Source organism: Apteryx mantelli, chromosome 3 (genome assembly GCF_036417845.1).
Source record: "Apteryx mantelli isolate bAptMan1 chromosome 3, bAptMan1.hap1, whole genome shotgun sequence".
NCBI classification, from domain to species: domain Eukaryota; kingdom Metazoa; phylum Chordata; class Aves; order Apterygiformes; family Apterygidae; genus Apteryx; species Apteryx mantelli.
Window position 1 is genome coordinate 53,396,828 of NC_089980.1, and position 119,727 is coordinate 53,516,554.

The following is a 119,727-nucleotide window of genomic DNA, read 5'->3' on the forward strand; positions in this document are numbered from 1 at the left end:
ACAATTCATGGCAGCATGTAGTGCACTTTCATGAATCACTATCCGAATATCCTGTAACCAACATCCTGCTGAGAACCAGAAGCTTCTCCCTGCTCTGTATACTGCCTATAAGTCATGATAATGCCCCACCATGACCATTCAATATTATCGCCATGGCTTTCTGCAGGTCTCATCAAGAGTTTTTGGCAAGTCTGGTAGCAGATCAAACATATGGGTTATGACAAGTTTATCTGTGTTCACCCAAAGTTGATGGACATGCACATTATCTAGCTTCTTAATTAGGTATTCAAGATCATTAGCCCTTATTAAGAAATCTGCCCAGTGGACATTACTCTCACCTGATCTTCTTTTTATGTTGAGTGGTACCTGACTAACTGTAACTTCTTCCCCTAATTAATACTGTACAACAGACCAGAGGGATAAAGCCTCTAGCACACTGTACTGTTCAGTAGGAATTTTATGTGTAAGAATTTCATATGCTCTCAAAAGCCTAACATTGCTGTGTATTCAATAGCTTTAGTGGAACTGCCTGTGCATCACAGCAATTTCAGATGGAAATTATTCCCCCAGCTTATTTGAAGGGCTTTAACTAGATACTAAGTGGACATGAGTCATCAGTTTTTGATACAGCAACATTAAAATAGGTCAGTTGATAGCCCAGCTGGTTCAGATGTTATTTACTTGCAAGTTGATCAATGGCCTTTTATAACTCTTCTTTGATATGTTAATGTTTAGCTCCAGTGATCATTCAGGTCTTCCAGTTTTTATTTTAAAGCCTAGAAGAACAAATCTCACAAATCACAGTGAACAAAATTAAAAGCCCATTTTTAAATGGGTTTGCACTTCAGCCCATTTAGAAATTTAAGATGTTCCTCCCACTTCAGAGAGTAGCAAGTAGTCTTCTAACTTTTTGTTGCAGTGCCTGCCTTTTAAAGCAAAAGGTTCAAGAGAAGCATATGAACAAACAAGATACAGATCAGATACAAGGACCAAAGGACACGCAAGAGTTACAGGGAAGTCACTGCTCCTTTTGAAAACCGCTCCCCAGAATATGGGCCACATGAAGCATACTCACCCCCTCTTTTTGAAACCAATGACATAACGCTCTAGCCTTTTGTAAGTAGTCAGGATCACATCTTCATTTGCATTGCAACAGGCACTAGAGCAAACCTGTGCCTATGCCTGTCCCATTACCCCTCACCAAAAGATGGTTGTGCCAAGATGTACACAAACGCAGCACCTCAGTCCCTACCTACAGCGGCAGATTAAAAACAAGAAACAGCCTGCATCTGTGCAAAACAAAGAACTGCGTGATGGGCTCTAAACCAGCGCTGTGACCGAGCCCAAGAACGCAGCCGAGATCCCCAGGACGGCACCATCACGCCTTAGCTACACCGCCAGCCTCGCTGCAGGCTCCTGGGATCTCCCTGTGGGGTCTCTGCAGTTACAGATGTGCTCACCTTCCCCTAGTGTTGCCGCATTTTCAAGGGAGAAACAAGAGGGCTGCAATATCACCTCTCACCACGAGATGGTAGGTGTTTTCTGATGGTTAGAGGGGAATAGACTTTCAGTAGGCTTCCAAGTTTCTCAGCTTGCAGAGAAATTAAGTTAGAGACAAAAGTAAATTAGGACAAAAAAAATCTAATAAACTATTATGGGCTCATAAATGAACTGAATTTCGAGAGAAGTGCTGGAAGCTCACATATACTGGGCATAAACATGAAAAAAACCTCAGGCATCATTGCTAGCGTAAGAATTTGGGTGTCCCTTTCTCATTCTAATCCTGCCTCTTCCTGTTATGAATCTTTTTAGCTGTGTAAGTGTGCTTCATGTTGTCAACAACACAGCATTTTGTTTATTTTTGGAGACAAAAAGTATTCTCAAACTATGTACTGGTTAATTTAGAGGGAAAGAGGGAAAAAACCTTTCTTTAGATATGCTAAGTTGAAGATCTATTTAGGGCAGAAATACACAGAACACGCTCATTTATTCTTAAAGTTATTAACACATTTGGCCTTGTTTTTGTATTTTTCTCAAGAAGGCTGAAAGATGCAGCTGGTAGGAACAAAGATTTTTAGTCAAGATAACTACTTTAACATTAATCGGAGGCACGAGGAAGTTAACACCATAGACATTACTTCTCACTAGTCATTTCTGTCAGAAGCTACCTCTTTCTCATCTCTACAGTTTTAATGCTGCACTGTGAAGGCCAGTAAACCAAGCCTAAAACCAATATACCAATGCTCTCTCATGTCTGAGTACAGAAAAGTCAAAGTTCACCTTGCTAAGTTCACCCTAACAGAACTTGCGCTGCTCTATCCTTCTCACATTTAAAATTCTCGTGTGACTCGCATTACCCTAATAACCAACATACATTTATCCCCAGTGACCTGCCTTTGAAACTGGGAATCATCATTTTACAAAGGCAAAATACAGAGACCCTAAGGGCCATATTTATAAAAATATGTAAGCATTCAAGAGAGCATCTCTAAGCACTTTGCAGCAGGATCTGTCTCTAAGTCTCCCCTGCAGGACATCAAATTCTACTCACCCTGCCTCGGTTTCTGCACAAATCCATTCTCAACAGCCATCCCCAGGCAAACCCTGCACTGTGGTGATCAGCTCTCTCACCAGAGCTCAACCCAGCCTGGGGTGAACAATTTCCAAACCAACTAGCAAGTCTGCCTGGCTGTTTAATTGCCCCCAAACAAAGTGGGCAGACAAGTCTCTCCCAAGCCTGGCAACTCCTCTTTGCCACCAGTTTCTGCTAAGATCAAGCCAGTACCAAGCCTTGGTCAAGGTGTGCACCTGCTTACAATTACTACACAGAGTCTGCCTTTAAGCATAAATTCTTCTTAGTGCTCCTTGTGTTCAGCCACCCTACCCAGCTAAGGCTGATAGCTGACCTCAGCCTGGTAGCCAGGACTAGCCAAGCTGCAAGGGGGCAGGAGAAGCACTTTGTCATCAAAGCAGGCAACAACCCAAGTCTGAGGGCACTCTGATCCACTGTCTAAAACTTAAGGCTTACAAGACATATTGAAATCAGTTATGAATAACTAATCACCTTTCCTTCATGGATGGAAGGACATGATATGCTGTAAAAATCACAGAAGTAGGACAACCTTTAAATTATTATAGATGCCATGCACTTTCTTTTAGCTCATTTAAACAACTCTGTTGTGTCTGATGAATAATTTCCAACTATGTTCGGACCCAAGTCAACGATGCTACCCTAACTTACACCACTAGAAGTAAGAATTTGCATTTTTTCACTTGCTAACAACCCGACTTGAAATTGTGGCGGACAGTCAGTTTGAGACAGTAGAAAAATATGCAGACTCTTGCACTGAGTGTTACCCCAGACAGTTGCAACCCTCTATTACTGAATAGTGCTTCAGGAACTAGTGCGTTTTAGAGCTTCTGTACAACTGCCTTTCAAGCAAGCACCTGGAGCCGTGCTGACTACCCTACCCTTTATCATAGGCATCCAAAGGACAGCCCCAAAACCATCTTCCACTCCTCTCCACAGACCAAAGTAACATGCATGCAGTGAGTAAGGCAACTGGGCGCTGTCACCCTGACTTTTTGGGAATGCCCCATAGTTGGCTTCATAGCGAAACTGGAGGCTCCTGGAGCACAAGACTGTACCTTTGGTGTTGAAGAACAATTACTAGGCTCATTGTCTTTTGGATAATGCTGCAGGAATGAAGGAATATAGTAGTTTGGCATACTCTCATGAAGACAAAGTGGGTGGCAAGGCTGCTGATTATCCCACAGACAGAGAGATGGCAGAATGGGTTGCTAGCTATTGCCAGCTTCCCAGCAGAACTGAAAGTCCACAAAGGGAGGCTGGGTCTGGCGTGGGAATAGGAGAAAGATATAATGGAATGAAACTGATGGTCTAGTAGAGTATCTTCAGTGTCCACTTGATTCTCTAACCTTTGTTATCAGATTAGTTATTAATTCAGGAAGAGTTCACCCAGTGGAGATTTCACACCTTTCTAGTTAGTAGCTCTGCAAACATCCTTGTTCATCATCTTATAATTAACTCATCTTTCACATGGGAAAGAAAAAGGTGCATCTTACATCATACTGTAGTGATGTATCTGTTGCAAACATAGGTGGTTTAAGAAGTGATACATCTCATATGTAGGATGTTTTTGCACAGCACATCTAGTTGATAGTTCAGGGCTTCCAAAAAAAATCATGACTGGAGGGAAGGAAAAACAGCTGTTTTCCTAGACATAAGAAATGAAAACAAACACAATAAAAAAAAAATTGACAATCTATATTTCTTCTAAATAAAGTATACATTACGACAGGAGATATAATAACACTTAAACTGGACACTCAGACCCAGTACCTTGTAAATAGATATAAAACTAAAAAAAAGTGTACATCTCAATTCATGCCATACAAAAGGGAAAAGAAATTAAGATCGTTTCAAGTATACTAATGAACAATCCAGTGTGTAATGAAGTTTAAAGCTAACATTTTCAACATTCGGTGCTGAATTTACACAGAATCCACATATGAACTCTCAGAAGCAGCAGATGAATCCTTGCAGCTTATATTGATTTTTCAAGAGCTACAGGGAATCAGAACTCATTTTCACTAGATGATGGGGTCTCCTCAAAATACTACAGATTTTAGCCAGAAAACAGGAAAAGGGGCAGATTTCAGTTAAACTTTTTCTTGATTCAGAAATGCCACTGCATCATTTCATGTTCCCATTGTGAGTCCTTATGTGAGGGCTCCAGTCAGACTCCCTGCTGGACAGGATCTACTACAGCAGAGCAAATTGTACCACATGCATATAGTTGAGGTATGCTGTGGGAGAGAAAAGCTGTTGGCACACCTGCCAACACTCATCCCTAAGCAGAGCAACTTAACAGACACATCACCCTAAATCATGCATATGGTAGGCCCAAAGTATGGGCATCAGCTTGGACTAGCTATTTGCACATATGCACTGGATGCCTCTGTAGGTACTGGAAATAGCAGGCAGCCCAGCCAGAGCAGTTATCCTCAAAGCTGATTCCAGAACTCCTAACCAAAACGAGAAGATTATTTGCAAAAGTGAGAGTTGATAGGCTTCTATCAGGAGACCCCTGCTGCCAAGAGAGGAACATGAAACATCTGAACTGCAGCCCCTGTGAGATATAGCAGTGCAATTTACACTTAAAAATATGGCTAAAAAAACATACTGTTCTAAAGTGTGGCAGCTTTTTTGAGTAATAATTAAAAAAAAGTTAATGAAAATTCCAGTCTTTCACATGCTTAAAAAAACAAACAAACAAACAACCCCCCCCCCCCTCAAATTTAGGTCTTTTCTCACCTTGAAAAAAAATCTTCAACGTCTTGAAGTAATTGCAGTAAAGATAATTTATGTCACCCCCAGAACTAGTGCCTGACATTGAAAATATTAGTCTTTACTTCCAGCTACTCTGTAACTACTCCCCACAATATCTATAGTACAGTATGACTAGAGGTCCCTTCTCATTTGCTTACAGTAAGGAACTCTGTATACAACCCTACTTTGACTTCCATTAGCTTTGCTACTAATTCTTAATTAGTCATTTCTACTTGAGGAAAGTAAACAGTGTATCAACCTGTATCCCATTCTAGTTTGTCCCACATCTTGGCATACGGTCCACTGCTTTGGTATATACACCTATGTACATATTAGCATTGTCCAAGATACTTTAGTAAGGGTAGCAACCAAAGTATTTTTAGGTCACAACATTTCTTATTCTTATGGCATTATAGCAATAAGTACTTTATACAGCCCACTATATTACTGATTTTTCAAGAGCTTTTTAAACATTAGAACTCAGTAGAATGGTACAAAAAAGACCAATTTCTAAAAATATTTTAAATGTAAACAATATAATTCAGAGTACCAAAGTGACATAATCCTTTGGGAAATGTCAGTCTAAACTACCATTAAGCGCTTTAAGAACAATCCACCAGGACTGTAGGTGAATTCCCATTACAGTGGCTTTAATCAATACATAAACTTGTGTTAATTCCATACATGTGTGCAACTACTCCTGTGTGGGACAGAAAGTATGTCAGCCCACAGGACTGTGTTGTGTTCTCTTGAAGAAAACCACAGCTTGTAAACAGGAAAGTTATAGTCAGTTCTAAGGATATACTTTGGGTAAGGCATTAGCTGTCTACTCCCACTGCAAAGTGAGAGGCATTTGAGATAGACAGATAACACCCAGCGTGAGCATTTTCTTCAAAACTTTGGAAACTAATTTTAAGTCTAAAGCATTTTTGCTTTAACATTGCTTTTTTGTCCCCAATGGTTATGGGCTGGGAAGCCTCTCTGAACTGCATGATTTCTTTTGTAGCAAATATATGTCCTAATGATGTGAAACTATGCAATTACTTTGCTTAATGTCTCTTTTTGTTTATAAAAGAGAACCAGAACTTAGTTTTCCTGAAAATGATGTTCAAACTTTAAATTAATTGGAACATGCAAATCCAAACTGCTGCTTGGAACACACAGGTGTTCCTATGCCAAAACCAGTGTCATAAAGCTTCCTTAAAAGAAAGAAAGAAAAGAAAAAAACTCATCTTGTACTAGGTAGAAGATGTAAAAAACTGTGGAAGGGCTGCCAGCAAGGCCAAGAGACTCACCTCTTTATCATGGCTTTCCTAATAGTAGCAGCACACAACTGACTTGGTTCACAACTGCTGCAGTAAAATTAGTGGTCTGGCTTTTTCATTCCTCTTCTGCTTAGGAAGCCTACAAACAGCAGCAAAAAAACTGAAGGTGTTTGTAGACTCAAGAATACAACCTGCGTTATTCAGCTTACTTTGGGAAGGTTATCTTTGCAACCCTGAGGGCAGATAGCATATATATGTGTATACAGTACATAAAGTTTACACAGTATACGAACTGTTGGTAGAGGCTCTTTCTCTAGCAAAGGGAAGCTTCCCATCTACTAGTGGCACCTAGTCCCAACTTTTAACCAATACAGACTAACAGGTTTTTTTGACCTAGAAGTCATTCTGGTAAGTTCTGTTCCCTCTCTTGGGCCATTCTTCCTCCACCCATTTCAGTAGCACTTTCACGACATCAATCCTCTTATAAAATTTACAGAGCTCAATCAGCTGCTCCACAGTCCTGTCACTATTGCGTAGCAAGAACTCCAAGGTGGGACTCTGTGGCTTCTGTTCAAGGAAACACAATTCATCATAAGTCATCCCCCATTTGCTTGCTAAATTTCTCCAGTTTTTCACTGTTGGGTGACAGGGATCCAGCTTTAGCCTCACAGTGTACAACAAGTCCTCATCATTGAGCATGTCACTGATGGTCGGTGCGCGAAATAAGCACAAGGAGCAGGTGCCATTTTCCTTACAGGCTTTCTTGAGATCTGCAATTAGAACCATTACATGGGGAGAAGTTAGGAGTTACTGTGGTTTCACCATGAACAAGAAGTTAAAAGCGCAAAGGGTTGAAGAATATCACGTTTCTGGGAACCATTTCTGAAACAGTCAGAATATTGATGTTTTCAAATTCATGTTCCAATGTGAATTACTCATGAAATTAACTTTCCAAGACTTCTCTTGACTGTGTCCAAGGTCTATAATCAAAAGGACAATAATTTGAAAATTATTTATCCATTTATAAAAAAGGCATGTTACTTGTACCACTGTGTGAGCTAGAATATTCCTGTGTCTGTGTTTGGGAACTACCTTTCTTCCTGGAAACTGCCATAATTTGCTTATGCCACCACCAACATTATGTGAAGGGACTTGTATTAAAATCTCCTACAGACATGTTGTAGGATAAAGGCAAAGGCTTCACACTCCTGAGCTGCTGCCTTTACAAAAAAAAAAAAAAAAAAAAAAAAGAGAGAGAGATTTGCACCAGGAGTATATCTGCTGACAGCTGCAAACACAGCTAACATCTAGTACTTTAAATGATGATGAAATTAAAGTGTTCCTGTGTTTTTAAAGGTTCTTACAAAAGAAGTTGTCCCTGTTCTATCTAAGAAGCCTACTTTAAATGCATGTTATGGAAAGAAACAAAATACACACTCCTCCATGTCAGAGAAAAATAAGAATACCACACTGCTGGAAGTAGGTGGTGATATGTTCTAAAATTTGCATTAGATATCAGAACTTGCCATTTGGAGGTCTCCCACACACAACAAAATATCTTCCCACTGCTCTTCACAGTGCAGTGCTATCAGACTATATTATATATTAATAACCTGTAAAAGTATGTAGAAACCAGTTCTAGTTCTGTTTCTGATTAAAAAGTAAGGCCTTTAACATTACAGTAGTCTAGGGTACTGTTTCAACGTTTTGGCTGCAGACATGACCTCAACCAGCCCCTTTATGAAGGAAGGGAGCGTCTGACATGTCCAAAGAACAGTAGATAACAAACATAGCCTAGAAGCACTTTACACAACTTCTGCCCTGCAGCCTCATTGTACAGCTAAGTAACTGCTCCTACTTGGAATGAAACTCTTTGAAAAAGGGACATTGCAAGAACAGAACTGCATTAATCACAGTATTGATTAAAAATCAACAACAGGAAACAGTGATGCACAATTTACAAGTGCTGGATCAGCGCTGGTGTAAGAGACTTGAACTATAGCTCTGGGAAAGGCCAAATCAGTCAATGCCACCCTTTCCTACAAATAACAGCATCTGTTAAGGTTACTGTCAGATTGTGTGAAAATTCCAGAAAGACCTTCAGATACCGACTTTTTTACTCTGAATATTAGTCCTTATGAAAGCAACTCAGCTGGCTGTAGCTTTTGTGTGCATTCCGGGTTTAATTTCTAGGGGAAGAACAGGCTATTGTTATTTTTGTAATGTTGCTCATCAGCTTGCTTTTTTAGCAGGCTAAAGACAACTTCTGAGCTTTTCAACAAGTTAGGACATGCAGCTACAACACTGCTGCAGACACATAACTTTATATGAATGCTTAGATTCCCTATTAAAAGAAAAACATGTTCTGGTGACGTCTCTGCTCTCAGGTATTCCACAGGCCTTGCAGCTGTTCTTTAAAGTAAGGTATATATTAGCTATTCTGCTCTTCTTGTGCACCCTGAGCTCTTGCTGAAGTGAGAAAGAAAAATTGTTTGCTTTAGTCATACCAGGATTTAGTTACACAAACAAGGCAAAATGAGTCTAATCCAGTCAAAGTTCTGCATGAGCTCAAAGGGCAGGAGAGCACCCTATCTGAATTTCATCTTATTTTGCTTTGCAAGGGTGCCAGTGTTTTATCCTCCAATAAAAGCAGGGAAGAGGGGGTAAAGAAAACATAGGGCACAATTATAGGTAAACAAAACTAAACCAGCCTGCTTCTTGTCCTATACCATGTGCAGACTATCAAAAGCATTATAAAGAATCCTGCTTTTCTAAGGTGCCCTGTGTTAGATACTGATGAGCAAAATGATGACCTACCCACCTAATTGCATGGTTCTAATGTTACATGATAGGACAAACTTCTTCATTAAGAGGAAATTCTCAGTTGTTCACTGTTGGATTAATCGGGTTCTATATCAGCCATTCCCCTGCTGAGTTTGTACCATATGGGATAAGCCCACACTGCCTACTGCCAGCCTCTATTTTCTACAGATTCCTGTTTACAGATTTTTTTCAAAGGTGGATGTACTAGATGTATTCGGACAGTCTACATGTCTTTTGCATGATCTGCATTATCGATTTAGAACAAAGGGCTAGCTCTAAGTGGCCCTGATGAGCAGATATAGACCATGTCTTGGCAATGAAATGAGCTTCACAAGCATTGATTATCCAGGCAGTTCTAGGTAATGGCAAAAAGCAGTTTTTAAATAAAGCACTTTCAAAGAAAATCTAGGAATAAAATACATAGAATAGTAAAGCTGACTTATTACCTGAAAGTGATTCACCAGTATGATTTTGCGAGTCTTTTTCTTCTGGCTAAAAAGCAGAAAATAAATACAAATCAAAACAAAATATTCAAACATCAGAGTAACTATTTGTCTAATTTACAAGTGACAGAGGATTACTTAGAAGAATCTTCAGCTGCTTGTAAAGTCAGACAGGGAACATATCTGCTATGAGAAATTACCAACAATCTGCAGTCTTTTTAGGCAGCATTTTTGTGTTTTGGCTACTCCTATGACAGAATGGCACTAGTGCTTCAAGCAGTTAGCACTAACCTATTATTTACACTCTCACTAGTTACCATTATATATAAACTTATTTAGAAACAGAAATTAAGAAATTAACAGAAAAAAAGAAGTACACATACTCATGCTTCTCCAGTGAATATAGCAGAAGTCTCAGGTCCTTTAACCTTGGGGCTGCTTCCTGAGGAATCCATGCCAGCAAAGCATGTAATGAAAATACCTCCAGACTTTAAGCTCATTTTTGCTCTAAAATAAGCCTTGTTTAAGTTACCACAAACCTGCCATTTTGGTTGTATCTACTGAACAATGTTATCCCTATTAGTGACATGCTATGGAGTTACATCTTTGGAGTAATTTGCTCTTACTCCCTCCTTCCACTTCCCCACATTTTTCATGTTTTTTTAATCTTCCTTATTTGATTGGTGTTAATTCAACACTGACTGCAGTACTCACTGTTTGAAAAATGATAGTCTGGGCACTTATCAATTATTACAGGGTGACCTCCCAGTACACAGTCATGAAACACTGCTGCTGAACCACAACTATGAGTCAACAGCTCATACTGTAAGCATGAAAAACAGTTTCTTTAAGATTTTTATTTATAAAGTATGTACAAAGCTGTTCAACAATTCACACAATTTGATTTAAAAGATTTTAAAGTGTTTTATAATGAGACCCCCAAGAACTTTACCTGTAACATGAAAGAGTAATGGACTGTTTCACTGATCTAGTTAAAGCGGAGGAGCTTTTTACAGGCTTCTTTACATACATAGGAAGCATTTCTAGACAATGGCCGGACTTGAACATTTCTGCTGGCTCACATCTAACACTCCTGTTTGAAGTAACCATTCCCTCAGTGACTTTTTGCCTGCTAATTAAACCATAATGAAATTACTTAGCAGCTTGAGACTACAACACAGGTTGTAACATTTCAATTCTACCACTATTTGGAGAGGAACACCTAAAAACTGGAAGGACAGCACCTTGATCCTAGAACTGCGGGAAACTGCAGCTGCCCTTACTTTAACTTCAACTGCGGGTGTGGAGCCAGGTGAAATAGCTTTCTTCTATTGAGGATTTAAAGATGAAAGCAGAAGGGGATTTTCCCCTTAGATAACTGCAATAAAGCATTGTTGATTTTAGTATTGCATCATTCTTCCAAAACTATCATAGTATGCCTCTTAGCATCTTGGAGGCTGTTCATGCAAACATGAGCCAACTGTGTAACAATACAGTGTAATAAGATACTCTATTCCTATCTACACCTTCTGTACTAAGAAATCCACTACAAGCAGTTTATAGGCAGTTTCAGGTAACGTGGTGAAGTATCTCCAAAATTAAAGCCTGTCAGGAATGGTAAAATTTGCGTGCTATTTCTCTCTTCCCTGAAAACTGCAGGATCACACATGCAACATCAATTCTTCTCGCAATGACTGGTCTCTGCTCAAGAGAGGTTGAATACTGAACATGCCACCTTTCAACAGGATAACCCTTGCCTTTATCTTCTAGTAGTTTGCTTTTCCACTGGCACCGGATAAGCTTTCTCTGGACAGAGCTTTTTAACTTACAAACTTGACATTCTTGCCATATGAGCATCCTAAGTTTAAGAAAAAATAAATCTGAAAATCCTGATTATAGTCATTGTTTCCATTTCCACTAAATTCTTAAAAGGGAGGAGTATTAAGTCCTGAGGAGCAAATCCCCCAAGAGGTAACATATTGGAAGAGCAGCTGCCCATCACAGCTCAACGCGTTCTTGGTTAACTATGCCTAAGGACAGTGATTAAAATATGCTACAAATAAACAAAAAAAATCAGCTCTTTCCCTTGGTCCACAACTACATGGAGTTAATATGCAGTATTTGCACTATTGCTGACCCAGGCACTGAAAAAATGCCAGGACATTTTAAATCCTCTCTCCAGAAATCTGTTTAAAGAGAAATAAAATCAACCAACCAAAGAAAAATGGGAGAAAACTAGGTATTTTTCGTTTGGTTTGCAATAGCTAAGTTGCTGTGCTGCACTTCAGTAACATCTTCCAGACTTACTGAAGTCATGGAACTTAGAACCATATTATGAAAGCTAATATGCAAGTGCCTTTAAGAAATGTCATTATACACATGTCTTGTGATAAAAACAACAGGAGTGGCTAGTACTGCAAGAAGAAGTACACAGGAAAAAAAAAAAAGCATACTTATCTGTGCCATTCATCATCTTCCAAAACTGGTATTTTACCCATTGGTTATTATCCACTTTTATCAACTCAGATGCACTCAGGCGTATTCAAGATCATTTTCTTGTAATGTAATTGCAATAATGCAATGCACTGTTAGTGCCCATAAAATGCAGCTATTAAACAAGAGTATTTTTTGCCTACAATTAAAATCAAGCCAAGTTCTACAAAATTAATCAAAGCTATAAACCTATGCACAGACTGAAGATAAGCAGAATATTTTCCAGGTCTTTAGACCAATTAACGCCCTAATACACTGAAATATCTGTATAGTCACTCCATCATAACAATTTCAGCAAAAGAGGCATGATCTGACAACAAATGCTTTCTTCTTGATGATGAGAATGATAAGAAGGTTACCTCCATCACCTATAAAATGCATATTAAACCCACATGTTCGTTTCTGGTAAAATACAGATGGGACTCTGGCATAAAGAACTCCATTTCATTCTTTTCACTGGACAATGCTCATTTCTCTTCTCCGAGTTTTCTGCTCAACCCAAAGAGAATCAATAAATTTGGCAAGTAACACTTGTCTGAAAGATGGCAACCATGATGCATGGGGATCACTCAGCATTGCCCACCCTGTGGCAAAGTGAGACTTCACAACCAACAGAGAGCATTTCCACTACAGGAAGAGCAGGGTCCCAAAAATCAAAGCAGAACAAACAGCTTCCTAAGGCAAAACACAAGGAGGCCAAACCCCAGGATTCCTCACTCCATTACTTATTCTCTGTCCCAGCTCTACTTTCAGCCAGAAAAAGGGAGAACATGCATGCCAAAGCCTCACCCCAGTGGCAGCTCTTCTTCAGAGCCTCTGTGCATCAATCAAAACCTATTTAAACTACAAAGCAAATGTTCAGGATTATATAACCTTTGCTTTGCTTTTCTCCACAGGAGCTCACTTCACTGAACCCTGAAAAATGAGGCTATTTCTGGTCTATTTTACTGAAAAATTCCTTGCTCTCTTGAATCAGTTTGAAGAGATCTTAGCTTAAATTCAGATATAAATTTTCCTTACCTGTTGAACTAGGCCAGAATCTGATGCAAGAGTCTTGATGTTCACAGAGGCAATTTCCAACGTAACTTGATCTGTTAGGTATTCATCATCTGAGACAAAAATTGGGAGACATTGGTCTCCCATTCAAATACAAATTTAAATAGTAAGGCTCTCAAACATACCTCACCCATGTCTAACACACAACATTTAACTCCATATCGGTCACTAGGAAATACTGGATTAAAAAAAACCCAAAGCATTAAACTGGCAGCAACTGTAAAAATCACGCAGAACATGACTGTACAAAGAAAAATAATTCTTGCAGAAATCAAATATTATTGTAGCCATTGTTTAAAAAACAACTGCTACACATTTTTTGATGGAAGAGTCACGTTCTTTCATAAAGCTGACCGGGAGTAGAACCAAGAGAATATTAACCAAACCAATACAATCAAAATAGGCTGGAAAAAAAATGTCACAAGTCAATATAACCCTCCTTTTGCTTTGCTTTTTTCATCACACTTATAAAGATCATTATTGAAATATGTACTATACAAGTGTATATTTTTACTTCTGCCCCTTTGTGAATTAGGCTCACCATCTTATTTCTCTCTATTACGCAGGGGGGTTCTGAAGCACTGAAATAATCCATTTCAAACACTGTGTTTACCCCCTGCCTTGGGCGTCCATTGAAAAGGGCAACAACTCCCCAGTACAGAGAAACAGCACAAACTCTGTTCACCTTTCAAGCCTAACTTCAGCTCTCAAAATGGTGTATAAACAATGCATAAGCCTCTTGTGAACCTTGTGCAAACAAATTTCATTCTGCATGATTAATAAGGTCTCTGTTAGCAAACCATTTGCTTAAATCCCATGAGTCAAGTGCTGATGAAACATGAAGGGCAGCTTAACAGAGGTTATATTCCGCACACACACCAGAAGACTCCCTGATGGTGAGTGCCTCTGTAGTATCAGTACATTACTACTTGCTGTTTGTTCATTTAGCAATAAAATCTCATTAAAAAACAGCTATCATCTTTATGAATCGTCAGATAACAAAAAGGAGACATATTTCTTATCTCACTCAAGGAATTGATCTGATTCACATAATTCATTCTTACACTTGCAGGAAAAAAAATAAATAATGATTTTCCTCTTTTTCTTTTTCTATAAGACTGTTGAAATAAAGCCAAATAGTGTTCCATCACCAACAGTTGTAAATGTTTATTGAAGGTGTTTCCCTACTCCCCCCCTCCCAGAGACCAAAAGAAATCTGTCTGAAAATGCAGAACATGGTTATCAAAACTCCATTTAATTCATGTGGAAATACTGCATGTCAAGTTTGTTCTATATTTGACAGAAAGGAGAACTACTGTATAATCAAAACATGAAATAAACATTAAGCCTAATCCTGAAAGATGAAAAGTTCCCTCAACTCAGCTTTAATTCAGAATCAGTAGAGGGTGCTGAGAACTTTAATAAGATAGGTCCTAAAATGGTCCATTAACTAACTGACTAAAAAAAAAAAAAGCCTATGTACTTTTTATTCAAACGTTAAATCTGAAGCAAACAAATTGTATAATATAGAAACAGGCCTGCATATCTGTAACATTTTTTAGCTCCCAGATTCATATTGAGAAGTCTGTATTTTTATAAAAACAAAAATTAATTCTTATTGAGCACACTGAAAGGGCATCCTCTAAGGAACTGTCTAGGACTGATTCAAAGTTTCAAAACGTACAGCAGGGAAAGAAATACTTCTAAAAATCATGTCCAGGAAAAAAAAAAGAAAAAAGAAATTCCAAAAATGAACAGAACATTAAGAAGTATTTGCATCACTTCCTATTCTAAAGAGGAAATGCTAAGCTATATTAGTACTTACATCTTTTTACACATAGCAAGAGGAAGCAGAAACTAAAATTAAAAAAAAAACAAGTCTGCTTCCTTTCTACAGAAAGTGCTGAAATTTCCACTTCCTCTCAGCTTTGCTTTTTCAATTAAATATTGATGGGCGAGTGAAGAGTTAACAGGACTGAAGTTTGTCAATTGATATGCAGAAGAACTGATAGCACAAGAGCTGATGTGCGCAAAGCTGCTGAACAGAGGACTTCACAGGACTAAAATCGTCCACCAACCGATATGCGCAAGGACTGATATGCGGAAGGCTGCGGAATGGCAGCATTAACAAGACCGAAGGAGTCTGCCACCTGGAATCCGCACGGACCCCCACGGAGGGAAGAAGCAATACGGAGGTGTTGGGGTCTTGCCTCGCCAGCAGGGTCCTCCCAGCAGGCAAACAGACAGTCCTGTGATTGTGAAACTCGCAAAAGTCAGCAAAAGCAGTGTTTGCCCAGAGCCCCAGCCGTATAAAAAGAGACTTGGCAGCTAGGAGAGTTTGAGCAGGGACGGGAACATGACCTGACCATCCTCTCCGGCTGGACCGTGAGTATCCCCCCCCTCCCCTTTTCCTGGGACGCTGGGGTAAGGTAACTCCTCGAGGTCGAGAGCCCTCTCACTAGGAGAGTGAACAAGAAAGCTTTCAAGTAGGGATAAGCAGTCCTTCCAATTAATAGTGCAGTAATTGATGGTTTCAGGTTATCCTTTCTAAATTAGTAACTGATGGTTTTGTGTTATCCTTTCTAAATTAGTAATCGCATTATTTTAATGGATGTTACTAATCCAAGAACTTGTGTGAGGAAATAAACATCTTTTTTATTATTATTATATTACTGTCTCAGTTTTTGCTATCGAACCTTCATAGCGTGACAGTGCGACAAATATACTTAAAACATGTAATGTCAGATTTCAAGACTTTGAAAGTATTAACTAGTTAGGAATTATCTAATCCATTTTGAGGGGGACCTAGTGTCATGGGTGAAAGAAAAAAAAATAGGACAGAAAAAAGGCTACAGAAAAATTTCTTTAGTGTTAGTAAACAGTTGTGAAGGAACAAACCATCTGCCTGCAAATAAACAGAAGTTAGCTTATGATTTTAAATTAGTTCTACTTCTCTACTGAGCAGTGTTTCTGAGAATATGCTTATTTTCTGTGGCTGGCTCCCTCAAGCCCCACGAATAACCCTTTAACTTTTAACTCCAGTGTTATATTGCCCACTATCCTCAACAAAAGTTCCCCTCCTGACTAGCTTCTGCCTGGTTTCCCGCATCTCTCCCCCTCGCAGACTCACAGTGCGGCACAGGGTGCAGAACACCCTCCCTGCAGAGCGTGCCCCACCTGAGACCCTACCAGTGCGTCCCCTGGGCAAAAGCCAACAGCGAAGTCTGGGATGCCAAAAAACCCACCCCACAGTCAAGGAAACCGTAAAGGGGATATGCACACTACCCAACTCAGCTTCAGTGTAATACAGAACCTGCACTCGCTCCACTTCCAGTGAGGAGAGGCAGGAACTTGCACAAAAAGTACCTACCTTAAGTGCCTAAGGAAATGGTATTAATATCTGCCCAAAGTAAGAGACAGCATGAAGAGTTAACTAGTTATAGGGCCGGGAATGCGATCAGAGGCAAGAGACCTGGAAGGTATTTCTGGATTATATTTCTGATAACCTGAAGGCACTGGTAACCTCTTCAAAGCCACCTTTTAACATTATTGTGTCTCTAACATCAATTCTCTGAACTCTTTTTTTTGATGGCAGCACCATATTTTCCTTCCAAGGTGAGAAGCAAGATCTTCTGATGATAGCTAGTCATGATTTTTGGACCAAAACTAAACTTTGTCAGGAAATTTCAAAAGTTATGTATACCAAACTGACCATAAAATACAGACACTACATTTAAAAAACAAACACCTGGGGGGGGGGGGGGAAGGGGGGAAGTATTTCAATCTGTTGGATAACACCAACAGCTTTGCATGTAACAACACAGATCTACAACACCTGAACTAATACACAGAATTCACACTACTTACCTTTAGGGACTCCTGTATCTTGGACAGGGTATTTTTCAGTCTGTCACAGAAAGGAAAGACACACAGATTTTTGTTATTTTCAGTGTAATTGTGCTGGAGAAAGAGTGCACAAAATCTGCATAATTATAGTTATATCTTTTAAATTGCTACTAGTTGATCTGTCTACAATCATATACATAGCAATGCGCTTCTTATGTGGGAAGTGAGACACTACTAACACTGCTGATCAGCAGATCACTTAAAATCCAAAAGTAATATGGCTTGCTGCTTTACTACGTTATAACAGTTTGGTGGGGAAGCAGAGAAATTGGGAAAGAAGTTTTGCATTTAACTAGCAAGATACCAATCTAGAAAAGGTAATGCATATCAAGAGGAACAAAGATGATTTCAAAAGCTCTTTTAACAAAGATAAAGCTTTATTAAAATGTTACTGCACTGAAGGAAAAAAAATATTTTCCTTTCTGCTTTGAAATTAAAAAGCTGATTAAGATGCAAAAGAAAACTATTATTACTGAGTTTAAGGAGATAGCTGCTGATTTCCAGGCATCCGTGTTATAACTTGCTATTAGACCTAAACATCCACCTCCTTCCCTATGACTCCTACCCTTATGTAAAAGTAAGAGAGGCTTTTATAGAAGCTCTTAGCCAAACAGACTAAAGATCTCTTAATTTGCTGTGTGTGGGGGCAGGTGAAATTTCATTTGTCTTAAACAGGCACAGAAACTTTTCTCCACCTTTTAAAAGCTCCCCTTAGCAAGAGCACGGTTTTTAGTTTAGTCAATCCACAAAAACAGTCACAAAAGTCTCTACCTTTTATTACAGCCTGCTAACACAAATGCGTGTACACAGGCTGTAATAACAGATCCCAGAGAAGATCAGTATTTAAAGGACTTATCACATTTTCTAAGTTTTTTTGCTGACTCCTTTTCGCAAAACTTCAGAATGGGAAGAAAACATCAGTGGAAAGCAATAGCTTGCTCACTTGCCATCCATAAAATAAACCAACGTATTTTAATCTATTTACATAACTACATTAGACAACAGTCTTCCCTGGGCTACACAACACTGTTATTTTCCTCTATAGTAAACAATCCATAGCAACATTAAAAATAAAAACTCTTAAAAGACTTCACAGAATGTTATATTCCATTTACCTGATACACGTCTTGTCTCAGCAGAAGACTGGCATGCTTAGTATCCTAAGACACAAAAACTTGTTGTAAAGGGTGTGCCAGCAAGCCCAGGAGAACCCCGTTTGTTCTCTCACTAGGTTCACCCTGTGTCTTTTGTAAGGCACTTGTTTTTGGTCACATCTTTCTATCACCTTATCTCATCAGAGAAAATAGGTACAGGAAGGAATAACAACTGAATACAATTGACATTTTAAGTTCTGTTTTAAGTTGGTTTTCTTATCCCTCCAACCCATACAGACAGAAGAATCTCAGTGCCAGTCTTTCCTCTAATTATTTTATTATATATATATTAAAAAAAAAATACAGTGGTGAAAGAGTAAATAATTAGCTAGATGGGCCTATTCCTATAGTAGAAAATAATTTGTCAAGTAAACATATTGTTGATATATAAATCAAAGGCACCATAAAAAATACTGTAACAATGCTTCCTTCCTGTCTAACCCATGGCTTAGTTGATAACATCCAATTCAGTACCTATCAACAATTTTATTTCCAAGTTAATTGTGGAAGGTTAGTAAATTAAGTTTTAGTTGCACAATAATTGGTGTGTGTGTGTGTGTGTGTGTGTGTGTGTATATGCATGGTTTGGATTAATAACATTATTGAATGTTTTAGCTCAATTCTGCATTACATAACTGTAGAGAGCTATAAAGATTATAAGTGTGTTAGAACAGAGACACATACCATTGTTAAGGAAAGAGTGCTCGGGTCTGTATCCTCTACTGGCTCTTTTGCTGCGTGATCTGCTGGAAATGAATAAGTTTTATCACTTTATAATCCGCAAAATATTTCTGTCTAGCAACTCATATTCTGCCTCTGTGTCTGATCAAGATAAAGCACAACTATACAGCCATTACATGCATTAGGTCAAGTTTCATTTACACAAGAAAATATGACAAACTAGAAAATGTCAGGGATACTAACTAGCCAATAGATGAGAAACTGCATGCAACAAGGAAATCCAACTCCGAGCTGATAAAAGATAGACTTAAATGAAAATTCTAATTAAAAAAAACAAAACACAAAACAATTCAACAATAAAGAATGAAATCAGCAAATCAGCTAAAAAATAAGTCTTTTCTCCAAATAGCAGCACTCCATTTTTCCTTAAAGCAATAATTCAAACAGTAAATATATCCACTGCAACAAAAAATATTAAAATAAACAGCACATTGCAGTACAAACTGCTAAACATTAATTATTTGCACAATAGAATCATAAACTTATATTAACATCAAAAGGATATGAGAACAAATCTTCAAAGCCCTTTCAGATGAGTCATTAAATGTCATCCCTTCTGCACTGATGGCTAACTAATAGTTGAACACTGACCAGAATTACAGAGAATCTGAAACAAATCTCATACATAAGCCAGGATTCACAGCACCCTCCTTAAATTTCATGTCTTCATGCCATTTCCACGAGGAGGATCTCTTCTGCTGGTAAGTATCATTTTCTTGAAAATTATGAAAAGCATTTTAAATGATGTAATAGCATTAGCTTTTTTGTCACTGTCATTCTAATAGTCCTCATACTTACCACAAGAATGCATTAAATGCTCTTTCTGCCTCGACCAGAAGAGGGTGGTAGAAATAAATATGAGGTGATTATCTTCCAAATACAGAAGTCAGTGCATTTTAGAACACACTTAGTCCCAAAAATGAATTACAAAATTCACAATATAAACACTGATGCCCAAATAGCAGTGAAGTTGCACAGACGCTATTATAACCAACTGAAATTTAGCTTTTTTTTTTTTTTTTAAAACTTTTGGGCCTACTCCTACTAAATCAACTCAAAACAATAGTGACAAGCTAAAGCATCACTGTACCAGGAAACAGGCCTAAAAATAAAAAATGTAGCCGTGAAGGGATGGAAAAAGCTCCAGGGTTCCCCGATGCAGCCCCAGCAGCAGCAGTTCCTGGCTGTGGAGGCCGGTGCCTGGCCCCCTCTTTGCCCAGAGCAGAAATTATAGGAAACATCATTCTGAGCACTAGCACCCGCAAGAAGACCATACACGTTTTCCAGGCAGGTCACACATAGCCAGAGGGATCAGTCCTACAAGGCTTGAGCACATCCCACGCACACAGACTCCACAGAGGTTTTTAAATGGGAGAGGTCTAAGAAATTTCAGGTGAGCACATTCACACTGCAGTACAGAGTTTGGAAACACATATACAGAAGAGCACCCAACCCAAAGCACAACAAAACCATATCATTTTAACAGAAGACCTTTCTGGTGAGTTTTAAATCCTTGCTCCAGAAACATGGTTTTAACAGAATGTCCTAAAGAAAGCCTGCCCTGACAGCAAGAGACAGCAAAAACTACCATAAACTCCTCAACTCAAATGCAGAGTGGGATACAAGAAAAGACTATAAACTAGAGTAGTCATTGCCAAAGAGTAGGACCAAAAATGGAGAATGCACATGGGAACTGTAACTGGGAGCTGCGAAGGAACTGAAAGGGGAATTTGGGCAGAGAGCGCCACTAGCTAATTGCAGAGCCCACCCTGTGAAGGAAAGCTATAAAAGCAGCACATACTGGGAGCCAGGGAAAAAGGGTTGGAAAGACAGCTGAGACCAGGAACCAAGGATGAAGAAAGGGGAGCTGGCCTATTTGGCAGGAAAAGAAACCCCGAAACCAGAACTAGAAGTTGATAAAATAGAAACAGCAGTGCTGAACAAGGGCTTGAGTGATGCAAAATGGGCCTGGCTGGACCAGAAGCGAGCAAGCAGGAAGGCTGATGGCAGATCTATCAGGGATGGAGAGCGTGAGAGCTGGGAGTCAGAGAGAGTGAAATGCTTGAGGAGGAAGACTGGGATTGTGGCGAGATGGTCCAGGTAAGAAAAGTCAGGAGAGGAGAAATTAGGACTACTGGAAAGGACACTGAGGAGCTCTGGGGTGGAGGGGGATGATAAGAGAAAAGGAAAGGGGGAGGAAGCATGGCCCAGGGGCTGGACCCTCTAAAGGCACAGGCTCATTTCCCCATGCTGTCAAAAACTTCCTATGCAGCTGACCGACTAGTCTCACGCTCTGTGCCTCACATGATCATTTGAAAAAAGGAATACTGCTTTCTCCATGAGCATATTAAGAAAATGAGTGGCAGAAATTATGAGCAAAAATATGGACATACCTAGGTTAAAGAATAGGCTGCAAAGAAAAGCCACCGGCAGGGAAGAAACAGGACTGGGGCTAGGGGAGGAACAGGCTGGAGGTGACATGCCAAAGGGAAAAACCTTGACAAGAAGAGGCAGAAGGCTGTCTACTCTCAAAGCCCACAGATCCCGAGTTTCACCATTTCTCCACTATCAGCAAAGACCCAACAAACCCAGTGGCAAAGCACGCAACTCAATTCCCTTTAGTGCCACTCTCCACTGAGGATCGTAATCTATCACTGCCATTAGTTATCACTTCAGGAGAAGTTTCAAATCTTGTTTTGAACCACAGAAGTATCAATATGCAACAACTTGCTGGACTTTCTAGGTAATGTCATTGAATAACTCCACAGTCAGTCAAATGGAAGTAGCACAATACCTAACCTTACAAAAATAACTCTAGAGTTTGTTTCAATATCTAGTTAGAATTAACTTTTGATTTTTCTTCTGATTAGCTCTTTAGAACTGTTTGACCACCTCCCATGTATTCTGAATTCATCTCTGACCAAGTATTTATAGCAAAATAGCAACAAATCAACATTTAGCAACATACAGCAACATACCAACTAGTTAACAGAAATATTAAATAATTGACATCTTGTCATCAGTTTATTCCAGAAGCCTTATGGCTGTAGAGATTCTTGCCTGGTGAAAAAAATAATAAGAAAATCTTTCTTTGGCCCTTGTAAGGGGAGCCTTAATGTAGATAAAAGCAGGACCCTCAAATGGTCCATGCCCTAGTGAGTCTTGGGGGCTACTGCAGCTATGGTAAAGGCTCCATCCTCTGTCTGCTATTACACCTCCAACATGTGGCCAAGGCACATTGCAGTATTGGTACTTTCCACAATCCAGAGGGAAGCACGGAACAAGCGGGAGCAGCTTGGAGTAGGCAGCTATTTGGAACAAGGACTTGACAGATCCCGGAGCGACCCCACAAGCAGAGATGGGGCACAGGGAGGTAGCTGTAATTGACTCCTGCTTTCCAGATCTCCCACAGAAACAGTAACTGTGAATCAGTGACTGCACATATTTCTTGCTTAGTACTCATTTCATAAAATATTACTTAAAGACTATCTTTCTTTCCCTATACCTCAATTTCTTCCCTCTTGTTATTCTAGTTCTTTATGAAGAGCAGTAATTTCCCTGTTTTTTTACACTGCAGAGCACTACCAACTCCCAACATTTTCTGCAGGTGGCATGTATGCATATGAATATTTGTACCTGAATATAAAGGTTCCATGTACCAGCTGTGAATGATTCACCATGGTCTTGCTGAACACTGATAGTTGGCATAATATTTAATTGTGAATAAGGCAATTAAAATGCCATGCCCCCCCCCCTTTCCCACACACATCTCCCAAAACATTCTGCAACTCATTTCATATAGCTGGATTCAAGTGCTTTTCCAAACAGCAGGATGGGAAAGTTCTCTGTTTATCTCAAACTGAAAACATCCAGTTTTGCACGTTTAAAGGCTGAAAAAATATTTAATATCATCCGACTGATGATGCAGACCATATGATTTCACAGTTACTGTGACACACAGCTTGATAACATCATTTTCTAGGATCCCCCACCACCACCAAAACACTCCCAACTGATAGCATGCCACCACTGGCCTACGTTTACTTCCTCACATTTCTGCCAGGAATCACATGCGAATTGACCCAGGTTCAATAGCTGCTCCCAAGGCTCCTTTTAGCAGCCCAGCACTTGCACGCTGGCTGCCCAGGAGTCCTTGTGGCTCTTCTCCCTGAGCCTGGCCAGTATCACGAGGCTGTGACAGGAGCATCAGGCTTGGGCTCATCAGCACAGTTTCTCCCTGCTCAACTCTGCTGCTCTAATGGGGAAGCAGGGCCGTGCACTTACCGGTGTAAACATGGCTTGAACATTGCCCATTTATATACATACACACACACACATTCAAATTCCCAGTCCTGCATCTGTCCTTCATCCTCACATGGGAAGGAAGCTGGAAGGTGCATTTCAGAGAACTCAGAATATGTGGCCTTTAGGCAGGAGGAGGTTCACCACACACCGTGCAGCAGTCGGTATTCCCCTCTCTCACAGCCTCTTCCCTGAAACACACCCCTGAGGCCTTAAGTGAAGCACATAAGGCCTACCTTCGTTATGTAATTCCACCATATGCATTTAAGACCTGCTTCATGCCAAGGCAGGGCATTCACACCAATGGCACAACTTAGTACAGCTCAAAGGGATCACGCCAATACACATGTTAATACAGACAGACCCTTTGATTAAAACCAAAAACTGGTACTTTGATCAGAGGCACATGAGTTGCAGATTTGAATATGAGGAGGAAATAGAGTAAGTTGTATTACAATTCTCTGAAAAACGAGTCCTTTGATAAATCTAAAACTAAGTCTTTCAGTGCTTGAGTATTTTTCTGTTTATTGTTAAATACTCAAAACCTATCACTGCCTGAGCAGACTGGCACACCTGATACTAGGTGCTCAAATTCTCGTGGGCCATTAGCTGTGTAAATTAGACAGCGTTGGCTTCCTGACCACTTAAAGTCTAGGATTAAAAAAAAAGAAAAGAAAGAAAAGAAAAAAAAATAAAGCCTTTTCGAAACGCTGTTAGCAAGTACAACCTAACTAATACGCTGAACACCGTCGCGGGCTTGACAAGACAAGTCGCACTAAATCGCACCAGCGGAGCACGTGATAAATTACTGCCAAGCTTAATGGGGGGGGGGACAGCTAATAACCCCCCCGAGGCTCGCCGGGCCACCCCGGCGGAGGAGCGGGCAGGGGGCGGCGGCGGCAGCCTCCTCACCTGGGGGCGGCGGGTCCCGCGGAGCGGCCATGGGGCGGGCGGCGGCGGGTCGCGGGGCGAGGAGCGGCGGCGCCGCCGACGTGCCCGGAACCGCCGCCGCCGCCGCCGCCACCTCCTCTCTTCTCTTCTCCTCCCCTCCCCTCCCCTCTCTTCCTTCCTCCCTCCCTCCCTCCCTCCGCCGCGTCGCGCCGCGCCGCCCCTTCCTGGCGCGGCCCCCAGGTAGGGACGGGCGGGCGGGCAGGGCCGGTTCGGATGCGGGCGAGGCTTCAAGCTGCCTCCCCGCGCGGCTCGCGGGCGCTGCAGCTGCAGGGCGGCGCTCAGAAGCTGCGCTCGTTTTCTTCGAGAGACACTTAAAGTCCATCCTCTTGTACCGGCGGCGTTTGCAAGGCCGTGGTGGTGACACATCTTTTTACGTAGTTGCTCGAGTTCCCCGTTGTTCCCACCGACCCGGTCGCTACCAGACTATCTCACTCAAGGTTCCGATGCGCTCAAAGCAATACGGATTTTTTCAGGGGGTCCACGCAAGGAATCAATTTCTAAGTAAGAAATAGCATGTATTGTTATTTAGTATACAGATACATGCAAAAGAAACCAGCATAACTGAGTTAGGTTATTTTACCACTATAGTCTGCTATGTTTGTGCATTAGCTACAGCCCTCTTTCATTAACGAGGTTACTCTATAGCCAAATTCTGCTCTATTGCAAGGGGAGAGTTCCAGTTTAGCAGACTGATTTGCACTAGTGTAACTGAAAGCAGCCTTTGGCCCATGAGGTGTTAAAATTGTGTGCTTTTGCATAGTTTATTTTCCATATCTCATGCATTTTACAAATCTAAAAATCAGTGATAAAGATTAAATTGGTCTTGTTTTCAGAATTAGATTAAATACAGTGGCTCATTCCATTATCTGGCTTTTCACTCATATCTAGAATTTGAGTGTTTAGTGTTTTTAGACAGCCTTATTTCTCCTGAGATAAATGGAGGATTTGCCACTGAGTTACACACACACACAATCTCCACAACACAGCTACCAGGTCACTAATATTTCTGTCATTCATAATGGGTAAAAAAAGAGAGGAGAAGTATTTTTGTCGGGCTCATAAATTTGAGTCAGGCTGTTCACGGTACAGGTCAACTCTAATGGCTTGCATATTACCACTGAAACTCAGTCCCAGCAAATGGAGCCATTTCATAGCTTAAAAGGGCAACCTTGAGTCTAATTGGAAATAAACTTGCTGATTCTGGATGCTTCCCTGGAAGCATAGAGGCACAGTGTTTCTGATGATGGATAATCAGGCTGAGATTCAGAGGGAAAAGAAAATGTACTCCTACTAACACAGATCTACTCAAATACTGGAGTAAGAACTGGAGCTTCTGCTAGAAATGTAATGAACCATAAAGCCATGGTAGAGCTAAGAATTTTCTGGATTTCAAACTTGCCTAATTTATGCTTCAATAAAACAAATGCCATGTCTGGCCTGAGGACCTGCCTGTAAACACTGCCTCTGTGCATGGTTTGAAGACTAAGGTTTTAACCTCAGAGATAGATACAGTTAGTGACTACAAAAATATTGGATAAATATATGCATGATCTATATAAAATGTATCCATTAAGGTCCTTCAAAATATCCCTAGGGTATTGGTGTTGAAGGCTAAGGTGGGTTTGACCATCAATGTGGCATTTACTCTTCCCATAATTTACACCCTAAAATCTTCCTATAGTAGGATTCAAAAATAATTTTAGTAAACAATAACAAAATAATTTTAGCAGAACAACTCTTGTGCCAGCAGCTGAAACTGGTTAATTTTGTTAAAAATCATGTATTTTTAAAAGTGTATCTGTAAATCACATTAATTTTTAAATTTCAAATAGAATTTTTTAATTTTTAGCACATTATTCTTAAAGTACCCTTTAAAATAATGGAATTTAATAACAAAGAGGTCAATATTCTAGATAACATTACTGGCTCAAAACTTAGGTTAGTCATCATAATTTAACAATTTATTCTTAGTACTTAATTGGAGGATTCGGCAATTACATGCAAATATCTCTACTGTACTGTAAACAGTACAAATTAATTTGGCTTTTACATGCCTGTTCTTGTATCATACTTTAATGAGAAATACAGAAATCACTGTTTGTTACTTACTTAACTGATCAGTCAAGAAAAACAGAAATTATTTTGGCAAAACTAATTATAATTTTATCATAAAAATTAAACACCAGAATTAGATAAGTTTAAACAATGGAATTATCTAAAACAGTGTATTAACTCTCTAATCAAATTTCTACACTTAAGTGCAATTTGTATCTTATATTGCCACAACCCTGCAAGCAGCTAATTCAGTGTTAACTGAGGATAATTTGAAGAGTTCATGATTTTGTAGATTTATGCTTGAATCCAGACCAAACATTTTCAAATAATGTTTTTAAAAACCAAGGACACACTTGCCTCTTCTTGTCCCCTCCCTGGCCCCATCCAGAAAAGACTACCTTTCAGCGCAGAGGCAGTTCCCAGAGAGTTACAAATTATCCGGTAATACACAGCCAGTTACTTCACTGTTTGAACTAACAATTGACCCATAGTCAGGAAGGGGCTTCCCGGCATCTGAACAAAAGGCTGCAAATTAGACCTTTTTTCACCCATGGACAACATAGTCTTGTCCAGCAAAATATTACTGCTAACTCTCTACAAAGTGACATTAAATATTATTCTAACTGATCATCTAAAGCTTTTTCCCGGGGAAATAAAGGAGAACAACTGTTCCAGATGACAAATGCCACTTTGACTAACGTGGTGGAACAACAGCCTTCCCCTCACAGGCAGCAGTTGCTGATAATCATGGTAACTGTTTACCTGCCAGTGTCATTTAAAAAACTTGTTTTTATTTTCTCATTCTTTTGCTATACACATTTTAAACATCTTTATTTAAGAAAGTTCTTTCTTATTTGGAAAAATACTTCTCTGTTTCAACATCAACTCTTGAGCGCTCATGTATTTCAGCAGAGTTAGAAGATATGTCCCTGTATTTCCTTTCTCAGGTATTCCTCTATAGCTTCCAAATGTTGGCAGCTTCAGTATGTTGCTAAACCAGTTCTTTAAAATTCTGAGAATGTTTTGGGGTAGGAATAATTAACCAGCAGCTTAAAAATTAAATTACTTTCTTTGCTGATAATTATATTGGTTTGTTCTTTCACACCTTTACAGGAGTGTCATGGTTTAGACATTCATTTGACAGAAACAAAATAAAAAAAATGGAGAAAATGTAAGAAATGATACACACCTAGACCATCCCATGTAAGCCTGGGGACAGTCTGTCTGACAGGACTGCATGATCAGGGAATGCTCCCACCACGCCAGGGGCTGTGCTATAAGTGTCTAAGGCAAACAAGAAGCTCCATGAGCCACAGAAACAATAACCTTTTGCTTTTTCTGGATTGGCATATTGAAACTGAGCCTAATATGGTTGGCTTCAGGCTGCAGTTTATCCTTCTGTGGGAGCATTAGTGGGCTGTCCCTGCCTGGCTGCTTGTTTTCATAAAGTATGCAACAGTTTAGCTGAGACCTCTACCTTACCACAAAATTTGTTGACAGATAAGCACATGCACACAGAGTGCAAATGAATAAATCTTGGATCTTTTGGAAACCAGACTAATTATGTTGATCTGTACCTGCTATATTCAGAAGTTTAACAGTAGAGTCATTTCTTTGTTAGTATTTCTTCTTCAAAAATCATAGGTGCTAAAGGGACCACAGTAAGACATCAGAGGCTATTTTTCTTCTGTACTCTAGCATCAGAGTAGGAGCTGCAGTCACACACTACACAGTGCAGTTTGTTAATATTCAACAATAGCACACATACAAAACAGGAATCAGGAATTCAGGTATATAACTAAAATTTGTAATTAATTTTTCACCACCTACAAAAATTTTTTTAATGTATCCCCTCTTTATACTTTGCTATTCTTTATTTTTACTGCATTCCATCTTTTTTCTTCCTTGTTTTTATTTGTTGTGAAGATCTTACTGTATGCAATTTTCATATTAAAATTTTTCCCTTTTTTCACTGTAATGAATTTGACCTGTTGTCTTTCTATTTACAGGCCACAGTTCTTTTCACATGTCTGGTTGCCTAGACATCCATAGGTATCTTTCAAAAGTAATTTGTAACAGTTGCCTCAGACTTGAGAGTATATTGTGGTTTTAAGTAGGTGAGACCACCACATTATGTGAAGCATGACTTGCGAGGAAACATAGTAACTTTTAATAGGACTAATGACATAGTGGAAAAAATAGACAAGTTTCTGTGTTTGCAAGCTCTTCAGTTTAAGAGGCCTAAAAACCACAGAACTCGGGTGCTCCAAAACAAGTCTGTTGACTCGCAGAGGAATTTGTGACGTATTGATTCTTATGGTTTACTCTGCTAACTTTAGAAAGGAGTCATTCAAATGCTAATTTGGAAAAATAAATAAAGGCAAAAGTTTCAAGGGCAAAAATTTTCCAGAAATCCACGTGTTTGAGATTACTGAAATCTAGTTCATGAACTTGGCAAAGCAGTTGTGATTTATCAAGTTTCTCCTAAAGTGAAATGTGAAGCCACCCATTTATGTTTTGCTTGACTGGTTGCTTAAATTCATCTGTAAGAATTTCTAAGATATATTTTTACATGGCTGCTGATCACAGATCCTGAATTCTATGTACAGTCAGAGTGCATGAGCTGGATTCTGGCAAATAAAAGCTGACCACAATGCACTAATGGAGCTACTACAAGTAAAGCAGCAAGACTTAACAGTTTCAATTCCTGCTGTGCCCTCCCTGCAGACCAAAGGCAAATTTGGCCAGGGGGTCCATGTAATTGCAAGTCAATTGTCTATATGGCTGTCTGTCACTGTCTGTGCGTGCAGATCTCTGTCCCCTTTAGAGAATGGTGTTAGGATGGAGAAGAGGTGACTTTGATGTAGATTATTTAATGCTTGGCTTATTTACTAGTACAGAAGAATAGTTCCAGTTGCTCTGTGTTCAGGGCTTTCTTTACTTGCAGATAGAAAGAAAATATCAGAGCTTTCAAATAAAACTGTCAATATTTTTAACAACAATACATATTATGAAATCACATAGAAAAGATATTTGTTCTTATGCTAGGCTACACACATGTACATTGAAAAGTTAAATATATATGCCAGATTGCTTTCATGAGCCCAGCATACTGTAAACTATTTGGACAGAAGACATGATTATTCCTCTACCCAGTAAAGACTTGTCCTCAGCCCCCACTAGAATATTATAACATTATAGCAAATTTCCTTAAAAGAAACAGGCTTAGTAGGTATTCCCAGCTCTCTATATCTGCTGTTAGGGTTTGTTTGCAATTGCAAGACTGTTCCTTCTGCAAGGATTCCCTAAAAATGACTTCACAAAGACATTGTCTACATTAGGATAATTTTTTTTTCCATTTTATACCACTGGCAAAATAGCATTCATAGATTGAAACCAATACGAAAACATAAAATAAGATAAAAGATATTGCAAAGCTTAAACACTGTATTGAGCAAAACTCGGGTCTGGTATAACAGACAATACATATGTATATAGAGAACTAATTTCATGTTTTACCTTTTAAAATAATTCATTATATATTTCTACAGCCAAATCCTTATATTATTGCCACTATAGTCAGAAACTAAACTGTCATTGATTTTCAATGCAAGCAGGATTAGGCTCTGAGGTAAAGATAAAAAGTACTCTCCATAACTAACATAGAATGTTCTGAATTGACAGCTGAGTGAACGTTATGACTTGGGAAATATGATGGTTTACATCTAATTTGCATGAACTAAACATAGTTTTATATGCACTGCAAATGTGTGGTGGTGCAGGTGCTCGTTACAGCTAAGTTTATATATATATATATATATGTATGTATATGTGTATATAATCATTACTGAAATTGTGTTCCAGAATCAAAGCTCTAAAAAGAAATTAAATGCAGTGAACTCATCTGAATCTGCCAACAGAAACAGTAACTTTGTTACAAGTACACACCACTCACAATAAAGTATGGAGTAATGATAGTGAAAGCCAGCCACAGCAATGTAAACATTAGCATTAGCTGTTTAGCCATTTTTTAATTTCTTCTCAGTTCTCTAGTAGAGATATTGGTCTCCTGAAGCTGCAAGTATGAACAGATTCTAATTTAATCCTTGTTTCCAAATCGTGTGTCTGCTGCTTATACTCTAGAGAGGAAAGGAAGAAGCATTATATCTTTTCTCTGGGACCAAATACGAGGCTACGTCCTACTCTGTTTCATGGACTCTGTAACTCATAGCTTTCAAATCTTCATCGTTTCAAGCCAGTTTCAGCAATGCAAAAACCTGTGACATATTGTCACTTAGGGGTGAAGAAAACTAATTTGAATTAGTTCGGAAATAAATAAAAATGACCAATCTAAAATATTTTAAACTATCAGAAATAGTTGCCCTGACTGTTAAGCTTGTCTCCATGCTCCAGTAAAGGAGTATTCTCTTCTAACTGAGAGGGTATCAGAAGGACTTGTGTTGGTAGATGGACTGAAAAAGAATCATGATTAAAGCAACCCTGCCCAAGAAATCATATATGCCAGAAATCATATATGCCAGAAATTCAGTCAACAGTGTCAGTGCAACACTAATGTTTTCACACAAAAATGTGAACTTTTGCAATTCTGGAAGAGAATTACACCCATGTGTTTAACTGGTGGGAGCAAAAGATTGTTTCTGAGCTGGTTCTTTAGCATTTTCAAAGGAACTGAAAAGCAAAGCTAGACAAACTCAGCTGATGTAGCACGGTAACTTTCAACCTGTTAACAGCCAACCAACCTCCCTAAGGAGTCAGTAAAAATTAAAAAATAAAAAAAAAAAGGTAGGAAAACTCATCTAACAGCAAGCAGCCGCTGGAAGGGATGGTCCTACCCTCTTTTGTTCCTCCCAGGGTATGTGCTCCTGCCACTTCCCTTGGATCAGATCCAGTGATCAGGCAGCCACAGAGTGAGTCAGTCAGTTCAGCTGGCTACTCTGGCAGAAAACTATCCCTGGAAGCAAGCAAGCAAACAAACAAAACAGGTATCTCGACTTACCATGCAACTGCAGGGTTGCTGGCTCAGACACAAAGGATGGGGAACCTCCAGAAGGTGGAGGGGGAGGAATGGGGCAGCCTCTTTCCACAGTAACTCAGTATTTCACTAGCCTAGCTAATGTGCAAACACTTTCCTCTTGTCTGTAGGCTTCAATTTGCTGCACAGTAGCCTGTACTTATACTGAAAAAAATATAAGGGTCTACAACTGAAAAAGAAAAGATTAAAAGCCAGGGGATGGAGAGAGTCTCTAGCTTTTTCATTAACTTTCAGCCGCGGTCTCAAGGGGAGCAGATAAAAAGAAAATCAGACAAGGCTGAAACATATTCCCTATCTTCGTGTGTGTCCTGCAGTTAAAAAAAAAAATACGTGTCTCTATAAATGACTGCTCATAAAAAAAGTGTGCTGAAAGAAATGGGCTTTTTAACCAGAAAGAAAGAAAGAAAGAGAAAAAGCCACTTTCAAGTACTGGACGCGATGCGCCTCTGAGGCACTTTTCAGCAGCAGGAAGACACGACGTCTCTAGATCGGCTCTTCACGCCGCGCGGGGCCCCGCCTGGGGCGGCGGCGGGCCCCGACAAGCACCGGACGCTTGAACTTCCCGGCGCGGCGGCGGCGGCACCGCCTCTGCCTCGCGCAACCACGTAGCACACAGCTCGGGCGGCCCGGCCCGGCCCGCGGCTCGTCACCGGCCGCGGCCGCACGGGTGCCGCCCGCCGCCATCTTCCCCGCCCCGCCTCTCGCACCTCCCCTCGCGCCGCGGCGCGCGGGCAATGCCCGCCCCGCACCCACCGCGCCGCCGCACGCGCGGCAGCCGTCCACTCGCTGCTTGTTTTGGAGGCGCGCGTGGTCCTCTCCGATTGGGGGCCGCGCTCGCCTCGCCCCGCTGTAGTCCTCGGCCTGCCGCAGCGGGGGGGGTGCGCGCGCGCGCGCGGACTACAGCTCCCAGGATGCCGTGCGGCGGTTGGGCGGTGGCGGTTGCTGCGCGAGAGAACGGCGCTCGCTCGTCGGTGCCGTGGCGGCCGCGGCGGCCGCGCGCGGGCAGGTTGAGGTGAGCGCGGCGCCCCCGCCCGACGGCTCCCGTCGCGGGCAGGAGCCGCTGCCACCGCCGCCGGCCCTCGCCTCGCCCGTGCGCTTCCTGCGGCGGCGGCTGCTGCGCAGCGGGGCGAGGGCCCCCCTCCCCCGTCAATCGCAGCGGAGGCAGCATGAGCAGCAGCGGCGGCGCCGTCCGGAGCGCAGCGGCGAGGGCACGGCTGGCAACGCGGCTGCTGGCCGTGCTCAGCTGCGTCCTGACAGCGGAGGCCCAGGTGGGAGCCGAGGGCGGGCAGGAGGATGCGGGGGGAGCGTGGCCGGGCAGGAGCGCCCTTCCTCGGCGGTGCGGAGGGTTGCGGGCCCCAGCCTGAGCGGAAGGAGCGCTGAGGTCCTCCCCGGCTCTTGGGCTGGAGGAGGCGATAAGGGCGCTTTGGAGAGGCGCGGGGGCGAGCGCATCCTCAGGGGGTGTCTTGTGCCTCCTCCCCGGCGGAGGAGCCACTCGCCCCGGCTCCCACCCGATGCCGCGCGGTTGCTGCTCGCTGTGGTCGAGCCCGGGGCTGAGCTTGTCCAGCGCTGAAGTGCTGCCGGGCCCGCTGGAGGGTGCCTGGGGTCCGAGTGCCTCCGGTCTGGGGGGTGCGAGGCCCCGCGGCCGCGGTGTGCGGAGAGGGAGCGCTGGAGTAGCCGGTTGGCGTGGGAACTACTGGTAGTATCCTTATATAACGGTCCAGTTGCACGGAGGAGTTGCCTGATCCAGGTAAACAACAGTGCTTGCTGTCTGAGGAGTGTTGTGTTCAGAGATCTGGGGCGCATCACGCCCTTGGCCCTTTAGACAGAAACTTCGGTGTCCTTAGAAAGTTGATGGCCGCATGTTCTCGTGGTAATATCAATGCCCGGGCTTGGCTGCTGAATGCGGTGCGTGTTTTGGTTGTGTCTGTGTACCTGTGGGACAGCGAAGGATAAGAACGCTCCTTCTTTCTGTAAGTTGCCCTCATGGCTTCGGAAGGGCAAGTGTCTGTAGGTGAGAGCCTGGTGTTCATGAGCAGTACATCCATGTAATAATAAGAACTGGTGTCAAGTAGGGAAAGATTTTAGCAGGGCCAAAGACATTAGAGTGAGTTTGTATGAAAATAGGAAATGCGCAATGGTGCAAAGTGTCTTGTGTTTCTGATTATTTTTCTTATTTTTTTTATATTTCTGCTTTGTATAGTAACCTGCCATATTTTAAGTGACCATCCAAGGCAGTGTGTAGCCTAGCATAGATAGCTTTTATTGCAGTATTTTTTTTAACCCCTCGGGCCCTCAAGTATAACATGAGTTTTTTGGGTTTTTTTTTAAGCTTGTTTTAGTAGCTATATTAGTATAAAATGCAGTTCTTTTATTGGGATTCTTAATGGAGTCATCAGCAAACTGTCATGTGGTTTTCTTAGGAGTACTGAGAGAGATTCGTTGTTGCTCTTTCATAAAATTAATATATTGTATTCAGTGTTTAAACTGCAGTTTGATTTGCACAGAGAAAAAATAAGTTAGCCATTAGTTCTCAGAGTGATAGTACCTATTTCTTTTCTCTCATTCTGCAACAATTGCGAAGTAAAACATGGAGGAACAAAACAAGGAGTCCCAGGTGTCTTTCTAATGAGGATATGTTGAAGCAATTAAAGTACAACAACCTGACAACACTAATAAGTTTGTCGATATAAATATGTTGCTTGTTAGTATATGCATTTATTCAGGTTTTTGTTAAAGTGCTGTATACATTTCTCTGTCCTGATTTCATAAGGAGAAATTGATGCAGGTTAGATATTGTTCTTTTATTGTAAAAGGTTGATATAACTTGGAGAAGATAAGTTAGAGGTTTAACACCTCCAGTGCAGCTCTGATATCTATACAAGGGCTAAGCTAGGTTTGACAGTTCATAGAAATACTTGGATAAGCACATTGGAAATACAGAAGGAATAGCAACTGACTTCTGTCTTCTTTTTGGTCACAAATCATAGTAGGTTAATGTTTCTAGAATTTACCATAGAATTCAAAATAATTGATGGCATAAACTTGATACTTGCCACTGTAATAAAAGTTGTGATAGCTTACACTAGAGTGCTTGGCTCTACACTTGTGAAATAAATTAACTAGTATAGTCCATTTTAAAAAAGGCAAAATACTAATTGTGTGACTAAAAAAAACGGGTTTTGCTTAACACCTAGTTTTAACTGTGTAATACATCGTTCTTATTTTGTTGTCTATAGTTTAACAAAGAATTTCCTGGAGGATCCTAGTGCTGATGAAAATGAAGCAGTCTTCTGCATCTTCTCAGAGTGTTCTGTCATTCAGCAAGTTAGAGCACTGAAGATTACAGTAATAGTAAAATGGTTCTAACTGGGGCACTTGAACCCTGTGCTGCTGTTGTATTAGTCTGTAGTGAACTGACTCCTTTGTTCAGAATTGGCATTTCATATGTGTTGTCAAAACATTTTATATATTGCGCTTTGGTACAGAAATAGTGTTGTTTATTTCTATATCACACTTTCAAAGGAAACGTTGTTTTTGCTATTTTATATACACAGGGAGCTAACTGCTCCAATTTTGGAAAGTAGTGAGAAACTAAGAACTTCATTTCCTTGCTCTTGTTACTTTAAATGAACTTTTCTCTTTAAAAATTCTTAGACCTCTTTTAGTTTTGGGAGAGGGTTTATCTTTGGCTCTTTATAATCTTCTGAATAAGCTGCAGTGCACTTTGAAAGATTTTGTTAGAATCAAAAATTTATGGGAAACATCTGGCCAAAGTGCAACTTTCATTAGTTTGCGATCTTAGTTAAATAAAGCAGCTACAGCTTTTTCTACAGGGATTTGACACTGTTTATAACTACTACATGTTTGTTTGGAAGGTTTTCCCCTGAAACTTCCATTTCAGTTTCACATAGATGGTGGAAAAATGTTTTTGAAAGCAGTGGATAGCTTCATGAGATGGTCATCAAAATCATTTCCTACTCTTTATCTTCTGAGTCCAAATTTTTGCCACTCTCCTTTCAGCTTAATGAATTCTTATCTTCACGTATGGTTTATCCAGTTTAATATTTGAGCAATTTGTTCATAGTTATCTTTTTTTGTACTTTTTATTAGAATGAAAAGTTTTGTTGTTTTTTTTTTTGTGGTAAAGTGTTACACGTAAAGATGACAAAATGAATTTCTGCCTATTTGTGACTGATAAGAAAGTTTGAACTTTTTAAAATAAAATCTTCCTAGATTAAAATGCCTGGGGATTTTATTTCTGGAAGTATCAAGAATTTGATATTTGTCTTCTGACTTTGAAATTGGCACTTCTGTAGATCGTGAGCTTTCTTGGCTTTTGTGAAATGCCTTTAAATGAGCAGTCACCTTCCTAGATGTCTGTCCAGGTTTGAAGTTAAACAACATTAATAATGGCAAACATAGCAACATGGAACAGTTGGGTAAAGTTACTTTTCTTAAATGAGTTTCACTTCATTGCCATCCCTGATATTTAATCTGCAGATCTGTGACATCCTGTTTAGTCTCTCAGGAAAGGCAAGATCTATAAAAGCTGAATTTTCTGCTAAAAATGCTTTATTGTCAAGCTCTCACATCTCCATTCTCTCAGGGGAAAAATATCTTTAAAAAAATAAATAATAATAAACCCACTTTCCAGGCTTCCTTTATGCTTCATAAAAGAACAGAAGCCTACAATTCAGTTTCTAGTGATGTTTTTACATTAAGCTTGATGGCTTTGGTTATATAAGGGTATCTGTGCTATAAAGTAGTTGAGTCTTTTATCATGCATAAAACAGATGATTTCATAATCTCATCTAGCCTTGAAATCTATGGAAAAACAAACATGAAATATTTTTCTTCTCCTTTCACACATAACCTTTTAATAGTTAGAAATCTACTAACCCATTCAAGATATAAAATGTACAGGCCTCCCTATTTTTAAATGCTTTCAGGCCATCCTGTATGTTGATGAATTACTTGTCTTGCTAAAGAATAGCCATAGTTAGCAGCAGCATTTGGTTCCATTTCTCTTAGACATGGACTAAAGCATTAACATGCATTTAAAGTTATAATTTAAAGGCCTTTAAAACTTGTTTATATTTGTTTAGGAAGCTATGCTTATGAGATTTAATGACATTTATTATATGAACATTTATAGAATCACACTCTGTGTTTAAGCCTTTCCCATGGACACTGTTAGGTTGCTGTTTTGCGGTAGTTTAAGCTGGTATAAGTTGGGCCTGCTTTCTCTACTCACTTGTACAGTCCTATTTCCTCTCCTGTGTTGGCAGTAGCTCTCCTGCACTTGTTTTGGTAGAAGTAGTCTTGCTGGTGCAGTGCTTTGAGCTAGCATGCTGTGCTGGCACAAGAGAAGGGATGGGGCCTTGGAAGCTCAGATGTAGTTTCACAACACCTTAAATAGATCTTCAGCCTTACAGTATAGGTGCCTGTACCTGTTTTTCCTAATATTTATTGGTAGAATTTAACTGTGAAGTTATTAACTTGTTGGGTAGAAAAATACCTATTCCCCTTTTCCCATGCCTCTAAAGAAACTAGCTGGACTCCTCTTAAACTTTGAGAAGGAATAGAAGACTAGGATGACAACGCATGATTGTGCTTCTTTAGGTAATTCTGCTATTAAGCCAGTGAACATTTGGTAGGAGTGTACTTGAAACACAGTTTTCTGATGCGCTAATCTAATGTCTTGGTAGTCTGGAAAATCTTGCTGCTCATTTCGTGGAAGGTTCTATATGTTAGATCTGCCAAAGAACAAATTTCAGGGCTGAAATTGTTGGCCTCTGATTGACATTGATTTGGTATTGCACTAGGAGGTGGACATAAGCTCAAGAAAATGTAAAGATCTATTATTTTCCAATTCTGGATGTGTAAAGTATCATGTTAGTTACAGAGTATTTTAATGATAAGAACTTATTTGCTGTGGAACTGCATATCACTAATATTTCTTTTGACTGTTTTTTTTTCTTCTCTAGAGGATTTATGAGGCTAATGTTGCATTTCTTGATTAAAAAAAATTAATCAATCTGATGTATTTTTCTAATAGCTCACAGGAGTCCTAGATGACTGCTTATGCGACATAGAAAGCATCGATGACTTCAATACTTTCAAGATCTTCCCGAAAATACAGAAACTGCAAGAGCGTGATTACTTCAGATATTACAAGGTACAATTAGAATGGCATTTTCCTGTATAATTTAAATAAAATCCAGAAAATGTAGGGAGGATTACCGATCAAATCAACTCAACTTGCATTAAGTTCTCTTTTAGAAGCCCACAGCTGTCTAATTTGGTCATAGCTGATTTTCAGTCCCTGACAGTTATGCTGGTCATAAATCCTGTATTTGCTATGTTAATCCTGTGGCCAGTGACAGTAAATCATAACTTTTCTCATTAAACTGAAGTGGTAATTTTAAAGGTAGTATCTTTGTACTGCTGCATCTGGGAAAGGACTGTATTAGACACTCTGATACCATGCAGAACTTGTCTTCTAACTAATGTGCATAATTTGGAATTTGAAATTTTGTGATGATTTTCTTTTCTTATCAGTTGTTGTCTTTGTTCTGGTTTTAGTCTTTGCTCTATAGAGAACCTTTATTCCTTTGGAAAAAAAAAAGTATAAATATTAATTTTCAAATAGTATATACTATTATTCTCTAATGATTTGAAAGATTGGGCTTTCTGTATACTCAAATTTGATGAGCAAAATAGGACTTTGCAGCTTGATGCTTCTATTCTTTCTCAGATGTGCTTGACAGGAAATAGAGGTTGCATTTTTGACTGAGCTAATCAAGTGGCTCTTTACTACGGGGAAGAGATGTTCCACTCCTGGGCAGACCATCCTGCCCCTTCACTACTTTTACTTCTGTGGCTTGTCTAGCTGTGCAGTAGGCCAGTGTAACTCATTAACCTGATAGAAAATTTTTTTTTGCAGGATTTAACAAATTATCTGTCTGAGTTGGAATTGGGCAAGTATCAGAATTCATGGAGGATGGGGTTATGTATGAGAGGAAGGAGAGAAGAAGACTACTAGCATCTTCACTTTCTAGTATGAGCAAGCAGTAACATGTAACTTCACCCTGAATCTCCTCCTGCTACATGGTGCAGTTCTAACTTCAGTGTTCAGGAGAAACAAGATACGTGCAACTTCAGTGAAAACATATCACATAGTAGTGGTAATTAGATTCTCCAGAGGCACTAAGAACATGTAAAACAAAGTATTTGAAGAAGGGGAGTAACAGGTTTACAAACTATACAACAGGAATTTTATCCTGCAAATTTAGGGGAGGATAAAATTTTCATTTCAAAAGCTTGTATTCCTGCAGTTCTGCAGATCCTACTTTAATAGTGTCTGTAGTACAATCCTACCTCATCTTTCATACAGTTTTTGTCTCACCAACAATACTGTTCATACGCCCAAGTATATAAGCATTCATGCTTAGAATTTGCCTGCATTGCAGAGAGCATAGGTTAACACCTGAGCAATACTTTTATTCAAGTTGGAATCTGTCCGTATTACTGATTAGTCCTCCAGTGGATAGTTGTGTTCTTCCAGTTGGCACAGAACTGAGAAAACAAAATGTAGTGTTTCAACATACAGAGCTGGGAGGATAGCCAGGCATTTAAACTTTTTTGCATTACTGACCTTTATAATTGATGTGCAACTACAAGTGCTGTTGTGCAGTCCTCATCCCCACACCGTAATTATGTGCTTTAAATTGTAGTAGGGAAGAATATGTTGAACAAGCAAACTGATTACAGAAACTAGCAAAGTTTTTCTACACTTTCCTTTTTGTAAAAGCAACGGAGTTTTTGATGTCCCTGCACAAAATCATGGAAGTGCACATAGGTGAATGAGGAAATTGTGAGGGTATGCAGTGCTCATCTAGGTCAACTACAGGGTAGCTGAATACTGCATAAAGGTATATTAATTAGTATAGGTAGTATATTAATTTTGGGAGTGAAAACACTCCTACTCTGAAGCAAGTTAACTTGTAGCAGGAATTTGGATCATCAGCTCTTGTAACTTGAGTTGCACCATCCCCATTGTGTTACTAGTTCAACAGCCAGAGAACTCAAACTTTAATCTGTAAGACTTAATGGGCTGGCTAGTTTTTGTTTAAAGTCTTGCTTAATTTATGCTAGTTGGTTGCTAGATAGCTAGTGGGACATTTTCTCAGTGAAATAATAAAGGAATAATTTTCTCTCAGTGTAGTTTTATACTGTGTTTATACAAAACACAAAATATGGAAGCCTAATGATAAGGAATCTAACATTTATTTTGTGATAATAGTGAATAACACTGTGAACAACAAAGTCTAATACTTTGGTCTCTAAAGAAAATAAAGGATGTTTTGTGTAGTGAGTGCATAGCTGGTATTGATTAAAGCACGTGTACTGTACAACCTCAGTTTGTCTTGCAAGCGCATGTGCTGGATTTTAGTGCTGTTGAGTCATTATGGAACTAGTAGATCTTGATATTCAGGTGTTTTCCAGAATTAATCTATAGTTTAAACAGCAATATCCTTTTAAATAAAAGTGTTCCTCTGTATAAGAAGAGAGATTCCCTAGTTACTTGACCCTTATATATTCCAAAGTGTGTCAGTATTTATGTTGTTAGGGATTAATTTTAAAGAAGGTTATAGTTTTAACTATGGTAGCTGGTCATTTTTTGTGTAGCAATTGGTGTGGGAGGGCATGTCTTCGTGTAATTCTGAGCTCTTATTGTGATAGTGGTGGTAATGCATAATATAGCAGTTTTCTGTGCTTTATTAAAAAAAAGTGGGAAGAAGAAAAAAAAATTCTGAAGCTTTGCATGTTTTTTCCAGGGGCGGTGTTTCTAGAATTAATAGAGGAAATGAAGGGGAGGGGGGAAAGCAGCCTAAAATCTTGTCTTTTAAAGGAACTGTGCTAGCATGGCTTGTACTGTAACTAGAAGATAGTTGTCATTTCTAGGAAGTTATACCATCTGCTGAGTATCTTTTTTTGGTTAGCTTTTTGGTTTGTTTTTTCACTGAGGAATGGCTTTAACACTTCAAAGCTGACTTTATATTTCCCATTCATGCTGAGTTAAGTGCATCAAAATGGAAACCTGGAAGAAAGTCTGTCTTTCAAAATGTTAGTAGTGGACAGTAGTGCAAAGCCATTGCTTTCCTACCAGCGTAACAGTTAACTGTATGTATGTTTTGAAAATATAGAATGAAGAGTACTTGCTGAAAGGTTTGAGGAATGAATTCAGTATAATGGTAGTTGAGCAAGTCAAATTTTAGTTTTGCTCCTAATCTTCTCTCCTGCTCCTTTTGAGTAATCTTGACTCCATGTATGTACAAAATTAATTTCTTATATTAGGGCAAAAGAAACTAATGCATTTTTCTAACTCTTCTACCTGATGGTATGCTAAATACTTCCTACTCATTTAAAAAACAGCACCTCATTCTGTATTTTAAAAGCATAAATAGAGTGGAGAAGATTAGTTGCCTTAAAACACGGGGTAGGTGATGGTGATTCTTTAGAGGTATTCATAGAATGTCTGAAGAAATCTGGATTTGTGTGTTTTTGGGGTTTTTTTTGTGCTTGTTTGTTTGCTTTACGTTGGTAAGTAGTGCCACAAAAAAAATTCCTTCAAGCTTGAAAGTTTGTTTCTTTTTCTGGTACATAGTTTTGATTTTCTTTAGCTGTCAAAACAAAGAAAACGGACTGGAGGGAGAGTAAAATCTGACTATAATGCCTCTCAGGTTCTTCATATTGTGTCTGCTTTGTATGAGATTCATTTTGGTACATTTCTCCTTATGCTTAGTACGTTATGTATAATGTTGGAAAAATTCTTTTTTTTTTTTTTTTAACTGCTGAGACTGTGCTTTGACAATTCAATGAATTTAGCCATTGGACTTCTAATATAGTATCCAAAAGGAAAAAAAGAAAAAGAAACAAAAAGAAGCCCCTTAAAGCAAATCACTGATCCAGTATAAATGCACTCTGGCAGTAAAACATGTTCAGAGCACTCTGATGGATTAAAGTCTGTTAGATCAGTGTTTGTCTTTCCATTCCTCACAGTCACACAAGCTTAATATTGTGTTCTGTAGATTAGACACAGTGATGCAGATGTACACCTGCATCTGATCTAGATCACGTGTGGGTAATATGGTATTTGCTCGACGGTGTGAATCTGTGACCCAACAGAATGAATGACTGCAAAACTACATGTTGAAGTTCTGATGTAAAGGACCTGATTGCTGTAGCTCTACAGGTTTAGCAGGTGCTGTAACTGCTCCTTGAACTGAAACAGTCCTGACCTGTACTGGTTTATGACATAATTTTTATTTTTTTTTAAGCAGGTGATCTGACTTCAGTTTTTTTCTATTTCATTTTAAGAGGAAAACAAAGTTAGGAGAAAGGAATATTATGGAAAAATTGAGTTTAAGCTTTGCTTCCTTCCCCTTTCCATTACTGCCAGTCCATCTATGAAGGATCAATAATATGAAGTATGGCCTTTCTGTTTTAAGGCCTTTCAAAAGATTATTAGAAGTGCTTTGAGAGTTTTTTGTTTGAATAAAGAAGAACTACTGGATAATAAAGATCATAGAGTCACAGAATAGTTGATGTTGGAACCTCTCGAGATCATCCGGTCCAACCCCCCCGCTCAAAGCAGGGTCAGCTAGAGCAGGTTGCCCGGGATCGTATCAAGTTGAGTTTTGAATATCTCCAAGGGTGGAGACTCCACAAGATGTTGGATAGTTTCTGTGAATGAAAGGTAGGAACAGCTAATATATAGATACCTGCCTCTTTGAATGGAGAAAAGGGGAAAATCCTTTCTAATAAGCAAAGGATGACCTTTTCATTAGCTGCATTGAGAGGGTGGGGGCCAACATTCTTTTCCCCATCTTCAAAGAATACCTGTAGCTTTCAGGCAGTCCTGTGATTTCTAAGGTCTCTTTGAAGTCCTAGCATTTAAAGCTAACTGCCAGCTTGACTGAATTTGTAACAAGTAGTCTAGATCTTTTTTTTTTTTTTCTTGAACTGTATTGTTACAGGGGAGATGTGTGGATGTCCCTATAATATTCTAACACTGCTTATTAGAGTGGTGAACGTTTTTGAGAATGATGATGACCAGGAACAGCTGAAGATTATTTGAAGTAAAGCATTCTAATTAAAAAACAAAGATTTATCAGGATTTGTACTTTTTTTGTAGCTTGTAGAAAGAACAAAATAAATGTTGCACTTGCTACTTCCGGAATAATTTCTTAGTTTTAGTGGTTTATCAAATCAAGTCTAGGATTTCTGTAATATTGTTATTGATGTTCTGGCTCAGATTAAAGTAGTTCTGAATTCTTGTTCTACTTACCCAGAATTATGAGCATGATACTTGGTGGTCTTGCCCCACTCTAAGTTGTCTAGCAGTTGGGTAGTGAGAGAGGGATCTTGGTAATAAGCTTTTAAAGTGAGGTTTCTCAAACTTCCGTGTTTCCAGGATCCATATCTCCTGTAGAGGAAAAGGATGGCTTGTCTGAAAGTATACAGTTAGATTTGCATTATGTTCTTAGGATTGTAATTTTCTGCTGAGTACAGTAAAATAAATTTAGGAGTGTATTTGGGAGAGTCATCAACTGTAAACAATTAGCTCTAAGCTCAGTTTGTCAACAGTTGTCTTTAATCAATATGCTACGGCTTTTTCTGTCGTACATAGACTTTTTCGTTTTCACTAATACTGAAGTATGCCTGTTGAAATAAGTTAGGATTCAGCTTCAGTGCAGTATTCTTGAGTCTCAAATGTTCTCTTGCATGGTCACAAAAATCTTATCTGGGATGGCTTCCCTGTATTGATATTTTAAAGAAAATTTTTTCTTCACTCAGATGCTGGTGAAGCTGCTTTAAGTGATTCTTCTGTGGATTGATTCATTGTCAGTACAATCTACTAATTCACAGTAACTGTGAAATTTTAGATTAACTGGTGGAAAGGAGTTAGCTCTAGAAAGTAATTTCCTTGAGTGTGAACTTCAAGTACTGCTTTTCTTTCAAGTTTCCATGATGTAGTATAGTTTTACATAATTATAGAAACTCAACGGAACTAGTATTAATATTATTAATTCTGTTTAATTTTTTCAGCAGTGAAGTTTTTAAAAAAATAAAGCAATCCCATTTGAAAATTATTTGAGGTATAACAAACCTTTAATTCCACTGCCTATTTTAAAACACTTTTATAAAGTGCTGCTAAAATGTTAGCTTGCATTATAAGAGATTTGTGATTTTAAAATAAAACTGTTGTTGTTGTTAATGGAACAGTTATTCAAGTGTGCTCAGTGGTTTCAGTTTTTCTCCAAATTAAAAGGCTGAGTAGTATGTTTCTTTTATCATAGCAGGAATCCTGCAGGAACTATATGCAGTGGACGCCGAGCTCATCAGGGCATGGGATTTGGAGTTTAGCTGCCAGTTCTGTGCACAAGGGGCTGCTCTGGCACTAGTGCACTAGGTGTTTAAGCTTTGTTTCCTGTTTGTTTTTTCTCCATGTGTAAAATGGATAGTGTAGAATAGCATGCAAGAGAGACGTACTACAAAAATGTTCCTACATATGAGGAGGGAAAACCATGTTTTTCTGAAGACTGAGATTAACTCCCCCATCAATTTAAACTTTCAACAAATTAGCTATAGCAAGAATACTGTTCTTGTAGTATGTGGCTCTACACATATGCTGTACAGCTTGAGTGTATTTTTTTTCCCCCTAAATTACTGTATGGATTAGTTTTATGACTTAAGATTTATAGACTTAAATTACTTCTTATAATTGCATTTATGATTCTTAAATTCTTGTGTTGAAACTGCTCTAGGGCCAAGTGCCATCTTTGGTAATAGGCTTAATTTTACAGTGCATTTTATAGAACTTGCTGACTTTGACTGCAGGATCAAATCCCATATCTACAACAGTTTCAAATGTGAAGTGGTACTTACCTCAAAACATTAAGGATGCAAGTTGTTAGATACAAGTAGTAACTTCAGTTGAGTGTCTTCATGAATAGTATTTATCAACTAAAGGAAACTAGTACAAGCTGTGCTAAAGGAAAACAAAATCAAAGAATAGCAGTAACTTTACCATTACTCTGAAAGTTGCCAAACTGATATATATATATTTTTTAAACCAGAAGATGGTGATAACTACTGGGGATAAATGCTTTGTATTTTATTTATAATTTTAGGTTTCAAAGATGGTGTGCTTTTGAAGTGTTTCTGATAGATTTTGCAGAAAAACCTTTAGTCTTTGCTTTAGGAGTGAAGAGGTCAAGGTAATCTTTCATCGCTAGTCATTGTTAGTATGTATAAGGCTAATGCAAAGGAAAACTGTGTTTTCATACTTCACTGACTTTTTCACATAAACAATTCAAATGAAATGTAGTGAAGAAATGTTTGACTCTCTTGCCATGTAGTAGATGCTAATACATGTGGTACTCTCTACCTTTATTGTGCCATTTGATGACAAATAGGAGCGTTGACCAGAAAGCATCTGGTTTGCTGGTAATGTTTCTGAAGTGGTTTCTCTTCATTATTTGTATTTATGCTATGTCAGCTCTCTAATTTAAGACCATTAGTATTTTGATATTTGTTCTTCCTTGAATCACTATGAAGTGTACTAATCATCAGTCTGTTTTTATTGCTCAAAATCTGAAATTATCCAAGCACTTATTTAAATCAGTGAACTTCTGCACTAGTGTCTTATCTTCCATCAAATGTATTTCCTTGATTAGTGTAGTACAAATACAACTGATTTTAAGTAGACCATTTTATAGCTGCACATCTGATTCAGTGTTCTTTGTTACAGTTTAGTTACTGCTTTGAACAGTTATGTTGATGGTGAGAGATCTAATCTGTGCTTTAAGATACTGCATGTTTGTTTCCCCCTGAGTATTTCAGCTGAAGCTTGTGGTAGGGAATTGTGATAACAGTCTCTATGGGAGAGTGCTTTAAAAAAAAACCCTTAAAAGTATTAGATTTAATCCTTTTTCCTCATATCTTCTCTTTTAATTTGAAAAGATTTCCTGGTATTGAGAGATGTCTGTTTTAAAGTTAGTGTTAATTGTGAATTTTTGTTTTTGTATCTTTAGGTCAATCTAAAGAGACCATGCCCGTTCTGGGCTGACGATGGCCATTGCTCTATCAAAGATTGTCATGTAGAGCCTTGTCCAGAGGTATGGATCAAATAATATAAAATAGAAAAGGTTTGTTAGGCTAAACAGTTTGCTAATTTACGGTGCACGATACTACTCCGCAATAGTAAACTTCAAAACTTTTGGAATATCAGACTTCATAGGTGTAGTTCCATTATCTCCTCTCCTTTAGAAGAAATCTCCTTTCCAGTCATGCTGTATAATTTGCTTAAGGAAATGGTTATGCTGAGTGTAAGTCAAATGCTGTAATAGTTGTTAGTACATCAGCAAATGTATTACCATCCATGGTTAGCTTTAATCAGGTATTTCTTAATCCAGGACTCTCTTACACAAAATGTCTGCTGCTGCTGCTATTTTCATTCTTTCCAAATAAACACAACTGTAAAATACATAGCTTACTTCTGGAAAAGAAAGTGACTTCTAGAAATAGTCATTCTCATCTCAGTTTCTAAGATCTAGAGACTGAGATAGGTCCTTGCCTGTCCAAAGTCAGAGCAAGGTATTTGTAGCCTAGGCCTTTTTGCTTCCTGGGGTAGTCTTCTATCCAGTGACCTACAGCATGCTCTTAACAGACATTGGTGCAAAATAATAGGTGGTGGAATTGTCTGATTTTATAAACTGCAAAGCACTGTTGAGTCTACAAGAGCAATTTTAATCTCTTAACAACAGAATGTTTTAACTACAGATTTGACCAGAAAGCAGGGTAAATAATTCAGTACATAGCTGATGGGAAAAAAATTTTATGGTAGTTGGTAAATATGAACTTTCACTCACTTAATATGTTTTTCTGTATTTTTAAAGAGTCAGTTTTATCAATGGGAAGAAGTTCCTACTCTTTCTTTTGTTATGTAGAGCTAAACACATTTCACCAAAAATAGTGTGTATAAATTTGGAGGTTTTGAGCATGGTTATATTAACAGTGGTAGCAGTACACTAATTCACATAGCTGTATTGTTTAACAATGAAAGATAAAAATTTCAAGGTAAAGTTTAGAATTTTGTATTTAAAAAGTTGAATAGTGGAAAATAAATGTTTACAACTTTTCTTTGTGTCTAGTATTAAAAAGATGTCCTGTTCATTGCCAGGCTTAGCAAAAATCAATCCGAGTGTGAACCTATGGGTTTAAAAAAATTTGGTGGGGTGAGGTGGGAAGGAAGGCAACTTAGCTGTCCATTTGAAAAATCTGGTAGATTCTTAATTATATGATGAATCCTAATGATCCATTTATATAGGTTTCTTCCTTTATGGATGACAAAGCATTTTGCAAATGTGATTTATTGAAACTTCATGACTGAGACTAGAACTTACAGTAATTGATACCTCACTGTCACCCAAGTGACTCGTCAGGACATGTATACAATGTACATCTTGGCTTTTCAGAAGACACTGAAGACAATCATTTCTTAGCCTATTTGGAAATTTTGTGTCTTCAATTAAAAGGTAGTCTTCCCTTGATATGTGGTAAATGTCACGCTTAATTTAAATTTTTGAGATATTATATACATCAGTTTATAAACACTTTCTGCAGATTGGTTTAACTATGTTTAAATTATGACTCATCTGTATTTTTACTCAATCATCAGGTAATAAAGTTCAGATTAATTGTAACAATATTTACTAATGAAATCTTAAATTTAAATAAAAGGATGATAATAGTTATTTTTCCCTTCAAAAATAATATATTTGAAATACCCTAAGGTCTCAGTCATTTTTTCAAATAGAATAAATAACTTTAAATTTGTTATAAACTGTAGCACTGTTTTGGATATAATATGTTGAGAAAATAAAGGTGCAAGCTAATTACATAAAACAAGTTGGCTTCTGTAGAAATGATATTTCTAATTCCTAGACTTTAATCTAGCCATAATCATTTGTATGAACAATATAAGAACAGTGAATTATTTCTATTTTAGAGCAAAGTACCTGTTGGAATTAAAGCTGGGAGCTCTAATAAAGTAAGTAGTCATTTATTTTTGGACTTTTTTCTGATTCACTGTAATCCTAACAATTCAGTAGTGTCTAGCTTTCTATCACAAACTTTCCATCTTGGCATAGTGATGAAATTGTTAACATAACTGATGAGTTTCTTTGTGGCTTGTATTTTTACTTTTATGCATAATGTAACATCGTGTTTCTGACCTAATTAGTACTGTCATGCCATTCTGAGTCTTTCATAGCTTGAGTTGGCACTCACTGAATCAATGAATGACCGAAGATGGCTGTACATGGTCACTGAATGCCTGATGTAAAATTCTCATTAATTTCTGAGCTACCTTCTCTAATGCTGTAGACAGATACACAGTTGCAGTAGCAGTGCAGTCTTTTGTAAGAACCGTGTATAAATACGACCTGTAATATTCAAAAAAGAAGAATGATTGTATGTAGTTATGTCACATCTAATCTTGAGGAGGTCATTAGCCTAAAGATAATTTAGGCTAAACCATTTTAAAATGATTTAGCTGCAAGCTTAAGCTGTCAGTGTGCGCTGTTGGCTTTTGCTTGCTTCTGAGCCATCCTGCTTAGATCGCCAAGTGATCTTAGCAAAGCCAAACAAGTGAAGAAGGCATGAAGACCTATAAAGGAGGTCAGAGAAAACAAAACAAAAAAAAACCAACCCCCCCCTCCCCAAAACCCAGAATACCCCCAAAATCCCAAACACAGTGCCCAAGATAAGGATCTTAGCAACTGAAGGAAGGTTTTTCTGTTGAGTGCCTTCGCTCTGTTGTAGACTCGTACTTACTGTTGCTTAACTATGAATCTTCATCCTCTGCAGTTATCTGTCATAGGCAGTGCAGTACTTCAGGTGGACTTTCCACCTCACTGGACAGCTATAGTCACTGCTTACTAGCCTGAGTATAGTCCACTGTGTCATAAATTTTCTTGGCATTTTGGCATTTTGGAATTTTCTTGGCATTAGGTTTAAACCTTATGCCAAGAAAGATCACTAAAGACAGCTGAGGGGAATACTTTATTGTAAGTGGATGACTTCCGTGTATTCTACTGGCATGGACAATGCAGACAAGTCTGTCCAAGCTCCAGCTCAAGAGGAAGTCTTGTCTCCTATTTGTACACATATTGGTAAGCTCAGTCTGAAATCAAGTGTGACTAAATGTGTTTTGGTATAAGCAGTAGTTGCTCTGGAAGAACTTTGGTGCTGTCTCTGGACAGAAGATTTTGAGTTTTAGCTGGAAAATCAGTTGCTACTTCTCTTTTTCATTGACTCTGTCCTCCTCTAAGCTTTATTGGAGAGAAACTGACTCCTGAAATACCATAATGCCTTTTTGGAGACAAGCTTTTAGAAGTGATAATGATTCTTCCAATAAGTGAACACGAATTGAGGCATTTGAGCCTCCTGATTATTCCTGTGAGCCCTAATGAAGGTGTTAATTAGTACCAAAACAGTATGCTGTTTTTAAGATAGTTCACAAGAGGAGATTGAGTTGTACTTCCAAAGTGAAACATCAGCCACCTTTTTATTTCCCAACACTAGAGGGGGAGGATTTGGGAAACTATCATTTGCTGGTATATTCGTTACAGTTTCCTTTTTTGAATTGCCTTGCAGGCTGTTGCAATCAGCTGCAGTACTGGAAGTTGGGCAATTCCACACCTTTAATTTTAGTGGAACTAAGAGATTCTTCTTACCTGCTTTTCTCTCAGAATTATAAATACTTCTGTAAGAAAATTGTCATCAGGACTGACATAAGTCTTACCTACACTGTTATGATACTTCTTATGATTGATCTTTCTTGGAACCAATTAAAAATTGGCAATCTCGTTGAATATCCCTTTTAAGGAAACATCAGATTCATCTTAGTATGGACGTTTTGATTCAAGGAGTATGTAGACCTTTAAGTACTGTGCTATTAGACTGTGCTTGGTTTGTTTGGGAATATCTTGCATCTTGTGGGTTATCCTTAAAGTATTGGTTTAAGGGGGAAAAAATGGGGGTAGAGGGGGGACATACTAGTTTTATACTTGGCCAGTTCATCTCTTTCATCCAGATAGTGTCTGTCTTGCAAAGGGGGGAAACAACCAAAGGCATCTTTCAATAATCACAAAATCAAAGAATAACTGAGTTTGGAAGGGGCCTCTGAAGATCATCTGGTCCAACTCCCACCCTGCTCAAGCAGGCTCGCCTTGAGCACATTGCCCAGGACCGTGTCCAGACAACTTCTGAATATCTCCAAGGATGGAGACTGCAGAACCTCTCTGGGCAACCTGTTCCAGTGCTCAGTCACCCTCACAGTGAAGAAGTATTTTCTCATGTTCAGATGGAATTTTCTGTGTTTCAGTTTGTGCCCGTTGCCTCTCACCCTGTTGCTGAACACCACTGAAAAGTGTCTGGTCCTGTCGTCTTTACACCCTCTCATCAGACATTTAGAAACATTGATGAGATTTCCCCCTCCCCCTTCCCCCCGACCTTCTCTTCTCCAGGCTGAACAGTCCCAGCTCTCTCAGCCTCTACTCGTATGAGAGTTGTTCCAATCCCTTAATCATCTTTGTGGCCTTTCACTAGACTTGCTCCAGTAAATCTGTATCTGTCTCATACTGGGAGGCCAGAACTGGACAGATGTGGCCTCACCAGTGTTGACTAGAGAAATGGATCACCTCCCTCAGCCTGCTGGCAACGTTCTTCCTAATGCAGCCCAGGATACCGTTGGTTGTCTTTGCCACAAGGTTGCATTGCTGACCCATGTTCACCATGTTGTCCGCCAGGACTCCAAGGTCCTTCTCTGAAAAGCTGCTCTGTAGCTGGTTGGCCCCCAGCCTGTACTGGTGCACGGGGTTATTTTTCCCCAAGTGCAGGACTTGGCATTTCCCATTGTTGAGTGTCATGAGGTTTCTCTCTGCCCATTTCCCCAGCCTGTCAAGGTCCCTCTGGCAACACAACCCTCTGTATCAGTCACTCATGCCAGTCTGCGATATATTTTGTATTATCTGAGTTATACTCTCTTAAGTAGGTGCACTCAAGGTAGAATCCTGTGGAGAGATCTTCTGTGGTCCAAGTCCTTGGCTTCTGAGCAGTTTCCTATTACCCTTCTCTTCTAATGTAGAAGGGCTTGTAAACTTAAAGCTTTTTTTCAGATTTTCATGTTTTTCTGTTTGCTTTTTTGTTTAACTATAGAGCTTAGCAGAGATGACTCTTCTGCTTTTGGAATATTAGCTAGCCTCAAAGACCAGGGTTACATTTCCACAGCTTCCTCACAGATGTGCGGTTAGCAATAGAGAATCTCTTTTTAACTCTTTGCACCAAGATAGCCTTTTTTGAAGTGGTGATGGAGAGGCCCAAAGTAGCTTCCCTTTCTATGGCCTTGTTTCATCTGAGTGGTGAAAGCGTTTTCTGGGGACAGGCTCTCAAGAACTGTCATGACAGTTGGTATATTAACCTTTGAAGCAAGGTACAGGATGCAGTAACTCAAGGTTACAACATTTAACTTCATTTATTACTTCCTGGCCACTTCTCTTCTGTTTTCTTTCAGAGGCTGCTCTTGGGAGATCTTGCTTTGGCAAGAACCGATACTTTGTCCTGATCTAGATCACAGAGCAACAGAGGTCCCATAGCCTTTTCTGGTAAACACTGGAGAATAGTGGAGTCTGGAAACATACTTTAGACTTGAATGTTCACTCTGTTTGGAAACTTAGATTTAGTATGATATTCTTGGCAGTAATTTTTTCACTTCAGGGTAGGGATTGGTTTGCAAATCTAGACATGCAGAATGTTTACTTCAGCATCTCAGTATGTTATTTCATCAGCAGGATCTGTTTCATTTTAGGTCAGATCCATTTTTAGTTGTTTTTTCCATTTAACAGCCATATGATGCTAAAGAATGAGCCCCACACCTAGGAAATCCAAGAAAATTGAGTGAAAAGTTTTCAAGAGTAATTATTTATTAGAGGCAAGTCCCCTAAAAAAGCTTAAATGATTTTTTTTAAAAATCGCCTTCACTTTTTTGGTCTTCAGTAGGATCTGCTATTTCTCCTCTAACAATTACATCTTATTCCATTCTAGTGTTTCTAAGTGTACATTAGGCTCATCTTGCACAGTACCATTTCCAGGTGAGAGGAAGGCCTGTTAGTTATTCATCTGTCCTACAACAGAAGTGCAGGTTTGTTTTGCTGTGTTGAACCATGTAATTGCTTGTATTCGCATGGTGTATGAGATAATATGAACCCTTCAAAAATGCTCTTTAGAAATGAATGTTGTTCTCCGTAACCTTTCATCATCCTCCCCAAAGTCTTTTGTCCTTGATGTATAATGCAGGGCATCATGTGCAAGGTTTTGTTATGTAACCCTCCTTCTCTGGGTCATTTTAGGCAACTTTTAGAGTGTGCAAAGAGACTCTAAGCTGGGTGGACAACATGGAAGTGCAGAGCAATTGACTAATGTGCAATGTGGCTAGCTAGGACTAACAAACTCTTAGCCTAAGCATTAATTTTAGTATGATAAAGTCCTTAAGTCTTTGCTTGCCAGACAGTTGTCAGTCAAATGGGAAAGGGTTAGCCTCCCTTGCTCCTTGGTATAGGGTGATCCTCAGTGTGGCTGAGCTGCCATTGTCTGACACCTTCCATACTGATTTTATACGTTTTTGAGTCGGTTTCTTTGCTCTCAAATCTTTGAGCTGCTGCATATCGACATCTCAACAATCTTATCTCTGTCTGCAGTTTTACCTGTATCTTTCTTAGACCCAGTCTACATATTTTTATATTTTCTCAAAGCATTCTCACAAACTTAGCAGTTTTCTCAGAAATTTAACTTGTGCACAAATGCACAACTCAAGCAGTTGTGCCATGTCAAAACTAGACCTTGGATCACAGCTCAACCTTTAGGTTTACTGAACATATGATAAACAAATTTTTAAGGAGCAGTAAAAGTACAAATGCAAATGTATATTTGAAACAAATGTTCTTGCTTACTTACATGAACAGTTTTAAGTAAATCCTTGCTGTGGCATGTGCATTGTGAATAAAAACCCTGCAGCTTTTCTAAATGCATGTAAGAAATAAGAACTGGAGTTTGACCACAAGTCTGTCCTCAGAAATGAATTACACTTTTTTTTTTTTTAAATTTATCTAATTATTCTCTTTCTTCGCTGTTTCTGAAGAGTTGATCAAAACCTTTACTATGCAGAGACAGCTCAAAATAAAAATGGAAGCTAATGCCAATAATAGTCATGTCAATAATAGTACAATGTTGTGAACTCAATAATAGGCTTTGATACTATCAAATGTACTGGACACTAAAATAAATCTTATGATTTGAAAACATGAATTTCACAGTGACAATCTGAATAATGGTTTAGTTTTGGCTTGTGAATTGATGCAAGTATGTGCTCTGGAGTGAAGGGAGGCCAGTGGTTTAGCTTTATGGTAAGCTATTGGTTGCTAACATTAAGTCATTTTCTGTATTTCTTGGAGGCTGATAAGATAAAAATCTCTGTGATCCTTAGGCTCAATCTGAAAACCCCCCAAAAAGAGGAAGTTGGGTTTGTTTGTTTGTTTGTTTTTAATGAGTACTGATACCATCTATTATGTTCCCAAACTGTTAGAACTTCTTTTCGAGCTTTTAGCTGACAGGCTAACAAATTTCCTGGTGACATAAACATAGTATAGTGGAATAGGGGAATTCTATCTTTAATTCTTTAAATGTTTTACTTAACCTCTTACTATTAGAATACTTCTTTTTTTCCTGGATTACTTCTTAAAAATGTAGAATCAGAGTTCAGCTCAAATTCTTCAATTCTGGTTTTACTCTAGAACAATCAAAATCTGAATTCAGTTCAAGAAGCCTCTCTTTCTGGTCTGTGCATGCTTAAATTGTGTTTATGGACAGGATGAAGTGAAACATAAGGGGGAAATGACCAAAACTGATAAGCTTTCCTACAAAACTGACCAAAAAAACCTTGCAGCGTGATGATGCTTGCAAAATACAATGTGTATGGGTATAACAACGCTTGTCTTTCAAGGTCAGTTTATAAGAATGTAAAAAAGTATCTAAACCACTTCAGAACTCTATTTAATAAAAAAACTTTTTTGACATATTTGGCTGAATTATCTGTGGTATTTAAATCAACAGGATGAAATTGGCCTGATGAAAGTTAGTGAAGAAAGACAGAAATAAGAAATGTTCCAAAATTACTTGCCGCTTCCAAAACTGATGATTTTTCCCCAATACTGGCAGATTCACTTCTAAACTCAGAAATACCTCTCACATCACCTTTTTTTTTCCCTCAAAGAATTTTAGGTAATTTACTTGCATACTAAATATAAACTTTCTTACAGTATTCAAAAGCAGCAAATAATTCCGAAGAATTGGAAGACTGTGAGCAAGCTAACAAACTAGGAGCAGTTAACAGTACTTTAAGGTATGCTGTGATTTACAAAAATAATACAAAAATAGTAATAAAACAGCATTTCATTTTGTCTGTCTTGTTTTTGCCATGTGCTGGTTTTCGTTCTTCATTCTTTCCATAGTCCATTAAAAAGTAAATGTGAAATGATGCAAGAACATCTGACAGTAAAGGTTTTAAGAAAGTGATAAGTAGACTCTTTCCTTTCTAAAAAGTAGACTTCAATATTAGTTGAAGGAGATATTTTATGGCATCGGGAGGGAGGAACCTTGCAAATAAAAACACATTTTTTTTCCTACTTTTTACTGATATTAACCTTCTTTGTTCTTGATGACTGTGCTGAATTAAGGGATTCTGTCCTGCTCTGTCCTCTGTTACTGATGTGCCTGTTTGTGATCATTCAGTGAACCAGATCAGGGAGCCTATAAGTTATTGTATTGTTGGCAAAGTTACTTTTTTAGCTTGGATCAATTCCCTGATCTTGCTTATTGCATGGCACAGTCAAGGTTGGGTGGGAGGAATTCTGCAGGATGGTGTTGCCACTGAGTAAGAAAGTGTGTTAACAGCACTCACAGAAACTTGTGTTCTTCTAGATTCTCCACCTTTAAAAAGTAGAAATAGAAAAATCGGTTCTGTTGAAGGAGAGATCTGGTGACTTTGGCCATAGAAACAGTTTTACCTGATAGAGATGTTTGGACTCTTTCCTCTAGCAAAATGAGGCTGCCATGAAAAAGCAACTGCTTCTGCCTGGTGTGTAGTATTTTAAACCTGAGTGGAGTGTCTCTCCATTTTTTTAGGGAAAATAAGTCCCACTCCTGTAGGACAAAAGAATATGAAATTGAGCATATGTACAGAGAATTAAAGAGAAGATTACCTTTTGTGAGATTGGGGAGTTGGGAGAGGGCAGGTAATGGATCTTGAAAGAGCAAGAAGAGCTTGTGATTTGTAGGCCAACCTCCACATTCTCTATCTAGTAGTGCATCATTCTCATGGGTTTGGGTTATTTTCCTTTATCAACTGTATTTCTTATGATAGCAAATGTTTTCTGGTAGTAATTACTGGAGAGGTTCATCAGGGAAGCTTTTAAGGCTTCTCGGCTAATACCAAATATAAAGTCTCCTATTGTGATTTGGCAGAAGATAAGAACTGTATCTTGTTGCAGAATTGCCTCTATACAAGTGAGCTCGTTCTAATTTGATCGCACTGAATGGGGGGTTCTCATTATTTCAAGGCACTTCACTCTATCCTAGAACAGGAGTTCCCAAACTTAACTTTGCTTACATTTTGCTATTAACATCAGTAGTTTTGTACTGCATATGTATGTAGAAGGAAGCATTCAACTTTTGGCACTGTGTTTCATAATATGGGAACTTCTAGGTACCTGTCTCTCTGCCTTGAAAATGCCAGGATGAGTGTAATACCGTTGTTGTTTAGAAGGCTTAAGACAAATCATACTCATAGAATAATTTAGTTTGGAAGGGGCCTTTAGGGATCCAACCTCGCACTCAAAGCAAGGCTAGCTATTGTATGTCCCTTTGAAAGTAAGGGTTAAAAAATACTATAATCTATTAAAAATGATAGTTGCTAAAAGAACTACTTTGAAAAGTGTTTAAAAACTTGTGCTATGGAAATATTTTATCAAGCTTTTACTGAAGGGAGAGAAGTCATTGCCATTGCACAGTTTGTTCAGATAAGGACAATGAAATCTTTCTTGCTGTCTTATGTTAATCTTACCTTTAGATGTGTTGCAGTTGATGCCTTCTTGAATCTTTGTACAGCTAAAGAGCAGTAACTCCATATATTCTAGAGTGTCAGATACAGTAATTCAGAATTCAGTTCCAGGTTACTTTATGTGGATCATATTTCTTTTGGTAGCTCTTATTAACATTGTTTATTTAAAAGTTTAAAACCAAATGTATTTTCTTCCCTTCAGTAACCAAAGTAAGGAGGCTTTCATTGACTGGGCAAGATACGATGATTCACAGGATCATTTTTGTGAACTTGATGGTAAAATGTTTAAGCTTTTTCAGAGTGTTTGTTTGATTTGCTGTCTCTTTAAAACAAAACATGTGCACACACACCAGATTGTAGTTGCTCTGCAAATAACTATTTTTAAAAAGTTTTAATTTTGTACTAAATGGACATGTGATAGTTCATATTATCTTACATGTAGAGAATGCAGTTTTTACATGGAGCAATTGGTAGTCTGTATAGTACGCACAGACTATTACCTCCTTTTGGTATAGTGAGCAGGCGACATCGATGTAAATAGAAAACAAGAAAATAAATGGGAAAATTTTAGCATATTTTTTAAAAATTTACTTCTGACAGAAGAGTTGCATATGATACAAATACAAGACAACTTAATTGCACCTAATTTAGTTTCTTACTGCCGTATTATCTTTGCTGCTATTCTATTGTCTATGCTTGGGCTGAATCTGTTCCTTTCCAGCCTTCCTATGTTTCAAATGATCTCTGTACTAAACTCACCCTTATTTGTAAAGACTTTCTTATTGTTAAAACAGTAGGATACTGGGGTTGTCTCTTTCCTCTGCTCCACATGTGTAAGTCCTTTTATTTGCTTCTAACATTCAAAGCATAGAGGAATGTTTTGCAGATAAACATGAAAATTGTTATATTCAGGAATCTAGCAATGGCTGCCTAAATCCTTTTTAATAAATACCTTAGCCTCCCATGCTAGAAAGACTCAGGACGTAATGCAAGATGTTTTAATCTATCTTTAGGCTGATGTTTGGTTTCACCTGAGAAAGTAGCAGCTGTAGTGGACTTAATTGCAGTTCTCTTTCAGCACTTTTACTGTGTTTTAGCTGTGAAAATTTTCTGTATAAACTGTTTAGTAGTAAATACTCAGTGAGCATTACTGTAGACCTGAAACCGTATATGCAATAAGCTGCTGTTGTCTCTGCTATCTTCAAGTTGCCCACTTACTCAGCTTTTTAAGAGGACTCCTTTGGGAGAGGTGTTTAGTTTATGGAACATTTCTTTTAGAAGGAGGATTAACTTAAGTAATTCTTGATTCCGCTGCACCTCTCCTCATGTCATGCCCTGCTGAATGGGGAAGTGCTGCCCGCCACTGTGTACTTCCAGTGCCTTTTTGCACTGCCTCTGGCACGCGTCTCACTGCATGGTGGGAAGCTGGTTCAGTTGATTAGAATAGCCAAAAAGTAAGTTGGTATCTTCTCTCCCTAGCCCCTGGGTTGTTGGGATGGACTGGCTTAGCTGGTGCAGTGGGAGAGGTGAGGGAGAGGAAATCACCTGACTGGGAGTGACTGGGAGGGGGAAGAAACTCTTGTTCTCTTGCTCTCCTCTCTTCCCATTGGTGACAGGGAGCTCCTCATTGACTCAGCTGCAGTGCAAAACTATACCTTCAGTTTTGCTCCTATAGCTTTTTGTCAGGCTTATGATAAACTAGATCAGGGAATTGATCTAACTGGAAAAAACCTTCTTAACCCAGATCAGATTTCCATCTGTTTTGCTGCACTGCCCCACAGACTCCAGGTGTGGGTGGACAACGAGAGGAACAAGTGGGGACCTGAAGTGACCAGGAAGGCTAGGAACTGCTTAGGTCAGCCATGCTGACAAATAAAGCAAGCTGTAGTTTGACTTTGTCCCATCTGGCACTCAGTGTGTTCTTGTGTCTTGTCTGTCTCCTTTTCTTTTTTTCTAATACTGCTGAAGCGATGCTTAACTGCGTATGCAGGATCATCTCTTCTTTCTAGAGCAGTTCTCACTGTCTATTCCTGTGGCTTCTTTTCCAACATCTGAGGAAATACTCAGTGGCGCTGCTTGGCCTATTCTTATGATTAAGTCTGTGAACTACTGGCTTTATTTTGTTGTTGTTTGGTTGTTGTTTTTTTTTAAGCATGAGTTGCCCTTAACATAGGGGGAGGGAATTCTTCTTGCTTTTGCTGGTTGTAACTCAAAACTTAAGTTTTTATTCCTACAGAGTTTTCAAGCAGAGAGAGCAGTTTAACAGTTTTCTTTGGGTATGTTGCCTGAAATTTGAAGTGAACTTTAGAGACAAGGGTATAACTTGTTGAAATTCTGCTTAAATAGCATATTTTGTGCTGTAACCAACAGATCATCTAGTATATACTGAGAGTTCATTCAATTAAGTGATGTGAGCCTAGCTTTCTGCCAGTATAAATGAGTATCTGGTGGGGGAAGAAAAGTTTTAGCCAATAAATGCACAGTATGTTCCAACTACAAGATGCACCACTTTGACCTTGTCTTTCCTAAGAAAACCAGTTAGTAGTATTCCCATTTAACACTCTCCCCCAACACTTCCAGACAAATAACCCTTAATTCGAAGCCCATTTAAAACAAAACACTATTTGTATCTTATTATAAGGTGAGAGAACACATACATTGTGACAAGTGTTGCTAGTGTTGTTGACTGACCCCATAGAAAGTGTTCAGACAGCAGAAATTATGGCAGAACAAGAGACTGGAAGAAATCATATCCTTTTGGGGTTTCTATTTGGTGTGTATGTTGCTGTATTGTTATGCACAGGGCATTTATAATCCAAGAAGAAGGCAAAATAGTATTGTATCGAAGCTCATATTTAATTCTTTGCAACTGTTTTTGTTAAATGAAGTCTCTTTTTAAATGATCAGCTAGAATATATAACAAAAATTTTCTGATTTAGATGAGAGATCCCCAGATGCACAGTATGTGGATTTGCTGCTGAATCCAGAACGCTACACTGGATACAAAGGGCCCTCTGCGTGGAGAGTGTGGAACAGCATCTATGAAGAAAACTGCTTCAAGTAATTGGGATGGAGAGGGAGTCTGTTTTTATATCTGCACTTCAACATACTTTAGAACTGATTTTTGTATTTTCTAACTTCTTTTTCTAGGCCTCGATCTGTCTATCGTCCTTTAAATCCACTGGCGCCTAGTAGGGGTGGGTCTTGCCTATTTTATTTTTAATGAAGTTTTTTTTAACAGATTGACTGTTGCAGTGCAAGTGATGCAAATAATATTCTTCAGGCAGTAGGTGTGCTCTTTTCTTTTCCTCCCTCTTATGTAGAAGTAGCTATCTATTTTCAAAATTTAGATTTAGATTCATGATCATGCTTGGTTACATACATGCTTAATTTTGTTCATGTGAATAGGCTCATCAATGTCAGTGGAGCTGACATGAGAATTCAAGTATATCTAGAACGGTTTACTGGCTCAGTGTTACAGTAATTTTCCAAGGTGGATGAGAAGTTGAAGGATTAAAGTTCAACAAGACTCTTCACCACTCTTATAGTCTTCCCTTGTCCTTTTTCCCTAAAGCATTTAAATTAGTCACTTCAGCTGACAGACATCCTAATGTAATATAGCTATAAGTTTTCCATAATTAATATTTAGTATATTACAGATGTACAAATAATTGCACTGTTGTAAGAAAGTATGGATTCTTAGGAAATGCTCAGTTATCTTCAGAAATGTATTAAAATTAATATTGTAATGTATGCCAATGGTTTGGGTTTAAAATTTTCCAATTTAAATTGAAAATTATAAGTTTGTGTTCCTAACTGATCTGTATACAGCTTTCCCCCATCTGTTTGTCGCTCCCATAAAAATGAACTAATAACCAATGACTAAGTTAGAAAATACCACCACAGATTACAAACACGAGCAATATAAAGAGACATAAGGTTGTAATTATTGTGTTATTCTTAATGTACTGCCGGTGTATACACACAAAAAGAATTGTAAAAGTAGTTTAACTTGTGGATCAGAATTCCGAAATGGAGCACCGGTCAGATTGTTGAATAATGTGAACTGAAGAACATGACTCCTGCTTGGCTTTCTGAAGCTGGAACATATCTTTCAAAAAAAATGCATAAATCAGATGCTATTAACATTTTAAATTCCAAGTGACTTTACTATAGTAATGTATTTTAGTCTCAGCTTGTTTTGGGGAGGAAGAAGAAGGTGGAAAGCTGCTTACATTTTCTGATAGATTCAGTAAGGTTTCTTGGAAGGTTTCTTAGGCTTTTTTTAGTGTTTATAGTAAAGCTTGTTTCATTACTGCTTTGCTGTGAGAATGGTCTGTTTAATGGTCTTTTTCCCCCCCCCCCTCTCTTCCTAGGAGGGGATGATGGTAAGTCATCTTATTATGCTTAACCTCTAGAAATGAAGTAAGCATTGCAGAGTCTTGGGCTTCTGATACACTTGCATTAGAGGGTAGGAAAGTTATGTTTTTATCAAAGTAATTTATCAGGACAGTTCTTTCAGTTGGAATAAGGGAAAGGAGTGAGAAAGGACGCAATACAGTTCTGTTGTTGGTTCTTATCCTTGTTACCGAGTTTTTGTATTGTTGTAATAACCTTACTAGCAAGAAGAGTAGATACACATAAATTAAAAGATTCTTGAGTCTGGGGTCTCCTCCAGACGTGTGTGTGTCTGATTCCTTAAAAGAATAGGGACAGGTTTTTTGTGTACTTCATTGAATGTTCTTTTGATTTGGGGAAAGCAAGGGCAGGGTGGGGAGGAAAAAGCAGTGGGTCTGTCCACAATGGGATAGACTTAAGAATCTTCCATTAACTAAAAGCTCTCAGGCAAAAGATCTAGGTGTCAGTGTGGAGAGCCTACAGGAAACCTTTTGCACAGTAACAGACAAAGTAAAGGCTATCACTTAGGATGCAGAGGAAATAAGTGTTAGTTTGTATTGTTTAATAGGTGGTTACATGCTTGGTAGGATTATCATGGTGACTTCTGGTCATTCCATACCCAAAACAAGGTTGCAGAAGCAGGAAGAGACAGAGAAAATTGGTGAAAGTTATTCAAGGGATTGGGGAAAAATCTGTTAGGGCTAAAATGTTTAATCCAAAATTCTTTTGATCAGAGAGATCAAGTTTTTGTCCATTTTTAGATGACTGAGGCTTGTGATGACAAAGTGGCAACTGTGCTCCTTTGAAGTCTCTTGAAAAATTCGAAGGTCATTATAATTTTTATTAAAATTGCAAATTTGTTCTGAAAATTGATTTTTGGATAGCACACAACTTTCCCCTTTTCAATGAAAGGGAGTGAGAGAATGAATGGTGGAAGCCTATTTAAGATAGAAAAACAGAGAAATGATTTAATTCAGTCAGTGAAAGGATGTTTTCAAAATTATATACAGCTTTACCAGTTCTGTGAGGAATCAGCACCATGCATCTTATTCTCTCAGAAAAGAATGGGTTGAAAGCTAATTAGTGTAGGTAATAATATTAAACCTGCCAAGTGTTTTTAATACTTACCAATGATCTCCTGTGACCTGCTGAGCCAAAAAAAGCTGTCTTTTGAATCCAAATACATAATGTTTATAGAAAAGATATTTTACTGGACAGGATTTAAAAAAATATAAGCAGGATTTTTTTCCCACCTTATGTTTCAAGAGCATGAATTAATTGCTTATTGCATGTAACAGAAAAAGAACTTTGAGAGATCACTGTGAAACTCCTAAATGTAGGATTTTCCTCTTTGCTTTGAGTTTAGTTAATGTTGACTGTTGGAGAATCCTCATTTAAAGGTAGTAATGAAATAATACTTACTTTTTTTCTGGTGAAATGAATAATGTTTACCTTTTTGATACTAGCTATGATATAAAGCTAAGATTGCTTTAAAGCACTACCTTGATGCTTAGACTAATTTAGTGTACAACTGTCTTGTGTGCTGAATGCTTATTCAGCAGTTTTTGCTCAGCAGACTCTTTAAAATTATGAGTTTTTTTTAGTTGATGTAAGACTTAAGGACATGTTGCTATTTGTACATAGTTTGCAAGAGATTAGCTAGATGTCTTCTGATACAATAACAGTCTGTTCCTTTATCTTAAATGCTTCTTTGTTTGAATCAGAGCACAGAGATTCAGTTTTTCATTGTTGTTAACAATGTCCAACATGATGCGGTACAGAAAGGGTGCTACTACCTATGTGAAGCTGAATCTATCGAAACTTAGTATACATAAGGTCTTTGTGAGCTTAGAGCCTAAGAACAGATCCAGTAAAGAACTGGTATATCTACAAGTTTGGGTAATACAATATTTAACCAAGGATGCTGGCCCATGGTGTCAAACCTGGAGTATCTAAAATGATATCTATTGGAAACCAGGTTTCAGTAGTTCCTCTGCTCATGGAAATAATTGTTCTTTAAATGACTGCTGTGAAGTATATGATCAGAGGTGGATGCAGGGAATGTGAATGAGATGTCTTTTCCATAGACATTCCTCTTTGCACATTTACTCTTCTGTCACATGTCCTTCACCACTAGTACATAGAATCAGGCTTCTGCTTTCTGAATGCCCTCACCAGTAGCTTAGTCATGCTCATTCTTGTATTTTTTTCTTGACTCTAACAGATTTAAACTAACCTCAAAATCCAGTCACCTCAGTGACTGAATAGCTAAATTATTTAGCTTTGTGACTAGCTGGCAGCTAATAGACATACTGTAATGTTCAAACTGAATACTGTTCATTTAACTATATGTTTTATATTTACAGGAGAATCTTTCTACACATGGCTAGAAGGTAAAGCCTCTTGGATGGTTAACATAATAAATTCACTAGAAGAAACACAGCACTTTTTTCCTCTCCCCAAATATTTTTCATAGTGTAGGTTTTTAATAAATTGTGCAGAACTTCTGAATGTCACTCAAAGAATATTTTTGCTTGAGGGCCTTTGGAAAACTTTTTACCCATTTAGATGGTGCACCACTTAAATGCTTCAATGTTTAATCTTCTAAAAGGGGAAGTTCACTTCGATACCAGTTACTTTGAATTTTCTACCCATTTTAGGTATATAAGCTAAGCCATGATAATTAGTAGCATTGCTTAGGGGAGTTTATTTGAAAACAGCTTTAAAAAGCGTTAAAGCTTTTGATGGTTCTGTCCCCAGTATACAAACTGACTAACATATGAACAATTTGTGTTCAAAGGCAAAACAGATTGCTGCTTGTTCATATTTAAATGCAAATTATTGTTACAAAATGTATATTGGAGATGTGCAAAAAAAAAAGTAAATTGAGGAAGAAAAGGTACTTGGGTTTTAAACTTAGTTAATTCTGCATTTCCTTTACTTCTCTGCTGAAAATTTTTAATCAGTGCTATTGTAGGAAAGCATGCAAATTCACATGCTCTTTGAAATACAGTGATGGCTCTAAATGAGGCCGTATCTCAGCATCACTTACAGACAGTCTTCACCATCAGCTTTACCTTCTTTGGTTTGTGGAAATTGGAGTGGCAGGGAAGTTGCCCAAAACGATATTCAAGAACTTTAACTCCAAGTGTAGTCTCTGTCTCTTGTTGTAAGCTTTATCTTAACTAACTTACATTTAAATTATATTTTGCCCATCCTGTGCCATTACACTTCTGTTCTGATGTAAAATTCTTTTAGTCAAAGTCATACTTTCAAAGTTTTGTTCAGTGCATTTATGTCTTCAGTGAACTTGCAGTACAGTTGTGAAGAAGTATTTTGGCTGTTTTGCAATGCTGTAAGGTTTTTTCCCCATAAAATAGCTACCCTAGTTCAATTGTAGCTTTCATGAGAATAAGGATGGTCATAGTATAGTTCTGGTTTCCAGATTGTAAACATTCAAAACTACTTTAAACTCATTGCTCAAACAACATAAACATCTTATTTTTGCGTGGCAGTTTATTGGTACTAATTGACCAGATACTAATCATTTGATTGCATTTATTAGAGCACTAAAATACTGAGTAAGTAATGTCAAACTTTATTCTTAGGGCTTGTTTATGTAAAAAATAAGATGTGTACTTTCCATATGATGGATATAAGGACTTATTAAAAGTACTGCTAAAATAATGCTGAAGTACTGTAATTGTAACTCTTGAAAGTTAAATGACAGACTTTATGTGAAAGGCCATGATGTGTTAATTTTAATACATTATTTCAAGTATTTAGTTTGTTTTTTGTTGTCTTTTTTTCTTTTCCTTTCTCCTGGACAGGTCTTTGCCTTGAGAAAAGAGTATTCTATAAACTCATTTCTGGACTTCATGCTAGCATCAACTTGCATCTATGTGCAAATTATCTTCTTGAAGGTAATCTAAGTCTAGGTAAAACTGCTGAATGGACTTCTGTATTATCCTTGATGTGTATTTGTTTTCTCTGAATATTTTTGGTGTGTACTTAGTTGTAGTCCTCATCCAAATATATTTGTCTCCCCTCCCTCTTTTTTTTTTTTTTTTCTGGCTTAGAAACCTGGGGAAAGCCTCGCTGGGGACCAAATGTGAAAGAGTTCACTCGCCGCTTTGACCCTATTGAAACAAAAGGAGAAGGACCAAGGAGGCTCAAAAACTTGTATTTTCTATATTTGATAGAGCTGCGTGCTTTGTCAAAGGTTGCACCATACTTTGAGCGTTCAGTTGTTGACCTTTACACTGGAAATGGCCATGAGGATGCTGAATCTAAAGCTCTCTTACTAGATATCTTCAGGGATACAAAGTAAGGCATAAACTTTTTTATCACTAGTTTGAAATTCTCAATTATGTTCTCAATTATGTTCTCAAGTGAAAATAGATGACACTTGGACTATGTAGGATGAGGAAATAAAATTAAGCCGTGGGGGGAGCAAGAGGAACTTGTACTTTTGACAAGAAGAGGTAAATATTTTTCAGAGGTTCTAATATGCCAATCAAAAAAAAAAGAAAAAAAAAAAAGCCACCCCGTTTGTTGTTTTTTTAACTCTTCGGTATATGAGACACCTAATTTATTTGGAAAAGGAGAATGCTACATGTAGTCTTTTAATGATCCAGTGACTAATCCAATTTTTAGCACAGATTTTAGCTCTGGTGTTTTAGCCGTCCCTCCCTTCTTCTGTATGCTCTGTAAGGTTCTTCAGTTCAGTTTCTTTGCTCACCTTCTCACTAATTTTTGTGATAGGTAACATGCTCTGTGGCTTCGTTGTTTTCTCTAGTTGTAATCTTGCTAGGTATTTGAGATGTGGTCAGACAACTGATCAAGCCAAAAGGCAAATATTAAAAGGATTGTATTGTGTATTAGAAGGAAGTATTGATCAGTGGAAATGGAGTGAAGAAAATTCTCAACAAAACTGTAAATAACATGTTTCAAGTTATAAAGATTAAATAGTGAAACTGCTACTATTCAGTAAAATTTTGCAGAGCTATTCTGTGAAGACTACGAACTCAGGAAAGTATCTCTTTCACATCCTGAATGTTAGTATATTGGACTCTTCTTAGTTATGTTAGTATATTGGTCTTTGTGTATGGATTTGTATGTGCCAGCTTACACTGATCATAACCGCTGCTCAGTGAGCTTGATGGTACATTGTAGTTTATGCCAGTTTTTTTGTGTTTTGTCTTTATTAGGTCCTTCCGTATGCACTTTGATGAAAAGTCCATGTTTGCTGGAGACAAAAAAGGAGCCAAGTCATTAAAGGTAAAGTAGTATTGTTAATCGCTAGTTTCTGATTAACACACAAAATACTGTTTTTATTTTAGAAAACCTCTCTCAGCAGCACACTTCTGGTAGATGGGGAAAATAAAGTATAAAAGGCAGGGATTAAGAATTTACAGAATGATATCCAAGGCTTCTTAATCTACTTTATACTAAATGAATGAAAGGTGTTATTCATACCCAAACAGACTGAAATCTCTGTTTTAGTGCCTTGGGCCTGCCATTAGGACTGTGGTGAGGCAAATAAGTCTATTAGAAGCAATATTGTATTTAAATAGAATAGGTTTCCCAAAGGAAAAATCCAGTGATTTTTTTTTTCTTAAAAAACAAATGCCCTATGTATATATGTACATGTGGATGAACAAGAATGAACTTAACATTAGAAAGGCATGGTTCCTAGAGGCAAGAACCTAATGGAAATGCTGTTGTTGCCTAGTGACTTCCAATGTTAACAGGCTGTTGTTCAAATTGGTATGCATTAAAATTCCACAACTGTAGTGTGGCTGATAGTAATAAAGGTGCAAGTCTGTTTTAGTAGTTATTTTGGTAGTAGCTGGAATTTATCAGCATAAAAAGATGCTAATAGTTTATAGCCCAGATAGTCTTTTTCTGACCTTAAATATTTAATTTAGATCATCTTAATTAGTTCTGTGCTGCTTTTGTTTCCTTGGCAGGTCCCATAGCTTTCACTCTAACTGGAGCTGCAAAGTAACAATCTGCCCATAGCTTTGAACAGAAAATGTCTCTTGTGAATTGTAACTTTGTTCACCTGTGTGTCAAAAATGCATGTGTGTTCAAAAAGGAATTGGACAATTTAATGGAAGAAAAATCTGGCAGGGACACAAAGATACAGTACTTACAGCTCAGGAAATGCTGAGCTTGGAAAGAAGATACTAGGCTTACACAGACCTTTGTTATGGCCTGGCCTGTGTGGTAGAGGTTTTGTACAGTCTTAGCAGTAGAGGATTGATACTCTAGTGGTACTTAATTAGTTAACCTGTTTTTATAAAACTGTAAGTACTTTAAGCTAACCTTTTTTGTTTTTGACAACTAGGAAGAATTTAGATTACATTTCAAGAACATATCCCGCATAATGGATTGTGTTGGATGTGATAAATGCAGATTGTGGGGCAAACTGCAGGTATGGTTTATTGTGTGTGTATTGGGGTTGGGAGATTAGCATCTATTTCAGTTTGGCAGGATGTCTCTTACCTAAATATCTAGACTTTCTGCACATGTTTGGTTGTTTGATATCCTTACTTATATATTCAAAATAAAGGTATTTTTAGCTTACTTTTAAACAAAATAAATTTAATTTCTTAGAAACATAAAATGATAAAAACTTTCCACAGCTGTTCTATTGACTAAAAAGTATAGTTTGTATTCTCTGAAATCTGATTTAGAGCAGATGCTTCAAAGGCAAAGTTTTGCTGGCAATCAACATCTGTATTCACTGATCAGATAAGCCTTGCAGAGTCAGCTGCGGGAAGCCTTCCTGGAAATACTGCACTTGCTTGATCAATTTTTAAAGTTTAACATGAGACTTAATTCCACAAGTTGAGGCATAAGAAAAAGTAGTCATTCAGATTTTCATAATTTATGCAGAAGCCAGCAAACAAATAACATGTTTTGCTTAGATTTAGAAACTTCTCTAGAACCCGAAGGATTTAGAACTTTTTAAAAATGAAAGTAGAGATACCTTACCACCTGAAGGGTGGTCTTAAGAGAACTATAAAGTACTGCAAGATGCACAGTAAAGACGAGAGAGTTTTTAAAAAAGTCTGTTTCTGGAGACTTCATATTTTTATTTTATTGAGAATAAGATTTTAACTCTCAAGGTTAATGTTAAGTCTAGACTGAGGATAGTTGGTACTTTGGGGTGCCTACTGTTGTATAACACTAGGCTTATCAGAGTACAGTTCTCAAAAAAAAAATTCGTAACAACAGAAAAATCAGTGGCCTCTGCAGAATTCCCAGCGTTCTGCTTGTCTTGTCCTAGCCGATGTTTCTGATCTACTAATCATTTTTTTTTCCTTCTCATGCAAAATGAAGTAGGGTCAGATGAATCTCTTGACCTCTAGAATTCTCTTGCATCCAGCCTCAACCACTTTGTGTCAAAAGCCAGTGGTTCTTCCCAGCCTGATTAAAAGGGGAAGTAAGAATAGCTTCTTCTGTTCTACTCCTGTGCAGAAAATAGGGGTTGAAACTGAAGCTGCAGTGTCCACCATTGAGACTGGATATGGAAAAAGCAGGAGATGTGTTGTGACACCTCATAATATTAAAAACCTAGTTTGACTTGGAAAAAGTGGGGGAGGAAAGAAGAGGGAGATCTGATCTAACAGCTCCCACAGCAGTGAGGCATCTGTACTGTTAGCGGGGAAGGGAGCTGGAAGTGTTGTTAACAGGTCTGCTTTCAGGTGCATCTGATATGGCTGGCAAGAAAAGAGATGGGAAAGGAAGAGATTAAAAACAAGAGGAAGAGCAAGTACATTTGAAGGAACAAATGTTCTTAAGTGAATGAACTTAGTGCACAACCGTTGGCATGCATTTGCATTAGTGTTTTGGTTTGCATGCAAAGTATTCTTAGGTTGAGGGAGTGTCAGTATATAAGAATTGGTAATGCATGTTTGTCTGAATTAGTAATTTTGTAACTTCTTTACAATTTTTTGAGACTAAGAGGAGTAATCTTTTTGATATGAAAACACTAATTTTCTTGTAGACTCAAGGCTTAGGAACTGCTCTGAAGATTTTATTTTCTGAAAAAGAAATACAGAGCCTTCCTGAGAATAGTCCATCAAAAGGTTTTCAACTCACACGTCAAGAAATAGTTGCTCTTGTAAATGCCTTTGGAAGGTAGGTTTATTTTGTCACTTGTATAGTTTAAAAAAAATCTTCAGTGTTGATGCACAAGATCTGTGAAAAGATGGTATTGATCATGTGGCTGTAAGTTTTAAAGGCTGAGTAATTAGTAGTGGCATGGATAAACTTAATGCCATCAAACTGAGAATGTGAAGTATTGAATATTAGCTTTGTTTATGTTGGGATCTAATTCATCTCTTTATCCCAGATCTCATAAATTCGATCTTATGAAAGCTGGATTTCAGTCTCTTGAACAGTCTTAATTATTAGAGTTTGGGTATGTCTCCTCCTTTTTGAACCTGGAACACTGACTACAACTGTTCTACAAATACATTTTGCACTTCTGTTTTAAATGGATATACATAAAAAGTAGTGAAAAGAAACAAAAATACCTTGTTTTTTATAATGCCCCCAGGCATTCAGATTTTCTGTGTGGTGTGATTATTTTTGTTAGATCTTTAGTTTTGACTAATTTTTTTTTGAAAACGGCAATAATTTTGTCTGTTCAAGTGATGAAATAAAACTTTCCAACAGATTTAAAAGACATGTAGAATTTGCTTTGTTCATCATGCTAGTTCTTCAGATCTTGAGCATAAAGACTTCTAGTTATGTTTCTGTTTAAAAGAGTGTGGATATTAAAAATTATTACCTCTGTTGTAAGGTCTTAGATATGTTGAATGAGGACAATTTTAAATATATCTAAACTTTAGTCCCTGTAATGTTTTATTCAAATATAATGGAGTGCCAGATAGTAGATCTTTGGAAGAAAAATAGTATCTTAGCGTGTTAATTTTTTGGGATAGAATTGCGCCCTCCACCCCCCAAAAATTTTGCACTTCTCCTACGGCTGACTTACTAACACTTAGGGGGGTTGTTTCTTTTACAGGCTTTCCACGAGTATAAAGGAATTGCAGAATTTTAAAGTTTTATTACAACAAACTAGGTAATGAAGGCCTTTGCACAACCCATTAGTGAAGATCATTTACATGATTGCGTTGAGCAGAAGGAACTGATCCTTACTGGACTCTTATGAACTGATCAAAAGTAAAATCAAATACCAACTTGAATATTTATGTTTAAACTAAGAATGGCTATTAGAAAAGATATTTATGAATGAAGTATATAGTTTTTAAACATGTAAATTATGCTAATCTGTTTATTTTTTAAGTTCTCTGCTCACAATTCTGTTGTATTGACACTTTCTAAATTTTCTTTATTTCCCTTTCTTTCAAAGATAGTTGTTCTATATGAAATTACTGTACCTCCATCCTGACTTGGCCTTTCCTGTGAGAGGTTGTTCTTTCCTGCCTCCCCCTCATGCCCAGTACTGAGCTTTGGTATATTCTGAGGTTTGGGTACTCTGATTCTGGCTGTGTAAAAGAAAAACTGAAAAAGGAGATAAGGGTCTTGTTGAGTTCTGACTTGTAATTATGAAGCTTACTTAAAAATAGGAAATCTGTTGAGCAGAAAATGTTATTTCTCGCTGAGCTCCTTTGCGTTGTGCTGATACCAAGATTTTTTTCCTATCTGGTGCTTTTAAAAGGTTCCTTTTCACTTTAGAAGAACCACCTTATCTCTGATGCAGTATAGTTGGAGGTAACTTTTCTGCAGCCCCTTAACTTGGCTACCTGCATTTGCTTGTGGAGGGGAGGGGGATGGTTAGTGGTGTGCTGCTAGCAGAAAAGCCTTGCTCAATCAAGTTTGCATCTAGCCCCTTTTATCTTCTTCCAAATAGTAATTACAAGTTCAGTTTCCAGAAGTTGTCCTTTTAATGTTTAAAATGTTAAAATAGCACATTTTTCTCTTTAAGAGAAAATCTCTTTCCATTGCTCAATGGGTTATGTTTTACTGCTATGTTAAAAGGTCAGTGCAAAAATGTAATAACTTGTTTTTATAGTCACTTTTAAAAAAAGATGCTTTTTAAAATTCATAATCATACTGACATTTAATACTGCATATTCTATCTATGCAATCCCTAATTGTACCTTCTTTAAAAGGATATTCAGCATAATAAAACGGGTATATTAATGATATAACTTGCATAAAATAAGAAATTACTTAATCATTGTCCACAAATGTCAATGATAATTTATCATTGTCCAAAATTCAGAAACAGTACTACTGATTAGTAGCAACTATATATTGGTTTAAATTTAAAGTGAAGTAATTTTTTTTTTAAAGTTTGTTTGCAAGTGGAGGTAGGAGTTATGAATGTAGGAAAAGCTGGTACAGCATAGATATATTTATCTTTTGTTTATAAAAGTAATAATCTTCACAGAATAAAGTGCTCTTAAACTCTTAAACGTTTCTCACCCAAGCAGATTTTTGTGACTTGTTTATATAACTTACTGTAACTGTATTGGCTTCCATATTGTGGTCCTTTACAGTTGAGATTTTCTGAGAGCTGGAGTGTGCTCCGTGTCCTCTGTTTCCAGACTATCTAGAAACTGCTTGAATTTCTACCTGACTGGAAATGAGACAGACTGTCCTGCTGACACTTGCTATGCTGGTACTATAGAAGTATTGTTTCTTGAGAAAGTAAGCCCTTGAGCTGAACTGGGGAAAGCTAAATGGGGGGGAAAAAAATGAACAGAATTTTGGTGGTAGTTGCATAAATTGGCAATGAACTGGTATCCAGTCTTATGTTCCTGTTTAAGCCAGCAGATATTTTAACACAGTGTTAGAGAAAGCTGATGCCAGTCTGGGGATGACGTTGTCATGTTCTTACCCAGCAGCCTCGCTTGCCTGCAGGCACCCCCATCTGAGCAGGTCACCACAGGCTCCCTTCCTAGTTAATGGTGGAGAGTAGGTGATTTCTAGGCAGATTCATCTGACCTGTTTTGAGGTCTGTACAGGATTAGACTTTAGGGTGCAATGCTTTTCACCCTGGAGTTTTTCTTCTCCATTTAAATTGAAAAGGGAACCTAGATAACTAGTTCAAATGTGAACAGCTGTTTTTGGTCAAATGAACATCTAACTATTCTGGGTTAGTGTATATATTGAAAGAGATTTCTTTTTTTTTTCTGGTTGGCTGTAAATTTCTTGCCTTTTGGATTGACCTGCAAGGGCTGGAACTTGTAGGCTCACTTATTTGAAGAATGCTATATAGCTGAGACTTTTCTGTATTACTGTAGTGCCTAAAACTTTAGGCAGGATTTTCTAGTGGGGAGAAAAAAATTATATATATTGTCTACGCTGACCCAGGAAGGACTTGAGTCTTAGAATTGTTTCTTCCCTTTTTCCCCCTTGCTTTGTGGGGAAAGTGAATTGCTTCCAACCTTCTTCTGGCGGTGCAACTTGTTATTTTTCTTCTTCCACCAGTGCCTGGCTAAAATGTATGGACACTGAAGCAGCATCATATGCTAGTGTCATGCACTTGCTCATGGGACAGGTGAGATTCAGGCATGCAGATCCTGGATACCTGCTCCTTGTAACCCTCTTTGGCACAAACCAGGCAAGGTTAATACAGTTGGATAAGGGCATAAAGAGATGGAAGTTCTCTTCCTTTGTGTCATGAAAACACAGGAATGCAATTCAATAGAAAATTCTGTGTACAGGGAAGTTCTGTTGCATTTGAATGTACATCTCACTTAATATGGAAAGCATTTCGCTTCATTGTCATTGTAAAAATACAAAGTAAGATTTTTTTCATGTTAGAAATCTAGTTGAAGCAATTTTCCTGTCACTTTTTTTTACTGTATTTGATGTACATTGTTTGACCATGCTGTCTGTGAAGTTTTGTCATGTGAATCGGATGACTTAGTTCTTTATGTTAAAGTAAATTTTAGCAAATTACAAATCTGTTTTTATATTAAAGAATCAGGTTAGTTACACTGTTCATAAGCTGTAAACTGTTTTAAATTCCAGCTTCCTGTTGATGGAGATCAGCTTGTCAACATTGTCTGCCATTCATTTCAGAGCAAAATTACATTTCCTTGTACAAATGACACACTGATTGTAATCACAGAAGTAGTGAGAAGACAAAGCCCCCCCCACCCCCAAAGTCATGAAGACTTAACCAAAATGGTAAAAAAGATTTGGTGCAAACTGCATATGTAAAATGTAAGGCACTGTTGCTGAAAAGCTTCATCTTCAGTGCCTGAAGGGGAAGATAAAAATATACATTGAGAAAAGTAAGATACAGACTTCTGTAAGCTGGAATAATAAAAGTGTTTTCCTACTTCAGCTGGTGATGTGTTATATGTCACTGTATATGCATGAAATACTGTGCCACACTTTCTTGAGTTGTGTTTTTGATGGTTGGGTCACCTTTATCTGACCTTGCTCTGTGCTTTTCTGGGAAATGACCTATAATATGTTGTAAATAAGCTAGATGCTTATGTTTATAAACTAGCAATCAGCAACTCATCACTTTACAATTCCTCCTTATATCTAGCCTATTAAAATGATATTTATTAAAATCAAAATTAATGTTTGAACTGCTTACTGAGATCTAAACACATTTCTGAATCTTTGCTATCTGTTTGAATCTTTGAATCTGTAAAATGCAAATTAAAGTATTTTCTGCTACATCTTTTTGTGATTGTAATTTATAGATCTTTCAGTTGAAATCTTTTTTTACCTTTAATTTCATTTACCTTTCAACTACACTTTGTAAGAATCATGCAATTTAAATTATTTGTGTGTCATTGTCATTTAAGCTTAAGATAATGAGCAGGCTCTCATTCTCACTTTAGTTCAGTTCCAAAGATGACTGTAACATTTGGATTTGTCATAAAAATGACGCTGCATATCTGTTACTATTTATGGTGTCTTGTAGTATAGCAGTGCATCAGAAATTAATGTGGCAAAATTAAAGTATGTTTCTGTATGAATATAGCCAAATTTAGCCATTGGTTTTTAAGTCCAATTATATTAAGAACCAAAAAGCTCATTTTTGAAATTGAGTTTGGTCTGTTCTTTCCCTGACTTCTCAAAAGCAGCTTAAGAAATTACAAAATTGTTTTATATCTGTTTTGTTCACCCTGTTGGGCTCCCTAATGGGACTCCAGCTTTGTTTCATTCCATGTACATATTTAACAAATTATCTTATTAACAATATGGGTATCAATATACCATGTTCTGCCCTCAGTTTAAGTGGGTAAGTATCTGTTATACCAACAGTAATTAAAATGAGGTGGTTTTTAAGTTAGATATCTTACCTTTAACGTTGTCCTTTAAGTCTCCTGGGTTTGAGAGTAATTGTTACTGTGATTGATTATAGTCACTTGTAAGTCCACTTTTGCAAATATACTGTGGCAAAGGGATTAAGCTTGCTTTAAGTGTAGAATTCTCATAATTAAATGTTTGCTGTGCAACTATATCTAGTGTGAAGAAAAACATAATTTCTGCCATTTTTTTTGCCCTAGGTCTTCATGCAGTTTTGTACAAACACCACAGTAGGTCTCCAAGGGGCTCTCATTCCAACCTGGAACAGCAACCAACTCCAGGGAGATTTAGCTTTTTAACACATTTTAAGTAACTAGGAGTGCTTATGATTCACAGAGAAAAACATTAAGAACCTGCCCACACTAACTCAGAAGAGAGACTGCTGTGGTAAACAGTACTTGACAACTGTTTGTCATCTCAGTTGACTGTTTGCCTCAGAAGCCTGTCAGCTTTCTGTAGGCAGAATATACCCTTAAGAGCAGCTATTTAGTTTTTTTTAATATACCAAAGTATTACATAAATCATTGTTAATGGTGGTTGAGGGATAGTGGTTGTTTTGTGGGTTCAAGACCCTACTTCACAAAGGTGCAGCAGGTCCTTAATAGATCAAGAGTATGGGGGGAGGCAGAGGGATGGGGCAGAATCTGCTCGCAGGAGATGTGGAGCCCCTGCAGGGCTGTGGGTTGTGTTGAAGTGGGAGGGTGTAGATTAGAAACTCCCTCAATTTTTATTCATTTCTGGACCCAGAAGCTTCAGCTGAAGCCCACATTTTTCTGGGAAGAGTATTACACATTTTTTTCCCATAATTCTCTTGGGCAGAATTTGGCCTTCTTACGCTTTTTGTGTGAAATTTTGTTCAGAGTGTTAACATAGAAAGTCCTCATAAAGATTAAATACTAATAAGTAACATTCCAGTGTCCTAAAGTGTTAGGAGTAACTAAGGATAACTTATCTATATAATAGATATATAGAATAAATATTAAATAGGTAATCTAAACAATTTATATATGTTTTAGCTTATGAAACAGCTACACAACTTTTGTACTGTAGCTTGATTGTATTATGTCTTCCTGATTCCCCATAAATTGTTATCTCCCCTTTGCTGGTAATAAGATTTGTGCTGTAGACTTGCAATGTTTCAGGCGTGTTTAGTTTCATACTAATTCCTCCTTACCCTAGCTGCTGCAGCTTTGTTTTGATTTTTCAGGCTGTCTCAGGCTGCTGTCTAGCAGAGAATGAGAGCTTCAGGAAATCAGTGCATCTTACAGTGCTTCTTTCTCTGAAGGTGCAAGAATCTTGTCCAACCACTTCTTTGTGGAGTTCAGATTGATGTCTTCTTAATAGGATTTCTGTTGTTCTCCCAACCCTGTAGCATACTTTTTAATCTCTGACTGATAGTTTAATTGGCTTTTTTCTTCAAAGAGTATTTGGGAAAAAGCAAAAAAAAATGGAAGCTTTGGAGGGCAAAAAAAAAAATGTTGACAAAGGTGTACTTTGCTTCTGCCAGGGGCAGGGCTTGTGCTTGATCCTTCTGCAAAGGCCCCCAAAATCAAAGCCCCTATGGAAGCCTTGGCACCCCAGTGTTGGCGCTGGAGTGCTGCACTGACGTGGATTGCTAGGGTGCTGCCAGCTCCCAGGTGGACCTGGTGAGGTCTGCTTGCCACCCTGCTCTGGCTGGAGTTGTGAGCAATGCAGTCTGTCAGTGTGGGCATCTGACTGGAGTGTATCCTGGTGCACCACAGGATAAATCTTAGTGACTACCTGCCTGAAGCTCTTTAGATCAAGCATATGGTTTGTGGTGGGGTTTTCTGATATAAAGAAAAACACTGCTTAAGTGGATAGATAGTCCCCCCCCCGCCCAGTATTTCTTATATCAGAGCTTTTCTTTCTCTACATTATCTGTGGAAATGTGTGCAAGAATTCTCTATTACTTACTAAAGATTTATTGAAGTTGTATGTGAAAGGAAAATGTCAAGTCTGTCTACCATTTGGAGATGCTGTAATATGCATCAAAATGAACTTCTTCAATAGAAGCAGAGCTTGTTATGAGAAATACAGATTTTTCCTATGGAAATAAGGAGTGAATTACAGTATTTGTTTCAAATGAGGAAGGAAAATGAATGTTCTGGCTGTGTGGGGTTGTTCTCTTCACAGCAGAGTGCACCAGTCAGTATCAGGCACAATAAAAAGAACCTAAAGCATAGTTAGCGTTCTTGCTTGCCTTAGACTAGTGTTTGTTTTTTTTCTTTTTTTTAATACTTACTGTGTGCTAGTGTTTCATATATTAGAATAGCATTTAAATCAAATTCATCCCTGAAGTGCATAAGGCTGAAGCAGGGCGTTCCTGACGTTCTGCCAGTTATGCTGATTTTAACCTCTTGGTCCACTTGAGGTTTTTCTGCTTAAAGTATTTCTTGCTCTTCTGTATTCCTTTTTCCATTCTATTTCTAGATTTCCTAGTCTTATTAAAAAAAAAAAATTATATGTATCTATCTCTCTGGTCATGTGTACTTACATAAGTATGCAAGTATTTGAATTACTCTTTGAAATAAAATACCTAAAAATGTACCCAGTAATTGCTTGACAGACATGATCATAGAACTTTAATCTTCAAACTTACAAGTTTTTAGCCTGTTTAATATTTCAAAATGCTTATGTTGGAGGAGTTGACCATCTCTTCCTTTCTGAGAAGGTCCCTACAGCTGCTGAGAAGACACAATTTTCTGATCTTATTTTCTTAGAGGAATGCAGTGTTTCTTCAGATCTTACTACAGTGTATAGATGGTGGTTAGCCTCCAAACATCTTGCATCAGAGAGTAAGCTGTGAGGATCCAAAGAGTAAACTGTGCTCCAAGAACTCAGCAGTAACTTAAAAAGACAATATTTAATAGAGCTGGCATTTTTCCCTTACAGGCTTCTAAGTGCATGTAAGAATCCCAACCGTCATGCATTTGAACAACCCTTTCATATGTTGTTTACAGTATAGTTTATACAATCATGTATTTCTAACCAAATACACAGTGTAAAAAATAAAAATTCTTAGAAAATAATTATGCCATTTAGCTCCATGAAATTTGCTCTTTTAAAATGAGCATAAAATGATTAAATTATACCCTCTAACAACTCTATTCAAAGCCAAAAATACCATGGCTTAGAACAGGGTATTAAGTAGAATGGGCTTCAAAGTTTAAATCATTAGCTTATACTTCTCCTTGAACTACAAAAAGCTTGTGGCAAAGATGAGTTCCTCATTTACTTGTGCATAGGAACACTTCTAAAAACCAAAGGGTGAAGAAAATTGCTAAGCTTTGTTCTTCAGAATAATTGTTTTAATATTGGAATGTCCTAGAATGCTGTAGTTGATTGAAGTTATATAGGGCTTGGCCGGTCTGTGTCCAGTGTTGGATCTTGTTGGAGTGATCCTATATAAGCCATGAAGCTGTTGTTCTGATGACCCCAATCGTAATAGTCTGGAGAGAAACTTAAAAAGAAAATGGAAGAATTGGTGACTGGCAGATTGGTTCTAGAGATGCTTGGTTGGTGAATGGGGACAAAATGCAATTCCATAGATGCAGTTCTCACACTGAAGTGCAGAAAGAACCCCCCCCCCCCCCAAAACAAAACAAAACAAAACAACACACACCATCTTTGGGCTGTTAGTTATATTTATGATCTGTCAATTATTTCAGCTGAAGCATTTCCAGCTCGTTGTCTGTTTCCTAGTTCCTCTAGTTTGTTAAAGACTCCCTGCTTTCTGCTTCACTAAACCAGAAGGTGGTTGAAAGTCCCAGTGCTGGACTGTAAAGCTTCTAATCTACATAAAGTTCTGTCACTACAAGAGTATCAGTGACAGACCTAAACCTCCTGTGTCCATGTACAAGAGACTTGTACTTGGTCAGTAACTCTGGCAAAGTGCCTCTTCTCCCACAGGCAGTGAGAGACAGCTTCCCGTGGCTGGTCTGGTTACCACTGGGAGCTGTGCCTCTGTTACCCGGGTGGCTGGTTCCTCCATGCCTTTGTCTGGAAGGCTGTCTTTAGCTGTAGGCTGGATACTAGCCTGGAGTGCACCACCTCTGGCATCCTCCATAGGACTAGTCACTAGGTAGAAAACTAATGCAGAGATAGGATGGGAACTGTAAATAGTGAATAGCTAACTTTGCTGAATCATGGTTTGGACTCAGAGTAAGTGACTACATAATTTTAGATAAATGAGTGATAGGAACTGGATCTGGATATGTTAGCTTTGGCTAGTGAGCAAGTCTTCATTTTAAGATGATTGATTACACTGATCTACTACAAGCATGTTGTAGATATAGGAAGAGCAGTTGAATTACAGATGCTGGAGTCATCTTATAGGATAGTGTTCTTGCAGTGCCTTCCCTTCTCTGAATTATACGCTATCATTCTTGCGGTGAACTGCTTCTTTCTGGAAGTGTGGGCTAATCCTTTTTACCGTTCTGCAGGGAAAACAGGCTTTCTGTGCCATCCCCAAGTTGTGTTGCATAGGACTGCAGCAGTTAGGAGGGTTTGCGTAAGCTTTTGGTAACTGGGAAAGCAAATGTCCCTTTCACATCAGGTAAACCCCAAGTCATTTAGCCATGCTACAGAGCAACCAAAGTCTGAGCAGCTTCTCACTGCCACTGTCACAAACTGCTGCCTGCACTCTCAGGCTTTTCTCTCCCCAGAGCTGGTTAGCTGTTTTTCTAGGCCACCTTGCTCTCACACATTTACCAGTAAATGGCACTTAGGCTACTCTTGAAAGAAATAGAGGGCCAAACTTGCAACCCAAAGATCTAAACTCACTTTTCTTTAAAGGGAGGCACACTGTTGCAGTTCTTAAATTATGTAACTGTTTTCATTGTTGTGTCTTTGATTTCTCTGAATGGCCCTTGGATCCTTACAGTCACTCACTGCTGCCTTTTCACTTCAGCTCCCCCTTTGCTCTCCTGCCCTGGCCAATTTATATGAGAATTTGAGCAGAACAATTTGCAGTAGTCTTTTGCAGTGTGACATCTCCTTCCTCTAGCTGTTCCTGCTATGGGAAGCAAGTTGTTCCCTCTTGTATCTCACCTGCCCTGTGCCCCCTGTGGTGCAATATTCCATGCTAGATCGTCATCGCTGTCGTATCTGCGAGGGTTGTCAAAGAAATAAGATCTGGGACTGAAGCCATGGCTTGGGACCATTCCTGCATTGGCCTGAGGGAAGGGAAATGTCAGTCAGTGATTGCAACAGATAAACTGCTTGGTGCCTAACTTCTAAAAGAAGTCACTGCAGACTTACCTCCTGGCTTCTGACATAAAATAGGCAATCTTAAATTTGCTGTATACAATACCAATCTCTTTGCATTCTCTGTTTCTCCACCTGTATAGAGATAGCCTACTGACCTTAACAATTTTTTTTCCCCTTCCTTATAGCTAACAGGTATGACCCACTTCCAAAACCACTCTCCAGTATGGTTCTAGTCTGTCTGCTGAATTCTTGTCTGCCCTGGACAGTTGGTGCTACTAGCCAGTTGCCTTGAAGTAAGCAGCAGGGAAGCAGCATATTAAGCATGTAAAGAGATCTGGTTTTACCTCCCATGTTTTGGAGCCCTTCCTGCTGGCATGTTACCTTCCTCATCTTGGGAACTGATCATACAGAACCTTGGTACCCAGTTAAGAAACTGGCTGAAAGGCCACCGGGACCTCGCTCAGCATTTTCAATGTCTACCCAGTGTTTCAAGGGCCAAATCCCAAGGAAACATCCCTTGGCAAAATGGAGAAAGGGGTGTATGCATAACTCCTTCATTTACAAAGCATTTTGCTTTTTATTTCCCTATGAGTGAGTGTGGAAAACATACAGGATTCAAAGGGTCATTTTGATTCTTGAAACACTGCATAGAGACTATGTGCTAGGACCCAGCTGAGCCTTTCCCACTGATCCACTGTTTGTACCCCCAGGGAACAGTATTCCCTGCACCTGGTAAACTTGGATGACATTATCTCCTTGGCCTAAAGCAGGAGAAAAGTTTAACCTCTTATTATTTTTTTTATATGTAAATAACTTTGATACAGATGAACTAAAAACGCATCTCTGTCTCCTCCCCATTTCCCATATTTGTCTGTTGGAAGGTCTGGCAAGGCAAAGGACCAATCATTACAGTTATCCTGTGTCAGTACCAAAGCACACAGATAGCAAGTCCCAGATTATAATCTTCTTTGAAGAGCAGAGCTTTAAATCTAAACAGCACTAAGCGTTGCCTCTACTCACACTTTTCATTTCTGAAGTCCTGAATCAAATGTATAAGCAAAGCACAACTATTTCTTGGGGCTTTTTCCTTTCTACAAATAGAGAATACTCTGGATTTTTACTAAATCAGAGGGGTGTTTTTTAACAAAAAGAGGGTTTGTTTTAATTCTGTCCTCATGCTTTTTGGGCAAATACTGCTGGGCCATTTGGTACTTAACAGTTTACTGAACAGATTAGACTACAGTCCTGTGGCCCTTGGTCTCCCTCTTGTGGCAAATTTGCATTGAAGTTCAGTTTTGCCTTGCTACAGAATCTTTCGGGGTTTTTTGTTTCTTTCTTTTAACATTGTTTTCAGTTTTCTTCTTACAATGATGTTTTCTAGCAAAAATGTTGTTGTTCTGTGTAGAAAAATTTCACCAATGACTGATCTGCTATGGCAGATAATGTTCACCCTAAAAGGTACCCATAAAAGAAGTGGTATCACTGATTGACTCTTCTGAACTGTATCTTTAATAAGTTTGAGATTTAAGGCTTTCTGCAAACCGAAATACAAAAATATAATATTGTCTGCTAACTGCAGTGCTTGTCTTTGACTTGTGAGAGAAAACTGCCTGTTTGACTTCATTGGAGCTCTCATCTGAGTAGGATTCCAAGTCCTTATGTGGTCAGTTTTTTGGAAAGGAAGATCAGACATGTCCCTTACTTTTCTTCTCTTGTGATTCTCTTTCACACTGTCCTAAATTGACCACCAGGTCTAGCCTTGCTAAACTGACTTTAAATAAAATGAGATCTCTTTGTACTCACATTTCAGATGAGCAGCACTATTGGGCTGTCTTTTTTAAAAATATTGATTCTTTTCTTTACAATTGTCCAGGGCTAATTCCTTGGCAGGAGTGGCTCTGAGATTTTTTTTGGAAGGACACTGGAGTAAAGGGTAGGTTTCCTAGTGTGATGTCATGAGTCACAGGTGAACAGTAAGAATGGCTTACTGGTACTGTTAACTTACTGTTACCCTTTCAGGTGGGGAGTTGTTATTTCCTTGTTAGGTTTGACTTTATTATTGTCTCTGAAATTTGTGTGTGAGAATAAAGACGTGTCCTTACCTAACAAGTTATTCTATGAATTGCTTCACTTACTTGTGAATTTGCCATTTGCATCCTCCTTGGGGAATATTAGCTTTGGTTTGGTTTGTCCTACAGAAACAGATATGTTACCCAGGTAATCCTAGAGCAGTGCTGATATTCTGCATGTGCCTGCCAACGTATCCCATGCTAACCTGGAGAGGTTGCCTGTGGCTACAAGAAGACACTTGTCCATCTATTAATTATGTTACAGATAGTGAGAACATTTAAAGGTATCCTTACAACTCTCACCTTAATCTCTGTTCTACTGAAAGAGCCAACAAAAATGTCAGCTAGTGCTTGTTATCGGTGTTTGACATGGAAATAATTCAATGTGCACAATCCATATACCATTAAACAGTTAGCAGGCAATCATTTTCATTGCTATCTATCTATGTGATAAAAGACCCTAAGTTTGGATAGCACACTTATTTTCCACTGACTCAAGTAAGGACCATATTAACCCAAAAGGAAGATGACCCTGAGTTTAAACCAATTCCTGATTTTTACGGTAAACTACTTGTCTGTCTTCTGGGTAAATATGACGAGTTTCTCCCATGAGGACTTAGTATGAAGAAGTGGGAAGCTTGGGTTGTTTTTATTCTGCCAAAGACACTGTGAAAAAGAGAAGTTAAAATGTAAAGCAAAAGCTCCCCCAGAAGCTGCACTCCCCAGACCTGCCTGGACATTACGTTACCAAAATATATAACAAGTTCTACTCACTAGATCTTTTGTAGGGTTTCGGACACGGAAGAAATACACAACCAAGGAAGTTGGCAACAGCTCCCAGATGAAAAGGATCACTCCAAACACAATGTAACCTGCATCTCCCAGCTGACATTTCAGATCTGCCTGTTGAAATGTCAAAGAGAAAAATGTTTACAAATGAAAATGGCAGCTTGTTTAAAAGGTGCAGGAGGCAACATATCTTATTATAAAGACCTATACTTAAGCAGCTGAAATGCTTGACAGCATGGCCAGAAACTCCATCTGGTAAAGCTGGATTAACCTGGCTAATGATTAAAGGCCTATTAAAAAGAATCAATATTTCATGTTGCTGGGTACACGGCTTCCCTTTCCTTCTAGTTTCCTCCTCCCTCTTTCGCCTCCTCCTATTTCTCCTTTCACAAAAATCTAAGTTCAGTGGTTGCTTGCCAGGTTTTCTGACTGGGAAGAAAGTATTAAAATCAGGGTAATGAGAAACTAGTCTTCTAGCCCCTTTCCAGGTGAGAATAATATGTGAAGGAACAAACAATGCCTAAGCCTTCAAGGGCATTGCTGAAAATCTGGCTTAAAAATTAAGGGTTGGATCCCTCCAAGTTGGTGTACGTTGTTAGCTTAAACAACTGTGCTGTTACTCTAGTGTTATCTTTGAACTCCTAGCTACCTTTCTCTCTATCGTTCACTGTAGTTGCAGAAGGCAAATCCTGTCCTTTCATGTGTTTTGTACAGGGGAAAGAGGGGGAATGTTTCTGACAGGTGACCTGAGGAACTACCACAATACAAAAATGGGGCTGCACTATTAAAAGTGACTATTTATTCTGGTATCAACATGAGCACCTGCCCCTTCAGTTCCAGGCCCTTTTCATATGGCTCAAATTGTTTGCCCCAAAATCAAGGCAGCCCTAATGTCACGTGTCAGATTGGATGTTCAAAAAGCAACAGTGGTGTTCTAGGTCCTAAAGTACTCCAGTAAGTTCCCTAAAATTGTGGCCTCATGTGGGAAACTGGACCAAATATTTTGGCTATAAAGTCCCAGCACCTGTATTCCAGGTCGGCAGCAGTCAGCACAAGAGGTGTCTGCACTGCAAATGCCTAAGAGTGTTGCAGCCACCGCAACACTCCAGGTCCCAACAACAGAAGGTAAATTCAGGAGAGGAATCGCAGCCTAGTGCCTTTCTGCCTCAAATTAATGCCTTTTAATCACATGGAGTGGCACAGCCTAGCTGCACTCCTCTCAGCTACGCTGCAGCAGGGGAGATCAGCCATCCCTTGACATACTCTGCTCAAGTAACTCTTAATGAGGTCCTCTAGGCATTCCTACCCTACTGCTTACCTACTTATTTGCAATTGTATCTACCACTCAGCAGAAAACTGTAATGGCTCCAGCTTTGCTCAGCCATCCTGGCACTACAAGGCACCTGGATGGCTGGGAACACGGCTTGTGCTCTGCAGATGCTTGCTGAGACGGGGGGGGAAACACTGGGTGTCTGGGGCTTTGAGGACAAACAAAATCTACTCATGGTCCAGACCTGGATCAGAGCCTGCCATTCTGGCCAGCCTTGAAAGAGTTGGAAAACTACTGAGACCTGAACATTATCCTCTCAACTCGTAAGGTGATTTTTTTTTTAAGTCTAAATCTACATTTTTCAATGTAAGAAAGGAGTTGGATGCCCAAACTTCATAAAATTCAACAAAGAATCACCTGCTCATATCCTCAGGCACTTTTATCACTGTTAGTTTTCAATCAATCATCATCTGAATTGTCATTTGCAATTAAAAGCTGACAAAAATCATAGTATGAGATTGCATGACTGATAGAATTAATGTAAATAACCCCACTGCACTGGATGACAATGGAAGATTTTACAACAGCTTCAGAATTTAACATTTTAGTGGAATCAAGTACTGTTTTTCTTCCTCTCCAAATACAGTACATTCTTTCTAATGGACAAACCACTCTTTTCTAAACAAAAGGATTTCATTTTTTGAACATTATAATCATGGTAAATAAAATACAATAACTAAAAGACTGATTTTTTAAATTGTTTGGTTAATGCACTATTTTAGCACTGTTTCCCCTCCCCCCCCCCCTTATGCTGCTATTACCAGAAATTTATATTCCTGGAACAAAGCCATCTTAGTTTATTCAACAAGAAAAATCAATAGGATTTTATTATATAAGTGCCTCTTGTCATAGCATTTTGAAAATTAGCCATCACATATAGAATGAGTTTTTCTCATCAGCACTTATTTTCATACTTGCCTGATCAGATACATTGTACCAATCATAATCAAAAGAATTGACTTTCTTGGTTTGAGAAAATGATAAGATGAACAAGTTGTAACAGGCTCGTGAGGTATAAAGTAGTATAACAGTCACTCCTATACTTGTCACCTGACAGACAGATGAGCCCTAGAAGAGATTTAAACATAGGTTATTATTCATAAAGGAAGTTGACAAGAACATTGTTTTGCATGGACTTGGGGGTTGTCATGCTACTCTGCCTAATGTGACTGATTATTTTTCTCTTTCCTTTTATTATATTTGATCACTATAACATTTTCCAGCTGATGGTAGCAGCTCCAGCCCCCACCAAAATGGGCTGTGTCTCATTCCTGCTAATGTCATAGAAGTGCTATTTTCAGAGCAATGGAAGCACATAAGAATTACACATGGTATCAGATGGAGCAAGAGAATTCAGCCTCCAGCTCTGCATTAGCTGTAGAGCATCCTGTATCAGATGCTGGCTAGCTAGTATGATGCAGCCTTGCATCTTTTTACAGCTGCTTGCTGTGCACCTATTTCCCCCTCTAAGTAAAGAGCAGATAGTAATAGTCTGCAGTTAAACACAGTGCAGACAGGAGCAGAACATCCTGCCTTACCTAACGTCAGCATGGAGGTGACAAGGTAGGAGCACAGCCTACAAGTGCAGTGACCACAGCAGGGCAGTCTGTGAGTGGGAGTTCCAGCATGGGGGGAGGAAGGAGACTACAGAGTGTGAAATCAAGACAGTTTCTTAGTCCTAGGGAAGAAAATGGACAGAGCAAGGGAAACAGCCTAGTCCTGTGGCAGGAACGAGAGAGGCACCCCACTGCTGTGCACAGGACTCAGGGTGTGGAGAGACCAGCACAGGAGGGCTGACAGTTGTTGCAACAGCAAGAAAGGAAGGGATCCGGGAGCCAACACTACAGGATCAGTGTGTGATCATGGAGGCAGTCATATGCACAAAAATGGGACTGGCTTTGAAAGAAGAAGCTCAAAGGAAATTCTGTGCAGTTAGCCCTGGAGTAGTGCCTTGCACAGCCAGAGCAGGAAAGACAGGTTAGTGCTTTGTGCCCTTTTAGAGGAACAAAATGCCTTGAGTTTGTTTGCTTCACTAGCCCTCCCCTTTCCCTCTTCCAGCAGAGACACACACCATGTAGATGGGCTCCTCTCATCTACGTGAGAAAGAGGAACCAAGAGGGCAGTTGCTCCTCTTCTCATAGGACCCTTTGTAGCAGTGCAGGAGGCATGAAGGTCTACATCCCATTCCCTCCACTCAAACACTCTGCTTCCTGATTTACAGGCAGTAGAGGTCCGAACAGCCATGGCAGGTAGATCACACATGTACCAGAGTGGTTACTGAAGTATAGGAAGTCACCATGCCTGAAGCCCTGGCCTTCAGGAGAGTACCAGACTCCCTCTGCTGCTCATCCCTGCTTGTGGCTGTTGTCCTGTGGCTCTGCTAGCCAACCTCCTCCAGCTGGGTGTTCTCTGATGTCATTAAAGAGGAGTTCAGGGACTGGCCAAAAAAGCTAGCAGAAAATTAGTTTGCCTTCTTTCCCACCAAAATAAATAAAACACATATGAATTCAGAGAACAGCCAGGCTCAGGAACATTATGAAACCCACAGTGCAGTCAATCTCTCTGACTCCCTGCTTAAAACACTGCTGGAACTGCCCCATCAAAGGGGCTATAACCTGCACTGATGTCAGAAGTGAGCCAAGAGCCTGCTGTCATATGTGAATTGAGACCAGAAATATAGTATGTGGTGGTGAAAGCAGTGGCAAGACCAGCAAGCAAGAAATGCCACAAAGAGGAAATGTTTGCTAGGCACTTCTCTATTCTTCTTCTGTATTAGCAAGTCAGCGATGCTGTCATGGAAACCAAGGGTGAAAGAGCACAGAGAAGCTGCTGACTGGCACATACTGTATCCCAGTTCAGTGGCATTTACAGACATGGGACAGCAGAACTATAGAGCAGAAAGGGGCTGGTATTTCCCTATATGTGTTTCCCCATATAGCTGTCATTCTTGGGAGAGAGCTTGTGGTGCAGGGACTTTAACATTTAAATATGCTGCAGGTTTAACAAACTTTAAACCCACCAAGTACAAAAAAAAAAAGAAGAAACATGTCCTATTTTCACTGTCAGTCAAATGTACATGGTGGCTTGGTGAAGGGAGAATGCCAGGGTAAAGCAAAGGCAGAGGAATCCTTTCTCAGTCACAGGTCGCTACAGAAGAGGGGAGCCCTGCACTGGTAGCACATCCAGCCCAAGGCAGCAGCTAAAGGGAGGGCTCTGCACCTCCTCTGTGCTGTCTTAACCTTGGCTTGGAGAGCCAGGTCTGTCCCCTAGGCCAGACCACATAAGGGAATACAGCATGTCTGCATGAGTTTTCACCTGTTTACCAATCCCTATCTCTGTACACCCCAGAGTGCACATTATCTCCAACTCTACTTCTGTCACATCACTGCAGAAAATGGATTTTTCTTTTTACCTAGTGTTTCAGCACAACGGTAGCAGATTAAACTAGGATGTTTTTTCACTGCTGGCTCCAGCCTTCTGTGTCCATAAATATGTGCAGTCAAATCCTACTGGAAGTCCCCAGAGGAACTCCAATTTCAGGTCAGCAGAAAGAAGTAAAGCTCTCATTAATTCTCATTTCCACATTCAAACTTCCATCAAGTGAGTGTTCTCTTTTCCTTTCTGTAGTAATGTCAGAGTTTGTTTGTTTTTTTGTGAAATAGCTTGAAATAGAGAAGATCAGGTTTCCAGCAGGAGGAGGAAACGGAACAAAGTAATCTACCAAAGCCTCCCTTAGGTTAACACTGCTTTGTTACAGAGATTTATGCTTCTGAGATTTGCAATAGTAGAAAACCTTTTCTTACTAGTAAAAATAATCCATTGCTCATGCCCTTTGGTCAGCAAATGACAGATTTGAAAGAAACAAACAAACTAAGCTGCGTTTTTAAATCTTCCGTTCAGCCATGAACTTTCAGTTGTGCAGTAAGGCCAGATTTGATTAAACAGGAAAAATATTCCCATCATCTGATTAAGCAAATGGAGAGAAGAATCTTATTGTAAGATTTTCTAAATACTAGCTGAAAAGTAATTTTTTTGAAAGGTTTGCTATGGTAATCGGTATTGGTTAAACTCTATTTTTTAAGATTTAACCATTTACTGCAAATTGTGTGATGCCACCAGTAAACCCAGCCGTTTGACCACAGAATGTGTTCAAAGCTGTCAACCTAACAATATTTCTTTAAGAAACATTCTGTAATAAAAGAGACTTTTTCCCCCTTCTACCCACTGGACTGAATTTGTAATGCTTAAGTCTTTTAAAATGCACTCTCACTATCTATAGGACAGTATACAAATTCATAAAGGGAGGTTCATATTCCTCTTTCTGGCTTATCTTCAGCACACTGCTACTTTAAATATTTAAAATAATCAGCCAATAATTTGACAAGGTGAAGGATCCTGAAGTATAGACCACCTTTATGTAGTAGTACTGAAATGAAGTGGTTTTCAGTTGGGGGTCTGGAGAAAGCAGCATCCAACTGGAAAACAGCTGTGAGAAACTCCAGCTACCATGTTCTGTAAATTCTTTGTCTCACAACACTGTATTTTGAGGTCTCTGGTATTAGCCAAAAGCACCTTTGCTACAACCTACTATTTAGTATCTCTGTGGGCAGGATGGACAGCCAGGTGCAAGCTGTGAAGTTTAAGGCCTCCAGCTCTCAGGGGATCTAAAGAATTGTAGGCCTTTGCCTTGCACTGCCATTGTCTCCGAGAAGGTACTGTAAAAGAACTGAAAATGTACCTTACCTTGGACTCCAAGTAAATGTTGGCTAAAGACATCTTGGAAATCTTATACAGGCAGATGGAGAGTGAGACAGCACACAGCACAAACAACGTGTCATTAATTGCCACCCGGACAGAGACAATGACTTTTCTCTCTGAATTCTCTGTTCTCACCAATACCGCACATGTTAAATTCACCAAGAGGAAGAGGAGACTTATGAAAAGAGAAGCCAGGTAGAGGGGCAACCTGGGAGGGTGAGGAGAAAACAGAGTTTTAGCAACATTGTTCAGCAAGTGTCAGTCATGAGATTGGTGCTGCACTCTGAGCGATGGAAGCACACATCTTGGGGCTGCGAGAGCTCGCATAGAAACCAGCTGCCCAAGCCTAAATCAAAGTGCTCCAGCTTGCTGGAGATGAACATCGCTCATTTCAAACCTGCTTTTGAAGTTCTACAGTGTAAGAACTTTAGGCCATAAGAAACTAATGGCAAGCAACAAAACATGAACGTGTCTGTAGCAGAAATACAATGGCACAGTTCTTAAAAATGACTTTAAAAATGCATGTGCTTTCTTAGAGTGTACACATCATACAGCACAGACCTATTCTTACACGACTATTCACTTGCATGAGAAACCTTGTAAAAGGTTGAGCTGCTTGGAAAGGACCAGTTTTGATCTTGGTTTTAGTACATGATTATTCCCATGAACAGCATCACTGACTGCCTGTGTCTGCAGTCAGACTGCATATTAAATTAACGAAGTGTCTAATAGGAGGAAAAATCTCTCAGGTACTAGCTCCCCAGCTCCTTTCTCTGTCCCTTTTCCTAAATATTTTGATCATGAGCAGCTTTTTGAAAGGAGAATCAAGAATTTTAAATATGCACATTGATTCTGAATTGGCATTTGCCATCCATGCCAGGCAAAGGGTTCATTTGCACAACCACAGGAGCAGAGCTGGAACAGAAATGTGAGAGAGAGAGAAGCCCAGAAGCTGGGCTGTTTTCCCCCATCTCTTTTATCCATCTCCCCAGCACTGATACCTGCAATACCAGTATGGCATATACTGAAGGAAGGCTGTTTTTAATTTCTCTTTACTCCTACACACAGCTGCAGAGCTCTTCATTAAAAAAAAAATGAAGTGTGTTTCCATTTCTGGTGTTGCTTATTTCATTATCACTGCTGACCAAAGCAATTTCAGGTAAGGTTCATGAACTGCAGTCACTGAACAAGAGCTTTTGGTCCCCAGCTCTTCATGTCTGCTGGGAATTTTGAATTTGGCTGATAGGAAATGCCCAGATTATCTCTGAGGAATCGAAATCTGATTGTTTAAAAATACTTTCACCCAGTGGTGATCTTTTATTTCCACATGCTCATATCCTTTTGGGATGGTATCAACCCACCCATAAAACTGAAGAACAGCTGGCTTTTTTTGAGGACAGGAAAGGAAGGGGTACATCTCTGAGACCCTTCGGATGTGTAACTGGGAGAACTGAAAGCCTAAAAGTCTGTTTGTGTTTATGAATCAATGCCCTTGTTCTCAGTTATATCTGGCAGTGAGCAGGGCTGCTGTCTTTTCTTGGTCAGCCATGGAAATTTCCTCTTGAGGGGGAAGATTATACTCATTCTTAACTTTCTGGAGGAGGGCTCTGGTTTTAGGATAAGTGGCTGCAGATTGCTCTTATAAACCTCACACTCTAATGCTGGAATCAGTGCAGTCCTGAAGCTCCTCTCTCACATGGCTTCCTCTGGAGAACTCAGTTCCCAGTTGTAGTGGTAGTATCTTTACAGCTTGTATTTATTAATACTTCAAAAGTCTTTAAGTGATGGTCATGTGTCTTCCTTCCCCTCCTCTCCCAAAGCCCATTTAATGGATTCATCTCTGCTCCCTGACTGCAATGCAGGTAAAATATTCTCGTGAGGGTCAGGCTCGAGGAGGAAAGGCTGGCTCTCACACCTTGCCTGCCTGTAAGAAGAACATGCTCCCTTGTTGCTCAGCTTAGTCAGGAGGACCTTCTGCTTCAGTGCAGCCTGCATGTCCTTGATGGTGGCTTGCCACCAGTGAGGCTTAGAGGCTTCCAGGCCAGGCTCCTCCTTGCCTGGGTCCAGCAAAAAAAAGCACTGTAACGCTGTCATGCCCACACACTCTTGTATGTGCCAGGGTGAGCTGTCATGGCCAGCCAGTTGTGCAGCTCTTCACATAATGATCTTCCATCCCCCTTATTAACATGATGCGGCTGGGGAAACGGCTGCCTATTTTGACAACAGAGGCGTTGTTGCTGAGCCTCTGAATAAGCACCGATGGAGATGAAGGCTACATCTCTCAGGGCAGTTTTAGGATCTCTGCAGCTGCAGAAAGCATTACTGCCTCACTTAAAGGCAAAATGTGTCACTAAATCTCAGCTACCAGGGCACCTACAAGGGTTGAATAAACATTTTTTTAGAAAACAGAAAGGCAGGGCAGGGAGATGCTCCCACATTACACCAGCGACTATTTGTCCAACCTATTGCGCATAATCCTCATTTTGGGGCTGGTCCCTGAAAAGGAGCTCTGTGTAATAAAAAGCTCTGTGGAAGGCATGTGCTAGGGTGTTCTGCTCTTACTGTGCCAGCCTGGATGCACCCTCTAAGTTCTTCTTTGAACCTAAAATCAAACTTCAGCTGAATGCAGTGAGTTTTGGCTGGCTTATCAGGAAAATCTGTGTGAAACTACTGCATTTTGTATGTGGTTTCCTCAGAAACCATACAGGGTCTGAGGCTTGTGTGTAACCAGGCATGCACACACAGAACAGTAAGCCTCACCCAAACCCAGTGATTTTAAGAAATCCCCAAGCCCAGGGAGACATGCAGCAGGGCTATTTAAATACAAAGGTGGGTTGTCACAGGCCTGGCCATAAGCTCTTTTGCTATAGTGACTAACAACATGAAGGCTGTGCTGAGTAAAGTTCGCTTTAGATTCTGGATCTCTGTCAGCATTTTATCATTTTTTTCCTTATCTGGAAAGATTCTGATTTCTGAGGCCTGTGTCAATACACAGATGCAGTCCTACTTCACTGCTGCCCGGTTCCTGTAGTCGTTACCTATAGCAGGAATGACAACACCAGGCAACAAGGCCTGACATTTATTAAAGAAAATAAAAAAAAATCAAAAAGTGAACATTCGGCAATGAAGAAAAATCAAATTCAGTAAGTGCAGACTCTAGCTCCTGTCTGTAGGCCAAAATCATTCGTCTCTCACTGGCCTATTATAGTTAATACGCAGTGGTGTATCAACTATCTGGGTGTGTATGTATTTACACCACTTCAGTTACCCTGTACAAGAAAGGAAACCAGGTCAGCTTTATATGGCCCTTATATGCAAGCTAACCACATCCATGCTAAGAGCTGCAGACATTAAAACAAAATGCTAATCAGGTCCTTCACCAGTAGAGCTGCACAAGAGGAAGAAGGCTAGGCCAGACCTGAGAGTGCTCTGTTAGAAATGCAGTAGACGAGAGGCAGGGTAGACATGAAGCTGTTGTGGGATAGGTAGTCTGTACAAGAATAACTCAGGTCACAATACATAAGTATTTAGGAATGGAAATGCTCCAAGAGCTATGTGCAGGGTGCTGAAGTACTCATTCCATACCCATGACCCATTGAAGCCCCCTTTGCTTAAAGACACTTTCAAGCATTTTTTCAAGAACAAAGCCTTGCCACAAACACCAGTAGCAGATGAGGTTCAAACCTCCTGTCTCACCTTCAAAGCCAGCCAGGAACATGCTCACAGACCTGCCTCACACCACCCTGTCCTACGGCCCAGGCTTTCTGCAAAGCCTTCCTCTTTGTTCCTCCTGGCTCTGTGTATTGTCAGAGGCAGGCATGCCCCGCACTCATTCTGGGGGCTGGCTGGGGACCTGGCTGGTGTGTGTCATGGTTGTCAGCCAGCCCACACTCCTGGGTTTCCTTCCCACAGAAACCAAAGGGGAATGCCGATCTGTGTGCCACGGTGCTGACCATGGAGCATCCGGCTCTTGCCCCTTGTGGTTTGGGATGTGGCCAAGGTGTGCACACAGACCCACTAACTTGGAAGCATTCCTGGGTCCACCAAACAGATGCAGCCTTTCTGTTCTCATCTTTACATTTGCTGCGTCAGCTGCTCTCCAGCAAGGAGCCCTCATCCCTCACTCAGCCGGCAAACCCTGCCTGGCCCATACTGGTTACCAGCCCCAGCACAGCCCACCCCAACCCTGCTCTCATTGTACATCCTACCAAACACAGTTTCTGAAACACTTGCTCCAGACCTCTGCCTCTCCAGTGGTATCAAAACCAGACTTGATAACAAGCTTTCCAGGGCAAGAACAATTTTAGTATTTGACCTGTTGATACAGTACCATATTCTGCTGAACAGTCAGCAAGTAACAGGTCAGATTACAGTTGCAAATTACTCTGCTTTCCTATCCTGACTTTAGACTGTAAATTCTTTAGAGAAGAGACAGTCTCTCTCTCTTATCCTAACTAAACAACTTTGCCCTTGACTGAGGCTTCTAGGTATATAAACATTAATTTATTGAGCTCTTCTTCAGCTTCCTGGACATCTACCACCTTTTGGAGAGCTTTTAAGTAGTTTCTGATAATTCCTCCGTCTCAAACAAGATCTCAAACAAATTCCTAACGTAAATGCAAAGCTGCCATAACCTCTACTCTCTGGAGTTATGGGAAGTTATCTGTGAGCTCCCAGGCACACCATCAAGTTGAATCCATTCTCTCTACCTCCTTCCCTTCACAACTCTTCTCTCACCTTCTCAAAGCTTTTGAGTCTCTCTTTTATTACCGCTGGCCTCAATTCTGAACTAAGACATATCCAGTTTCACTCATTCCCGCCACGTTTACCAAAGCACTGGACCTGAATTCATCAACATACAGAGTTTCTTTAAGAACCTGTAAACAGATCACCAAACTCAGTGTTTCCTGCTTGCAATTGAAATACTTGCCTTTGAAATATCTGAATGTCTAAAAATGGTGCTTGTGTTGGGAAATGACACAGACTTCTAAATATCACAGGAGAGAAGCTGGTGTCAGAACCACCATTCATCATTATAAAACATTTGTATATAAATATGAGTAGTTATGACCACTGCATATTATCAAAGATGTAGTGTTTCTCTGAGTGCATGGCTACTTTTCTTTATGACAGTTCTTACCTGTATTTCAGTAGCTCTGGGGAATATTTTGACTTAGCCTTGAAAATCACCTGGAAAACAGAAAAATATTGCATCAGACGTAGGATACATGTAAGTAAAGAAAGACCCTGTGATCCACAGGAATCCTGTCTCACATCACATGAAATGTAATGACAGGTTTCATTACACAATAAATTTGCATTTATGGCTTATCCATGGCAGGCAACCTATAAACAAATTATTAAAATCACTCAGCAGGAGATTAAGATATACCTGTATACAAATTGTCCGTATCATTATTTTTGCTTATTTTGGCTTGGGAATTAGGTCCTTTACACCAATATTCACCAGAGGACCAATGCCGGTACGATCAAAAAGGTAAATAATTATGCCCTTATGAGACCTATCAGTACCTGTCTCTCATGCAGATCAGCTCATACTGGCATATTGGGAGAGATGCTCTATTCACATAAAGAGCCCTTAGTACCCTGCCCATAGTACACTGGCCTGAAATTGGATATATATGTTTAAACATGTCATATCACCAGAAGGATGTTGGTGAGAACCAAACTCCTTGTTTTACTCTGAGATGTGTTTGGCTTCCACTGACTACAAGTTCACTAAGAGAACAGTACATATTTTTACAGTGAGATAGCTCAGGCACAATAGTTATCTTGCTGTAGCAGAAAAGACAAAATATTGACACTTTTGCTGCATGTAATTATGTATGTATGTAATATGTATGTAATATCAGTCCCAGATGTGTAACCACTGTCAGAAATTATAGAAAAAAATATTAACAAATTTTTATCTTGATTTAAAAAAAAAGCTTAAAAAGAAGCATCATTGCTTTTTCACAAGCTAACACAACTCCAAGCAAACTCAGTTTATAAAGGTCATTTATTTAAATTCAGCAGCCTACACTGAAACACACTGATTACTAGTATTACAAAAAAATCATGCCACATGATATATTGTGTGTTATTTCCTAATTGTTTTCTTCTCAGCTTATCTCGCCTTACCCATTTCATTTGGTTTTGCATGCACTTTAATGTATCTTGCATAATATTTGCTAGGATTACCATACTTTCCCAAGGAAACAGGACTTACATGATCACTAAGTATGTGTAGGCATGCGCCTGCCTGTGAACCTGTCTACCTGTCCCCACCAAATTTTAAATGGTCTGGTCAGAGAATTGAAGACAGAATTCTTGAAGTGTCAAAGACATGGCCTTTCTATCACCCTCTTAAAAATCAGTGACTCGATAGAAGTGAGGGACCCTGTAAATGCATCTCATATATGCCCTCTGTATGCAGAATACTGCATAATGATCCTACATGTCACCCAAAATGAGAAACTCTGCATAGGAAAGTACCATAAGAAATGCCCCAGTTATGGAAACAGCTTCAGTCACAGCTCAAAGTCAAGCATGAGACACAGATCTGGAGAAATCAGGCTTCACTTGTTCCAGTGCTCCTGGAACAACTTGTCATTTAACTCCTATTCACCATAAATAGCTGCCTTAACATGGAAATTATTTCTGTGGCATGTCAGTCTGCTTAGCACTAGGTGAACCAGTAGAGAGCATGGAGCTTTTTAGCAGGCCCTGCAAAAATAATAGCTGAGAATAAAATTGAGAAATTGAAAAAAAACCCTAAAAATATTCTGCAACCATCGATACTGTTTCCAAATAGTTAACACCTCTGGCACTATCCCTTAGAGAAGATTTTTGTGATTCATTATCTAAATACCTAGATCATGAATTCTCACAGGAATTTAGGAGCAAGTTTTATGTTATTTACTTGCTACTTGAAGGAAAGGTATAAGAAGCTTGTGAAAGTTTCATTTTTCTGTGGTGCAGTTGGGGGCTGGCAGTTTTTAGAGGAGGGATGGGGTTCCAAATACTTCCTGTACCCTTTTTGTATGAGACATTTTGCCTACCCTGTTTATTCTGGATGACACTGTGGTCAATTGGGGAGTAAACAGATTCCTGACCTCATTTAAACTGAACAAGTAAAAACCTGTCTCTAGGGCCATTCCACAATCCTCACCTGTTCTGAGTAGTGCTTACTCACACATATTGTACCGTTAATTTTGACAACTTTCACGAGCAGTGCTGAACAGAAGCGTTCAAAGCTACTGTAGAGAACCGCCCAAGACAAGCAATTTGCAGTGGGCCATGAGTTACACTGGGTCCACAAAACCTAGGAGATTCATAAGTCCAGGAATACCATCTCCTGTGGTCCCCCAACAAGGACCCACTCACCCCTCTAATGTCACAGAGCACTCCTGTCACAAGACACAGTGCAAGTCCGCCCTACTCAGCAAAAACTCTGTGGCTAACCTAGCTAAAACCAGATGTGACATGTTCCTGTTGCAGGTAATTTGCAGGACAACATCTCTAGAGGTGAGACTGCCAAAATGGCTGTGTTATTGTGATTCTACATTTGGTGAAACTGTGCCAGTGGATAATATGCTTCTGAATTTTATCAGAGCAAAATGACCATTAAGAAAAAAAACCGAACACTACACAGAGTGAAAGCTGTAGTGTAAGGCGTTGGCACTCTCACAAATTCACCACTAGACAGAAACATAGGCGGCCAGGTTCTGCTACCTTTGCTTACACTGATAGTGCCTTATTCCATGAGCACCCTTGCTGGAAGCAGTGTGACCGTCACAAAAAAAGGGCTGTTCAGTGGGACTAAGGATGTCAGAAGCTGATCTCAATACACCTTACACGCGTGGGTGCAGCTTTTTGCTTTTACAGTCATTTAACTCAAAGCACCCTGCAAGAAAAGACTGGTTGCTCAATGGCCCCTCCCCGCAACAGCATTGAGAAAGCTTCCAGTCAACATCTGAGTCATCTAAGCAAGTCTTCCAGCAAACCAGAGCAAACCAGGCTACTCCTAAGAATAGACTAAAGAGCAAGCAGAAGGCAGATTTTTTAAAAAAGATCTTTCAGAGAGCCCCAAAATGAATAGCAACAAGGAAAAAAAATCAGCTAGTGAAATTCCCTGCTAATTTTCTAATGTCTAAAAGATTACTTTTTCTTCTTAAAAACATTTCCCCTTTTGCTTGTTCTTTAAAGTAGAAATTTACTGTTTTGATTTCTTGTTTTTGCTGAAGAACTGGAAACCTCAAATGAGATTCTCACACTCCCTCCTCCACTCCCCTGAGGTATACGTCTGGCATACAGAACTGCAGCAGTACAAAAGGACTCCAAAAAGCCCTTGAGCCAAGGAAAATTCCTCTCTTGCAGGAACTGATGCAAACAGCTGCAAGCTAACTTTGCAGGATGTCCTACCAGGGCCCCAGCAGAAGAGCGATGGGGTTGGCAGGAGGGCCCACGGGCAGTGGAGCTGGAAGTTAAGGGGGCTCCTGCTATGGCTATGCAAGTTACATCAGGAGCCACTCAGGCCTGGTAAGTAGCAATGAATCAGGTGTCAAAGCCAACTCACATATGCCCAGAGCAAAAGAAAAAAAAATCTCACTACAGCAATTTTCAATCCGTGCTCTGATTTAGCTGAGCTGATACTAATGCTGGCATAGGCCTTCAGTGTACCCCCAGGTCTAGTTAATCAATTCACTTTTACAGGAACCACAGCTCACCATAAAGCTTCAGGTATGTGTTAAGTGCTTGCATACATCTCAAGCTGGCTCTCTGCACAGGAATGAAGTTTACCTTTATTCACCAGTTCTCATTTCAGAAAACTGTAGAGTTCAGGGTGTGCTCTTTCCTCTCAGATCTTTTCACGACTGCCCCTCTCCCTTCCTCTGTCACATTCCATGCAAACATCTCTTTGCACCTTGAAAATCTGCCTCATGCGGGCCCAGACCCACCCCCGTCAGCTTGGACACCTTTCCTCCACTGTGTATGTTCCAGTCCAAGGCCCACCTTCCCCTTCTTTCCTTCTCCCATTGTTCATTCTTTCATGTTAAATATTCCTACATTTGGATCAGATTCCCCTAAATATGCCCAGTCTTCTCTCTACTCGCTAAACTCTACATGGTTTGCAAGGCCTACTGACACAGACAACGTCTCACTATCATATGCAGCTTTGTGTAACTTTGTAAAACTAGTACAGGTGGGAGAGGGACCATCATGAGTCTGGCAGTCACAGTAAACTTGCATGTATAGCTTTCCCATCAAATCATTTGCTAACTCAAATCACCTTATTCCTTCTGTCAGACGCTGGCAGACAGCATCTCTGTGCGCACTTCTAACTTCTCTCCTATAGACCCAACATATTTGCTGATGCTTTACCACCTGTATTTTGACTCCTGTGTAGTCCTATGTACATCTAGAGCATGTTTTAAATTAATATAAAGCTCTGTAAAAAATGGTGTATTATTTTTTATTAAAAATAAATACTAAATAAAAAGTCCTTTCTGTTCTCTCACTGTTGGTATTACTTTTAAAGTTCTATCCAGAGTAATTAGAGGATAAGTTCTCTTAATTTTCTTCACAGAGATAACATGTACCTCAATTAGAATTCCACTGAGATACGAAACCTCTCCGAAAGTGTTGCACTGGTTTTACCCCACCCTTCAAAGTACTTCTAGCATGGCCAGCTCCTCTCCAAACTGTCTTACCCTGCACAATTTCTCTTCATTAGAAAGTCCCTGATTTTTATCAGCCCTGCCTGGGAGGCAAGGTAAACTTCCCAATCTGGATGCCAGAGAAAGGGAAGATGGTTAGGGAAGAGGAAGGAGAGCTAAATCCACCTACCAGACCCTCTCCACCTATACAGCCTCTCAGTTCTTTAGCTCAGCACCACTTTCCCTAGGTGCTTGAGAACGTAACGGTTAAACCTACAGGCCACCAAATAGTTTGCTGTGCCTGGCCATAGAGGGGGGCTGGGATTTCCAACCTTCCCTACCACTCACAGTCTTTGGCCTTGACCTTGTTTTTTGAGTCTGTAGCCCTCCATCCTCGCCTTCCTCCTCCTTCATTTGTATCCTGTTCCCCAGGGAAACGTAAAGTCTGAAAGAAACAGAACAAACTGAAGCAAGCCCTTCTCTGCCTCCCCCCACCTCACTACCATAAAAGGCAAGTTTTTATTTTCTTTTATTTTCTTTCCCAGATCCTCTTTAAACTTATGCCCACAGCACTGACTGTAAAGCCTGAGGACTCATCTCAGTCTCCCCTTGCCATTGGCAGGGAAGAATGGAAGATTTGGCTAGGCAGGACACAAACAAAAGAGTGCTTGAATGCTGGGATCCTCGCTGTCTGGATTTGGTTAAAGTGGAAAATGTTATTTGCCAATTTACAGTCTTTACTTTATCAAACAGCCAAAATAAACCTGTGGGAGGTGCAGGTGTGAAGCAAACAGACCTATGGGCTTTTTGGTCTCTGTAGGTGGAAATGCACACTTCTGTTCACTATCTAATGGACCAGGGAGTTTCTCTGGCTTGGTTATTTGCAGGTGTTGGGCTGTTCTTTTATGAAACTGCCACTGGATCTCATTTCTATTTAAGACTTACTTTAATGATTTCTAAGTAAACAGAAGCTTATCCTGAGAGGCAGGTCACGTATTTTTTTTCCTTTATAAGACAAGAGAATGAATACAGACAAAGGATTAATAAATTCTCTTCAGCTGTCTTACTAGAGACCACGTGTATTTTCTGCAGTACATGATTTCTGAGAGGAGGTAACATTATATATGCCTTACCTTCAGCATCCTTTTCATTTTGCCATAAGTAGGGTATCAAGACAGTAAGAAAGGACTCTGAATTTGGCATTCAACCTAAAGACCTCTAAGGAATTGTTCTGAGTCAAAACTATTTTGACTGTAACTTCTCTCCTGTCTACTGGTCCCCTGGTTTAGCATCCTGCCCCGATGCATTAGAATTCCTCTGTTCTTTCTGTTGAAGGTGATGTGCAAATCTGGGAATAACCCCTGCTGTGCTGATGCCATCGTGGCTTATTTGTCCTGCTACACAAAAGATACAGTCCAAATTTGTGACCCCATTGCTTAGGGATACCTATTATAAAGACAACAGTTGTGGCTAACTTCCTGTCAGATTCAAAGCTGCTTATTATTCTAAAAAATGCCCTCAGGCACTTGTCAAATGAGTTTTTTTCTTTGGCTAGGAGGATCTGCAGTTTTTTGGAACTAATTTTTCATCTCATATCCATGTCCAAAAGTGTTCTTAGCAGTGCCCCATGTAGAAATGCTGTGTGCCATACAGCAGTTAATAAACACTGCCATGTTCCAGGCTCATGAGGTCTCTTCTAGTCCTTTGTTCGTATGCCATACCTAGATAACTTCTTTTCCTCTAGCTTAGCACCAGTTAACTAGCATGGTTTCCATGCAGTGAGACACAGCTGTCGTCCCTTTCCTTCTTTCTGGAGAAAAAAGGGGATAAAAGTTGCTTCCAAACAGGTCTGTGAAGTTATAAGCCATTACTGAAAACAAAATTCTTTCTCCCCACCCCTTTCACACTAGTTCTTGCTTGTCCACTGTGGAAAGCTAGATGCACATTAAAAATACAGTCTCAAGAAGATGCTGAATTTCAAGCCAAACCACCTTTTAATGGTTAGAAGTAAAGAATTAATAACAGGGAATTAAAAGTGTGTGCATTGATTCCATGTCTTACATTATATTCTTACAATGGCTATGCTTGTATTTCTTAAGGCTTTGTTCTGGCTGGGGAGATATTTGAGATGAGATTTCACAGGAGCAACCAGCTCCAAAGCAAACAGTAATACTAATAATATGCTTGATAATATGCTTGTCTACAGTGGCTCACAATCTTTAAAGATTGTGAGACATACCACAAAGTCTTAAAGTCCTTTTAAATACTGTTTCAAAAGCCTCTCAACAGCTATGTAAGACAGGTAACCATTACACTCTTTTATAGAAGAGCTCAGAGGAAGACTGTGAGGGCTCATGGTGACAAAGCAGAAACTGTGTTAAAGGCAGAACCAATAGCCTTAGCATTTTCCATGTTTCCAACTGCTGACTTGTACTTCCTTAATGATATCAGACAGAAATGCCAAAAATAGGTTAAAAGGACGTATGAGTGCATTCTGTATACTCTCTTCTTGGATTTTTCCTCAGACAAAAGGAATCGGTTACCACGACACTAAGCCCCTGAGAGCTGGCACTCTAATGCACAGAGTGCAGACTGCAGTGCATTCTCCGTGCTCATATCATCCTCAGCTTCTCTTGCCTGAGAGCCAAGATACTGCATTCTGCCTTCGAACTTCAATGGGACCTCTACATGTGTCTGAAGGAAGAATCTGGCCCAGGGCTATGATTTAGTCCCAACTGCTGTGACGGTGATGGACTCTGCATGATGATGGACACTTGCCCCTTGGGAACTGCACCATCATCAAATGTCTCTCACAATAGCCATGGGATAAAGCATAGGTCACTACATGCCTGAGCTGGATTTGAGTAGCATACAGATGAAAGGTTCCTGTAACCCTCTAATATATCTCAAGTCCAGGGGAGTGGAGCAGAGTGTGTTAGCAGGTGTTTCAGACACTGAATCCAGAAAAGTAAATAAATTTGCAAAAACGTGTATGTGGTTCTAAGTATTTAATATCCTCTACTAAAGTCCTCTTCTAGCTTTCATGCTTACCACCTCTGCTTTTACAGCTCTGGGCTGGTAGCTCTCACAAGCAGCCTGATCTCTCCAGCCAGGATGTTCAGAATTTACAGTCCTGTGGTAGCTGTAACCACTACAGAGGCACCCAGATCCAGGCCCTGAGCTGGTCCCTAGCGGGGCTCATGGCAAAGCCCAAAGCGTCCTGAGCACTGTCGCGGGTGCTGCAGGGCTGGCGGGTGCTCTCATGGCCAGCTACACCTGTGCTGGGAAAGCAGACTTTGCCATAGGTCATCTGAGGGCAGGCTTGGCTTCTTGCTCAAGGCACTGGAGTGAGATTCAGGAGATACTGAATCAAATCCCTGCCCTCCTGGAAGCTTCCTGCGAGCTCTCAGGCAAGCCAGGCAGCCTCTCTTTGCCTCCCAGCATGCTAACATCCCAGCCTGCAGCCCAGTGCCGAGACACCCAAGCCCACTGTAAGTGCATCCAAGCCAGTCTAACTGCAGCAACATGGAGCACCGTGCAGTCTAATTCTTCTGGCTTCTTAGCTGTCCATAGCATAGATACCCTCTCAAGGTCTCTTTCCAAAGCACAGATACTACTCCCTTCCCCCTCTATACAGCTAATTTACCTTTACATCACAGTGCCCTTGATGCAGAAGGTACATCTCTGTACAGCACCTAGCACTTACAGGGGCCTAGACACAAAGAGCACTCAGTGCTACTTGTAACACAGATCATAATAGAAATTTGGGGCTGTGGTAGGACTCTATCAACAATTTGACTATTGATACACAAAAGAGAAATCTACTCACCCAGAAACATTTCAGTCAACCTACGTAAAATCTGGGGGGGTGGGGAGCAGCTGTCAGCAAAATTAGAAATTACAATTCTGACTGCACACAGAGATTAGGTTTGCTAAGCCAGGGAGTTTATGGGGTCTAACAACAACAACAACAACAACAACAACAACAACAAAGAATAACAATAGAAAGGCACTTTGGAGGTCTAACCTTCAAGCTCTCCTGTAAAAATTTTTCCCAGTCTTCAAATTAAATGACATCATTTTAATGGACAGTAGATATATTCTTTTGCCATTCCTGAAGCAATCACTTCAGGCTCTGGGTTTCATTGTAACACTGATCGGTTGCATATAGATTAAAAGTTAAATTCCCAACCAAATACCTGATACGTGCTTCTTGCCCTGCCCAAGTACATTAGGAAATTACATCTTTCTCATGAACCTTAAAAAAATAATGCTTTACCATTATGCTAGATTTAATCAACCAAATGTCTGTTGCTTACCTGTGTGAAGTAAAGATTCATCAGGGTCAGGGTGAAAAATTGGAGGCAGACTGGGAAGCAATAGAGAAGCCAGAAGATGAAGGGGCTGAGAGAATTTGCTGTGACAAAGTCTTTGAAGTAAAATGAAAAGAGCACAGTCCTAAGAGAGGCCCAAAACAAGCACAGAAACAGAAAGACAGTTTGGTAACTGAACCTCTTGTGCCTGTAGTGAAGGACCAGCCAGAGCTGGACGTAGATGAACACAAAAAGAAGTGAATAAAAAACAGTATAAACAATGGTCAGGCCCAACTTCACATACGGAGGGACAGCTGGCGTCAGGGTTGGCGGAAGGGTGTCATTTTTCAGTGGATCCCACTCAGGGGCCTCCATTTGATATCAGGAATCGTCAGAATTATTTATTAAGTTTGGCTGCCGCTGTTGCCTCCTCCTCCTTCTCCTTTCATCTTCCTACAGCATAGGAATCAAGAAAATGAAAGAAAACAAGCTGCACTTCCTCTTTGGCAGCTCACTGTGGGCTGGTAGCACATGATCACAATTCAGAATGATTCATTAGGACTGCCTTTGTCAGCAATTGGCAGGGAACAGCTCAGAAAGCTGCCCTTTGCTGATGCTTGTGTACGAATCTCTACCATCTTTAAGAAACAAAGAAATCCACCAGCCCCTAAACAGTTTACTGCTGAATCTTTTCCTAAGGAAAATTATCTGGATTTTAAATTAGTTCAGTAATGTTGTATTTTCTGTAACAAGCAGCTACCTGTCATTTTTCCTGGTGGTAATCACATCATATCTTCTCAGGATTTTTTTGTTTTGTTTTGCTTTAACAAGTACTTTATTTAGCTGCATTTCATTATAAATAATTTTAAACACCTTAATGTACTCATGAAATTCAAAACACTGCAATAAGCTATAACATTTCAGCTTCGTATTGCAGAAACCTTTTTGTCTATAAGGAATAGTCTATATCTCTTATGTCTGTAAGGAATACAAAATTTGCACAGCAAATCTAATACATTCAGCATCCTCTTTTTCTTCTAACATCCTACATTCCACTAGAATGGTAGAAAAGGTACATAAACATCTCCAAATGTGCTGCATAGAGGAACAAATAAACCCCCCTAAATGCCCAGATCCATCAAAGCATACATGCAGCTACAGGTTCTTTTCTTCTTGGTTGTTGTCTTTTTGTGCCATCACTGTGGCAACAGCTGACCAAACACGCCTTCTCGCAAGCGTGCAGCTATGCCCTTGGGATTAAGTCTATAAATTAATAGGCGCTATTGCAGGCTGCTGGATTTGACTTACAGGGGTGAGAAGGGAGAACTGAAACTCAGTGGTTTAGATACTTGTAGCATGGTGGAAATGCTTAATGTATCTCTAGGTCATGCATAGCGTCATATACCATCAAATAACAAGCTTGTTAAAAGGCACCTTGGTTGTGGCTAGAGCAGTGCTGTGTTTTGTTCTATCATTTATAGCAAGCTGACTACAAGAAGTGCTTCTTACCTGGAATGATTCCCAGGGAGGATCCCCACATTTCTGGTGAGCAGGGAGAGAAAATTCCTTTAGCAAAAGATTCCTTGTAGGAAAGGCTAATACAGTGTAGAATACAGGGTACGGAGATGTTGATATTGACCCTGAGTACTAAATGAGATAATGATTTATATTAATAATGCCTCATCCAGAAAAGAGTTGATGATAACTAATATTTTGTTGAAAAAGACAATTATTATGATAATTGTGCTGATTAAGGGCTGATTAAGTATATGTATAGTACATATAAGTTTGCATAGTATCTTTAAAAAGATTTTTAGAGATGCCTGTCATGCCCTAAAAATACCTACACTGAATACTTAAAGCTATGCTCCAAAATCCATGTTCAGGTACTAAAACGTAAGTGGTTTGATTTTAAAGGTGACATGCAAACTCAGCTTCCTCCGACTGAAACAGATCTGTGTGTTCTCTGTGCTTCTGTAAATGAGAACACTTATACTGAGGAGCCTAGATATGAATTGAAGACCTTCACCATGAACAATCAGGTTTGGGAATTTTGGATAAAAAGCCCACTGAAGCAGGGTGGTGCACAGCATTGAGGGGCCTACACACTAACTGGGCTAAGTTCAGAAATACATAAAACACAGAGAATAATGGGAAAGAGGAATGAGGATAAGAAATGTCAAAACAGTAGTAATCATGTACTTGTCCAGAGATATGTTAGAGCAGGCATGGAAAGAGAGTTTTATGGTTTCAATATAAATAATCTTGGACTGAGTTTTATATGAGCACCTGCTCCTAGCTCTTGCATATCTCCCAGAAAAAAGGTAAAACTGAGTCAATACCAGGGCAGAACACCGAGAACTGAGCAGTTAGTGAAGCAAGTTTGTCGGAGCAGCATTCAGGCTAGTGTTTCCATTATGCAAAGACAGGGAAAGTAAAGAGCCTGGACAGGAGGTTAGACAATATGTACAACAAATAAAATAGATATAATAAAAATAATTTCAATACATACTACAGAAGGCTTTGTCCCCCAGACCGGGAAAGCGTCTCCCCTAGATTGATACATACTTCCTCCTAGCAGATAAGGAAAACCTCTTCCTAGCCTTTCCAAGTTCTACTAATAGGCCTGTCTTGTACATCCCTTGGAGTCTCCACCACCTCAGTGTATACACACACTATCTAGAGGCCAGAGTACAGTGATAATGAGATGCAATGGGTTACAAACTGCCTCTCTGTTCTCAGCACAAACCTTCTCATTCTCATGCTGCTTGTGGCTAACATTAACCTAGGGTGGCCCATGAAACCTCTATTGCTTTTTATCAGTGACCTGTAACAACTGTTCACAGCTTGTGCTATAAGACTTTAACCTGCTAAATGAGGGTAAAGGCTTCGATGATATGCCATCAGCAAAAACACCAGGATTTTCAGACTGCAATACACCTGAAACATACTCTAAAATGTACAATGAAGCAGGAACAAAGTGCTGGTTTCCCTTAATGCCCTTGTGGATGTGATTGCCAAGTTGTGAATCAGGGCAGTATGTTGTAAAAAGCCACAAAAAGCTGCTGTTCCCTTGATCAGGTGTTGTCAGGGACAGCAGGCATGCAGACTGCATTACAGACTCATGTCCTTGCCAACAGCTGAGGTTGGTTGGGAAGCCCTGCACTGCAGCATTAAAACTTTTGAATAGACGAAGCTTCCCATGCAGATCTCCAGTGCCTAAGGACTTCAGCCACAGTTTGGTCTTCATCATACTCCTGCTGTCTAGGGATGTTGGGCAATTCCAGAGGATTTGTTTGTATTACTGTTTTCTTTCTAAGGGTCAGTGTCCAAGGGAATAAACATGAGTGGAGCTTGAGGGTTCAAAAAGTTGCTTGGCTAGGCTGTCACACTGCTATTTGACTTCAAATGATCAGAAGTAGATAACATGAAGCCTCTGGATTGTGAGAGCTGAAATGCTGCCCTGTTCCTGAGCAGAAAGGTCTAGGATTCTCATCTTTGATGTTACTTGACCTTAAAGAGTCTGCTGGCAACACTGTTAATGAATCACTGTGTCTTAAAGTACTCTGCACCTAATGATTCTCACCATCTAGAGTATAGTTTAAAAGGTTTTTTAGAAAGGGCTTTGAAGAAAGTGGCACTTCTAGGGAGTGAAAAAAAACAGTTAAAAATTTTGTTAGATACTGAAACATCTTCATATTTGATTTTATACTTTGATAGTCCAGAGTATTGTCCTCAGGTATATTGGTAGCCTTTTCATCCTTTTGAGGTTTCATGCTTTTTTGGATTCTGTTTCTTACAGATACCTGGTTCTCATGGTTTAACTCCTGAGTACTGAGTAAAGAATCACAGCAGGACCTAAAAGTGTGTCCTTCTTCAAAAGTTGCTTTTCCCTAAAGTAGTCTGAAAAAATTGTCTGAGGCTGCTCCTTCCAGCTCTACCCAGCTGAGGCATACCAGGACAGGCTGCCAGGCCAGCAGGCAAGCCTCTTGCCGAATAAAAGAAAAAGGTGTTCTGATTCAGCATTTCCTTTTGCTCTGCACAAACACCATGAGGCTTGTGATTACCAAAACTCAACATCAACATTTCAAAGGAAATAACTCTTGCTATTTCTACTCAACAAACAAGTGGGACAAAAACCCGCTATTGAACAAGATCAGTCAACTAGCCGGTGGAAAGTGGAAGTATAGAAACTATTTGCATTAGACAGAAGGTAAAGATACTGTGGAATTCATCATGATTTCATTCACCTGACCACGCTTAAAACTCAAGATCATGTTCTTGCAGCTCACTACTTACAATTTTTTCCCTGTCCTGGTTAGGACTTTTTGGAAAGGCAAATTCCTCTGAAGCCTTTATTAATGTGGCTATTAGTGAAGAGGAACTTAACTACATGTCTGTGTCTACTACTTAGGCCACTGCAATTTGGTATGTTAAATGACATCAGGTAACCTGATGAGAAATGGTGGCCAGGATGCAGAAAAGAACAGACATTTTCTTACATTTTCCTGAACAGCAGGTTCAGGAATGGGACTTAACTACAGGACAGGTATCTAGGCTAGTGCCTGTTCAACACCACAGATGAATTAACCAGTAAATCCTGAAGGCATAATTTCTTGTTTGTGTTTGGATTCTGAGCAGCTTATACTGGAAGCTTTCTGAATGCTATTGCATTGCAGAGCATGAGTACTTAGCCTTGGAAAACACTGTTGATGGGATACTTCCGTCCTTTGCTCAGCGTGGCTCATCTCCAAGTCATGGACTACGTCATCATCTTTGGGATCCAGCGTCTCTGTGCCATTCAGTATTTAGCAATTCTGACAAAAGCCAAACAGAGGGCTGGGAACCATTTTTCTCAAGGGAAAAAATGTCTTTTCATTGTTGGGCTTTCCCTGTGCCTGGGCATGTTAGATTTCATTATTAATCCTGACACAGACCTCGTACTCAAACCATGTCTAAATAAAGCCCTCATAATAAATCAGGATTTATTATTCTAATCTCGTATAGGTCATACAGTGGTGTACAACAGTACAAATGTAGGGCCCTAACCTACAATCCTTAAGGCAGCCAAAGCTTCCATTGGTTTCAAATAAAGTAATGGCTATGCATCAAGGGCAGGATGTAATCCTCACAAACTAATCGGAGTAATGAAAGTAGCTTTAAAGCAAGAAAATTGGGGTTTGATATTTTCAGCTGATATATTTGGCCAGAAGAAAATTGTCTAGAATTAAATATGTTACTCAGTGAATGGAAGATTGAAAGAGACAGATTTTGTGAACCACAAGCATCAGAATGTCAGCATCTTTGTTTCATTTTGGAGTTCTGTCTCTATCTGGTGGTTATAAACGGATTTCAGGCTCTCCCGCAGACTTCCCCATTGCACAACAGGAGCAGATTTGAGCTTGGAGAAGCTGTCTGCATTCCAGACTGGTCAGAAGTCTTCAAAAACCTGAAATTTCTGTCCATAGTCAATGTTCCTTGGGGTTTAAAACAAGACTCAGCAATCTGCAGGTCTAAGATTGAAAAGCACCAAAAAGGCTTTGTTGCTTTTCATTGCTTAAATAGTTCTGTGCAGCCTTCAGTTTCCTGGGTACCTCCATAACTTGGGAGACTACTTTAAATCCACGTTAGCTCAAGTGGAATGTATTTTCCCCTTTGGTAGCCTTCTCTGCTGTCTCTGACTTAGGATTTACCCTCTTCTTTGCACTCTGCCCCCCACCCCCTCTGCTGGAAAAAAACAAACAAACATAAAACAGGCACTAAAACTGCTGGGTATTTCCCTTCAGTGGGGATTCCCTCAGATATCTCAGTCAGCTGGGTATGAGCTGACTGAAAAAGGGAGGTAGACTAAAGGCAGACCCACAAAAGAGGGAGGTGGATTAGACTGCTAAGGATCACTTGCACAGTGTCTGGGGTTTCATATAATCTATAATGCATCCTTGCAGGGAGTGTGTCTTCTCTTTATCAGAACCTTGATGAATACAGAATAAAAGCCCATTTAAATAGGTATGACTTTAGCTACATCCAGTAAAGGATAAATTAATTCATTCTCCTCCCTTGGCTTCTGATACTTAGACATTATGAAGTGTCTGGCTCACAGTCAATAAAGTCCCACATGTTAGACATTAACTTATCTGTTTCAGCCCTGATTGTCTGCTAGTTCCAGCAGCTGAAAATTCAGCTCTGGAAGCAAAAATACCTGAGTCTTGCTGAAACCTGCAGAAGTCAATACCTGATGAGGACTTTTAACTCCAGCATCCTAAATCTGCTCCAAGGAGTACTGACGTCCAGATTAGCTCAGAGGATTGTACAGTGTTAGGGAGCGGGCTCAGATGTCCAGAGGAGCTTTACAGCAAACTTACGCCCAACATTTGGGCTTAACGCAGAGGATTCAGTCAACAGGCCACCCCCCCCCCCCATATATGCATTTGTATGCACATATCGTATGTTTATATGCATATATTTGGGCTATGATTTTGCTGCTGCAGGCTGACTTGCCCAAGCCGTTGGCTCCACCCGCGGCCCAAGGATTCAGACACCCCTGCAGCTCCACCTCAGGGAGCCGGCACCTCACCTGGGGTGAGGGGAGGGCGCCGTCGACAGCCCCCTGCACTGACCCCCTCCGAGGCGGCTCCCTGTCAGCAGAGAGGAGGCGAGGACGCGCGGCCGCACCTCGGCTTCAGCCGCCGGCCCGGCCCGGCCCCCTCGGCCAGCGCGGGCGGCGGGGGACCGCGCTCATGGCGCCCCCCAGCCGCGGCCCTGAGGGCGGCGGGGACCGGAGAGGGCGCCCCGGGGCCGGACAGGCGGCGGGAGGCCGGCTCCGCGCCTCGGGCAGCGCCGGGGCCGCACTCCGCCGGCTCCCGGCAGCGCGGCGCCCCCTGGTGGCGCAGCGCAGCCGCTGCGCGGCGCCCGCCGCGGTGCCGGCCGGAACCGGGCGGTGGTGGCGGCGGGGCGGGGGGCAATGGCCGGTTTTGCTGCCGTGTTGCTGTTCTGCGAGCACGGCTGCTGCCTCTAATACTGCTTAGGCGCTGCTCTGTGAAAGGAAGATTAGGAGTGGGAGGAGCTTTACCAGCTGTTTGATGTTTTAAAATTGCTTTTTTTTTTTTTTTAATTTTTAGGGCTGCATGGTGAGCTTAACAGCTTCTATTTAAAACTTTTAAGGCAGAGCACCTGGGTCTCTTAGATCTGAGGGCGCGCTGCAGTGCCCAGCTTGCCCCGAGACCCCTGCGCTGGCTCCTCGCAGCGGCAGCACCCAGACCAGCCAGGTTAACGTGCCGTAGTTACGCCAGCGTACACTACAGATGCGTTCATTTTCTATACTCATAGTGAGTCTGAATCTGAAGAGAACAAGGAAACTAATCCATGTTCTATGGGCAGTTTGTTATTTTTAAGACTGTAAAGAAAACAAAAAGATGAGCATTTCAAGAAGGAGCCAGACGTGGAGGCTGATTTCATGCAGTGGAAGAAGCTGCGCTGGGCCCCCTTCCTCCCTGGTACAGGAGCAAATAAACCCTCCTGGTTCTGCTCCCTGCTGCCCGGCCGCAGCTGCAGGGTGATGTGTCCTACCGCAGCTCTGTGAACTCCCTGGGCTATTCCCCCAGGCCTCTCCATAATTCCTGCTTGACTCACAGTGCTGTGGGCTAGGCTTTAAGCTCTTTGGAGCGCGTGTGTTTCTTGTCTGGGTTTAGTTGCAGGCACATGCACATGCATATACAACATTCAGAGTTACACAGGAGCCAGGAGTCCAGACAAGCAGTTGACTTGTTTCTGCTGATCACCTGGAAGGAATGATTGAAAGGAGATTGCAGCTTCTTTTTTTTTTTTTTTGTACCTCTGTCTGTCCTGAGGACATCTGCTTTTCTGTATTGCCTGCCTCTGAAGATGCCTGTTTTCTGCATGAAGCCCTTCTGGAGGAGAAACAGAAAAGTTAACGTAGGTTCATGTCCTTGAGCCAGCTGCATTTAGACAGGCAGCTTCCTGTCCCAGCCAGCAGCTTTTCCAGATTTACTTTTGTTGCAAAGCAATAATCAGAGTAGCCTAGTTCTTTGTTCTGATTCCTTCTAAAGCAATTTATTTGTTCATAAATTGTGACTCAGTGGCAAAAATCAGTCGTGCTTCATCTCTCCTCTTCCTTAACATCATTAGAATACGTTTCTGTGAAAAATATATTTAATAGTAGCTGATTTAGCAAAGTGTTGTTTTTGTTGGTGGAAAAGTTCCAATAATATATTGTACATTTCTAAATTGAATTACTTTTGCTTCTGACATAGTAAAATAAAAGATGGTCATTCCATGAATTTAATGATCATGCAAACCACATGTTTGCTTATACTGTGGTAGAACTTTGAATACATTAGACATCAAATGGCCCAGCTGGATAAATCGGGTGAGTGGATGGAACACAGCAGAGAGCTCTGAAAGTGTGAAAAAAGGAGAAAGTTCGAAGAAATAAAGCTGCAGATGTTATTATATGAACTAGATAAAAGAAAATCAAGCCTGCTAGCAGAAAGTAAGTACTATGCAGTTCTCTTAACCTTTGGGAAGTTTCTGTAAAATTCTTTAAAACAAGTGGTTATACTTCCTCCATAAACTCTCAGATTAAAAATTAGAGTTTGAAGCCATCATCACGCAGATAGTAAAGCATTTGTTTGTCTTTCTATTTCTTTTCAGAAACCTGCCTCTATGCAAGTTTATTATAATAATAAATAATAAGATATTATGTCAATTATTTAAAAATTGGGAAATGGTGGAATTAAGATTGTCAGTGCAAGCTTAATTTGAACCCCATTTGCAAATGCTTTTTGGTGTTGTCTTTAGTGACTGCTTTTTCCCCAGGACCTTCGTTTCTGTCAGAGGACAGGGTGGACAGTGCAACAAGTGTTCGGGAAGGAACCAAAGTTAATAGGGAGTAATGCACTTGTTTGTAGGATATAAAGCGTATGAGAATTGGTGTTTGGCAAAATAAGGGTTCGTCTTAGGACACGTCAGAAGGTCTTTGTAATTGCAGGCTGCTTGTCCTGAGCATCGTATAGAGTATTCTGGTGAGCGTAGGATAAAGAGAGCTGAGGAGCTTTGCAGAGAGGATGGAAACTGCCCAGTGCATCATGCTGTAAAGGGCAAAGAGAAAGAATGATTTAACAGCTGGGATGGAGGGTCGGGAGTAGGTATTTATCCTGGACATACTTCTGTCACCTCCTGCCATGCTGTCTGTAGTTTATTTTGGAGAAAACTCCTGTATAATACAATGGCAGATTTCCAGTCCTAGAAATAGAACAGACAACATGCAGTAAAAAGTCATTTTTGCTGTTAAGACATACCATGAAATGTGTTCCTGTATGCAACTATATTTGCTTCCTCTTAATTATGCCATTGCAGAGAATGTTCTGTCGGAAACTGCTGTCTTTTGTCTTAATTTCTCAAATTTTGATGTCCCAGAGTTGAAAAAGTCTAAATCTCAACTAGGCAAAGGTAGTACAGCCACTTGAGTAATGAATAGAAGATACATACATAATTTCAAAATACTTCAATGAAAGAAAATGAGCAGCTGAATTTGAGTCTGATTAATCAGTAAGAAGAATTTTGAGATATGCATGATCTGATTTGTGTGCATTAAAGAAACTTTTGCTGGTGGGATCACTAACAAAGCTAAAATCAAAAGTGCTAAGTGATAATGCTTGTTGAGATTGTCATATTTTGGATCTTGTCTCAATTATTTCTCCGGTCACTGACATCAGATGCCCATTACACATGTCATGCTAAGTATTGTTTTTTGAAAAGAGAGTACAGACTGTAGAGAATCACGAATATAATAAAATTATAGTCATAAGAACTCTACAGCACCAGGCCATGTATTGCACCTGGCTAAAAGAATGTTTCCTGTGCTCAAAGATATGACATAAAAGTATAAAGATATGAAGGAAAAAATTTTTCCAGGACTGTATCTTTGAAGGTAGAGTATGCAGACCTCTGTCTGTATCTTCAGACAGCTGTGATTCTAATTTAGTTAGGATCCTCCCAAATCTATTCCAGCAGCTTACCTGTTTTACTGTGTTTATGTTTATCAATAAATTTGAATTAAAAGAGGCAAAATAGTCATGTGAGAGAAAGATTGCAATAAAAAAGACAGTGTGACCTGATAGTCAGAAGTGAGTTTGGGAGTCGGTCTCATGCATAGATTTGTATAAAAAATCAGTTGCACAAGCAAAGTTTAGTCTTTCAGATGTTTTCATTGAGACATACTAAATGTAGATTAATTTCATCTGTTTAGTTTTTAGAACTTTGTAAAAATAAGGTAGTTTTTATCAAATGGTGTGAAAAAATGAAAGGTAGTTATTTGTGCAGTATGTTCTCTTTATAAAAACATTATAATAATGGCATATCAAAAATGATTTTAATGTTAGAAGACATAAGGTTTACTTTGGAAAAAAGTAACTTTTCATTAAAAAATAATGCAACCATCTCTCCTTTTATGCTTTCTATTAAAAGCATAATAATTCACTGTAAAATGCAGTGATTAATGAAGAGAAGATAAAAATGTTTCTAACACATTTTATGTTTTTTATAAGAGAAATATTATGCCTGTGTATGCAAAGTGGTTAATGAGCCCAGAAACTCAGATGCAGGCCCAAATTCCATTTTTTCTGAGCACGATGGACTGCCCGTTATTCAGGAGGATTCCACGAGTAAAGATGCAACAGTCTGACTTAGTGAATTAGGTTTCATTTTTCGTTTTTCTGTTTTTATTAGCTTCAACCACTTTTTTCATGATTTTTACATTTAAGCATTTTTATAAGGTAATTTTTTGTTAACTTTTCTAATACACAATCTGGGCATTTCTAAATTCTGTAAGACTGCACACTGCCTGAATGTTACAAAGAAGCTTGAGCATCACTAGAAATCAAACAGGTAAATTTACCAACAATGTGACAGCTTGTCTTTTTGGGCAGGAAGAGATGATGTTGATTTTTTTTTATCCCCCAGTTCAGGGCCATATTTCTGTCTTGGAAGTCACTGTGTATATATTGTTTTCACTCAAGTTACGACAACATACTGGCTGAAGATCTGATTCAGTATGAATTCCTGAACGTAGTCAAGGCAAATTTTGTCCAGTAATTTGTAATAAGAATACGAACTAATCTAGTCATTGCATATATATTCTGTGTCTATCCACTCACATGATCATGGAGAATATATTTCACATTCTCATTTGAATTCCACATAAACCTCCAAATTCCATACAATTACAGTAAGCCCATGTAATAACTATAAGTGACCTTTCCCAGTTTCAGTCTAAGTATTTTTGGTTGTCTAATTGGTAAGAATAAGCAGAACCAAATACGCATTTCGGTCAGTTCTTGGAATGACTGCTGCTCTGCAGGAGCAGCCACTAAAATAAAAATAAGCTGCATTAACATGCATGGATGCACATATGCTAAAAGGAAAGAAAAAAAAAAAGTAATCAGATCATGAACTGGTTTAAATATACCATTATTTTCAGTACGGCCCTTCCGGCAAGTGTTGTCTGGGAAAGACAAACACATTTATTTCTGGAAGGTGCTCAGACTGTGGAGTGAGTTGAATCAAAGAAGAATCTACCAACTTCTTCTTACATCCTTGCATTACTGGTATATTTTTTCCAAACTTGGGAACATATGTAGACTTGAGTAGGTCTTTACTGTTACACAGCTCTTCTAAGAATACAGAGCATCAAAGGTTACCTGATCTATTTTCAGCATCTGCATGTGTCTGTATTATTGGATACCTCAATATGACTAGAAAAAGATTTTCCACAACTACACAAAGCAAAGATCTGTCAATTGGTAATTTACAGGTGATCTTCAAAGAAAAAGTAACTTTTAGAATGTGCTGAATGTGCCTAATCACAGAGTGTCACTGTTTACTTCTGGATCAAATGAAAGAAATTTTTTATAAACTCTCATGCACACAGACACCCCATCTTCTTCATGTACAGTAGGGAGAGTAGTGGTTTAGATTGTCCATTTTTCCTTTCAGGTTTGAATTTTGCATATATCCAACTACCGGAAGTCTTGGAGGAAGAAAAAAATGTTGATAATGATACCTGATCTTACATTTACCTTTTCATTACCACCCTCGAAATAAGGTCAGCACTATAATTCAAGTGTTAATTAACATTTGTCTGTTTGGGAAAAGTACCTTTTGATATATGGAATCATAATTTATAATACTTATTATTAGCACTATTATTAAGTGCCTGTTCTGTGCATGAGCTTTCAAGTCACTGCCCCTGCTTTTAAAAGGCATATGTGTATAGTAACTGGAGGCAGCTGCAGGCCACTTATAGAGGAAACGGTCTATTAGTATGATTAGTAAAAAGGTATTTTTTCCTCTGGACTTAACAGATCTAGTAGCATCTCTAGCCAGCCTGTTTACTGCAAATGACTTTATAGCAGGGACCATCAGAGGGTGCTGTTGGTACTTTTCTGTAGTGAGGTATGGTGAAAAAAGGCTGAAGGTAGCCTTGTCCTGGGAGAAGTGTAGTGTGCAGGGGGTGGTGGTGGTGTGTTTTGCTGTTCTCCAAGCATGGTCTGTGCAAACTCCCACCCACCACAGCCTTAAAAGTCTACGAAGTAACTAGAAATGGTTGTCAGTGAGCACTGTCTCTAGTCTGAAAGGTACAGTGTGTTAGCTGTGGTGTGACAGGGAGAGGTGGGGGAGTCATGGAGCAGGAGGGGAAAGGCTTTCTAGGCTGTGAGCATGGAGTTGCACAAGTAACACATAGTCCTGCAACCGTAGCGTGCTGCCACTTCTCCCCCTCTTGTTAGCCACTTGCTTCATGTTAGTCTGAATGCAGGCCTGGTGACAGAAAGGGTAGACGGGGGCTCGGACAATGGGTGCCAAGTGCCACCAAAAGGTTCTGCAAAGCAACATCTAGGGTATAAGTAAGCCAGCCACCTGCTGCAGGGCTGGTCATGGCAGTGCGGAAGGTATCTCAGGTCTGATGTACAAGGAAGCCCAGGGAATCCTGGAGGTCTTTCCAGAAAAAGGTGAGGCAGGAGGCAGCTACCATGCACACCACATGGGGCACTGTGATGGCCCCAGATGAGTCCGTGCTCTGAAGCACCTACCCTGTACAGATGTAGAGGCTAAGCCCATCCCAACGGGTCAGCAGATCACAGATAAGGCTGAGCAGCTGCCTCCCACCACCACACATAGCTTTGCACATGGGGTCATTTAGAGAGTCTGTGGTGGAGCACTGCAAAAAGCTATGTATGATGGTGGGAGGCAGTTGTTTGTCTCACTTTCAGTGTGTGAGGCTTGACACATTGGCAGGCAAGAGGTTCCCATCAGCCACTGGACTCTCTCCGCCTTGCTAACTGTTTAAATTTGTCTGAGCTTTGTTTCTATTTTGAAGTAACTGCAGAGCTGCACAGATGGGGATTTACCTCCTTTAGCACAGGCTTTGGCTGCATAGAGAGCGTCCTTTGTAGTGAGCTTTTGCTTCCCTTGTGATAGTTGTGACTACTTGGCTGCTTTCAAGCAATCTCAATGCCAACTTTGAAAAGTTACCTTTTAAAGGTTGCAAGGTATGCAATACTAAAAGTATCATGTATTGCAGCCCTTGTATGTCGGATGGCATATGCCTGGAGCATGCCTGGAGCTTTGTTCATTGACTTCAGAGATTTGGAACATCTGACCAGGAAAAACCCTGGTGGAGCCCTCAGCATCTGCTTCATTATATCTTCAGTCTATGAGAGGTCCTAAGAGAAAGCCTGAAATACCAAGAACTCTTTAACAATCACTGAATGGAGTCTGATGACAGAAGGAATTTATTAGATATGGGAAGCACATTGACTCTTGTTGAGTCAATCTCAACAAGAAGCAACTCTCAAATACACAGTTTAAGCCTCTTAGTTCCTCCTGTGTGCTGCTCTGTCTTTTTGGTGAGCACTAACTTCACTCAGTTTATGCTCTTTGGACCAGTACCAGTGCCTTTCTTGGGCCCAAAGAGTCAGGGATGCTTGTTCCTTTCCTTTCTCTAAGCAACCTTCCTGATTAGTAAGCAACAGCAGTCCTCCTTTAATTTGCAGGCACAAATGCTAGCAATGTCAGGGCTTCTCTTTCTTTCCTGTTACTCAAAAGGCTCAGGTTCTCTTTGTCTTTCCCACCATCCTCCCTCCTCTCATTTGACTCCTTTTCCAAATCCCCTCCTTTCCCTTTGTGGTTGCCCCTTCTCAATTTAAAAAAGACATCCTCCAAAGTAGGTGAGGTCGCTGAGGCCAGTGGCAGTCCAGCAGGCTTCCTCTTCTCTTTTCTGAGTCTGCCTCCACCACAGCTAGGAACAGCTGAGAGCAGCTGGTTCAGATGCTGGGACAGTAACTGAGTAACAGCTCAGTTACTCTGCTGAGACAGCACATGCAACATCTGGTTATATCTGGTACCAGGAGGGATAACGCATGCTCAGTGAGGATGGAGTCTTTGGAGATGACAGCATTTTCCTAGGTCTTGTCTGTAGAAAAGGCTCATCAGTTTGAGGGGATTTCTGTTTAAGTCAGTCTGAAAAGCCTGAGAAAACTGTAGGCAACTGCAGGGAGTGCTCAGAAATCTTAATAACTAGGAAAAACTACCAGAGTTAGTGGTAGTGAAATAATAAAGGTAATGCACTTATAAATTCTTCTGTACTTGTAATACGATGCTAAATGTAAGCCCTGAGTTTGCAAGTGCTTGGGCAGAACCATTCCCAAGTATGTGAGAAAACTTAGGTATATGAAATGTGCAGGGCACATTGGTGAGTGGTTCAGTGTCATAGCGATATATGTGAAAATCAGCATCAGTAAACAAGAGAAATTAGTTTGGTCAGTTTGCTGGGTCAAGTAGACCTGAGGCTGTGGAAACCTGAAGGGTAGGGTGTTATTCAGCACAGAATCATTCCAAGCAGTTCTTCTGTAATTCATATGTTTTTATATTTTGCTGTCTTTGGGTAGAGGGTTATTGAAAAATACTGTCCTGTCAGAGGTGATTCGCTACTGCTGTTGTGTCAAATCAGCCTGTTTGTTGTACTTTACTCTGAAGCATATTTCCTGTTTTCAAAGTTATGGCAGAATTTATGGAGATCAGAATTGGCTTGTAGTTATTTAAGGCCACCCTTTTAATGCCTCCACCACACAGAATGGAAATTGTTGCAAAATTTTTAGATCTTTTTTTAGTTACTGAATTTATTTATCAATTCTCTCCTTGCCAATAAGGCAGAATTTATCAGGCAGCAGCAGAATTCTACATTACATATCCATCTTAAAAAAGAAAAAAAAAAAGACTGTAAATCCTCCTTGTGATTTTTCATTCATTTCTGCCATGTAGTAGCCTCCTGAATTATCTGAAGTTGGTGAGCCTTCCTGAGGTTTCTGAGCATTAAGAATAAAAAAACAGCTTCACACCCTGGATACCCACAGAGATAGTTAACAGTTGAAATGGCATTTGCCTTGGGAAGAAACATAATCTAGTGCAGTTCAGAAAGCTTTCTGTTTGTCAGGAAATCTCCACTGAGTTTCCTGTGTATCTTCTGATTCACTAGGTGGACAAGCTGTAGTCTTTTGGTGCCTTCATTCTTCTATTTGTGAAGCAAGGTAATGATAGTTTCTTAAATCAACAGAGGAGGTTTTGAGACTTGACACAGTAATAATGAGAAGGGCTGCTGAGACTATTATACCGTGATTGCTGTATGAAAATCTGCTCTGTGCTTTAATGCTACTGCAGGGAATAAGTTGCGGAAAACAATTACATTTTGAATGAGGCAAAGTCCTGTGCTGAGTGCTAAATTGTAGTTACTAATATGGAAGAAGCAGAGTACAGTAGACTTCCCTCAGCAAGAGCACAATGGTCTTGTTTGTTCAAAGGCCATGGCTCATTCTTCAGAACTTAAATTTGCTGTGATAAAAATGTAAATATCAGTAAATCCACAAAATCAATCTTTTTATTAAAACTTATGTCTAATGTGATGCACATTTTCTGCATTGTTTGTTTCCAATAATTGTGTGTCCAAATATTTTCAGATTGTATAAACTGTATACACATGGTGAAAAGGAGTCTATAAATGTCGATTTTGTTTCGTGTTTAATAGCTGTAAAGGTGGATGGGGATTACTGGATTGGATCATTGTTTTAGGAGACAAGTGCATTAAATACATTTTAAGCAGTTATTAGAATTACTGTATTTCAAGAAAAAATAGAGAATTAAGGACCAGATTAAGATAATCTTATTTTAAATAATATGTTTTTATGAAATGAGTAATTTCCTTAAGTTTAGTGGTCTTGTAAATAAGCCAATGCTGGCAGAGCGGGCTTTTAAAGATCTGTGCTGTTGGAAACATTAAAATGTTTTCCATGCTGGAAGCTTGAGAGAATCATAAAAGATTTTGCAATTAAAGGAAAACAGACATGAATTTCTCTGAGAAAGAATTCCAGGAATGAGAACTGGTCAAATGAGCCATAAAGTAGGTCAGCCCTAAGATCCCAAAGGGTTAATAAAAAGCCTGTACTGGACAAAGAGGAGGAAGGAAACAAAGAAGAACATACTGGTACAGAATTAAGGGCTCTTGTGGGGAAAAGGTAAAAGGAGGAGGATGTTATAGATTTTTTAAAGAGCTTAAGGGACGTTAAAAGGAGAGGAGACGTGACAAGAAAAATCATTTAGAGAGAAGTCCAATAGTGACTGGCGAGCACAAGAACAAATAATTACCTGAAAATGTCTTTGGTAGCCTTTTCTTTTGTAAGTGTAACTTCTCAGTTGATGCCTCTCCTCCTTGAAAAACTCCCTGTAAATATGCCTCTGATAAACTCAGGCTGCAGATATGTTAGGTACATCTGTAGTGTTAAATAAAAGAAGGCCAGAGATCTCCTTCATGCACTAGACCCCTGAATATCCAAACTGTTTGAGTGTTAGCTCGTTTGCTGCCTGCTCCAAATGGCCATCTCCAAGACAAAGCCCAGGAGCAGTCTGGGGACAGTTTGCTTCAAGGACCACGCTCAAAAGGCAACTGTGCACAGGGCAGGATCAGTCTTGGTCTCTACCCTACACAGTCTTTGAAAACAAACCCCAAAGCTTTGCAACTTCAAATACCTGCACGTGCCCTTATGTCACAGCCTATGGCATGCAACACATACCCTCAGTTTCATGTTGCAACTAAACCACTTCTGGACGGCATAATGGTTCACTTTATTTTAGCCACTTTGAACTGAAAGAGCATACCAGAAAGATATTTTTTGTGTCTTAGGGCTACAAGGACCCAGCAGAGATCTGGGGCTAAATGCTATGTAGGGTGGACACAGCCAGAATGCTCTAGGAGATGGGGCTAAGCAGCTGGGATACAATCCAGTCCTTGCTACCTGGCCTCAGGGATCACACTCTGTCCCTCTTTCAGTTAGGAGTATAGACTACCCACAGAGTCTGCTCTCAGCAAGCTCTTGCAGGAAGAGAGTTCCTGCTCTTCTTGCACCAACCCTGTAACTTCACAAGTGAATAAGAGTTACTGCATCAGCCCTTGTGTTTGCAAATAATGCCTCTTTTCCCAGAGACAGTGATTATTTCTGTGCAGAGTTGCTGTAGTGCAGATCTTAATGTTTTACTGTTGCTCTGTGACAAAACCATGTTAAGAGCTAAGCTAAAACATTAAACTAGGTTTGGGAAGAAATGAGTGTGCCACTGTTTTTGTTAGTCTGCAGTTTCCTAGTGAAGTGAACAGCAACATAAAGTCCTCGGGTCAGGGAGAATAAATAGTTGTAATTCATTGAATTACTCCTGGTTCTTGGATCTGGACTGTTTCAGGCTAGGGGAAAATTTGCAAAATGGATGCAAAACAGTTTTTTAAAAAAAGAGGAGAGAGATATCTTCACTCAGCATTATGGATGTATAGTATGTTACAGACAATATGCATTATGTCCAACTAATTTTAAATGTAGTTTATCTCAAAGCACAGAAATTAGCTCTTCAGGCTAAAAAGGTACAGTAAATTCTTAAATTTTTGTGTGTCTAATCTAAGAAGA

General features: G+C 39.6%; 3 protein-coding genes across 6 annotated transcripts; 1 reads left to right on the forward strand and 2 right to left on the reverse strand.

Moving 5' to 3' along the window:
- Window positions 1–4,269: 4,269 nt before the first annotated feature.
- On the reverse strand, window positions 4,270–24,511 carry EDARADD (EDAR associated via death domain). 2 transcript variants are annotated; one of them, XM_067293368.1, is made up of 7 exons: window positions 24,449–24,511; window positions 19,178–19,239; window positions 18,455–18,499; window positions 17,301–17,340; window positions 13,398–13,486; window positions 9,888–9,933; window positions 4,270–7,388 (listed from the first exon to the last, which is right to left on the reverse strand). In XM_067293368.1, exons 1-7 carry the CDS (start codon window positions 24,477–24,479, stop codon window positions 7,012–7,014), a joined length of 690 nt encoding a protein of 229 aa, XP_067149469.1. In that variant the 5' UTR covers window positions 24,480–24,511; the 3' UTR covers window positions 4,270–7,011. The 2 variants fall into 2 exon arrangements, with proteins under 2 accessions (XP_067149469.1, XP_067149470.1); XM_067293369.1 differs by having other exon boundaries at window positions 19,178–19,236; window positions 24,449–24,509.
- An 8,108-nt stretch (window positions 24,512–32,619) lies between these two features.
- Window positions 32,620–72,924, forward strand: ERO1B (endoplasmic reticulum oxidoreductase 1 beta). Of its 3 annotated transcripts, XM_013943743.2 has the most exons (17): window positions 32,620–32,863; window positions 37,654–37,773; window positions 45,698–45,781; window positions 47,674–47,715; window positions 54,041–54,123; window positions 56,042–56,115; window positions 58,779–58,899; window positions 58,990–59,036; window positions 60,216–60,227; window positions 62,604–62,630; window positions 64,068–64,160; window positions 64,317–64,563; window positions 65,448–65,517; window positions 66,590–66,676; window positions 68,255–68,388; window positions 69,281–69,438; window positions 72,262–72,924. In XM_013943743.2, exons 1-16 carry the CDS (start codon window positions 32,762–32,764, stop codon window positions 69,339–69,341), a joined length of 1,404 nt encoding a protein of 467 aa, XP_013799197.2. In that variant the 5' UTR covers window positions 32,620–32,761; the 3' UTR covers window positions 69,342–69,438; window positions 72,262–72,924. The 3 variants fall into 3 exon arrangements, with proteins under 3 accessions (XP_013799197.2, XP_067149472.1, XP_067149473.1); XM_067293371.1 differs by lacking the exon at window positions 60,216–60,227; XM_067293372.1 differs by lacking the exons at window positions 60,216–60,227; window positions 62,604–62,630.
- Window positions 72,925–76,198: 3,274 nt separating this feature from the next.
- On the reverse strand, window positions 76,199–102,168 carry GPR137B (G protein-coupled receptor 137B). Its single transcript, XM_067294728.1, has 7 exons — window positions 101,717–102,168; window positions 92,879–92,928; window positions 87,724–87,946; window positions 83,895–84,048; window positions 81,636–81,760; window positions 78,634–78,758; window positions 76,199–77,044 (listed from the first exon to the last, which is right to left on the reverse strand). Exons 1-7 carry the CDS (start codon window positions 102,083–102,085, stop codon window positions 76,933–76,935), a joined length of 1,158 nt encoding a protein of 385 aa, XP_067150829.1. The 5' UTR covers window positions 102,086–102,168; the 3' UTR covers window positions 76,199–76,932.
- Between the last annotated feature and the right edge of the window lie 17,559 nt (window positions 102,169–119,727).

What these genes read in the sequence shown, in the direction of transcription:
- EDARADD (XM_067293368.1), bottom strand. Translation starts at nt 24,479, where the DNA reads ATGGCCGCTCCGCGGGACCCGCCGCCCCCAG. An exon ending in GCACTCTTTCCTTAACAATG is followed by an intron (nt 18,500 to 19,177) that starts GTATGTGTCTCT and finishes TTTGTGTCTTAG; the next exon opens with GATACTAAGCATGCCAGTCT. An exon ending in TACTGGTGAATCACTTTCAG is followed by an intron (nt 7,389 to 9,887) that starts GTAATAAGTCAG and finishes TTCTAATTGCAG; the next exon opens with ATCTCAAGAAAGCCTGTAAG.
- GPR137B (XM_067294728.1), bottom strand. Translation starts at nt 102,085, where the DNA reads ATGGAGGCCCCTGAGTGGGATCCACTGAAAAATGACACCCTTCCGCCA. An exon ending in CCAGAGCTACTGAAATACAG is followed by an intron (nt 87,947 to 92,878) that starts GTAAGAACTGTC and finishes TCACCCTCCCAG; the next exon opens with GTTGCCCCTCTACCTGGCTT. An exon ending in ACATTTACTTGGAGTCCAAG is followed by an intron (nt 84,049 to 87,723) that starts GTAAGGTACATT and finishes AATCTCTTCTAG; the next exon opens with GGCTCATCTGTCTGTCAGGT.
- ERO1B (XM_013943743.2), top strand. Translation starts at nt 32,762, where the DNA reads ATGAGCAGCAGCGGCGGCGCCGTCCGGAGCGCAGCGGCGAGGGCACGG. An exon ending in GCAGTTAACAGTACTTTAAG is followed by an intron (nt 54,124 to 56,041) that starts GTATGCTGTGAT and finishes TCTTCCCTTCAG; the next exon opens with TAACCAAAGTAAGGAGGCTT. An exon ending in GATATCTTCAGGGATACAAA is followed by an intron (nt 64,564 to 65,447) that starts GTAAGGCATAAA and finishes TGTCTTTATTAG; the next exon opens with GTCCTTCCGTATGCACTTTG.